This window comes from Bos indicus x Bos taurus, chromosome 7 (assembly GCF_003369695.1).
Source record: "Bos indicus x Bos taurus breed Angus x Brahman F1 hybrid chromosome 7, Bos_hybrid_MaternalHap_v2.0, whole genome shotgun sequence".
NCBI lineage: Eukaryota > Metazoa > Chordata > Mammalia > Artiodactyla > Bovidae > Bos > Bos indicus x Bos taurus.
Genome location: NC_040082.1, coordinates 41,209,283 through 41,353,461, shown reverse-complemented (window position 1 = coordinate 41,353,461; position 144,179 = coordinate 41,209,283). Strand labels below are relative to the sequence as shown.

The 144,179-nt window shown below is 38.4% G+C and overlaps 1 protein-coding gene across 3 annotated transcripts; it reads right to left on the bottom strand.

Annotated features, from left to right (window-relative positions):
* Positions 1–33,993: 33,993 nt before the first annotated feature.
* On the bottom strand, positions 33,994–91,592 carry CLINT1 (clathrin interactor 1). 3 transcript variants are annotated; one of them, XM_027545809.1, is made up of 12 exons: positions 91,315–91,592; positions 61,471–61,575; positions 60,839–60,935; positions 59,258–59,366; positions 58,148–58,312; positions 55,002–55,179; positions 51,230–51,476; positions 49,066–49,135; positions 42,181–42,255; positions 38,346–38,638; positions 36,663–36,867; positions 33,994–35,710 (listed from the first exon to the last, which is right to left on the bottom strand). In XM_027545809.1, the coding sequence occupies exons 1-12, from the start codon at positions 91,353–91,355 to the stop codon at positions 35,364–35,366; spliced, it is 1,932 nt and encodes a 643-aa protein (XP_027401610.1). In that variant the 5' UTR covers positions 91,356–91,592; the 3' UTR covers positions 33,994–35,363. The 3 variants fall into 3 exon arrangements, with proteins under 3 accessions (XP_027401610.1, XP_027401612.1, XP_027401611.1); XM_027545811.1 differs by having other exon boundaries at positions 34,098–35,710; positions 36,663–36,813; positions 91,315–91,566; XM_027545810.1 differs by lacking the exon at positions 91,315–91,592 and adding an exon at positions 71,160–71,211 and having other exon boundaries at positions 34,098–35,710.
* Between the last annotated feature and the right edge of the window lie 52,587 nt (positions 91,593–144,179).

Genomic DNA, 144,179 nt, shown 5'->3' with positions numbered 1-144,179 from the left:
TGGACAGCTTCCAGTCCTCTCTGGACCTGTGAGAGGGCTCATAGCCTCACTGGGAGAGAATCCCAGTCTGTGTGTGAGTTCTTTGAGTGTGAAGTCCCAAGTCCTTGCCCCAAGGTCCGGAGATGAGCCCCACATCTCATATAGAGATCTGGATTCAAATATACCATAAGGTAGAGCATAAAATTTTAGCCATGTGGAAACATGAAGTTACCAGGGACATAGAAGGGTTGGAAAGTGAATAGCTTTTTCTTTCTTGTGTCTTCATTACTTTGTGGATTCTTGCTGTGACCACTCCTGTTACTTCAGTGCCATTTGGGTCTTCCCACTTGGGTAGCTTTCTCATCATTCTTAGAAAGCCATGAATTAGTAGCAAAAGGGCCAGACCATTTTATAAGTGCCAGAAGACTTACTTAGATTTGTTGTTGTTTAGTCACTCAGTCGTGTCTGACTCTTTTTACCCCATGGTCTGCAGCATGCCAGGCTTTCCTGTCCTTCACCATCTCCCAGAGTTTACTCAAACTCTTGTCCGTTGAGTTGGTGATGCCATCCAACCATCTCATCCTTGTTGTCCCCTTCTCCTCCTGCCTTCAATCTTTCCCAGCATCAGGGTCTTTCTAATGAGTCGGCTCTTTGCATAGGTGGCCAAAGTATTGGAGCTTCAGCTTCAGCATCAGTCCTTCCAATGAATATTCATGACTGATTTCCTTTAGGATTGACTGGTTTGATCTCCTTGCAGTCCAAGGGACTCTCAAGAGTCTTCTCCAACACCGCAGTTCAAAAGCATCAATTCTTTTGCAGTCAGCCTTCTTAATGGCCCAACTCTCACATCCATACATGACTACTGGAAAAACTTAGATTAGAAAATCAAAATACAAGAAGTGAGAGTGCAGTATATCAGCTTTCTTCCACTGTATGTGGACCCACTGACTACTTTAACCACAAGAACTACTTTGAACGACTGCATGTGCACACACACACACACAGACTCACAGTAAAGAGAAAGCAGACGCCTCCATGCCAGGAACATCTATAAAGTTCTCATTGCATGATTTTTGCTAGATCAGTAAGATTGTGTGACTGGGGAGTGTTATATGAAATAGTGTGAAAATAGTATTTCCTTAAGACTAATCTATTAGGATTCCGTTTGTACGGCCTTGTTCTAAGACTGATGCTTACTTTGTGCTCATTGTTTCTGAGGGCAGAAAGCAATTAGTTCATTTGAAACTCCATGTGATGCTTCTGAGGCCTATGGTCTCTTCCCTACCCTCGCCTGGTCCAGTTGTCTCAGCAAGGCATTTCACTCCTCCTCCCCATCCCCAGAGTTTATCTGAACATATCTGTTGCTCCATGAAAAGTATTTTGGCAGAAGCTGCTTTGCCCTGGGCTGACTAAGAGTCATCTGTCCTGAATGGCTCACAACTATTTTAACTTAATTTATTTTTATAAAATTATATATAGAGAGATAGTCACATTAATATACCCTTAAATATTAATATATATGTGTCATTTTAATAGAGACCAACATTATGACACCAAACCAAGAGTCAAATGGAGATTCCAACTCCAAAATGGTTGGGAGAAGCTGTTTTAAACCCTCTCATGGCAAAGGAAGCACAGAGAAGGATTCTGAATGTTTCCTTCTAGATCTACCATCCATATTATTCCTTCTAGGATATGACCCTCAGTGATCACACTTCAAATCTAGGCTCTCTTGCACTAAGTGAGTATTCAAAACTGAATACTAACTCTTCGATTTGAAAAAATTTCAGCAAGGACCTGGAGGACCTATCTCAGGTCACAGATCTTACCAGGAAGTAACATGCCTGGGGACTTTCTGCATAGGACTGCCCAGATGGTAAGCTGTGGCATCTTGACTCATATAATTTGAGGCCTTCTCAGTTCTTGGAACCTGTGGGCCAGTCACTTCCAGCCACAAGCATCAGTGGCTCCATCAGGGTGGCTGAATGGAAAAAGGTACAGAGGTGTGGCCCATGGCTATATGAACATCAAATCTGACAGGCCCAGTGACATCTGGATTGTTATGCTCCCAGTCAAGCTGAATGCAGCAGCTCGGAAGTGGCTTCACATCTCAAAAGCCAGTGGTATCCGTTTGCCACTGCCCATCACGAGGACAAAGGCATGGGTTAGCTACTGAAAGAGTTAGTGTTCCAGGAGTCCCAGAGGCCAGCACCAGCTACATTACTTGAAGGGCTCCGTGAACAATGAACAAACATGTGGGGCTCCAGATTCAAAGTTCCTTTCAAGATGGTGACCACAGAGCATTCAGCCAAGCATGAGGTCCTTCTAAGTGCGGGTCCCCGTGCAAGGGCATAGGTTGCACATGACATGGGCCCTGACAGAAGTGTGGCACCGGCCAAGGTGGAGACAGCTGGAAGCTCAGCAGGAGTGAGGAGGGGGCAGGGCGTCCTTGGCGGGACAGCGCTGACTCTGTCTTCACACACGTTGGATTCTTTCTTCTGTTGGGAACTGACATGCCCTTTCAGTGGTATCTAACCTACCTGTGCTTAGTAACTATTCTAACTTTGCATGACTGGTGTACAAATTAAAGCATTATCATTGTTTTAAAATACTTTGAGAAAGTTCCCAAAGATTTTAAATTCATTCACACAATCTCAGGGAATTTCGACAGCACAATTGTCAATGTAAGGAAAAAAACTGTTAGATTCTTTAAATATGACTCAAATGTTGTAAAAAAATTTTGGAAGGGTTTCAAAAAGTTTTTTACTTTCATTTATATCATCTGTGTGAACAAAGTTTATTGTTAGTGATGGCTATCAAAAATGTGAAGAGACCGTGATTAGAAAGTCTTGATTGAATTAAAGTCTTCATCAGGAATTGCTATTTCAAGCATAAAATCTGATATTAAAAACTATATTCATAAAAAGCAAATGCAAATTTTTCATTAAAAATTAAAGAGATTATTTTTTAGAAATTTTATACAAATTCAGTATTTAATATCTTCCCTAAATTTTGAATTTTATTTTCTTATAATTATATAATAAAAAGAGTAATGAAGGCTTTTGCCAAGCCCCATAGAGATGCCCAAGTCCCTCCGCATTTACCCTAGGGTGTGCTTTAAAATACTATCATTTCCGTATGTGTGCTATGAAGCAAAAAATGGGAGAAGGCACAATCTAGCCAGCAGCTCTCCCAAGGAGTCTGAAGCAAGTCATTTGCTTTGCCCACTGGTGGTAATAGAGGCTATGGGGATTGACTTGAAAAGTCAAGGCATAAAACAGGATCCACGCATAGTGACAACTAACAGTAATTCATAGAGCTGTTGAAATGAAGACATGAAACACGCATGTCAAGTGCTCAGAATAGAGCCTGGAATGTAGGAAATAGTGAATGGCATTTACCGTTACCTGGCACCTTAGATAACTAGTAAGTTGACAAATTCTGTTGATTTGTATCTACAATGCCTTAGCTCTGTTCTTTGTTGTTATTGTACAGTTGCTAAGTCACATCTGATTCTGTGACCTCATGGACTGCAGCATACCAGGCTTCCCTGCCTTTTACTATCTCTTAGAGTTTGCTCAAACTCATGTCCATTGAATCGGTGATGCCATCCAACCATCTCATCCTCTGTCTCGACTTTCCCCTCCTACCCTCAATCTTCCCCATGATCAGGGTCTTTTCCAGTGAATCAGCTGTTCACATCAAGTGGCCAAAGTATTGGAGCTTCAGCATCAGTCCTTCCAATGAATATTCAAGGTTGATTTCCTTGAGGATTGACTGGTTTGATCTCCTTGCTATCCAAGGGACTCTCAGAAATCTTCTCTAGCACCACAGTTTGAAAGCATCAGTTCTTCTGTGCTCAGCCTTCCTTATGGTCCAACTGTCACATCCATACATGGCTATTGAAAAAACAAAGCTTTTACTAGATGGACCTTTGTTGGCAAAGTGATATCTCTGCTTTTGAATATACTGTCTAGGTTTGTGATAGTTTTTCTATCAAGGAGCAAGCCTCTTTTAATTGTAGGGGTACAGTCACCATCTGCAGTGATTTTGCAGCCCAAGAAAATAAAATCTGTCACTGTTTCCATTTTTTCCCTTCTATTTGACATAAAGTGATGGGACCAGATGCCATGATCTTCATTTTTTGAATGTTGAGTTTTAAGTTAGCCTTTTCACTTTCTTGTTTCACCTTCATCAAGAGGTTCTTTAGTTCCTCTTCGCTTTCTGTCATTAGGGTGGTATCACCTGCATATCTGAGGTTGTTGATATTTCACATGGCACTCTTGATTCCAGCTTGTGAGTCATCCAGCCTGGCATTTCTCATGATGTATTCTGCATCTAGGTTAAATAAGCAAGGTGACAATATATAGCCTTGATGTACTCCTTTCCCAATTCTGAACCAGTCTGTTCCATGTCCAGTTCTAACTGTTACTTCTTGACCTGCATACACATTTCTCAGGAGGCAGGTAAGGTGGTCTGGTATTCCCATCTCTTGAAGAATTTTCCACAGTTTGTTGTGATCCACACAGTTGAAGGCTTTAATGTAGTCAATGAAGCAGATGTAGATGTTTTTCTGGAATTCTTTTGCTTTTTCTGTGATCCAACAGATGTGGCAATTTGATCTCCGGTTCCTCTGCTTTTTCTAAATCCAGCTTGTAGATCTGGAAGTTCTTGGTTCATGGACTGTTGAAGCCTAGCTTGAAGGATTTTGAGCATTGCCTTGCTAGCATGTGAAATGAGCTAAATAATTGTACGGTAGTTTAAACATTGTTTGGCATTGCCCTTTTTGGAAGTTGGAATGAAAACTGACCTTTTCCAATACTCCAAAACCTTCCAATACTTCAAAACTCCAATTGTTGAGTTTTCCAAATTTGCTGGCATATTGAGTACATCATTTAACAGCATCATTTTTTAGGATTTGAAATAGCTCATCTGGAATTTCGTCACCTCCACTAGCTTTGTAGTAGTGCTTCCTAAGGTCCACTTGACTTCACACTCCAGGATGTCTGGCCTGGGTGACTTTACTTTCCATTTCTCTTGTTCCGCAGTACCATGTTCAGCATTTTATCACTGCTCATCTGACAGTTGTATTTGCCTCTTAATTTGTCTTTTAGCTTCTGTCATCTTCATTTTTGAACCCTCTGGTTCAGTTAAGATGCTTTAAGCAGCAAGTAACAGAATATCCAACTCAAGCGTGTTCTTCCATATATTAAGATGTCCGAAGTTTCCAGAGTCGGTTCAGCAATTCGACAATATTAGGCCTCAGGTTTAGGGAATGTGTTCATGTGTGTGTGTGGCTTTGTTTGTTTTGTCTTTCCCCTCATGGTCTCAGTGTGGCTGCAATGGCTCCAAGTAGCACCGCTACTCATGCTAACATCCAAAAGCATAGAGAAAAGTCGTGTTCTCATTGTGTACCTCCTTATCCACGGTGGAAATTTCTTCCAGAAAGTCTCTTCAAGTTCCTCAGAACACATCTACCTTAAACCAATCATAGGCAAAGGGCAATGGGATTGCAACAGTTGGTTTAGATTTCTCATCATTTATCCCTAGGCCTTGGCCTGCTTTCCTTGAGCATAGTACTAGTCCTGTACTCAAACAGAACTGGGATTCTGATAGCCAGGAAGGAATGACAGCTGTTGAGTAAATAACCAGCATTTTCAGCCAGTCCTTCATACACGCCTCTGGCAGATTCATCAGGGATTTCCTGCTTGAACAAGAGCTCCCAGCAGGCCCTTTGCCTGGAATTAAGTCTTTTGTCCCTAATTTAGCCAGTGAGGTCAGATGTCACCAGCAAAATGCCCTTGGAGTATCCTATATACTTTTCCTTCATAACTCCTTATCACCTACTGTAATTAAACATGAATTTAGGGAAGTTTTTGACTAGTATCTCCACCCAACTAACTCTAGAATATAAATGTCATTAGGACCAGATGTGTTTTGCTTACCCTTACACTCAGCACCTAGCAATTCTTGGACAATTCATTATTGAGTGAATGAATGCCTATAGCTGTCAAAAGGGAGCAAGCAATTTCAACAGCTAGATATTTAGACTAGCAAAAACAGGTTTCTACCTAGCTATCAAAAGAGGTTGAAAGAATTTGGTACCTCAGCATCACCAACATTTTGTTAAAGGACTAATTGCCAAGCCCCTTGTGCACGTGGGACCATTAGTAATTCTGTAGCTATGCAAATTAAAACAGTGATGTATGATTTATAGCTTTAATAACATTCTGAAGGCTCTTAAATTTTAATCACTTGCAACATCCTTTTTAATATTCAATTACTTTATTAACTAATTAGGTCACTTGCTGAAAAAGCACATAAGGCTTGTGCTATTTTAATATCAGCTGAGCCTCACAAAATACCTTTGAAATGGTGCAAATGGTTTATTTATTTTAAACAGATCATTAAGATGCTATAATTAATAAACCAATTATGAAAAAAGGCCCAATAGTGATAGATGCACAAGTACAATAGCACTGTCCAATGGGTTAGTCATTTTTATCCACATACATCAAGGGGCTAAACTTAAGTGAAAACCCACTGTAAAAAGTGCCTTCCTAAATAATTAACGTGTGCAATGACTGATAACCATATCACGGCAAACCTGACTTGAGGCTTGTTCATTACACAAACCTGTAATGTGTACTTTGGTTTCATCTAATGACATTCACAATGAAAAATCCACAGCACACTAAGCTTGGTGTTTCTTGATTACTTACAAGGGCTTAATTTGCAGACGGAGCTGGGCACTTCACGTCTTATCAGTGCTTTGGAGTGAGCCGAGCCTCCCAGAGGAGAATCAGGAGACACATGCAGGTTTGGCGGCATCCCTGGATATTGATTTCTCAGCACCGTGTTAAGGTCTTCAAAGCAAACAGTGTGAACAAAGAAAGCTGAGGCCATGCCGTGGGGGTTCTTCACCCAATATTCTCAAAGGAGACCATGGATCATAGTACTAAGTCTGCTTGTCAAAGGCACAGAGATGTTGGGGCTATGGCTGAGGATAAGTAGGAAGCAGCTTGGAATTGAGTTTTATTTCTAGGATCAGGGTGAGGCAAGAAGAACCAGTTCCTTTGACTGGTCTGGGAAAGAATACTGGCACTTAGAGACTAGGTGATCTTTCTTGCTTCTTGTTGTTTAGTCACTAAGTTGTATCAGACTCCTTGTGACCCCATGGACTGCAGCACACCAGGCTCCTCTGTCCTCCACTATCTCCCAAAGTTTGTCCAGATTCATATCCATTGAGTTGGTGATGCCATCTAGCCATCTCATCCTCTGCCACCTCCTTCTCCTTTTGCCTTCAATCTTTCCCAGCATCAAGGTTTTTTTTTCCGGCTAATAACAATATAATAATAAAACCATAATAACCATCGTGTACTGAGTTCTTTCTGTCTACTTTATAAACACTGTTGATCGCCTGTATCATCTGTTGGATATTTCAGGGTATTTGTTGAGTCAACATTTATTTACTGAGCACGTCCTAGGACCAGGCGCTGTTCTCGGCACTGGAGATCTTGTGATGAATGGGATAGACAAGTCCCTTGCTCTCATGGTGCTCACATTCTATTAGGGAAGAGAAACAAAAATCATACAGCACAAGGGAACAAAGTATAAACAGCCACTTTAGCCAATGCAGAGTGCTAGGGAAAAGGCCAACCAGAAGATGGGAGATAGTAATGGCAGTGACTGAGGCAGGTTCTTGTGACAAATGGCCGAGGGGGTGGGGGGCGGTGTTGGCCAACTCAAACTTTGTTTCCTCCCCTCCCCCACCAACTCCCACTCCCGGTTTCACCAGTTGTTAAGGACAATGGGACATGGCATTATTATGCTGCCGTCATTAGCATCGCCATTCTTTTTGCAGGTTTAGGCTCGTTTTTGCAGTCAGACCCCAATATGAACTTGTGTGCATTTTATTGTTAGTGTGTATGTTGGTAGGTGAAAACTACACAGAGAGATATTTCTCTTCCCTTATGTCTTCCTGCCACTGTCCTGCTCTGCAAATGGTTACAGCTATGTTTATGTATTTCCAGCCTGTTCTAGCACCTACATGATGTGTTGATGAATCTTTAAAATATTCATAAATTTCCAGATTGTCCCATGGATGCTAAATTCTTTGGGAAGAGCAACATGGCCCAAACAGTGACATGAGTGCAGCTCAAATACATGGAGGAAGTATCATCCCGCCTGGGGCCCTAAGGGAAGACCTCAAAAAGAACCCCTATAATCTCTGTCCATTATAAACTAAACAGTGTTCTAGCAAAGTGGGATCTTAGCTTGTGAACCACTGGGCCTTTTTAAAATATATATATATATCCATGAGGACCAGTATGTACCTGACTCCCAGCACCAGCTCAATTTATCTCTTAGAGGTATGTTGAGAACATAACTTTTGAGTAAGATAAGAAAAAGTTTAACATAAGCAGGCCCCTTTATTCGTGAATAATCACTTTTGTGGGTGAAGTTCTTTTGGAGTCAAATGAGACTTTGTTCTTTCCTTCTTTTCCAACCCACAAATGGATGCTAATCATGAATGTAAGTGAAAGGAATACACTATTGATACTCTGTATCAAGGAAGAGAAGCGCTGTGAATTTTGCAGTGAACTTGGACAAGAAAAAGCCAGTTCTGTATCTCTTTCTTGTCCTTGAAGGAGACTAGAAGGTCTTTTCAGAAGTCTTCACAAAAGTTTCTATTTTACATTCTCATTGCTTTCTCTACCTATCACATGGTTCAAAATAATTTTTTAAATTTTTGTTCCATTTAATCACTAGTATTATAACAGCACTATAATCTGTATGTCATTGCAAATGTCTATTTCTGCCACACTGAGTATTAATAGATCTTTTCTAAGAAAGTGGATTACTATAAACTGTTTTATAAAAAGATTAACTCTGAGTTATAGATGAATACTAGGAAGATTTGGGAGCCCAGTCCATTTGTGGCTTAGGTCTTCTTTCTTTTTTGAAATTTGGAGCTGGAGTACGATGGTTGGGTTTTGAGATCTCCAAAGGACTGTATCAGGGCTTCCCTGATAACTCGATAAAGAATCTGCCTGCAATGCAGGATACCCCGGTTCAATTCCTGGGTCAGGAGACAGAATAGGCTACCCACTCCAGTATTCTTGGGTTTCCCTTGTGGCTCAGTTGGTAAAAAAATCCGCCTGCAGTGTGGGAGACCTGGGTTTGATCCCTGGGTTGGGAAAATCCCCTGGAAAAGGGAAAGGCTACCCACTCCAGTATTCTGGCCTGGAGAATTTCATGGACTGTATATAGTCCATGGGGTGGCAAAAAGTCAGACATGTCTGAGTGACTTTCACTTTCACTTTTCAAGGACTGTAAAAAACAACCTATGATCCTTCCCATGTGAGGGCTGCCTCTTGGACACACATCTTTATTTAAGAGTGGTATCTTCAGGGTTTTCTACCCTCTTGCACTCAGGGATAGATAGAAGAGAGAGCAAGTGTGCCTAGAGAAAACAGTTCACAAACATACCAGTAGTGCAAGTCCTAGTCTTAACAACCCCTTTATCACATTTGGTAGTAATCACACTTTTTTGACTGAACATCCTATTCATAAATGGTGTTTAGTGTCCCACCCCAAACAGACATCTGCTCTATTGTCAGTCTACATATTAGTCATTAGTAAAGTCCAAAATCACTGCAGATGGTGATTGCAGCCATGAAATTAAAAGATGCTTACTCCTTGGAAGGTGTGACCAACCTAGATAGCATATTCAAAAGCAGAGACATTACTTTGCCAACAAAGGTCCATCTAATCAAGGCTATGGTTTTTCCAGTAGTCATGTTTGGATATTAGAGTTGGACTGTGAAGAAAGCTGAGCGCTGAAGAATTGATGCTTTTGAACTGTGATGTTGGAGAAGACTCTTGAGAGTCCCTTGGACTGCAAGGAGATCCAACCAGTCCATTCTAAAGATCAGTCCTGGGTGCTCTTTGGAAGGAATGATGCTGAAGCTGAAACTCCAATACTTTGGCCACCTCATGCGAAGAGTTGACTCACTGGAAAAGACCCTGATCCTGGGAGGGATTCGGGGCAGGAGGAGAAGGGGATGACAGAAGATAAGATGTCTGGATGGCATCACCAACTCAATGGACATGAGTTTGAGTGAACTCTGGGAGTTGGTGATGGACAGGGAGGCCTGGCGTGCTGCAGTTCATGGGGTTGCAAAGAGTCGGACACGACTGAACGACTGAACTGAACTGAACTGAAAGTTATTTTTCTATATTTTAGACATGATAAATACAAATAGATACTCCATTCTTGTCATGCCTCATAGATCTTCTGGCCTTAATCTGGGCCTGTGTGAGCCTACCTTTGAAGATCACTGCTCTGAACAATTGAGGTAACTTGAGGTAAATGAATAAGTGTTCTTGAAGAAATGTACCTTATGTTGATGGGGAAGAGATCCACCTCTAGGAACACTTTAAGAGCATTTTTGGGCTTTTCTTGCATAGGAATCTGGATGGAAAATGCATTAAATAGAACACTCTGGCCTTTGACCTTCCCTGGAGTTTCTCTTGGGATCAGTGATCAGAGCTTTGAAAAGAGATCTGCAGTTATTCATATGCCAATGTCTCCTCAAGTTCTGCCCCATTCATATTACCATCACAATTTTTACCTTCTCAAAGTACCATGGTATTTTTATTTTAGGAATAGTTGTATTTAAATTTTCTCATTTTCACTTAAATTAAAAAAGATCTTTTATATCACTATCATAAATGTAAAGTCAACTTTGCTTGCCATAAATAGTGAGAAATTAAAAAAAGAAAAAAAAAGCATGTAATTATTAAACTTTTCAAAACCACAATGAGATACCACCTCACACCTATGAGAATGGTTATTACCAAAAAGACATGAGACAACAAGTATTGTCGAGGATATGGAGAAAGGGGAAACTTCGTGCACCATTGGTGGAAATGTAAATTGGTATAGCCACTATGGACAAGAGTATGGAGGTTCCTCAGAAAATTAAGAATAGAACTACTGTACAGAATTTTACTTCTGGTTTATATCCAAAGGAAATGAAAACAGGATATAAAAGAGATATCTGCACTCCCAAGTACACTGCAATATCATTTACAATAGCCAGGATATGGAGACAACCTAAATGTCTATCAATGAATGAGTGGACAATGCTATGAAATGTATGTACAACAGAATATTATTCAGCGGTAAGAAAGATGGAAATCTTGCCATTTGTGAAAGCATGGATGGAGTGCTAGGGCATTGTGCTAAGTGAAATAAGTCAGACAGAGGAAGACAAACACTGCACGTTATCACTTGTAGTGGGATAAAAAGAAGTCAAACTCATACAAACAAAAAGTAGAAAAGTGGCTGAGAGGTAAGGGAAATAGGGAAAGATTGGTAAAAGAGTACAAACTTTTGCCTATAAGATGAGTAAGTTCTGAGGATCTGATGTAAAACATGGTGACTGCAGTTTATAACATTGTATCGTATAACTGAAGTTCAGCTCAGTTCAGTTCAGTTCAGTGGCTCAGTCATGTCCGACTCTTTGTGACCCCATGAATTGCAGCACGCCAGGCCTCCCTGTCCATCACCAACTCCCAAAGTTCACTCACACTCACGTCCATCGAGTCAGTGATGCCATCCAGCCATCTTATCCTCTTTTGTCCCCTTCTCCTCCTGCCCCCAATCCCTCCCAGCATCAGAGTCTTTTCCAATGAGTCAACTCTTCACATGAGGTGGCCAAAGTACTGGAGTTTCAGCTTCAGCATCATTCCTTCCAAAGAAATCCCAGGGCTGATCTCCTTCAGAATGGACTGGTTGGATCTCCTTGCAGTCCAAGGGACTCTCAAGAGTCTTCTCCAACACCACGGTTCAAAAGCATCAATTCTTCGGCGCTCAGCTTTCTTCACAGTCCAACTCTCACATCCATATGTGACCACTGGAAAAACCATAGCTTTGACTAGACAGACCTTTGTTGGCAAAGTAATGTCTCTGCTTTTGAATATGCTATCTAGGATGGTCCTAATTTTCCTTCCAAGGAGTAAGCATCTTTTAATTTCATGGCTGCAATCACCATCTGCAGTGATTTTGGAGCCCAAAAAAATAAAGTCTGACACTGTTTCCACTGTTTCCCCATCTATTTCCCATGAAGTGACGGGACCAGATGCCATGATCTTAGTTTTCTGAATGTTGAGCTTTAAGCCAACTTTTTCACTCTTCTCTTTCACTTTCATCAAGAGGCTTTTTAGTTCCTCTTCACTTTCTGCCATAAGGGTGGTGTCATCTCCATATCTGAGGTTATTGACATTTCTCCCAGCAATCTTGATTGCAGCTTGTGCTTCTTCCAGCCCAGTGTTTCTCATGATGTACTCTGCTGCTGCTGCTGCTGCTAACTCTGCATATAAGTTAAATAAGCAGGGTGACAATATACAGCTGCTTAGATAGTAAAACTTAAATGATCTCATAAAAAAATGTATATGAGGTGATGGATGTGTTAATGAAGTAAGTGGGAGAATCCTTTCACAATGTAAACGTGTATCAATTAAATTGTTACAATGAACGTGTTAAATATCATACAGTTTTGTCAATTATACCTCAATAAACCTCTGTTACCTTTTATTACCTCAATAAAGCTGGGGGGAAAAGCCTTTTAAAATGTCCCTTCCCCCCAAAGAAGAAAGAATTTTCACATGCTACCGAAAATCACCAAACCAACCCAAACAGAAAATCCAAAGCACCACGTGTTGGAAAGTATTGCCTTAAGCTATTTAAAAATTAACTTTGAGGGCTTCCCTGGTGGTACAGAGTGCCTGAAGAACTGTGGATGGAATTTCATAACATTGTACAGGAGGCAGTGATCAAAACCATCCCTAAAAAAAAGAAATGCAAAAAAGGCAAAATGGGTTAGCTAAGGAGGCCTTACAAATAGCTGAGAAAAGACAAGCAAGAGGCAAAGGAGAAAAGGAAAGATATACCCATCTGAATGCAGAGATCCAAATAATAGCAAGGAGAGATAAGAAAGCCTTAGTGAACAATGCAAAGAAATAGAGGAAAACAATAGAATGGGAAAGATTAGAGATCTCCTCAAGAAAATTAGAGATACCAAGGGAACATTTCATGCAAAGATGGGAACAATAAAGGACAAAAATGGTATGGACCTAACAGAAGCAGAATATATTGAAAAGAGGTGGCAAGAATGTACAGAAGAACTATACAAAAAAGATCTTAAAGACCTAGATAACCACGATGGTGTGATCACTCACCTGGAGCCAGACATCTTGGAGTGTGAAATCAAGTGGGCCTTAGGAAGCATCACTATGAACAAAGCTAATGCAGGTGATGGAATTCCAGTTGAGCTATTTCAAATCCTAAAAGATAATGCTGTTACAGTGCTGCACTTAATATGTCAGCAAATTTTGAAAACTCAGCAGTGGCCACAGGACTGGAAAAGGTCAGTTTTCATTCCAATCCTAAAGAAGGGTAATCCCAAGGAATGCTCAAACTGCCACACAATTGCACTCATTTCACATGCTAGCAAAGTAATGCTCAAAATTCTCCAAGCGAGGATTCAACAGTATGTAAACCGAGAATGTCGAGATGTTCCAGCTGGATTTAGAAAAGGCAGAGGAACCAGAGATCAAATTGCCAACATCTGTTGGATCATAGAAAAAGCAAGAGAATTCCAGAAAAACATCTGCTTCATTGACTATCCTAAAGCCTTTGACTGTGTGGATCACAACAAACTTGAAAATTCTTCAAGAGATGGCAATACCAGCCCATGCCGGGGTCCAGCCCCGGCTGATCCAGGGTATTCAAAGGAGAGACGGCATCGGCAACCTATTTATTTAAATATTCATCAAAGATATAAAGAGTAATAGAAAGAGGATAGCTCAGTGAGGAAGTTCAGTGGAGAAAAGAGGCTGAAATAAGGATAGCTCAGTAGGAAAATTCAGCGAAGAAAAGAGGCTGAATAAAATTCCAAAGCAAGGAATTTACGTCAAGGCCGCAGGCGTCCTCCTGTTCTCCCGAAGGAGAGGAGACACTAAGGCCTCCTCAGTCAGATCTTAGAAGCCCAGGCAAAATTAGTAGGCTTGACGAGCTTCCCCGCCTCAGAGGAAAAATTCAGCCAGAAGGTGAAAGAACGACATGGGGAGACCAAGTTTCGGTGAACAAGGCCCGCACTTTATTTTCCAAAGTAGTTTTTATACCTTAAGTTATGCATAGAGGATAATGGGGGAAGGGGTAGAGTCATGCAAGGACAGCAGTTCCTGATCCTAATCGAAGCCAGGCTTTCAAACTTATCATATGCAAAAGTTTAGTTGATTTACATCATCTTCTGGCCAGGAGGCCTGTTAACATTTTAAGAAATAAAGGTGATTATTCTAAAGTCAGGCACCAGCCTCTAAAAAGCATTGGATAAAGTTGCATTCCTGTAGGGCAAAGGTGAGGTGGGCTCAATCAAAAAAAGAATTAACTCAAGGGTCCAAGGTTACAAACATTGAGGCTACTACTTACATTTCTATACACCCATTATATCAATCAATACACTGCCAAGGACACAGTAGGTAAGGGATATGGAGACTTAGCAGCAAACATTGGCCCAACAAGTGAAAAACCCTTCACCAATACAATTTCTAATCAATCTTTTAACTGCTCAAAGGAATCTGTATTTAGACAGTTTAGAACATTTCATGCCTCTCCCAGTTGGGAGGCTCTGAGCAATCACATGTGGCCAGAAAAACCTATTCAGGCAGGCTAGAGGATTTCCAAAGGAGTTTGTAGGTTGAAACACTGTCACACCCAGGAATTATTAACTGGAGCTGTAAGCTAACTCTTTTTTCAGAGAGAGGTAGTGGGGGACAGCCCCCCGTAAAGTCAGAGGTGTAGGTGAAAGCACAAAGCAGAAAGTAGGCAGACTCTGGTTTTGGGGGTAGATGCTCTAGAATTTCCAGGGGGACTCCTGAGGCTCGATCCCGCCTTTGCGTATGCCAAGCCTCCTTCCTCATGACCTTTGCCATGGGCGGAGCTCGCTCCCAGCAAGACCACCTTACCTGCCTCCTGTGAAACCTATATGCAGGTCAAGAAGCAACAGTTAGAATCGGACATGGAACAATAGACTGGTTCAAAATTGGGAAAGGAGTTCAGAATTACATCAAGGCTGCATATTTTCACCCTGTTTATTTTACTTATATGCAGAGTACATCATGTGAAATTCTGGACTGGATGAAGCACAAGCTGGAATCAAGGTTTCTGGGAGAAATATCAATAACCTCAGATACGCAGATGACATCATCCTTATGACAGAAAGCAAAGAGGAACTAAAGAGTCTCTTGATGAAAGTGAAAGAGGAGAGTTAAAACCTGGTTTAAAATTAACAAGCAACTCCTACAGCTCAACTCCAGAAAAATAAATGACCCAATCAAAAAATGGGCCAAAGAACTAAATAGACATTTCTCCAAAGAAGACGTACAGATGGCTAACAAACACATGAAAAGATGCTCAACATCACTCATTATCAGAGAAATGCAAATCAAAACCACTATGAGGTACCATTTCACACCAGTCAGAATGGCTGCGATCCAAAAGTCTACAAATAATAAATGCTGGAGAGGGTGTGGAGAAAAGGGAACCCTCTTACACTGTTGGTGGGAATGCAAACTAGTACAGCCACTATGGAGAACAGTGTGGAGATTCCTTAAAAAACTGGAAATAGAACTGCCTTATGATCCAGCAATCCCACTGCTGGACATTCACCCTGAGGAAACCAGAAGGGAAAGAGACACATGTACCCCAATGTTCATCGCAGCACTGTTTATAATAGCCAGGACATGGAAGCAACCTAGATGTCCATCAGCAGATGAATGGATAAGAAAGCAGTGGTACATATACACAATGGAGTATTACTCAGCCATTAAAAAGAATACATTTGAATCAGTTCTAATGAGGTGGATGAAACTGGAGCCTATTATACAGAGTGAAGTAAGCCAGAAGGAAGAACACCAATACAGTATACTAACGCATATATACGGAATTTAGAAAGAGGGTAACAATAACCCTGTATACGAGACAGCAAAAGAGACACTGATGTATAGAACAGTCTTATGGACTCTGGGAGAGGGAGAGGGTGGGAAGATTTGGGAGAATGGCATTGAAACATGTAAAATATCATGTATGAAACGAGATGCCAGTCCAGGTTCGATGCTTGGGGCTAGTGCACTGGGACGACCCAGAGGGATGGTATGGGGAGGGAGGAGGGAGGAGGGTTCAGGATGGGGAACACATGTATACCTGTGGTGGATTCATTTTGATATTTGGCAAAACTAATACAATTATGTAAAGTTTAAAAATAAAATAAAATTAAAAAAAATTAACATTGAAAAAACTAAGATCATGGCATCTGGTTCTATCACTTCATGGCAGATGGGGAAAAAATGGAAACAGCGACAGACTCTTTTTTCTTGGGCTCCAGAATCACTGCAGATAATGAGTGCAGCCGTGCAATTAAAAGATGCTTGTTCCTTGGAAAGAAAGCTATGACCAACCTAGACAGTATATTAAAGAGCAGAGACATTACTTTGCTGACAAAGGTCCATTTAGTCAAAGCTATGGTTTTTCCAGTAGTCATGTATGGATATGACAGTTGGACCATAAAGAAGGCTGATTGCCAAGGAATTGATGCTTTTGAACTGTGGCATTGGACAAAATCCTTGAGAGTCCCTTGGACTGGAAGGAGATCAAACCAGTCAATCCTAAAGGAAATCAACCCTGACTATTCATTGGAATGACTGTTGCCGAAGCTCCAATACTTTGGCCACCTGATGTGAAGAGCCAACTCTAGAAAAGACCCTGATGCTGAGAAAGATTGAAGGCAGGAGGAGAAGGGGATGACAGAGGATGAGATGATTGGATGGCATCACTGACTTAATGGACATGAGTTTGAGCAAGCTCCAGGAGATGGAGAAGGACAGGGAATCCTGGCATGCTGCAGTCCATGGGGTTGCAAAGAGTCGGACACAACTCAGCAGCTGAACAACAACAACAGTGGATAAGAATCTGCCTGCCAATGCAGCAGACACAGGTTCCATCCCTGATCTGGGAAGATCCCACATACCACAGGGCATCTAAATCCCGTGAGCCACAACTGCTGAAGCCTGTGTGCCTGGAGCCTGTGCTCCAGAGCAAGAGAAGGCCATGCACCTCAGTGAAGAGCAGCCCCCACTCACTGCAACTAGAGAAAGCCTGCACAGCCATGGAAACCCAGTGCAACTAAGAATAAATAAATAATTTAAAAAAAAACAATATATTTTGTAGACTTTCCTTTAATTGGTTTTGCTGGCTCTCTTGACACGTGTAATCATGCCACAGATTATATCCTGAGCTCCGTGAGATGTTTTCCTCTTCCATTTGGAAGCTGTAGACTGTGCAGGGTGTAGCACTGTGTGTGCTAGGCTTCTCAGGCGCCTTCTAGCTCTGCCACTGATTGCCGTGCTGTGTGCCACAGGACCTCGTTTCCCCAGTCACCCACTGACCTGGATCACTGAGAAGTCTATATTCTCAGCTCTGTCAATGTCAGTGGTTCTCCTCCCACATCATAGGTTTCTGTTTTTTTTGTTTTTTTTTTTTAAAGATCTCATCTGGTGTTAGTGGTGCTAACAATTTGAGAATCAACTTGTATATTCTCTGGAAATATTTAGTCTCAGTTTTTTTCCTAGCTCTATCAAGAAAGTTATAGGACCTCAGTTTCTCCTTCTGGAAAAGGAAGCTAGCCTAGTATAACTGAAATATGATGGGCAGAAGAGTCCTTTGTTTTCTGGAAAAAAAAAAAGTATGCTGCACAGAGAAGGAAGAACCAATCTGTATAACAACCAACACCCAGATGGGCATGAGTCTGGCAGCCTAGCTGTGACATTTCCTCAGGGCTGTGTCCTTAGTGCCCTGGGCAGTGAGTCAGCAGGGCCCGAATGTTGAACACATCTGCTGTTGTGGAGGAAAGACAGTGGATCAAGCACAAGTCAAGGCAGCATGTGGGAAGCAACTTCAAGTGCAGCTCTAAGGGGCCACATGCCACACCTCCAGCAGCCTGGGTAACAGCGCAGGCTTGGGAGTTAGGAGAGCTGCCAGGACCGTGGGCCATTTTCTTCAACTCTACTGAGCCCCTGTTTGCTCCTAATCTGGAAAATGAGGCCTACACTGTGGATTTGTGTGTTATTTCAGTAGCACTTGATAAAGAGTGTAGGCTCTTCTCTGACCCTTTCTTCTTTGAGCATGTTTGGCCTGCAAGAGATGGTGAGAGGCCCAAGTCTGCTGTTTCCTCTGCTGGGTTCAGTTTCCACCTGACTCTTTGAATGTGTCCTAGTGTTTAAAGACTCAGGTCCATATAATTACACTCCACTTTACATATATTTTATTACGTGCTATACGTAACTCTATATGTTTATGCATATATAGTTGTGTAGGCTTGTATACGCAAATCCATGACAACTTAAGGGATTTTCAAGGGCAATTCTGACACTACCCAATATCTGTCATATTCCTGCTTCTACAATCAAACCCAACACAAGCTGTAACTTCATTGTATAATAATTTCAACTGACAGGACATCATGAGAATTCAATGGGAGAATGCCCAAAAACTTTTTAGCATAATGCCTGGCACATAGATGATCATAAAGGTTAATAGAACCTTGATTATAATATTATTATTATTTTTCACCCAGAGAGGAAACTATCAGTTGTAAGTGCCTACTCTGTTGTTATTATTGATATCATTATCCAAGGAAAGAGAGAGTGATCACTTCCCCTATGTTCCTCAGTCTTCACAGAGAAGTATGGGTATTTCAACAGACATGCCATGAGTCCAGGTGAAGGCCTCCAGGATCCCAGTTCAGTGACGGGAGAACAGGCGCTGAGTGTGCCTGCACTGGGGGGCAGTCTCCCTTGGTTGGTGCATGTGAGCAGAGCCAGTGGATAAACTCTGGAGAGGTAGCCTGTAGTTAGATGGCCTTGAATATCTAGACTTGATTCAGTTGGGAATGTTATGAGTGGAGAAAGATGCATAAGATTTCTGAAATGAAGGGAAGATTAGAAACATGGAAACCAGTTAGGAAGCTGTTACAAGGTGTTTGTGAAAGTCTTTCTGAAATCAAATGAGAATGGTGGCAGAGGGAATGGAAAAGATGTTAGTAGGTTCAGAGCTATGTTAATCCTGTGTATTTCCTGAGCAGATCTTGTATGTTTTATTGTTCTTTTTAGCTACAAAGAGTTATACAGTCTCATCTTTTCAAAGTTTTTGATGTTTTTGCCCATCCAATAACAAATTTTGAAAATTCCTTTTAAAGTATAAAAATATGTAATTTTGAAAGCTAAAATAGGAATTTAAATAATGACTTAGAATTACTGAAGAATTTGATCAACCACACTGATGGCTGATTCCTGAGAATGCACCTGGGAAGCCCATAGAAAATCCTCAGCATGGGGCCCATACTTGCCATATAAAAATAAAAATAGTTTTCTCTGCCTTGGCAGATTGCTCCTAACTGAAACCCACTGAACCTATTATCTGCCACCAAACAGTTTTGGAACATGGTGTGGTAAAGGGGGAAAAAAGAATAATAAGAGGTTGCTTCACATATATGTTATGAGGGGTGAATGAATAATACTACTTACATGTTCTGAGTTTAAGCTATTTGTTAGTGTTTAAGATATGCAGTTGTACATACGAGATGCATGATAATTTCTTAGGAAAATTTTTCTTTAAAAACAAAAATTGTTTTTGTAGTTTTTGTATGGAAAATGCTACAAATATAATTACATCTGCTTGATAGTATGGCATTAGAATTCCTTCAAATAAATGTCTCCCTTCCCATTCAGAGTTAGAGATTATTATTGCATATCCAAATATATGATTTCCTACTAGTTTGTGACATAGAATATTATCATAGTTACATGAGCAATACAATCTGTTCTTCCCTTCTAAACCACTTTCCTTTATCACTGAGTCCATCATTTGAAGTTTTTGGTATTTGACTTTGCATCTGTAATGTGAGCATATTAAAGGGGGTGGTAGACGTGGTGTCGATTTTTATATAGTTTTTTTGGGAAATGGATCTTACATTCCTACAAATAATGTAATAATTTCTGTGTAACAAAGGAGTTGCTTGCACAACTGAGAGATTACAGAATTTTTCCTTTGTATTTGATACTATGGGTTCTCTCAAAGACAACCAAAATTCTCGATTTGTGACAGAATACCTCATTTGTAGTAAAACATTTTTCCTGGCATAGGGAATGGGTGGGTCTTAATTCCCATTTTTAAATGTATTCCCATGGTATGCATTTTCACTTATTTTCCAGCCATGAAATGAGAAAAAAATCAAAACAAACAGAATAAAGTCTAAGCGCTTTCTTCTTGAAAAGACCAAGGGGGGAAAATGGAACCCAATCAAGGGCCCCATATCAAGGTAAGATGAACCCAAATCCAAAATAAGCCAAATGACACTTCCTAAAAATTAAACACAGAATTATTGCATGATCCAATAATTTCACGTCTGAGTATATACTAAAAGAATTGAAAGCAGGAGCTTGAACAGATATTTGTGCACCTATGTTCATAGCAGCATTATTCCCAACAACCAGTAAGTAGAAACAGTGTACGTTTAACAGGCAGAATTTCATTCCTCTTAAGGCTGACTAATATTCTATTGTGTATACATACTTTTACAACAACAACAACCGAAAGTACGTACACAAAGTAGAATACTGTTCAGCCTTGAAAGGAATGAAATTCTGACATACTTTAAACTTTGGATGAACTTTAAGACATGCTAAGTGAAATAAGTCAGACACAAAAGGACACATACTATATGAATCCATTTATATCAGGTCTCTGCTGCTGCTGCTGCTAAGTCACCCCAGTTGTGTCCAACTCCATGCAACCCCATAGACGATAGCCCACCAGGCTCCCCCGTCCCTGGGATTCTCCAGGCAAGAACACTGGAGTGGGCTGCCGTTTTCTTCTCCAATGCATGAAAGTGAAAAGTGAAAGGGAAGTCGCTCAGTCGTGTCCGACTCTTTGCAACCCCATGGACTGCAGCCTACCAGGCTCCTCCATCCATGGGATTTTCCAGGCAAGAGTACTGGAGTGGGTCGCCATTGCCTTCTCCGTATCAGGTCTCTAGAGTAGTCAAATTCAGACAAAAAGTAGAGTGGTGGTTTCCAGGGGCTGAGGTGAGGAGCAAGTGGGAAGTTAGAGTTTAAAGAATACACAGTTTCAGTTGGGGAAGATGGAAAAGTTCCAGAGATGGATGGTGATGATGGCTGCATGATAATGTGAATGTACCTAGGCCATAGAACTGTACACTTTAAAATGATGAAAATGGCAAATTTGATGTTATTTTACCACATTTATACACATAAGTTCACCACATTATACACATAAAATATATTATATATTTTTTTACCACAGTTTAAAAAGATAAGCCAAATAAAATAGAGAAGATAGTTGAATTTATGAGAATTTCCAATTTTCCCAATTGCCCTTAATATTCTCCCAAATATATATGTAAGCAAGTACTTCAGTGAAAACAAAGTGATGGGTAGACATTTAGTTGTGAAAATGCAAGTTCTCTTAGGTCTAATATCCCCTCATCTAGGATATAATCTCAAACAAGTTTTTCATGCATATATCCCTCAAGAAATCTCATCAATAAACTAGGGAAGTGTGGTCCTGATCACACAACTATTAGATGGGTGCACCACTTACTTGAGGGCCTCATTTAGATTGGTTATCAATACCTGACTCCTACCTGCATGGGGAGTGAGGGATGCCTTTGAGGGATCCAGCAGTTTCCAAGTTACCTGCAGACACATAGCATTTCCATTCTAAATAGTCTCTAATTCACTTCAAGTCCATTTTGTATCAACTTGAGCCTGATATTTCCTGCCTTTCCCATCTGGAAAAGCAAAGGCTTTCCCCGCCTTTCCTTTTGTCGTTGTTGTTTAATTTTATTTGCTTTTGGCTGCGCTGGGTCTTTGTTGCTGTGTGGGCCTTTGTCTAGTTGTAGTGAGCAGGGGCTACTCTCTAGTTGTTTCTTGTTGCAGAACACGGGCTTGCGGGCTTCAGTAGTTGCTGGCACGTAGGCTCAGTAGTCATGGTTCCCAGGCTTTAGGGAACAGGCTCAGTAGTTGTGGGGCAGGGGCTTAGTTGGGCATGTGAGATCTTCCTGGACCTTCCAGGAAGGAAGGTCCATGTTGATCTTCCAGGGATCAAACCTGTGTCTCCTGTACTGGCAGGTGGATTCTTTACCACTGAGCCACAGGGAAAGCCCAAGACTCCTTTGCTTTAAGAGTCTTGGCAAGTATGTGGTTTAGTAGAACACAATGGAAGACATTTTTGAAGCATAGACATTGTAAGCCTCAAATCAGGCACTCAGGAGAAAGAAGTAGTACATAAGGAGTGTGGCCACCAGTTTGGGGAGAGTGTTAGCGCGAGTACAGAGCTACAAAGACATGAGTAGCTAACAGTGGATTGTTAACCTCCCAAACTCGATTCAATGTGGCAGTGACACTTCACAGCACATTGCATCCAATCTCATTTGAAGCTGACAAAGATTGTTTCTGCTTTACATCTATTGGTTTATTAATGGTCTACAGCCTCTTAAGCAGATGCATATTCATTAGGTAGCCAGCTGTTAGGAGGTTCCCAGATGTCGAATGTAACTGTGTCTTGGAACATTTTTTTTTTTTCCTTATCATGAAACAAAGTAATTGAGGCCTTATTAAAGAACTAGTTAATTACTAAAGCGATACCTTATGGCACCCTTTTTATCATTCAAATTTGAGAGCTCTTGGGATATCTAAAAATTTGGAGAAGAGACAGCATTTAAGAGCCAATCTTTATTATATAATAGTAAATATATATAGGCAGATATTTTACATGTGGAGATAATATATACATACTTTTCCATGTGGGAGAAGTTAAAAGTAAGTGAAACGTTCCTAACAACTGAAAAATTTCAAAGTATCCTTTCCTTTGTTCAATTAGGTCCAAAGGACAACACTGATAAGCCTACTAAATTAATTAAAGTTACTTTAATATTTCTTTTATCTAACTATCACTTTCCTATAAAAGACGACTTGAAAAATGGGTCTTTGTGAAGCATGCCTCACTTACGCTTTCATTAAAGCTCCTATTTTTTCTGTCAAAAATAAGATAGTTCAATTACTAGCAAGCAAACTAGGATTTTCAAATTGCCAAGTATTTCTAAATGCCCTTTATAGCAGTCTGTATACATAGGGAGAGAGACTGTGCCATATATATATGTATATATTTACATATATATATGTATATGTGTATATATATATATGATTGTGTTGTTGATCTCTTAATTTCAAATGCATTGAAAAACCCTCCTTTGTACTCTCCTCCTTTCACATTTACTCTTTTTGATGTCATATTTTACATCAATTGTTTTATATATCCCTTAGCTGCTTATTGTGGATATAGATAATTTTACTGCTTTCGTCTCATAACCTCCCTACTTAGCTTTGTGTATGGATAATTTCCTGTCTTTACTGTATGTTCACCTGTACCAGTGAGCTTTTTCATTTTGTGATTTCCTTATTTCTAGTTGTGGCATTTTCTTTTTTGCCTAGAGAAGTTTCTTTAACATTTGTTGTAAAGCTGGTTTGGTGGTGCTGAACTCTTTTAGCTTTTGCTTATCTGTAAATCTTTTGATTTCTCCATCAATTCTGAAAGAGAACATTGCTGGGTAAAGCATTCTTGGTTCTCAGCTTTTCATCTTTCATCACTTTAAACATTATACCCCTCCGGCTGGACTGAATTTCTGTTGAAAAATCAGCTGATAGCCTTATGGGAGTTCCTTTGTATGCTATTTACTGCTTCTCCCTTGCTACTTTTAATATCTAATTTTTGTCATTTTGATTACAATGTGTCGTGGTGTGTTCCATTTTGGGTTAATTCTATGTGGGACTCTTCACTTCCTGGACTTGGGTGACTATTTCCTTTCCCAAGTTACAGATGTTTTTAGCTATTATGGCTTCAAATATCTTCTTAGACCCTTTATCTCCCTCTTCTACTTTTGGGACTTATGAATGGAGAAGGCAATGGCAACCCACTACAGTACTCTTGCCTGGAAAATCCCATGGACGGAGGAGTCTGGTAGGCTGCAGTCCATGGGGTGGCTAGGAGTCAGACACGACTGAGCGACTTCACTTTCACTTTTCACTTTGATGCATTGGAGAAGGAAATGGCACCCCACTCCAGTACTCTTGCCTGGAGAATCCCAGGGACGGGGGAGCCTGGTGGGCTGCCGTCTATGGGGTCGCACAGAGTCGGACACGACTGAAGTGACTTAGCAGCAGCAGTAGCAGCATGATATGAAGATTAGTGTACTTGATGTTGTCCCAGAGGTTTCTTAAACTGTTCTCATTTCTTTACATTTTTACTTTTTTCTGATCAGTAGGAGTGATTTCTATTACTCTGTCTTCCAGCTTGTTGATTCATTTCTCTGTATCATTTACTCTACTGTTACATCTTTCTAGTGTATTTTTCCTTTCAGTTATTGTATTCTTCATCTCTGGGCTTTTAAAAAATATTTTCTAACTTTTTGTTAAAAACTTCTTTGTGCATCCATTCTTCTTCTGAATTCTTTGATCATCTTTAGATCATTACTCTGAACTCTTTCTCAGGTAGATTGCCTATCTCCACTTCACTTAGGTCTTCTGGGGTTTTTTCTTTTTCTTGCACATGGAACATATTCCTCTGTCACCTCATTTTGTCTGAGTTGCTATTTGTTTTATTTATGTCTGTGGTTAGTTATGTTTCTTGACCTTGGAGAAGTGGTCCTCTGTAGGAAGTGTCTTATGCATCCCAGCAGTGCACTCCCCTCTGGTCACCCAAGCTAAATGCTCTAGCGGTTCTGCCTAACAGGGATGTGTGGGACCTTCTGATGTGGCGACTGACCATGTGGGTGGTCTGGTAGGCTTGGCTGGCCCCTCACTTGGTTGATTGCCGGGCCCTGCTTTGTGTGGTTGCTGCTGGCTAGAAGGGTCTGGTCACTAGGTGGCTGACTTTTAAACCCTAAAAGGCCCTGGGTCTAGTGCTAACTCACTGGTGGGTGAAGACAGGGTTCTGAAGAAGATTCTGGGGCTGTTGCTCACCCACAGGTAAGCTAGTGCCAGACTACTGTTGGCAGGCAGAGCTGGGTCCTTGAGTCTGGCTGCAGGGCTCAGGGATCCTACAGCTAGTATCAGATCACTGAGGGTGGGATAAAGAGGAGGGGGCTGGTTCCTAGCACACATTTGGGTATGAGGCCTGGGGTATCCTGAAGCTTTTTTTTGGCCTGCTAGTGGAAAGGGCCAGGGCCCAGCTGGTCCCAGGGCAGGATCTGGCCTGCTCTGGGTGGACTGGGTCTGCAGGCTGTGGGATTGTGGTTTTCTTGTGCCTGGTGTCTGCCCCCTGGTGAGTGAGGCTGATCCAGAGGCTAGTTTAGGCTTCCTGGAGGGCAGGGCTGGTACCTGGCCACTGCTGGGTGGAACTGAGTCTCAGCCCTCTAGTGGGCAGCAGTGTGTCTAGTGGGTGGGTCTGGAGGTGGCTGTGGGCTTGAAAAGTCTTTAGACAGACTGTCTGCCGATGGGTGGAGCTGTGTCAGATCTTGTCCTGCTCACTCTCTTCCTATTTTTCCCTTCCTTCCTTCATCTTACTAAATTTTGCCTGGATCTATATATTCCTTTCCGGTGGTCAAGGACTCCTGCCACTATTCGGCTGGTGCTCTGCAAGATCTTCTGCATCTGAAGATATATTCCTGATGCATCTGTGTAAAGAGATGTGCTCCACATCCACCTACTCCTTGGCCATCTTGTCTTCCCCCTCCAGGGTCTTTCTACTCTGGCATCTTGACCCCTGAATTTCTCCAAATGCCTTATAAAAATCCCGTTCTATACCTGTGAATTCAGATAGTCCCTTAAGAGCACCTTAAATCTAGAAAATCCATTTCTACTTTTATTTGGTGACTGAGCATCTCAATTCTATTTCTCAAATGCAAGGATCACAGGAGCTAATTAAAAATTGCCAAGAGCACATAATCTTTAGAAAATATTGCAGTGCTCTTTTTGGAAATGGATTCCCTAAACAAGTAATCCAAGGCCATCCAACTGTACTGTGGCTTGTTCTTTATATGTCTTCCCATCCCTTGAGGAGCCTTTGTGTTATGCTACTCCAAATCTATTGGGATTTCCTGCCTTTGAGATTTGGTTAATGTCCTACACAAGTTATATCACTATTTCTACAAAAGAAGTAAAAGGTTTTATTCTTCAGAAGAGATTAGTTTTTATTTGCTCTGTGGCTCATATCCTGCTGGTAACCTTTAGAAAATGTAAATAGATTTCAGTGCTTACTTAAAAAACATAGTAGTTAACAGCCATTTACTAGCTGTCTACTACGTATGGCATCTGGCCCAATGTGGTCAGAGATCAGGGATATGCAAGGAAAACCGACAGTATCTCTGTAGGACATGACAGTCTTCAGATTAAAAGCTCTGAAATATTAATAGAGGAGTAATGTGGGATAGTAGAATAAAATTGGATTTGGATTCCAAAAACCTATCCTAGGAGATGTGGTTTCAGTCACAGCTTTGCTCTCCTGGAGCCTGTTTCCTCATCTTTAACAAGGAGATAATAACTGTTTTACCTTCTTCAGTTCAGTTCAGTCGCTCAGTCGTGTCCGACTCTTCATGACCCCATAAATCACAGCATGCCAGGCCTCCCTGTCCATCACCAACTCCTGGAGTTCACCCAGACTCACATCCATCGAGTCAGTGATGCCATCCAGCCATCTCATCCTCTGTCGCCCCCTTCTCCTCCTGCCCCCAATCCCTTTCCAGCATCAGAGTCTTTTCCAATGAGTCAACTCTTCGCATGAGGTGGCCAAAGTACTGGAGTTTCAGCTTTAGCGTCATTCCTTCCAAAGAAATCCCAGGGCTTATCTCCTTCAGAATGGACTTGTTGGATCTCCTTGCAGTCCAAGGGATTCTCAAGAGTCTTCTCCAACACCACAATTCAAAAGCATCAATTCTTTGGCACTCAGCCTTCTTCACAGTCCAACTCTCACATCCATACATGACCACAGGAAAAACCATAGCCTTACCTTCTTAGCTTAGGACTGTTATGAGTATCAAGGAGGAAATGACTATGAAGCCATTCTGTAAACTAATATGCAAATGCAGGTTATGACTATTTGAAATACTCAGCTGGTCTTTCTTTATAAATGCCCCTGAGGTACCAAAATTCATATCTTTCACATATAAATGCACTATTAATGTATTTCTGATTCAACAATAAGTATCAAACTATTGCCATACAGTTTGCCACTCAAGTTTTTAAAGTGAGCCCTATGATACTCTGTAATGACTTATATGGGAAAAGAATCTAAAAAAGAATAGATATATGTATAACTGATTGACTTTGCTGTACAGCAGAAGCTAACACAACATTGTAAAACAACTATACTCCAATGAAAATTTTAAAAATAAATAAAGTGAGCCCTGTGACAACCATGGCAATGAAAACAGGCTAGGGCTTCAGAATACACTGTCTCTGGTGGTCAAAGTTCCCTCTGAGGAACTTTTGAGGAAAGTAATTACTTACTTCAGCCCTCAAAGCACCAATTATTTTTTAAAACTTTTAAATGCTTTAGCATAAATTATTAAAAGATTATAAAGTGTACATTTTTAAAGGAAGGGATTTGTGACTTTTTAAAATTGAGGTATAGTTGATTTACTGCTGTACAGCAAAGTGATTCAGTTATATGGACATGACTGAGTGATTGAATTGAACTGAACATTTAAAATATATATATATATTCTTTTCCATTATAGTTTATAATAGAATAGCAGGAGACCAGGGATCGATCCCTGAGTCCAGAAGATCCTGTGGAGACGGGAATGGCACTCCAGTTTTCCTGCCTGGAGAATCCCATGGACAGAGGAACCTGGCAGGCTACAGTCCATGGAGTTGCAAAGAGTTGGACATGACTGAGCGACTAATACCAGTCCAGACTATTGAATATAGTTTTCTGTGCTAGGACCTTGTTGTTTATCCCTTGTACACATGAAAGTTTACATCTGATGACTCCAACCTCCCACTCTACCCCACCCCTCCCTCTTGGCAACCACTATTTTGTTCTGTCTGTGATTCTGTTTCTGCTTCATAGAAAGGTTCATTTGTGTCATATTTTAGATTCCACATATCACGTGGTATTTGTCTTTCTCTAACTTCACTTAGTATGATAATCTTTAGTTGCATCCATGTTGCTGCAAATTATTTCATTCTTTTTATGGCTGAGTGGTATTCCATTATATATATGTGTGTATATATATAAATGTATATATACACATATATTTATATATACCACATCTTCTTTATCCATTCATCTGTTGATGGCCATCCATATCTTGGCTGTTGTGAATAGTGCTGTTATGAACATAAGGGTGTGTATATCTTTTTGAATTATATATTTGTCCAGATATATGCCCAGGAGTGGGATTGCTGGATCAACAGGTAATTCTTAGTTTTCTGAGGAACCTCCATACTGTTTTTCACAGTGACTGCACCAACTTACCTTCCCACCAACAGTGTAGGAGGGTTCCCTTTTCTTCATACCCTTGCCAGCATTTGTTATTTGTAGAGTTTTTAATGGCAGCCATTCTGATCAGTGTGAGGTGTTACCTCATCATAGTTTTGGTTTGCCTTTCTCTAATAATTAGCCATGTTGAGCATCTTTTCATGAGTCTCTTGGCCATCTATATTTCTTCTTTGGAGAAATGTCTATTTAGGTCTTCTGCCCATTTTTATATTGGTTGTTTTCCTTGTTGTTGAGTTGTATGAGCTGTTTGTATATTTTGAAAATTAAGTCCTTGTCTGTCACATCATTTGCAAATATTTCCTCCCATTCTGTAGGTTCTCTTTTCATTTTGTTTATGGTTTCCTTTGCTGCTGAAAAGCTTGCAAGTTTGATTAGGTCCCGTTTTTGTTTTTCTGTTGCCTTGCCTTGGGAGATTGACTGAAGAAAATGTTGGTGCCATTAATGTCAGAGAATATTTTGCCTGTGTTCTCTTTTTATGTTTAAGTCTTTAAGCCATTTTGAGTTTGTTTTTGTGTATGGTCAGAGGGTGTGCCCTAACTTCATTGATTTACATGTGGCTGTCCAGCTTTTCCAACACCACTCGCCAAAGAGACTTTTTCCTATTGCCTCGTTTGTTGACGATTAATTGACTGTAGGTATGTAGGTTTATTTGTGGGCTCTCTAGTCTGTTCCATTGATCCATATGTCTATTTTCCTGCCAATATCATGTTTTGATTAATGTAGTTTTGAGTAGTCTGAAGTCTGGGAAGATTATGCCTCCTGGTTTGTTCTTTTTCTTCAGGATTGCTTTGGCAATTCTGGGTCTTTTGTGGTTCCATATGAATTTTAGGATTATTTTTTCTAGTTCTGTGAAAAATGTCATGGGTAACTTGATAGGTAGATTGCCCAAAGCACCTACTGTCACCATGTCCTTGCTATCTCCCCAATCCCTTTCCTTTCATATGGAGCTCTAGATACACCCTTCTAAACTTCTGTTACTTATCCACTTGGAGTTTTCACATGCGTAGTTATTAGGGCTGGCTCCTTCTCATTATTCTTCAGATCTCTGCACGAATAAACACATGGAAGAAAATGTGGGTAGTCGTTCTCTGGTTAAGTGGCTTATTACCATATCTCAGTCTTGTTTCCCAGCCGGGTGGGTTTGGACTTTCTACAATTCTATCATGACTGTTTTGGGACTGTTTTCTTTGACTTAATTTTTAATGATTAAGTGAAATATCATGAAAAAAAATCTAGGAATACTTGAACACAGTCTACTACCTAATACTTTAGCTACATTTTAGAAAATACAGTCCAATAAAACAGGTTTATAAATTACCAGACACTAAAGATCAACTCAGAGACCTTCAGCTTTGACCCATTTACTCTTTCTTCTCAAAGGATGGTTGAACCTTGAAAGGAGGCTCAAAAGTTTCATAATTCACTAAGCACTCAACACCCAGTCTCTCATTCTAAGCTTTCCCAAAAAATATAGAGCAGGTAAGAAACTTCATAATTATAAGAAGCTAGTAAATATACACTATGTATCAGAAGAAATAATCTCAAAATCTGAGCAAAAGCTCTGGTGTCAACGTCCAGAGAGCAATTTCATGACAGGCATTTTACTTGTGACTAAAGTGAAAGGCAAAACTAAATTCTTTGTACCTCAAGTAAATCACCTTATAATCAGAATAAATCAAGTAAATGGATACATAGTTACCAGGAAATACTTATCTATTAATTCTCAACAGATAGCAGCAGTTCCCCAAGTGTGGCCAGAGGACCACTAGAAAGCCCTGAGACCCATTCAGGGACTTATGAGGTTCCACCTTTTCCAACCAGTTATTTCTGAGGCCAGATTTTTTTCATGTATTTCCAGCAAAACAACATGGCGTAACAGATTGAATGCAGAAGCAGGTTAAGAGAATCCAGCTGTGTTTCATTAAGCCAGGTAATAAAGAGAAATGTAAAACAATGCCACTCTTCCCACAAATTTATTTTGAAAAACATATTTTTTAATAAAAGTGTAATTTGGGAGATAATGGGCTTGTTACAGTAAAACCAATTGATATTTTTAAAGACTTCTCAGTTTTTAAAAATGTTAAGTATTTTATTTGTATTTATTTTTGGCTCAGCTGGGTCTTCATGGCTGCATGTGGGCTTTCTCTAGTTTTGGTGCCTGGGGACTACTCTTTGTTGAGGTGCGCAGACTTCTCATTGTTGGCTTCTCTTGTTGCAGACCACGGGCTCTAGGCACGTGGGCACAGTGGTTGCGTCACGTGGGCTCGGTAGTTGCCTCGTGTGGGCTCTAGGGCATGCGGGCTTCCCTAGTTGTGGCTCGTGGGCTCTAGAGCACAGTCTCAGTAGTTGTGACTCAGGGGCTTAGTTGCTCCACATCATGTGGGATCTTCCCAGACCAGGGATGGAACACATGCCCCCTGCATTGGCAGGTGGATTCTTACTGTGCCATCAGCAAAGTCCCTAAAGTTTCTCAGTTTTTATTTCAAATACAGTTAATATCATTAGCTATGACCCACATAAACAAAAGCTCTTTGGGGTACTCGTTAATTAATGGCATTAAAGGGATCCTGAGGTCAAGCTACTCTATACACCAACTATAAGCACTTTTATCTCAAAAACAATGTGTTTGGAGCATATAAAGAATACAGATGCAAGATGGACAGTTAAGAAAAATCAAATGGAAATGTAAGGTTCCATAGTCCAGGACTCCATTATTTAATGTAATGACACTTTATTGTTTTTATCTATTTTTTTGGCTGAGCCGTATGGCTTGTAGGATTGTAGTTCCCTGACCAATAGTTAAACCCAGGTCACCACTACAGTGAAGTGCTGAGTCCTAACCACTGGACTGCCAGGGAATTCCTGACATTTTTTAAAGAGTAACAAATTATATTTGCCCATCAGAACTTTCAAATCCATCCCAAATTCCTGGGAAAGTAAACACTGAATTGGCTGCACGCTGATTTCCCACCTACTGGGGTAAGCCAGGGCAGTGTGACAGGGTGCCAGGAGTACAAGGCTGCCACTATCATAGAAGGAAGACACTTAAGAATTAAGGTTATAATGAGGTAAAAGTACACATAAAATTCTTTTAAAAAAAGTCTTTATATCAGACTGCTTCTCTGGATGTTAGAAGAACAGTAAGATCTTAGTCAACAAAATTGCAAGAAGTCGGTAGAAAAGTTGAGATCTCTACTGCTTCTAAAAGCTGTGAACATTTAACAAGGGTTATTTGTGTGGCAAATCAAGAGCTCACTTTCATTGTTCTCCCCCTTACATCTGCACTAATGCAGTAAATAGGAGTCAATACATTAACAAAACAGCTCATTTACAACTTTGTTAAAAATAATTAAATGCAGGCAAATAGGAAAATCCTCAATTAGAAATCAACTTAGTCTCTCAGGCTTTAATTTTTATTTTTGGTTGTACTGGATCTTCGTTGTTCTATGTGGGCTTTTCATTGAGGTGGCTTCTCGTTGTCGAGCACAGGCTTGAGCGCGTGTTTCCGTAGCTGCAGCACACAGGCTCAGTAGCTGAAGCTTCCGTGCTCGAGTGCAGGCTCAGGAGCTGTGTGGTACCAATCTAGTCGCTCCCTCCCCAGGTCAGGGATTGAACTGTTGTCCCCTGCATTGGCAGGCAGATTCTCATTCACTGTGCCACCAGGGGAAGTCCTTCTCATGCTTTCTTGAAAAGTGAAAAGTGTTAGTTGCTCAGTCATGTCCGACTCTTTGCAACCCCATCGACTGTAACCCACCAGGCTCCTCTGTCCATGGCATTCTCCAGGCAAGAATACTGGAGTGGGATGCCGTTTCTTTAATTACACTCATATTCTAGGAATATGAGGTTTTGGGGTTTGACATATGGGTTAAAATGACATGTGGTGAAATGGTTGGCACAGTGACTGGCGCATAGGAAGTTCCTGACATTGAAGCACATTTACATAAATGATAAAGACGAGACGCAAAGAACAAACATTTACAGCATATATGTCAGTGCTGCTGATCTCACCATTTAATTACTCAACACTTTTAAATTTTAAGTTCATTATAGAAAAAAATATGAGAGCTCAGAAAAGTCAGATAAATTGATCAAGGTGTCACACAGAAAGTGAGAGGTTAAAATAGGATTAGATCTGCTTCCAAGTCCATGCTCATTCTACAATGCAATGCTATCTCCTAGGACAGCACACAAAGCCAGTTTGTTTCAGAAATCTATTCACCATTAAGGTGTGTTCTGTGCTTAGGACAGTTAGCTTTATTTCACTATTTCATAAATACTTGAGAGAAAAAAAGTATTAACTCTTCCTTCCAAATATAAGTACCTACAGGCCTCAATTTATTAGTGACTAGCCCCTAACCAATAGCATTATGGATATCATTCAGGCAATTTATTAAAATTTAAAAAAAAGTAAACATACAAAGTACTATACAAGACCACTGTATACATTTATGGTTCCTGAAGATCATAACAGAGAAGTAAAAAACATCTGAAGAGGGAAAAAAAGTAAATCTGGAATGGCAGTGGAGATTCTCACAAGTGTATGTAAATTGCAAGAACAGTAACTAATTCTCCTTCACTCCCCCAAATATTAAGCAAATATTCAGAGATAAATCATTAAACCAAATGGAACGCCAATGAGGCAAGTTGTGTTTTCTTTTCATGGGCTCTGAAACAAAAACTACTAGTAAAACAGCAAACTGTATGTTGAGACACAGTAATAACTGAGGTAGGGGCTCACTTCTGTCTTCAGAAGTACAACACTGGAAGAAGCCATAGTATAAAAAATGCTTGAGATAAATCTCAGTTTTATTAAAAAAATTTTTTAAACACAAAAGTTTGGAAACAAACTGTTTAAGGACTGTATATATTTGAGAAGGTGATGCTATACTTCTCAATTTAAAGAAAAAATTCAAGATTACAGATTTCAAATATCAATGAAGATACTCTCCATGCTGCTACCAGAGCCTGGTTTGATTGCTCTGAAGTAACAGCACTTGAAAGCTCCTATTCTTTGAAACTAATTTAAACACACTGAATTGTTGAAAGATTAAAAACCACAGTCAGCTAATTACACTCTCTCTCATCTCTTATTCAGCAAATGAATCACTTTTCATTACTGCTTAGCAGAAGTACATGAATTTCTGCCTAATTAGAAATGTTGTAGATGGAACATTAGCAAAAATGGAGCAGGTCAGGATATCTTTGCTGCTTCATTTTTAATTCCTAACAGTAGAGTCTGATAGGAAGGAATAGAGAAGTCATTAAATAATTTTAAATTATTTATAAAAATTACTTTACCCAAATTATAATTATTTTTTCCCCAAACGGTCTCAAATGTCTAACATAATGAAAGAAAAAGCAGTTCAACATTGATTTTAATGAACATTTTAATGTTATGTATAACAGAACTTTATGAATACAATGGAAACAAAGTTTCATCAATTTAATTAAAAAAATTTCAACACAAAGTGGGGAGGTAATAATTTGATACCTATATTATTCATTTTAAAAAATATTCCCAGCTTGAGGGTGAAACAATTTTGCATTCCAAACTCTAGAATCATGATTTTCATGTGAGCTTAATGCAGAATTACAGCAGGAAAACAAAAAACATCTTAATTAATTTCCTTTATTTGCATTAAATCAATAAAATCTTTGACTGCTACAGGTCTCCTTTAATAATATAGATATTTAACTTGCCTCTACTGGAACCATATTGCTAATGCCATATTATATACACTCAAAACCAAAACAAAACAATACTGTATAAAATCTAAAAGCCAACATTGTTGAGTTCTTACATTTATATTTAAGGTCTTAATGAATTTTCACCTTTTCAATTTTTTTAAAAGACACCAAAAAAAATAAATATTTTTCTCTTTTGACTGTTCCTGACTATTACGTGGTGGCTACAGGGATAAACATGGAAGGGAAGTCTTGCCAAGTTAATCACTGCAAAGTGTAAATAATGACTGCTAAAACCAAAAATACTGGAGTTTTTTTTTTTTTTTTAAAGGAAACCATAGAGCAGTCCCGAAAAAAATATTTTTTCTAGTTCTGCACAGGATAATTATAGCAGAAGAAATGGGAAAAGTCCCATAGCTGTCACCAATTGCTTAAAGAGGTTTTGTTACAATAAAAATTTGGATAGTATAATAGCAGTGTTGTTGGAACATTAGCAAAAGTATATACATTCCAGTTACCTTTGATTTAGCCATAATCACATATGTATGCCTTTTTTGGACAAAAATATATATTTTTATAAAAAACTGATCATCCAACTTTAATGATTTCATATATGGACTCAAGAGTGGTAGTAAAAGGAACAGACCCAATTGTGACAAGGTGATTCAGGGACAGAAAAATCAAGTTCTTCAGGAAAAGAAAAGTATAAAATTAGAGATTCAAACATGTTTATTCAGCCCTATTCTAGTCTTCCCACATATTATGATATTAAAATTGGCTCTTCAATTTATAAAGGCTTTCAACAATTTCACTACCCCATTTGTGGTCTCACTGGAAAAATGTTTCAGACTGCCTCATCTGAAGTGCCCTTGCCTGGCCATCTAAAATACTAGACATTTCACTTTTTTTTTATAAAACAGCCTTTTTGGCTCTTAATGTAGGTTTATTTTAATTAATTGATAAAAGAAAGGGGAGTTGATTAGCATTTTCCATCCCAACATCACCTATCTACACCGCTAAAAATCCTTCACTCAATCTGTTCCTTTATATTCTCTTATTTGCTAAAGTTGGCGAAATTTGCAAAGGCATCTTGCTTGGGTTGCATAGTTCCAGAAGTCATGGCTAAGTTGGGCATGCCCATTCCCATTGTGCCTGTCAGGCCCATCCCTGTAGTTGACATCCCTATGTTCATATTCATGCCCATCATGCTCTGGTTCATCATTGGACTATTTCCAAGAGGGGCCATCCCCATGGTGCCAGTCATCACATTGGGCATGCTCATAGGCATGGGTCCCCCCATCAAAGGATTAGTTTGAGGCCGGACAGGAAGCATGTTCGATGGAGAACTGAGGTTTACAGCTCCGAAACTTTGGGTCATCATATTCATAGGCTGTTGCATATCTAACAGAAGAAGAGAGACAAAAGAACTTTACCATTCTGAATAATCTTAGACTTAGAGAGCAGAAAAATAATACAATCTTCCTGACCATCAATACTTGTAAGCCTCAATAAAATTACTTCATAGTGATTTTATAAGAGAAGTCAATTGTCAATTAACTTGTATTGATTACTCTTGAGAAATATTCAGTGGCTGTCAGCTCTGGTTTCCCCAAGATGTAGAAACAGTAAGAGTGGCCTGGGGGAAAACATCAGGCAATTTAAAATCATTCCTATAAAATCTATTATTGAATCCAACGTAACAAGTTGTCAAGAGCTATTGTGTATCAAAACCTTTAAAAAGGTTTTATCCTTTGACTTGCTCTATTTTTAGAACATCATACTAAGGGAAAACAAGCACAAGTACAAAGATTTACACAAAATCATGGAGTTATTTATGGCAAAAAGCTGGAAACAATGGAAATAGAGGAACTGCACAGTAATATGATGGATAACTATAAAGATTCAAAAGTCATACTTTCTTAAGAATATTCAACATAGGAAAAACAACAATTTAATGTTGAATGTGAACTCCAAGAAATATAGACATAACACTCTAAAGCATTAAAAATGCGGTTAGCAAAGATGGAATGTGAAGAAATATCAATTAATAGTGATTATCCCTGGATTATGGAGTTCAGATGAGTTTTGTTTCCTTGACATATCTGCCTATGTTAAAAACAGTATTTTTTATTTTAGTGATCAGGCTCCTAAAACTCACCATCATACAATAAATGTTATCATGCTAAGACCAGAATACAAAGCAATTTAATGCGACAGAAGGGATACCAGATCTTATGTGAAAAAAAATCTTAATGTGAACACAAAGCTGCCTTCAGTACGTTTTAAAGTAGTCCTGGCATAAGGGCAAAGGATTACAAGTACACAAACAAATGGATGTCTTGCAGTAACTTACTCTGTTGTTGAATCATTGTATTGAGTGATGGCTGCTGGGGTTTGGAAGGCTGCATACCAGGTAGTAAGTTGTCTAGGCTGATGTTTACACTGGGGTCAGACCAAGTAGAGGGCAGGGTTTTGCTGACTGACTTCTGGACCATATCTGTATTCTGATTATAGAGAGGATTAGGCTTCTGCAGCACTGTGCTAACATTTTGCAAAGGCTGGAAAATAGAAAAATGCTCTAAAAATTAAGTATCTTATCTATAAAGATTATGAAATGGCAATTTAATCACAGTAACTCCAAATACTGATATATACTAGACTCTGTAATAAACTTCTGAAACTTTTAATGTTCTATATTAAGGTCTTCAATACCCTTCCTGTACCACTAGCCTCCCATAATATTCCTCCTGAAGTCCAAATCATATTTGGAGAAAAAACTAAGATATTTATATTAACAATTATCCTCCCATCACCCCAAGTCTAGCAGCCACCATCCCAAGGTAACTACTAACTTCAGGTTAGTACAACTTTAAGGAAATACAGAAGTGGAAATTTATTCTTACAAAATGGAATTCAGGGTATAAGTTCTCATGCTAAAAAAAAAAAAGCAAAATCATCAAGACAGCAAATTATACTCCAGAAAACCCGACTGATATATTCTTGCTCCATGTACATTTCTATTGCCTAAAGTGAGCAACACTAGTGGAACTTGGTATAATATGGACCAATTCAGGAGAGATTCAGGAAAAAGCAGCAGAGGTACCTGGTAATTACTACCAGAATAACTGCAGCAAGGACAGAAAAAGGGAAAGAGAGAGGAGTAGGAGGAATAATTAAAAATGGACCAATGCAAAGAATCACAACACAGATGCAATTAAGACTGTAAATAAGTAGACTGGCTTTATGATGAGACCATACGAAACAAACACTATAAAGAATAAACTAGCTTGGGCTTGTTCAGTTCAATTTAATGGCACTGGTATGGGTTTTATGTCCTTTGTTTTTAATGTTAGGTCTAATATCTGTCATACAGATGAGTCACCTTTCTGTTTCTTCCGTCTCTTCCCTCATCCTAACACCCCAAAGAAGATAATCTACACATTAAAGTGAATAATTAGCATCATAAGCAAATATTCTGAATAGCCTGAGTCAAAAATAGCAAGTTCCTGGTACAACTCAGACAAATATACACTTGTTTTAATTCTAAGTGAGTATTAGGTGATTTAGATTTAATTTTTTAAAGTGAATTACAAAGTTCCTATTCAGTTGTTTTTCTTTATGAAAGTGAGAGTTGAAAGCCTATATAAACATTATATAATGTATAGGAGGCCCAGAATAGGGAAGAACATTATTTTAGAGAATAATCTTCTGTATTAGCAATATATCTCTATTCCTTCTTCTTAAAAACACTTTTTTAAACTATTAAAATAAATACTATTTGTTCAATAAAATTTTCAGCAAATGCCTCCTCTGTGAAAGGTATCACACTTGGCTTTGCAGGGACAGCCAGATGGGTGAGAAAGCCTTGCCCTGGAGAACCAAATGACTATTCCAGGGGAAAGGGCATAATGCAATGTACAAAAGTAATCTATGTATCACATACTTATTTTTCTGTTTTATGCCAATCTTCCGTTAGATTAGTCACAGCACCTCAAAAATTATGAACTACCATTTCCAAGGGAGGCAGGTAACTTACCTGTGATCTTGACATGGGCAAACCCAGCCCTACAGTATTAGTGCTCATCATGGAGAAATTCATACTCTGGGAAGATGTCATGGTTGCCTGTGATGAGCCCATAAGATCAAATAGGTCTGAAGAATTTGAGGCAGCTGGAGGTGGGCCTAAAGCTGGTTGTGAGCTACTGACAAGCTCTACAGCTGGCTGTGAGGCACTGCCGAAGAGCTCGCCACTGGCAGCAACAGGGACTGATGGGGCTTGGTTGAAGGCACTCCAGTCACCAAAGTCTCCATTCCCACTTGTTGCTGTTACTGAGAAAGAAAGAATGGTAAGGGTAAGAAAGTTTCCGAGATGCTGAGAACAAATGTAACAATCTACCAACTGAAACAAATTAGAGCTGATCTGTGTCCATCCAAATTAGCATCTGTAGGTACCATCTCCATCTGGACATCATTTTTTCTCATGAATATTCCATGAGTGTTATTTAACAAGGTGGCAAAGAAAAAATAAAAACTTCCACATATAAAGTAAAATCCATCTCTGGCCATTGGCAGGTCTAAGGTAACACCAAGAAATGATAGAAACCAGAACTTTACTTCAACCTAAGCATGCATATCAACTATGTTTCTAGCTAAATTAATATGAACTAGCCTGCTGCTGCTGCTGCTGCTAAGCTCCCCTCAAAACAAGAACAAAACTCTAAACTGGTTAAACCTTTTGCTGGGAGGGTTCATTCATTATTTGGAAAGGGTCAAAGAGAAAGCAAGCTATGACTTATACCATCTCATGGAAATAAAACCCCAAATTCATTAAAACATGAAACAAAAATGCAACGAAATTAAGAGTAGGACTAGTAAATTTCTGTAAGAAGTTCTCACCCATTTGGCCATGCTTCCACTTAAAATATAAAGGCTACAGAGAGCTATGATATTATAACCTTAGAAAACTGCTCACTTCAAATGGAACTGTTCAATCTATTTATGTTAAAAAGTGGGGCAAGTCTTAAGAGGGGAACTCATGCTAATATTTTTTTAAAAAGGAACAAAACTATCACTATGCTTCAAAGTATAATAAGTTTAAGAACTTAATGTATTTAATAATATAAAAATTAATAGATTAATTAATAGACTGAAATATTTTAGAGAACGGACTCTGTCCCTAACTGACTGTGTGGCCCTACTTAATCTTCTATATGCCTTACCTTTGGATTGAACCTGTGCCCCCTGCAGTGGAAGTGCAGAGTCTTAACCACTGGATAGCCAGGCAAGCTCCCTGTGCCCTACTTTTTAAAAAATCTAAGTTGAGAGGATTAAATAACTTAATATATAGTAAATGCCATTTAAGGTTTGTTATTGTTACTTTGGATTAATTGTGAAAAGACAGAGGTGAGCTCAAGTGTCACTCTTTCCTTCAGGAATGCCATATAAAAGTATAAGTCAAGCTTCTATAAATTCTGCATACAATATTAAGTATTTAGAACACAATAAAGTCAAGTTATACTTAAAAAAAATTTTTTAAGTTAGTCTATACAAAATAAACAAACCTTACTTCAAGAAAGGGACAAAGAGATACATATGAATTAATGGAAGTTGAAAAAAGCAAAGGTGAAGAAAGAGCTACATGTGAACTGTCCTCTGAAAGTGAATAGTGTGCAGTTCCGAATTAATCACACCATTGCTTTGCTATCTTCACTTACAACTTGGAAATGCATTTTGTCTAAAAGGTAAGCAACCTTTTAGGTAAGCCTAAAAGGTAAGCAACCACCATAATACTGTATCTCATTATGCTAAATATCAAAAGAGAACAATAACATTAAGTCTTTACAATTACATTCTTCTATTACCATATTATATTATAAGCACCCTCAAAAGAGAAAATAATTCATTAGAAACCCCAAGCTGTATCAACAATTTAATGTAAGAACTGGGCTAATATTCATTACCTCAGGGTTTTGCTAAAACATGTCTTTGATCTTCTTTACAAAAACGACTGAATTAAGAGTTTTACAATTAGTTCTATATATTAAACAATTTAAATTAATTTAAGGAAGACTGCTGGATAAAGGTAAACTGTATGCTGATTTTCTATCTGCTTGATCTAGAAAACAGAGTAAGAATGGAAACTGGGGCAAAATGTGTTGCCCCTTCTGAAAACTTTATCTGAAATGATTAATCATAAGAGGAAGAGATTTCTAGTGAGGCATATATTGTTCAGAAATGATTAATCATTGTTCCAACAGTTTCAGCCCCTTGCGTAATGGTGATCAGGTTATATTAATCACATGCATACAGATGAAGAGATGCATCACTTACCAACATTAACATATTTGAATTATTTGCATAGTAGGCAACTTTATATACATAAAAACTTTTGAGAATTACACAAGCAGCCTGTAAAACTGGGGCAATGTTTATTTTCCACTTTGATTTGCCTAAAGTAAGGTATTAATGTTTAGGAGTCATAGTCACACTTTTAAAATGAAGCACTTCATTACTCCACAATGCTAATTTCTGGGAAATACTTGGAATTTATACAAGTTGTCCAAATAACGCAATTCACATTAAAAACTATGTAACTTTCTTCCTAAATCCTCACAAACCTAAACTAGCTGTTACTAAATATAAATTTTAATCTAATTAATAATGGGGACATACAACTCTACTTAAAATAAGACTGAGTTTTTTCTCTTTGCCTCACCTCATACTTATGATTTTTATATGTAAGTTTTTTATATTATCTCTCAAATTTGAGACTGACCAGATTTTATAGAAAAAACAAACATTAGAACCAACACTTTACAACCTAAGAGACACTTAATAATGAACTTAAGACTCCATTCTACACATTTCTATAGACATTATAAAGAACCATGACAAGAAGCATTATTCCCAATCTTAGAAAAGGTAGAGGCTCATATATATGGCAGAGGCAGTAAGATAAAACATATTAATAAAAAAGGGAAAAAATACAAGCCCTTCACTCAATACACGATGTTTAAGTCTGTATTTTGCTTAGATGTTAAAACTTTTTTGCCATTAAAAAAAAATTGAGGTCTAATTGATATGTAACATTCTGTTAGTTTCAGGTAGACAACATAATGATTTGATCTTTACAAATACTGTGAATCGATCACAGCAATCTAGGGTATTTTAAAATTTCTTATTTAACTAACACAGAATGAGGAAGTTTTATTTTCCTCACATTCAAGGATATGTCAAAATGAAGTTCAGTTAGTTTTCATAAAAATTCTCTTAAGATACCTAAATTTCAAAGAAATGAATTTTGGCAAAATAGTCTGCCCAATTCCAATGTCCCTGAATTTCATTCAAGAAAATCATTAATATTTTCTTTTGCTAAGATGAGATTTACACTTATTCACACTCCTACCCACCTACCCCCACCCACTTCCTCCCTCCAAAGAAAACGAAACAAGAGTCACTTATGAGTGAGGAGAATTTTATTTAGGTGTACCTGAGTAGTTTGCAATGAAATTAATTCATTGGGCACATTTAGGATACTGCTGCTGCCGCTGCTGCTAAGTTGCTTCAGTCGTGTCCGACTCTGCGAGACCCCAGAGACGGCAGGCCACCAGGCTCCCCCGTCCCTGGGATTCTCCAGGCAAGAACACTGGAGTGGGTTGCCATTTCCTTCTCCAATGTATGAAAGTGAAAAGAGAAAGTGAACTAGCCTAATAAAATACCTTTGTGAATAAATTCTTTGATAAGTGGGAATTACAAATACTACAAGTAGAAAAATGGCCGAAAGAAGCAGAAAGGGAACAGGGTGGGGGAAGAGCTGTTTTGGTAACCTTTTCACTGCCTCTAGATATCTGGCCAGTCAAATCATATCATACCTTGGGAAGGGAAGTTGCCTGATGCAGCAGCTGAGCCAAAGTCAGCAAATCCTCCAAATAAATCAGCTGAGCCGCCTAGAAATTAAATATGAGGGGAAAATTGTTAGGACCACAGCACAATTGATAGCAGTTTTATTAGGAAGCTATTTTAGCACAGTACTCAAAAATTACTCAATATATTAGACCCCAAGACCTATCATAAAAGCTAGTTAGCTGATCTAGCTTTTTATGCCACCATGTTCCCTTTAAGCTATCACCAACTCTCTAACACCCTCAGTTCTGTATCTACTGATTGATACAACTGTTATTAAAGTTATCCCTTACTTAAACACTTCACAAACCTAATGGAGGCATACCGTTTATCTGGCCAATCACGCCCTATATAAGAATCTTAAATGGATGCTAAAACCTGGGAAACATGTTTCAGGGTAATAGGGTAATCACATATTCTCAAATCATCACCCTACAGATTATTTAAAAATAAAAAGGGATGAAGCTATTTTTACAATGCAGAAATTAGATGGATACCATCTTAAACAATGTCAGGTGCTCAAACTTAATGTCACTAATAATTGGAGAAAATAGTACTCATAGGCCTTCTAATGTAAAGGACTAAAAAAGAGATCATCACCCATGTAGAAATTTTCCCAGAATCCAATCATGAGGAATAAATCAGACAAATACAAATCGAGGAACATTCTGCAAAACAACTCTCCAGACTTTTCAGAACATGTCATCATAAAAGACAAAAAAGACTGGGACCACTCCAGATTAAAGAAGCCTAAAGGAACATGACAAGTAAATGAAATGCATGAAATGAGGTAATTGAGATACCAGGGAAATGTGAATATGGTCTATTATACAGTAATACTGTTTTAATGTTAAATTCCCAAAGTATGATCATTATATTATGATGATGATGATGGAAAATGTCCTTGCTGTAAGGAGACATATACTCAAGTATTTTAGGGTAAAATGTCACAATGCTTGTAATTCTCTCTCAAACAGTATACAATAAGAAAAAAAAAAAGAACTAGAAAGAGAAAGAAACTGTGACACATTTTCTGCAGCTTGGTATTTAAAAAAATAGAAACAGGAAAAAAAAAAACTTTGAAGTTGATCTGCACAGAAGTCAGTTTTAATAACTACAGGAAAAACAATGAATGCAATGATTTAGGTGGACTTTTTTTCTCCTACTATTTACTTGCAAATACTTGCATTTTTAGTATTTGAAAAAATAGTAGCTTTTTGCTACTTCCAGACTCGTGTTTCTAAAGAGGTGAGATTCAAATCATAAGGCTGCAGGTCAATCTCTGCTTGCATAACATCACATTCTCATACAAATTTTCACTTGTAAACACTACATAAGTAAGAATATTTCCTTTTATCTACAATTTGAAAAGTAAATTTTATATTCTACTTCCCAATTCAGTTACCAAGGAAATAGCAATAGTCAACCGATCTAAAACCTTAAATAGCTGTCCTTGTTTTTTGTTTGTCCTTAAAGATTTCACCTCTTAAAAGAGTCACAACCTTAGAAATTTAGAGCAGCAGTTCAATTATAGTGCTTTTAGTGTTATGTGAACATTATATAGGTTACATCACAGCTGCTTAGCCTGCAGTGCTTAGAAACTAGCCAGGTGGGACTAGAACATCTGGGCTGCACTCAAACACCACCAGGGACAGCTTCCAACATCTGGTGCCATTTCTGAATTGTCTTATCGCTGCAAGACATTCTGCCCCATCTGCTACACTCAACTGGGTTAATTAAACTAGAACCATCTCCCCTTCTTAATAAATGGCCAGCAGTAATAAAAGGAACAAATCAGTTTCCGATACATGTATACTAGGTATTTCTTTTTAATGCACATTTACTATAGTCACCTATCAGCAGGTCTAATGAATTCCTCATTTCTTCACCTCATAACAGATGCACAAATTCACATATATACCCATTCACCGTGAACTAATAACTTCCATGAAGGCCGAGGTTCTCTACTCTGAGCAACAATTACAGCTCACATGTCTACTTCTGCTTTATCTAAAGATAAATATCACAATGATTTCTCTCTAAAGGTACATATGTCATAATATATACAAAAGATGATGTGTACAAAAGATCAGTGAGCTATATTTTTTAACTATATAAACAAGCACATATGATCCAAGTATACAGTTAGGTAACAGAAAGAGAATCTTTTATTATAGCATTAAGGGATTATTAATAGAAGGAAAACTGGGGATTATTTTCATTTTCTTCATTTAAGCAGTGAATAGATATCAATATGTAATTTATTATGCCAAATAAGTTAGGGCTTTTCAAATCTTATCCAGTCCGGGCTACAAAGAAAATTCATGCTGTGAAGAAAAGCACTGAATACCGTGAAATCGTAACTTCATACTGGTGACATGTTTTATTTTTGTCACATCCTGAATTTAATATTTCAAGTGATAATCTATTTTAGTTACTCTACTGCTCTACCTTCTAACACCTAAACTAAAATTATACAATGTTCATAATGTATCTACAGCAAATATTATTATTTTCTCCAACCATACTATAGGGAATTTAATTTCAAATATGACTAATTTAAGAACACTGGAGGGGAAAGAATAGAAACACAAATATAAATATTTTACAAATAGAAGCCACCTTTCCTTGAAAGGGATTTAACTCTTCTACATCTTTTCAAGTACTGCAGATTATGCTTCTACTTATGTTTTACATAATGTGATCCTCAACTTTGGAAACTATCTCAGAAATTAAAAATCTTTTATTTCATTTAGAAAAGTTTCTCACTCTGAGAAGGGACTATCCATACCTATATGCATGTTGTTATGCATACCAATGCTTAAATTTAACAAAATTTCTATATTTAAGCATTTTTCTAGATAACATCTATCTAAGGGAATTTAAATAAGAATAATGTACCAAAAATTGCTGCATGGGGAAGACTGCTAAATTTCACAATAAGAGCTATCCTTCAAGATTCCCACATGAGAGGTGTCATTATAAATGAACCATTTCCATCTGCCTTTTCAGGGCAGCAAGGAGGTTATTTACAGTCACCAGCTGGGAACATGCATTTCCAAAGCAATACTGTGAACAGGAAAAACACAGCTGAACTAGACAGTGCTTCAACTACAAATGGACATTTTCTTTAACAAAGAATTTAATCTAGATTATATTTTGAAAACTTTTGCAAGAGGCATTTTAATAATACAAAATGAAAATGCAAAAAATTATAAATATATGATGAATAACTAATATAAATAAGTTTTTTACAAAAATAAGGATAAACAACCCCATTTTTTTAAAAAAAGGACGAAGGAAATGAATAGACAAGTTACAACTGGCATATAAAACATGAAGAGTTTCAAATTCAGTCATCAAACATGTACAAAATAAAATGAAATATTATTTTTCTCCTTACCAAAATGCAGTATTTTCAAAGATACTATTTCACTACTTTTATAACAGAGAAAAGTTTGGAAACAAAACCTAATGTCCAAAAAATAAGACGCTGACCAATCAAGTAGATTACAGCATATTTAGATAATGTTAAGATTATAAAGCAATTAAAGGTATGCAAATATCAACTATCGTTAAGGAATGGTCATGAGATTTTAAGTGAAAAAGAAATTACAAAAAATGTAATAATGAAAAAAATCTTTATCTAGAAACCTGAAAAAGATTTGAAAGATAATGCTTAAATATACTGACTGATAATACAGAAAATATAAAATAAGAATATTCACCCCAATTATTAACAGTTAACTTTATCTCAGTTACAGTGAATTATTTTCCATAAAATTTCTAAAATGAGCATACATTAATTTTAATTAGTGAAAAGAGAATATGGTAAAACATTTTATTTTTAGTAAACTTGGTTTAAACTAGAGACAACTCCCATGAAAATTCTAATATATATAAATTGGTTTGTAACAACCAGTAACTTGGCTACCTTCTCCAGGGGATCTTCGTGACCCAGGGATCAAACCTGGGTCTCCGGCATTCCAGGCAGACGCTTTAACCGCTGAGCTACCAGGGAAGCCCATATCCATGTAAATATCCTCAACTAACTAACTGGATAGAGGGTAACAGGTTAAAATGTATATAAAGTGAAGATTTTGGATTTGATGTATGTTATTCTTATGTATTTTTTAACTTAAAATTGAAACATATTGCAAGCCTTGTAAAGTCTATTTTCTCTTCAACCTCATTAATTATACTAGAAATAACTTATAGAATAGTATGTTAATCAAGACCTAAATTCATTAATTACAAAAGGGACAAAGGAGACAACGTAAACTTTTAGGACAAGATATACTAAAAAATGAAACAGAATGACTCTTGGCATTATATTTGTAACTGGCTTATTTTTTAAATACAGCAAATATACTATACATAAAAGTCATCAAAATATTATTTGAGTACAGATCTTAAAAGAACATCACCAGAGTGGGATATTTATCAAGACAGTCGCAAATAAATCTTGATAAATGGGTTTCATATGTCTATTTTTAAACTTGGTTGATATTCCACAATGATTTTACCACATATACTTCTAAAGATGCTAACAAGAAGGATGTAACAACACGTAAAAAAAGAAAATCCATTTTCTCCAAGGAGACATTTTTCTGGTGAGTGGTACAGAAGTCATATCTGCTTAGGTTTACAGTTCATGCCCATATTACTTGCATGATGGCACCATTATAAACACAGGCACATCTGGTAAATGACACCCAAATGGCATACCAAACAGCAATGCTAGTATGGTAGATTCTTTAAGACTTTCTCACATACAGGTGCTATAGATTTAAAATACAATTTTTTCTCCACTGCTGAATTCAATTTAAAATGTATTATTACTAAAAATATTTAAATAGAAATTCATGGTAATGAAATTCATCTTACTGATTGGAGGGGCTTCTGCACAAACTGGTTAAACAAACTGTTTCAAATAGGAGAGAACTTTAAAAAATAATTAGGTTGTCAACCCACTATCAGATGGTTTTTAGAAAATATTAAAATAAAAAATTAAGACAAGAAATATTTCGGATTTCATTCAGACTTTGTCTCAATTACTGTATTAATATTAACTACTACTTCTATTTAATTAGTCAATCTACTATTAGCACTGGAAAAGAAAAATCACTCAAAGGTTTCTTGCCAAGTAAAGGAAGCATGTTGGATTTAGTAATTCTCTCTGTTCAAAGCAATCCTGATAACTAACACCAAGGAAAAGCTGGATTCACTCATCTGACCTTCCTAGTTAATTCTTCTCTGATTGCTCCATTAAAACTTTACACAGATGCATGAAAGGGGCTCTTAAATATTTCATACCAGGAAGTCCAAAATAGTTGATATTCTGTAACACTAAGTCTCTACTATATGATTACATGCTAACTACCAGTTAATACTACAGTTAAAATCTTCAGCATACAAAAAGACAGCACATAAATTGTTAAACAACTAATGTGGTTGTTTGTAACTTTGGGCATGACAGTTCAATAGAGTTTAAAGAATAATTTTAGGAACAGTTATAGTTACAGAAAAAGAGAGACTGGAAATTGAAGAATCTCAGACATTGGTTTGAACCAGACACCCTAGTAAGTTAACACCCAATCTAAGAATTAATTTTATGGTAATAGGTAAGGAGCGGGAGAAAATAATCCCACTGTAAATTATTAAATTAATCACATGTACTAAACTATCAGTGAGAAATAATTTTCATCATAAACATCCACTTAAACTCTAATGTAAATTTTAAAATAATTAAGTTTTGAAAAATCATTACACACAACTACAAACAATAGATTTACTTTGACATTTCTATGCCTATCTTGCCAGTTATATTTTAATGTGAAATGGACTTTAAACAAAGATTTATTAAGCTACTTTGACTTGTAGTAGTTTATTATGACCCCACAGTCCTCAAATGCAACCCTAAAAATACCAATTTTCTTGAAAACAACTTATAGGGGATTAATTAAAAAAAAATCTACCACATATTAGAAATCAAATTGAAGAAATCATTGAACTTCTCTGTGAGAAAATCATGGTGAATGGACTATTATTCTTTTGATATAGCCCTCTTAAAATATGTAAGGTAGATAGTCACACACTTTCACAGAATGCCCTTTTCCTCTGTATATGTGTAACTATTTGTGACCCTTTACTAAGCATTATATCAATACCTCAAGCACCCAGGCCAGTGTCTGGTTCAATAAATGTTTACTGAATAAATGAATGAAAAGTGTAAATGAACTCTGCTGCTGCTGCTGCTGCTAAGTCACTTCAGTCGTGTCCGACTCTGTATGACCCCATAGACGGCAGCCCACCAGGCTCCCCTGTCCCTGGGATTCTCCAGGCAAGAACACTGGAGTGGGTTGCCATTTCCTTCTCCAATGCATAAAAGTGAAAAGTGAAAGTGAAGTCATTCAGTCATGTCCAACTCTTGGCGACCCCATGGACTGCAGCCTACGAGGCTCCTCTGTCCATGGGATTTTCCAGGCAAGAGTACTGGAGTGGGGTGCCATTGCCTTCTCCGAAATGAACTCTAGGCATGGCTAATTTCAGAATATGAAAAGACAGTGAAATGAGAAGAGCAGTATATTTCACTTATAGAGAAAGTAAAGGGACCCCAAATACTCAGTTCTAAGGAAATTGAGAGATTACTGAATTATCAAATACTTAAGTACTCGTTTTCCTTATTTTAGGCAATTAAATATTTCCTCCTAAATAATGCTTAAGGCTCATTAATTTCACTTTAAAAATAAATCTACTGTAAGAAAAATTTTTTAGAAATTTTCATTCCATCTCTTATTTGCCATTAAAAAAAATTACTCTGAAACCAACCAAAAGCCAATGTCGAAGCTTACCTGTTGATTGGCTGGTACCGTCAAACAGATCGACAAGGTCACCAGATGACTTGCTGCTAGGCACTGAAGTCTGGAAACACACACAGAACTAATAAACTTAGGAAACAAATTTCTACCACTTAAAAAAAAAAAAATCTGCTCTACTCATCTCTAATTCTCAACTTAGACACAAAAACCTGTAATTATCTGAATAAAGGCAGATTTCCTTTTCTGAAAAAAGAAAAGTGAACTTGAATCCCTTTAAAGAGATATTTTTAAGTAATTATATTCCTAACTTATCCACACTCCTCTTTCCCCTAACTCCTTTCTTTTCGGAAATCAGATGAGTTTGGCATGTCCACTACTCCTGGATTACTTTCTCAATTCTTTTCTTACTGTATTTCACTATGAGAAAACATACCTTCCAGATCCCACTCAAATATTAACGCAGAATCATTTGAGAAGCACACACACACACACTTTATACGCATATATACATATACACATATATATACAATATGCTGAATCGTAATTGCCCAGGGTGGGATATTGGTCTGTAAAGTCTTACAAAGCTCCCTTTGTAATTTCAATGTGTAAGAAGGTCTGAGATCTACTGGATTGGAGGCCAAGATCCCATCCAGCTCTACAATTTTATGATTCTGTGAAGTTTAGCAACACTTTGTATATCATATTTGTCAGTATAATTCTATATTGGTTTGATATACTTTGACATATGTTTTATATTTAGTTTCCAAACTGTGGGGCTAGAGTTGTAACTTCTTTCTTCTCCATAGTCCTAAACACTCTAATACATAGGTCCAATATTTTCAATATAAACACACTAAATTAGAACAAAAGTGCTAGCAATAGGGAAATACTGTAAATAGTAGGCATATTAATTTGAGGTTCGAAGATTAAAACACTGTATACTGTGGTTCAAAAAGGCCTTGAGATTGAAAGATATCTGAAGTGGTTGAGTAACTTTTCAAGAACTTCGAGTTCAAAACATCTGTTCAGCAGTAAAAGAAAGTCAAAAAGCGTATATACTACAAATATAAAATATTTTTGGTGTGACATACATTCAGGCTGTACTACAAATTAATATTTAAAATCTTTTTAGATGAAAAAAGTTTCAGTTTATTGTTTTAAAAAAATATACAGATTGAATGATTTTCCTCATGCAACCTTAAATGAATTCTCCATATGACAACCATCGTGTATTTGGGTTTTAATTATGACTACCAAATCTTACAGAGTCATCAGTAAACTAACTGTATCTACAGCAGGGGAAAGCTAACACACAAAGAAATAACAGCGCCATTTCCCCATTTTAACTGCAACTAAAGTTGAGTTATAATTTTGAATTTTGAGGTTTTCATCAAATCTATAAAGAGGACAATATGAGTGAAACACCAGAAAATATTTGGGAAAAGTTGACACAGTTCTTGCCACTAAGTAGGACTAGCTTTCTTTTTAGAGTCACCTGCAATTCACAGAATACACTAGCAAAATATTTTCTGTAGGCTACATTTGATGAGCAGGTACAAACTGTGAGAACATTAGTAGGGGTACAGTAACAAAACAACTCTTTAGCCTTTTGGGGTAAACCTCCCTCTGGCAGATTTCTGCCCAAAAGACTAGCTTGCAGTCAGGTATCTGGCAAGTGGATTTCATTTCTTTGGTGGAAAACAAAATGATGATGGTACATGAAGTAATGCTGCCACTAATCAATACTGACCACAAGGCAAATTAACCTCCCATCACAGGCACCATCCCTGTATTAAACAAGACCATTTCCCCTATATATTAACTTGTCATATATATACATTATCATTGCTTACAACTTCCAAACACTACCATATTTTCCTTAATGAATCTGGCACTTCATACAGTGGTAGTGTCTAGTACGAAATAAAGGCACTACATTCTGATTCACAACTTTTCCCAAATGAACCAAGAGTGTCATTACTATTTCCACAGAAAGTGCACAGATAATCATTCAGCAACTGGACAGGTTTCTTCCTCCAAAGAGATTTCTTATTATTAATGACTGAGTAATATATGCCAGATGATCTATAATTAATAAGATTACCTAGAAATGCCTGAGACTACTAATGCAATAAATCTAAAAGTAATTTTTTAAGACTAAAATTCTGTATAATGTGTAAACTTGTGCCATTCGCACCTTAAGTGAAGACTGAGGTGTATGAGTTGAAGCATTCTGATCTGGACTTGCTTTGTCCCCCGTGTAATGTGCTGCTGCGCCAAGATCAATGGTTTTGGAAGGATTTGCTGTGCGCTTGTGTCTTGTGGTGGTGGTCTCTGTGGCCTGTGTGATATGGATATGCTTTGTCGTCACAGTCTCCTCTTCATCTTTGAATTCACCTTTGGGAGATCTGCCTCTTCTTGCTTTCTTTTCCTCATCACTGTCACTAAAAGATATTAAAAATGAAGGAAAATAATAAGACAAGAGATTATTTTTAAATGGAGCCTTCAGTGATTTGAGGTAAAGAATTTCAAATGCAGTCACTCCAAAATTCTGTACTTTGACTTACTTGACAGTGATCAAGACAATGTTATCTAAGCTATCTGAATATGATATCTGTGCCCTGGGGAGGGGAAGTGGGAATCCATCAAATTCCCCAGGTAAGACTAAAACACTGCTATAAAAAAGCATTTACATAAATGTGTACAAATAAAAAGGCCTGAAATAATTCAGGTGCTTATTTATAATAGATTTAAAGTTTAATTAAAAAATAAATTAGCTGTATATTATCATATCAGAATCAACTAATGAGACCCTGGGAGCTCAAACAACTGCAAGTTACATTTTTTTGAAATGGATTTTGTGCAACAACTACAGTTTCATTTATATAACATAATTCTGTCAGTGACTCCCATATACTAAGCAAATATATAATTATAATTTCAATGGATATCTTCTAAATATCATCCTATCTGAATTGAAATGATTAAACTCTCATCTGTAAATGCAGAAACAGGAGATAATGCACTTTACAACAACTGTGCTCTAATTTACTATATATAGAATCAGGAGATCAAACTTTTACAAAACTATGGAAACTGTTCTACAGAAAATTTAAATGTATTTTAAATGTTTTGAAATAATTCTTTTTTGGGCATATTAAAAAAAAAATTATTTTCCTTAACAGTGTGAAAGTAAAAAAATAAAATAAAAATGCAGAATGAGTAAAAAATGCATATTTCATATGCCACGAATTAAAAATGTCAGCAATAATGTATTCTCCAGTAATGATGTATTGAGGGGTTTTTTTCTGGTGCAAGTCAGACAGAGAAATTACCTGAAATATGTTCCATTACCTTTATTTCTTAATTTTAGAGTAGGTGGTTTAAATTATAAATATTCTGAAATAAAATACTTAAAATTCTCCTTAAAATTATGAGTATTATTACTGATGCAAATTAACTAAGACTAAAGCAATTTCTACTTAAATATAAATCAATTTGGAGCCTGTATAAATCAAGAATCAAGAAGAATGACTTCCCACACTGAGTAAAGGGGTTAAATGTATTTTTATCTACAAGCATTTTAAGGAATCTACTAGTTCTGATTAAGTATTCAAAAGCCCTTGTCACTACCTTCTTAGCAACAAATAACCTGAAGATTCCCATCATCAGTCCTGTATCTAAAACTGAAATTTCTTACCTTTCTCATGTTCAATTTGATTCCAGAGCAAGATAACTTCTTTACAAGTTGAGAACAGAAACCTGACTAGCACACAATGAAATGGAAGCTTCATATATGATCAGTGTTAAAGAATTTCTAAATATAATGATGAATGAAAAGTCTGAAATTCTGATAACATGCCAAAGAGGTCCCATGCAACTTTGTCTAAAAATCCATTCTTCTCTCACATATACTCCAAGATATAAAGTCCCTAGCGTGCTCTTTAGTAACTAAAACAAACAACACACACTGAATTTTCACTCTTTTAAATCTGAATACTCTATTTAAAAGATTTAGGAACTCTCAACAGATCCTGTCTTAGAGGCAAATGTAGGGGAAAAAAAAATCAAGGGAGAAACAGAAAGAAAAAAAAAGAACAGGAAGACAAAAACAAAGAAAAATTGAGTATAGAGGGCAAAGAGAAAGTAATAGAACAAGAAGGTACATAGTTAGATCTCTAACCAGCCTACCTACCTGACTGCCATACTTCTTCAGGATATAACAAGAGAAAATGTGGCCATTATGTTTTCTAAATCAAACCAAAAATGTAAATGCTAGGGCCACAAGAACACTAATGAGGGAAAAATACCACAGAGTATTTGAAGTAGGCATCATTTTCCAAAGTTCAACTATTTATTATTACTATATGCATATACTTTCAGTATAAAAGAGCTAGAAATCTAGTTGTAAAATATATTCAAACTATTAAAAATAAATTCTGGTTCTTCAAAGACCATATTCCATAAATAGACAGGAATTCCATAGATGAACCTTAATAGTTTCAAAATTGTATTTTTATTTCTTTTCCATGACCCCTAATCTGAACTGTCAAAGAGTTTTTTTAATAAGAGAAAAAGAGATGGTACTTAAGTTAGATGAACTCACTTGAAGTTGTGGTTGCATCTCTGTGTAACTATAGGCAAGTTCCACACAGATGATTGGGCCTTAGGTTTTACTTCCAAAAATTAAGGGTAAAATCCTTGCTCTAGACTACCTACTAGCAATATGGTGAGACACAAATGACAAAGATCTTATAAAACTTGCTTTGCAGATTAAATGCTATATATTTTACCCTCTTAACTGGCAGAAAGACTAATTAATAGCTATACTGATAGGTAAGAACAAAAAGTGAATGCTAAAAAGTTCCAAGTACTATTCTATGTGAAACTAAATACAAATACCCCATCATCAGAAAATAAAATCTACAAAAATACAGGTGATGTGAAAATATTTTAGCTCAAAAATCAATCTGGATTTTTTTTTTTCTGGTATACAGTGACACAGAATCTAAATGAAATGTCGCAGAAAGAATTAAATTTCAACCCCCTTAACTTCTGTTTTAAACCTAATATACTAAACTTCATTATCCCTCAGCACTACCTTAGGTCCCTGGATCATCAGATGCTCAAGTACAAAATAAACCATCAAAGTTCTTAATGGAAAAAAAAAAATCCAATTAAACAGCCTGAATAAAAACATATAGGAAATGTGATCAAATTTAGAAATAAATGGACACAGACAAGGAAAATGTGCCAATACTAAGTGCAAACAATGTCTGATCTACCATCTTATAAACAGCTATACTGTATATATTATGTATGTATGTGTGTATATATATATATATACACACACACACACTATATGCATAAATCAGCATATACAGAAACTGGAACAATAGAGAAAATCTGCACTCCCTGGGAATTGCCTGGTCATCCAGTGGTTAGGACTCGGCACTTTCACTGCCATGGCCTGGGTTCAATCCTTGGTTGGGGAACCAGATTAGTATGTCCCTATGCAAGGACAACAGTTCACAGACTATTCTATATTTTCACACAAGCACTTTTAGGGGAGTGAAACCACTCTGTGTGGTTCTGTAATGGTGGACACTACGCATCTGTCAACTGTACAACACAGTGAACCCTAATGCAAACTGAAGAGTTTAGTTAACAATACTGGTTATCAATTGTTAATAAATGTACTCATGAATGCAAGATGTCAGTAACAGGAGAAAGTGTGTGTGTGAGCACACGCTTGTACTCAGAGAGGTGGGGTTATGTGGCAGCTCCCTGTACTTTAGGCACAATTTTTCTATAAAACTAAAAATGCTCTAAAAAATAAAATCCATTAAATAAACAAACAATAAAAGCTGAATTTCAGATAATGCCAACACTCAAACAAAAAAACCCAAGACCCAACTGCATAAATTTAGTACCCTTTCCGAGAGACCCAGGAGACAAAGTGTTAATACCTGCATCTTTCTGGAGAGTCTTCTCTATCTTTCCTCCGGAACTTGCTGATGGTGTCATCAATTGTGCTTCCAATTTTATCACTCAGTTCACCTAATTTATCACTGAATGGAAAAGCACTCTTGTTTTTATCCCACTCCTCATCCCATTTTGATTTGGGCTCAGGATCATATCTTTCACCTATATAAAGCATTAAAAAGAGAAGCGATTCTAAGGACATTAAATTCAAAAAGGGTCTATAGTCCTTATTTCTGAAGCTTTTCCTCATAATAAAATAGTTTTCAAAGGAAAACAGAAAGCTCCCACAGTGCTGAATCAACACAATTACAGCAAGGCACAGCATGGATCGCCAGTCATTAAGTGGCAGGAATGCAGATTCAAAAGCTTTTGTTTATGAAAACTTATACAACCTTAATGCAAAGCACAGCATATCCAGAAGTTCTTAAGGGCTGTTGAAAGGAGTCAAAGAAAACACAAAAACCAAAACAGGATGTATAAGCAAAAGAGAAATGGAAATCTTTTTGGTTTTATGTGGTTTTGTGGGGTTTTTTGTTTGTTTTGGCCATGAGGCACGTGGGATCTTAGTTCCCTGACCAGGGATGGAACCTGCACTCCTGCAATGGAAGTGCAGAGTCTTAACCACTGGACTGCCTGGGAAGTCCTGAAATCTTTTTATTTTTACAGAAGTCGCTTACTGCATTATATTTCATTCTCATCTCTTAATGGTTTTTCAATTATTAGAAAAGTATCAGGACAGCAACAATCTCTTAAAAGACACAAACTATATAGGAAACACTATTCTGAATGCTACATATCTCAATAGTGTAAAGACTCATAACTGTCATTCTTTACTATCAAACTAGAAAAATAAATGTCTTTCATCACCTGGGAAAGCACCTTTCAATTATTTTAAAGAGAAAATAATATTCCAACTACCAAAAACTATACAGACTAGAATGATGAAATATGCTCAAGTGGTTCAGAATAGTGATGATCTATTCAAACACCAAGTCCAAACATATGCTGGGACTGGCAAAACCTAGGGAGCCTCTGTGTGAATTTGTGAATTGAGTCAGTAGATCATTGGCAGTGGAAAAAAGCCCCCAAATCTGTTTTAGTCCTTGTCCTTGAAGACCTAGAGGAGAGATAGGAATTGCAGGTACTAACTGGAACCTTTTCCATTTCCATGTCCAAACTTAAGAGCCAAGAGTAAAATGTCAGAGAAATCACGTGAGGTTAAAAAGAAGAAAAGACTGAAAACTAAGCAGGGTGCAGAGAAAAAGGAAAGACCGATAAGAAACAGCAGAATAATCAAAAGGTGGATAATTGAGCTTTTATCTTAAAAGTTGGTTAAGAAGTTCGGATGGCATACATGCCCACTGGAGATTGAACAAAACCATTTTGTTGAATTACTAAGTAAAACTACAGAGCAAAATTTTCTGTAAGAGTCTGAGGATTTAAAAATATGTCTACTAAATCTGAAAGTGATCACCAACTTAAAGAGAACATGACAAAATGTTTTCTAAACAAAATTAAAGCCAGGATGGTATTGTAAAAGTGAGTAGCTTTGCAACAATGTATATGTACACTTCAGTAACAATGTGATGAACTAGGTGTTGAAAAAAACAAGTTTATAGGAAAAATTGAAAAAAGCACATGAAAACTAAAGTGATTAGCATGGTAAACATCATACTGAGAAAGTGTCAAAGAGACTGCATATTGGCAAGACGTTTTCTAATGTCAAAATGAAAACCATGTAAAATAGTTAAAGTTGACTACTTAAGTCTCTGAATAACACATACAGCATTAAAAACAATGTATAAAAGAAACCAATGCAGGTACACAGGACACTGAATTCTATCTCTAATGCAAATGCTGTAATTAGTTCACTCTGAAGTCTAAAAACTTATTCAACTGTCTAAATGCATCTAATTATATATTGCGCTGATTTAAAAAAGGACTACTAGCAAGTAGAATGAGGAAATAAGTGGCAAATAGCTATTTCTGCTAAAAACCACATTGATCTGCTAAAGCTACCTTGAAAAATCTAAAGAATAGAGTATCTATTGAATACGTGGGTAAAAAATAAAAGACTTCTTACTTCCCTAAACAAGAACTCCAAAACATATTTATGTAATTTAAGAGTAACATTTTTGCCAATTCAAGGACTGACTAGTATGTGATATGAGACATAAAAGGAATTTTTCTGCCATTAGAAACATTAGCCTATTAAGTGCAGTACTTTCTTTAATGGCAAGAAAAGCAGAGGAGCAAAAGAGTGAAGATATTTTATAGATACAAAGTAAGAAATAGAAGATTTTTACATGTTTACAATGAAGAATCATGAGATCTCAGTGAAATTCAAATATAAAAAACAGCTATGGTTGTGGGTGGTTAGAGAGTTCCAATATGCAGCTGCTAAGTATACAAAGCATTGGCCAGTCCCTTACACAAAATGGCAAGGGACTGTCAGCATTCACAGAATACAGAACGAGTCCAAAGGAACATACTGTGAAACAGAGTTCTTACTTTCTGTATCTGTTTCAAGCACCTACCTAGTGACCTATTTTAGGAAAACTATATTATACATTAAAAATAAACATGAGAGATGAATGTTCTAGCTGTCCTTAAATATATTAAGAACATATATCTGACAGGCCTAGATGAAAAACTGTTGGTACCGTTACCTTTTTCTACATCAAATTAACACAGTGCTTAATTAAGGGAGGGAATTAAGGATGGACTAACTTGCAGCTCTATTTTTAGCCAAAAATATAACTAAACTGGTTTCGAATTAGCAGGATGAATCTCCTGATCAAACTTTTTTTAATTGCTCTAAATGATTAAGTTAGAGGAATCCTTTTCTTCTTAGAATGGGAACTCCAAGAGGAAAGGACATATATCTATTTTATTCTTTGTATGTCAACTCAAAGTTTGGTCATTCAATAATGCTTAATGATTAAAATCATATTCTTGAACCACAAAAGTAAAAAAAACAGATTCACAGGATCCAAAGGAAACAAAATGAGTATTACATATGTCTTAGTATCATATATATTCAAAAGAGCATTTCTGTCTTCTGTGATTCTTAAAATATACCCAAGAAGCTAAACTGACGTTCAGGTGCTAATGTGTCTTTGATACTCACTGTATCTGAATCCTCCAACACTGTCTGAGGAAACCCCAACATATTTGTCTTTGTTCTTCTTGGCTTTCTTTCGCTCTTCACGAAGCCTGTCATCATCCTGGGCAAATTCAACCAATTCTTTCACCTTCTGGCGAATATTTATACCTTGATCCTTGCCATGCTCATCTGTGAGGATGGTAAGGGAGAAACAAAACCTTAAGAATTCAGTTAATATGTATTAAACCTTTTAACACACACACAAAGACATGAAAATTTCAAAGTAAGAAACCACCTTCAGTATTTTTAAATTAATAAAAAGAGGCAAACTGTGTTACTGAATTTTGTCATTTCCTCATCAAATCCTAAGTCTTGAGATGCAATTCTGGCTTATAAGAGCTTGCAGAAATGAACTAAAAAGGACCACAGATAACGGTGCCATGCAAAATCAATTAAAGATCCACTAAAAAGGATTACTAACAATAATCATACAAAAATGGACTAATATCCAAAAATGTTATTTTCTCTTTCTATAGTATTTTAACAAAACAAAATCTACATTTTAATGACTGAAAAGCACCTAAATGCCTTCCTCTCCCCAATACAAGTTTGAAAACACGAATTACCAGGATTTAGTATAGCTGAAAAACTGAAATTTTAAAGTGCTTTCAACTGGGGTACACTACAAAATGAAATGTGGTTCATTCTGTATCCTCTTTCACATTCAAAACACACTCTGGCCTTGCTGCCTTTGCACAGTAAATATTATTTGGTGGGAGGAAAAAAACCCCGGCTTCAAACAGATGTGTGTGTTTTGGAGCTCTAACCTTTTCTTCCCATATGATTAAAGCTATTCCTTTATGGACACCACAGGGGACCAGTCTCCAGTGCATATTTTAATATAAACCCGAACACTCATGTTGTGTTGGTTCTGTTGTTATTAGCCAGTCTTTTCTGCAAGTTCTTGTCTTCACTAATTAATACTCTAGGGCCCCACGTCTTGGATTCTGCACTCGTCACACAACCAGCAACAGTCACATTCTAATTAGAGCAGAGAAGCTTCTAAGCTGGTTCAGGTGACTGACAACTCCAACTACTGTTTTAATTTGCTTATAAGGCTTTTCTATTGCTCACCTACAAAGTGGTAATTTTCCAGGGATCGCAAATCATAAATGTGTTCTCTGGCACTTGTAACAACACGCTCTGATCCATTCCTTATGAGGTAAGCTAGGAGCAGCAATGACTGTAAAAATACAAAGCACCAAATGATTTAACGAAATAAATTCTGGTAGAGCTCTGGTAAATAGCTTAAAAAAAATAAAATCTAACAGCAAATAAATAATCTGTATGTGTGTGGGGTGGGGGGAGCGGAGGGGGGGAGGGCATTCTTTACCATACATTAGACTTTAAGTACATTTAAAACCTCGTATTTTCAATTTAGAGTTCCTCTTACACCAAGCATAATAAATAATTATAAACTGTCCACTGGATACATGTGTCAAAAGATTTAAAAAAATTAATCTTTTAGGAAAAAGATGTTAGGAAAAATCTGAATGTATGATATAAATGAACACTAAGCTTTTAGAAAGCTGATTCAGTTTTACTGTTAAAAACATTAAAGAAAATAATTATTTGGTAATTATATGATCTCAGAGCACTTTTCCCAGATAAAATTTAACTTGGGAGGTTTGTGATGTGGCTTTTGTTTAAAAAACTTACTGTCAACAAATATGAGAAAAAAACATTAAGAATTTCTTTTTGAGGTGATGAAAAATGTTCTGATTTAGACAGTAGTAACAATGCACAACTTTGTGAATGCACTAAAAAATCACTGAATTATGAATTCTGAACTTTGTTTGGAGCAAACCTCACATAAAGATGATTAGACCTATGAAAATCTAGTTAGGCTGGAGAACTGAGGGACAAAAAACCCTCATCTGAGCAGGAATTTAATCTTTAAAAAAGTAGTTTACTCTAGAATTATTAAAACAAAACCCTCTAATTATAAAAAATTAATTTATAGGAATTTAAACTATTTCATCACTACAACTGTACAAGCTAAAGAAATGACAGTAAACGTTTTCAGAAACAAACATCATCAAAAACATGGAACTAAATAAAGCCACTAATTTTTAACGCTGAAAGCCAGAAATGTTATTTTTAAAGCTTCATATATGAATATTATAACAACATTTTGGAAAGCATAAAAAAACCTTCCAAGTAGCAAGAAAATATAGTGGAGGTGGAGGAACCGATTACTATCTTGTTTAGAATTCTACACTATATGATGAGATCAGAATTAAATGAAAGAAATCTAACAGAAGGGTACATATCTGCAAGTTTTAAAATGTTAGAATTTTAATGATTTAGAATTTATTATATTTAAAAATAACACATTTCTGGTGCACAATACTGTAATACTACTGGAAAATTTTTATGTAGAGATGACAAATGATATTAGAGGGTGGTTTTATCTTAAATGCTCAAACACTAAACACAGATACACTATAGATTCATTACTTTTGATATGCACAAATATATGAATAGCTATTTATGGTGATTAAAAACTACAACTCAAATAGCAAATCAATTTTTTATCTGTTTTAGAATATTCTAGTCTAGGATTCAATGTCCATCATAATCACTTATGTATGTACACTTTAAAATTTCATGTCTTCTACATGTCAAGTAATAAATACAGACTAATACCCATACCTTATAAACTCTTCTCCAATTTTTTTTGTTGTCTTTTAACATTCGTGACCAAAGCATGTTCATAAGTTCTGGAAATTGTTCATACATAAAGGTAGCCCTGAAAAAAGAATAGTTTTCCTCAAGAGTTTGTAGTATGTTGATTTGACAGTAGATGGCAGGCTTGTTCTAAGTTACTGTATTTTCCTAAAGAGCTTTAAAAAATAAGTTTAATTTTTAAAAAATTTAGATATGGTACCTTTAAAATGTCTATTTTATATAGTATCTAGCACATAAATCCCACTAATATCATATTTCATGAGCCCTTCATTCAGTGGCATAGTCAGCCAGATGTTTGTCAGGAAAAAATTTTCCTAGTTTTAAGTCATTTTATATGCATTTGTCAAAATTTTACATAGTTAAGCTACAGAAAGTCTCTAAACTTCATTGAAAAAGAAAAATTTTGTTTACTTTATTGAGCTAATATTTAAGAGGAATGGATCCTCATAAAATTTGCTGCACTGATATCTGAACGATTATATGCAAAATTTATTATTATCTGGCAGTTGAACAGTTTAAAATTGAAAGCAAATTTCACATTTCTGGGTAAAGATAGTTGCATTCTTTCTGCACTGCTGAGTCAAATTATCACTTACTTGGCAATCTCTCCCATGAGTTGCCCAGAAGGTCCCCAAGGATCGTCATTCGTTGCTTCTCGAACCTTAGACTCGATCTCTGAATAATTCATAACCACATTGGTGCTGAAGACAAAAAAAATGCACGCACATACACACAAAGATTAGCATCAAAACTGAGAAACACATGAAAACTTAATAATGACACTACTGGGTGTCCTAATGAGATACCTCTACAGGGTGGGAAAGAAAACATCTTTTGTGCACAAGCTACCCTTAGGACACTATATAACACATTTAAGTTATCTTTAGGAAGATTTTACTATTCCATTAGCCTTCAAGAATATAAATGAGAGATTACATTAGAGCTGGCATAAGTCCAGTAAAAAATGGCTTTAGGTCAAATTAAAAAGGAAATTGAACATGCTAAAGTCTATTATAAAACTAACTTGTCAGTTTGCTGACCAGACCTGGTTTACATTCAGTCTTAGGTCCCCTGTTTACAGAAATTCTTTAAGTTAATGAGCAAAATTATATAGAAGCTGAATGTTATTTATACTGTATTTAAATTAAAACACAATAAAAAATCAAACACTAAAGATGTCTAGAATCACTATGGATTTTAACTGTAATCCTTGCCTTTTTTAATTTACTGTACCACATTCATTTTCTATGTCACTGTAACCCTTACTTTTAATGGCTACATAGTATTCCATCAGAGGATTATATGACAATGTATTTAATTTTCACTTAAGACTTCATCAGTGGTCCAAAACATGGGTTCTAGGAGTCAGAGAGATCTGACTACAATTACTTTGTGATCTTTAGCAAAATTATTTTACTTCTCTTACTGTTTCCTTAAACGTAAAAATGGGAATAAGGAGGAATATTATTTACTACCTCAAAGAGTAACATATCAAATGGTATACCACGGTACAGTGTCTAGCTAATATCCCCTATTAGAATTTTAAAATATTAAGTAATATTTTTATAATAAAGAACTACCATTGAAAAAAGCACCTTACAATTAAGATATGAGATGGCAAAACATCTGGTTGTTAAAAAAGAATTTCTCATGCTTATATGGATTTAAGAATTCAAAGACATTCTGAGGAATAAATACTTTAAGAATGTGACATACTGTAGTAGTGCTCATTTGACATAGAGAGCTCCAATTATTACAGAAAAAATTACTGTATCAGATGCCTGTGAATTTGGTAATTCGTCCACTTAGTTTTAGCAATAGTCAAAAAGTGAGAAATTGCTAACTGTTATGGGCTTCCCTGATGGCTCAGATGGTAAAGAAGCTGCCGTGATGTAGGAGACCCTAGTTCGAAGACTAGGTTAGGAAGATTCCCCGGAGAAGGGAATGGCTACCAGCTCCAGTATTCCTGCCTTGGAGAAACGATTCCCATCACAGAGGGGCCTGGTGGGCTATAGTCCATGGGGTCACAAAGAATCAGACACAACTGAACAACTAAACATGATGTGACAATGACATTAGTTATATCTACCCCACTTTTGTTATATGGTTTTTCAGTTATCAAAAAAGTTCTGTTTTTTAAGTAATGAAGGTTTGTTAATAACTGGCACTCAAATCTCTCACATATAAACTTCAAATTTATTACAAATACTTCAATTAATAAACAGTATTAGTTCAAATCTTAAAGGAACCATTATGCATAAACGACTTGCCAAATCACAAAACTAATCTGGCTTCTAGGTTTACATTCAGTTCTATTAAAGTAGAAAAATGAAATTTATTACTTTCTTTCAAATCTTAGAGAAAGCCACACTGGTTTGATAACATAAATACAAATTATTTCCCTAGCACTAAAATAAATCCATGGTCTCTACTGCCTCTTTAAAATTTAAGACTATTAGTGAATGGACTTTTATAAAAACCCAGTGATCATTCTATTGGCAATTTTATGTATAAATATAGAGAGATAACTTTTTTCCTCATTTTTGCTAACAGTGGAACCAAAATAAAATCAAGGCAGCCAATGGCATATCTGCAATTTAAGATGCCACGAAATAACATATTTCAAAATGCTTTTGTTTATCTTACTGGTTGAAGAATGCATGCGTTAGGCAGTTAATAGTGTCAAAATGCAGCATGGGAATGAACAATAGCAATCAGGATTATAATTCATCCAAGCATTTCATGACCAAGAAAGCACTTGAAATTGTTTGCACTGTTTAATTTGTTGAAGAACGAGATGAAAAGAGTTAATCTCTAGTCCATGTACATGAAATATTTTTACAAGAGCCTTCATAAATGCTGCAGCTTTCAGAACACTACTTTCCTTGTTCAAGTTACAAAAGCCCATGGGTCAAATGAGAAAGGTCCTGTTTCCCTAACCCTTCACAAGATCCTTAACTGAAGGCCTGTGTGTTTGAGCCCTGTGTGTTTAAGAGGAAGAGGTGGCAGAGAGCCAATATCTTAAGAATCTCCTATTTCCTTGGTTGAAAAACAATGGGAACTATGTAAAAGGACAACTTGCCATTAGAACATACTCACAGTATAAAATGGCAACAATATGGAAAAATACAGCAACAACAGTAACAAAAAGTAACCAAGTTAGAAAACTCCATGAAAAGTATCAGGCTCTGTTTTGAAACCATTTTCCAATGAAAGCATTGCTTTCCAGAAACTGAAACCACTCAGGATAAGAATCTAATGAAGAATTCCAAAATGAAGTATTTTAAAGCTTAATTCAGGAACAAATGTAAACTAAAACAAAACAACACTGTATAGTTTGGCCTTAGTCCAGGTTACTTAAAAATAATTATTTCTTAAAAGGTAAAAATAGCATTTTGATCCTTCCCGTCCCATGTTTTCTATTGCCCCCAATCCACACCCTGCCCATAATTCTAGCGACCTTTTTAAGAAAGGAAAAAAAGTCCCCGCTTTCCCTCATAAACGAAAAACTAAAAAAAAAAAAAAAAAAAAATCATGTCCAGATGTGAAAGGAAAACACAGCTAGCTTAATTCCTAAAACCTATGACTGACATAAATGTTTTAAGAATGGGTAATTCAGACACTAGAGGGGGATCTCTCATCAGTTTTTTAAAACACAGAGAAATCAGACAAAGGTTGAGGATCCGCTCTGCAAACAAAATTACAGGAAATTACCGGGGAATGACCAGAGTGAAGAACATTAAGAAGCTGCTCATGTGCTGAAGATTTTTACCTTAAAGCAATACAGAACTACTGCTTTTTATAAGGATAAAACCCACAATTGAAATCAAACCACTTACACACTTTCACATTTGCTCCTTATAACATCCCAGCAATAGGATACAAGACTGACTACCAGTCCCCAAGAGGAATACTTAACTCTGAACAACCCAGCACTACACCCAATCACTGGATTTTCAATGCGAACTTCTAAAAGTTACACCCTCAAGTCCTCTACATACACTTCTATGGCTATATGAACACAGTCAATATTCATTCAATTAACTCAATTTGTAAATAATTAGTGTTCATTTTGGCCCTCCTCTTTATTCCCCATTTTCTGCTTATTTCACTGGTCACTACTGATAAAATACCACATTATTTTACTTGGTAATAGTTTTGGTCCAGGGTTTAGAGGCAAAATTGGTTCAAAGTAAAAGCTAAAATGGAGTTTTGACCTACAGATGGTCAATGATTCTTCTAATGTCCTTAAAGAAGAAACAGTAAAATAACAGACAAGAAAAAACTTAGTGTTATGGTATTTTTTTCCTGCCAAAAATTCAAGAATATTCTTTGCTAAAACAAAACTACAAACCAAGAGAAAAGGTAAAGTATAGGTATAATCCAGTCCTAACTGCTAACAAAGGATAATGAAAATTGAAATTGATTTAGTAAAAAGTCTTTTTCCTAGCCTGCTTAATTTTACATTAAAAAAAAATAAAATCAAATGGGTCCATATTTTTAATAGATTCTACTGTTTGTTTCAAAGTTATTATAAAGACTATTCATTCTGAATTCAGGAGAAAATATTTAGCAGTATTTTCTATTAGACGGTTTTCAATTTGTGTTTTTTCATACGAACATCCACACTTACATATACAAGAGAGTCATAAAAACAGAGGCAGAGACGAGACAAACACAGCATTCAAAGTAATGGTTTTAAATAACGTTTTTTTTTTCCTTCAAACTATTTTCTTTTTCCTGTATTTTCCAAAATTTCCCCCATGAATATTATATTGTAACAAAGAGGAAAGTATTAAAATGCCATTAAGAATACAAATGAGTACTATATCATCATTAGCAACATTTTAACTATTAATAGGCAAATAAGCATCATGGTATATCAAATGAGTATTATTTGTACTTCCAATGTCCGACTGAGCGACTGAACTGAACTGAACTCAACTGAATGTCTTATTATTATCAGACTAATAATTGCAGCAAACTAGTAACTACACATATGTATGTACACATACTAAAATATGTATACCAAATGCTACCTGTGTAAAACCACAGGGATCAACTTAGGTACCTAATATTGAAATTAACTTGCTTAAAAAAACACTGTATTAGAGAAGAATGATTCTAGACATTAAAATCTATATTTAAAAGTGACCTCTCTATCTTAATGCCACAGATTTCAGAATATACTTTTATGATATAGGTAAAATTATAATGCTCCCTCTAAAATCCTAATCTTTTAAAAACTTATTAAAAACAATAACATACTCTTAAAATAAACACTGAAAAAAGACAGTTTTCTCAGGTAACAAGTTACTTAAGCCAGGAAAATCTGTTCCTTTTTAAAAATGTTTCTAACCAAAATAGCAGGGAAATAATTTTAAGAATACCTGCTCTAAAAGCTAGATAATGGACCATGTGACATTCATTTTTCATCAGGGGATGATGGTCTTCACCACATTATCCTTGCTTGCAAGCTGAACAATTATAGGTTCAATACTCGTATTTTAAAACCAAGTTAGATGTTACTACAGTTCTGTGAATGGTATCAAATGTATGGTCAATAACGAAGAAGTCTAGTACTCCTAAATTTTACAAATACATAACTCTCATTTTTATCAAAAAATCTTAATGTATAGAAATAGGGAGGGGAGGTGGGAAAATTGGTTCATCTACTTGGCTGGGTATTTGCTACCCATTTAAAAAAAAAAAAAAGCCCTTTCTGGATCTGAAAATGAAACACAAAGCAATGAATAATGTCCTAACACAAGTAATGATTCAGTACAGGAATTTATGCTGCTAAAGCCGATATTATCATGTTTGATTACATAGCATCTTAGTTATAAAATAGCTACAATGCTAAAACAAAGAAAAAAACTACAGTACTCCCTCCATAAGAAAACTGGTAAGTTAACTACTGAAAACTACAGAAGTAACAAAATAACAAACCCAATGCTTGCCACTTTCTCTTCAGCCTGCCATTACTAGCAGAAGTCCCTCTACCAAAAAATAATTCAAAAATTTGAGAGAGGAGGAAGGGAAAAATATTTAATAGCATCTCCTTAGTAGAGAAGTTTAAATAAACTTACACTCAGGATGAAAAGACTAGTAAACAGCAATAGATGTTAGGGTTTTGAATTTTAATTAAATGTAGCCCATTTCCTATTATGCCATAATGCTGCAGAATCAGAGAATTAATAATATCACCTAAGCTAAAAGTCTACTAGTTGATATAGTTAATATGTAGGATGACATCACAAGTTATGCTACAAAAAGAACTAAATGCTGAATTAATATTTTAAAAAATATATTCTTGGTCATGGAAATTACATTTCCTTTGGTTTTACTAAAATTAAATACAAACTAACCAGTTAAAAAGGAGGAAACCAATGTACCCCTCTCTTAAACATACATATTCTTAAAAGCAATGTAAAGAAAACATCAGTTTAAATAGGAAATAACTGAGACTGAAAACATCTAAAATCTGAGGCTCTCTTAACCATGCTCCTGCAGTAACAAGATTTCAGAAAAGACTAACCAAGCTACTTAAAAAAAATGACCTTATATCAATCCACTTCCACTTATAAATATGTACTGACAGTATGCTCATGTGCATATTATTTATGATAACTTATTTACACAGAGGACTATGCTGATTATGTACCTTCTGTTTTCCTTTTCACTTTTCAAGAGAAGAACATTAAAATGCTAAAATATTTAACCTGCTACTTTTAAAAATAATCAACAAGAATAATAGGCACTGAAATATATCTTATTCTTTAGCTCTCACAGTCAAGAAACATTAAAACCAAATAAATATTAAATAGCAATTTATCAGGTTTTATTGAGGGAGGAAGGGAGTCCCATAATCATTTTTAAAGCTTCTAACTTTTAAAATAATTCTGGATACTTAAAGATCAAGTTATGAAGATCATACTATAGCCAGATACTGAATACATTTGAAAAATACGGCACAGGCAGAAAAACTAAGTCCAAAACTCAAGCAGCCTGCCTATATGACATTAAAACCACAGAAAATGTATTAATGTTCAAAAACACCATATTAATTATTCTCTCTCCACATAGTAGTAGGTAATAGAAAAGTTGTTGTTCAGCCGCTCAGTCGTGTTGTGAGCCCATGGACTGCAGCATGCCAGGCTTCCTTGTCCTTCACTATCTCCCACAGCTTGCTCAAACTCATGTCCATCAAGTCGGTGATGCCATCCAACCATCTCATCCCGTCTTCTCCTTCTCCTCCCACCTTCAGTCTTTCTCGGAATCAGTGTCTTTTCCAATGAGTCAGTTCTTCACATCAGGTGGCCAAAGGATTGGAGTTTCAGCTTCAACATCAGTCCCTCCAATGAACATTCAGGATTGATTTCCTGTAGGACTTACTGGTTTGATCTTGCAGTCCAAGGGACTCTCAAGACCACAGTTCAAAAGCATCAATTCTTTGATGCTCAGCCTTCTTTATGGCCCAACTCTTACATCCATACATGATTACTGGAAAAACCATAGCTTTGACTAGACGGACCTTTGTTGGCAAAGCAGTATCTCTGGCTTTTTAAAATGCTGTCTAGGTTTTTCATAGCTGTTTTTCCAAGGAGCAAGCAAGCATCTTTTAATTTCATGGCTGCAGTCACCATCTGCAGTGATTTTGGAGCCCGAGAAAATAAAGTTTCCATCATTTCCCCATCTAATTGCCATGAAGTGATGGGGCCGGATGCCATCATCTTCGTTTTTTGAATACTGAGTTTTAACAGAAAAGTACCCCTGATATACTTTTAAAAATTCTAATTGTTTTAAGTTGTAAGAAAATTAAGGACTATATACTCTTTTTTAATCAAAAGCTATTATCACATCAATCCTACTACCAAATTCTTTGATGCATACTGAGTGATGCTGGCCTTCAATTTCAATAACAGTTCAGACCATTACTATTATGGGGTTGGAAAACTGAAGTATAGAATTTTAATCACCTGTGGTGTTTTCCTATTACTGAACACCATTGATAGATACAGCTCAATATTCTTACAATCTTAACTCAAAATTTTACACTGCATTTGTACTACGTACAGATAAAGTGGAAGGATAAATTCTACAAAACTATTTTCTATAGAAGTATTTTTCATTGCAGTGGCATGGTGGGGGGAGGGGGGAGGGCAGGGAGTAGAATGAACAGAGAACAAATGAAGCATTACTTTGAAGGTAGAAGAAGCTATAAGAATAAACCCCTAACACTGTTGAAAGATAAACTGAAGACCTTTGTGTATAAAAATGCAGACTCTTGACAATCTCCCAAATTCAATCAAGAATTAAAGTATCCTCTGCATATTATATTTCCTCAATACAAGATAACCAATATTTAAATTAACCAAATTATATTTCTTAGGTAAGCAACTTTTGCATGGCAGAACATGTTCCATAAATTTCTTCTACTGATTCCATATAGATTTGATTGTGTCATCAATCCAAGGTAGCACCAAACCCAATGCGTTCCTCTTTAAATATGTATAAAACTTCTATTTTCTGTCTGTGAATTTTATAAGGCTCTGCCACATTCAATACCAATACTAAACACAGGCTTTCTGTGAATTGTTTTTCACAAAAAAGCTAAGGTGTTATCACAGCCTGAGAGTTGGAACACAACAAAGCTGAGCTCCAAGATGGATACCAGTGACTGACTTAGCTAAGTGACTAGTTTCCACACATGCAAGTCAGATTTGGATCATAATAAAATTAAACATTATTTCCTGTTAACAAATCCTCTTTAAGAAGAGTTTAAAACTCAAAACTCTGAACAGAAAAATCTATCAAGACTCTACTGTATTTTAGAAAGAACGGTTACAACAGTAGGAAACGTAATGCAAAAAAATTAATCTAAGAACTTTTATCAGTAACTGACACTAACCAATTTATAACGTACTTTCTCTTTTAATCTCTAAAAACACCCATTACAGATTTTCAGTATTCCAAATGATATCTTTATCTAAAGATTACAAGCTCAAAACCAGCACTCCAAAGCCACACAATTTCACAATGAGTGTTAAAAAAATAACTTAGTTCCTTGCTTTAGTAAATTTACCGAACATTCCATGAAAATTTCCAGTGTTCATTATCAGTTTGCATAAGCCAAAACGAACCAGACCCACATCTAATATCTCTGAGATTTCTGATTTTTTCATCATTTAAGTGTAAAGTGGTCCTAACATGTAACCAGTATAAATAATAAATCTTACGAATTTCCTCCCCCCCCGCAAAAGAAAAACACAGAAAAATCATTATTCTATGGTTTATGCAGAATTCAAGGTCAGGAAAGGGCAAAGTTGTTAAAGAAACCAACATTCCAAATTTAGTTTCAAATAGCAAACTTTGTACCAGACTAGAATGTATAAATAAATTGATCATGGAAAAGATAAAAACTTAACAGAAGCAGTAACTAAAATACCTCATTTTATATGAAAGATCATTAAATATTTATGGTCTTTTGGGAAACACATTAGAAACCACATATAATTTTATTTCAATGCCTCAAAAAAATATAGGAATTGATCCAAAAAAAAAAAAAAAACCTTAAATTGGGATGGTAGTTGGATTTCTGCCCCTCAGAGTCTGTCATTTAATTCTTTTTTTCCAAAATGTACCACCCCTTGATCACTACTAGTGTGACAAACTGGCAACTTTTCAAGGAAGTAGTTTAGTAATTTATGTAACAGATGTGCAAAGGAAAACTATATGGATCAGATAAGTCAAGAAAAACATCCTGATGTCCACAACTAAATTATGACCTGTAGGAGGAAGAAACTATAAAACTATTTCCCTTCCTGTACAACATCAGAGGTTAGCAATACCAAATTAAATAATCCATTTGATGGCAGCCCATATTCAGACATTAAAACAGGCTTGGGCTTTGACTCTGACTCTAGGAACTGGTCCAAAACACAAGGCCACACTAGAGGAAAACACTGTACAACCACTAATTTTCACAATCTGCTTCATCTCTCATGGCTATTTTGTAGAAAATATGTATAGTAATTGACCAGTAATTTAATAGAAATGAATATGGCCCATATCTTATCTCTGATCCCTGGATAAATCAACCACTTATGTGTCTCAGCTACCTAATCTGAAAGGTAGTTCCTATGTATTACTGAGATTAAATTGAATGGCATGTAAAGCATTTACCACACATGGTTATGTTTCTGCCAGAATTTATCATTTTTAATTTGAAGATATTCTTTATATGGCCCCTTAGAATATACTGGCATTAATACTTATTACTTACCTATGCTATTCATTGTTGTGGAACTTTAGAGTCAAGGTAACCGGCAGCCTATCTGACCCACAGTATGCATGCTGAAATGAAGAGTTCAAAGATATAACTACACTTCAAGGCAGGATGACTATTATTTAAAAATGGCCAAAGATCTGGAAATGAGTTTCTCTAAGGGACAGGACAAGTATCAATACAAGCCATTTTACAAACAGAGTTTGTATTCTGAAGTTCACTCTCTTTAATCTCAGTACCACCAACCATGTTCTAGGGTTTTAGTTTACATTAAGCAGCAATTTCTCCTATATTGGTAATCTGATATCATCTGATAATGTCTTTAACATTTTTTTGGATTTACTAAACTAACTCATCTGTATCAGCTACTAGAGTCAGACATTCCAAAAGCAAATTATGGGAAAAACAAAAGATGTTTAAGCTATTATAAAAAGAAACTTTCTCAGCATGAAGTTTATATCTACAATTTAGATACTGTAAGTTGTAGAATTTTAAGCTTTCAAAATGCCAAAAACAAGGTCCATGTAACTGATTCCATGAAGTGTCTACCTGAACAAAGGATGTTAGAAAAGCCACAACAACCAGTTTCTCCATTCAGTTTCCTGTGTAACAGCACAAATTATTATCCTAGGAAGTGTCTGGATATTCACAGGTCTTATATGGAAGCCCTTCTCTCTAGCACAAGTGCTGCTAACATGAACTGGACAGCAGATGACAGGATTAGAGAAAAGCTTTCCCAATGTAGGCTAGTCCCATGATGCTACAAGTTATTATTTCCAGAGAGGCACTCTGGCAGCAATAAGATTTGAGGAGGGTGGCAAAATGGAAGACTTTTATTGTGTGTGGTTCAAGAAAGCAGAATGAGAAGCTGCTCCCAAAATGCTACAGCAGTGTGCTTGGAAAAACAGCAACAGAACAGGCAGAGGCAGCCACCAGTAGGAAATTCTTCCCTTCATAGCCGTAAGAAAGCAGCTCTCACAATACAAAATTGTATGAACACTAACTACCAACTATATAAAAACACGTGTGCATGTGGACAAAGCCTAAAGTTAAAAAGCCCATAAAAAGTGTTGGGGTGGAGGCACACATTTAAAATTTCATTTATACAATGACAAAAAAAAAAACCTAATTTGGGGGGGAAGAAAAATAGTACTTGTATATACAACTTCTTTACCCTTGCTAGGGAAGTGCCCGCTGGCTGGGCTGATTTAATTCTGCCGAGGATCGGCTTCCACTCCCCTGGCTCAGCAGCCTGTATGCTGTGCACAGATAAAAGCTTTCTGAAAAGACAGCTACGGATAGAAGGCCAGAAGATAGAAGTATCAAGTTACTCTCGGGCCCTTGGCTCCGAAGGACACTGCTGCCTCGAAAGGAGCCTGTTCCCAAGGAATGAATGCAAGCCCCAACCCAAAACCATTTTCTATTTCCAGATGACTGTTTTTTTCTTTTAACACATATCTCTGTAACTGTCAAGATTTTCCGTTTTTATTTTCTTCTGAAACAGTACTCTAGTGTTTTGCGAAAAATACTCTGGGAGACATTAATAGGTGTTATGTGAGAAATGTGTTCCATGGTGAGGTTTAGGAAATGTTACATAAAACAAAGGCAACTTTATTACTGCAACACTTCTTGGAGACTTTACTATTCTCATGTGCATTATGAGTCTCCAAGAGGGGACTATATTAAATATTTCTGAAACTTTGGGGACAACATACCTTTTCCCTGGAGCATTTCCTAAGTGTCCCAAGAAACCCATTTCAATGTATTTTTAAAAAATGGCCCTTTTCCCCCAAACTTCTAAAAATATTGTCAGCTGATACCTTTTATTTTACCATTGTTTTTACTTTCTATTATTTCTTATCTTTAATCTCATGAATAGTTTTTCCTTTAACCTTTTATGTTTTTAGACTGTTGGTTGGCTTTCAGCCTTTAACCTTGCTTTACTTCTTACCTAGTTTTATCATACTTAAAAAACAAACAAAAAACCTTGATCTTTATTGTTAATGTTAGTTTTCTTTTTCTTTTTTTAATATGGCCACGTCACGCAGCTTGAGGGATCTTAGTTCTCCAATTAGGGATCAAACTGTGGCCCCGGCAATGAAAACCCCAAGTGCTAACACTAGATCGCCAGGGAATTCCCCAGATATTATTTTAAGTCTCATCTGTTTTACTCTTTTTTAACCCTTTCTGCATTGGGTTTTTTAAATGTTTAAAACTTTATTCCAACCTCTCCAAAGTTTTCACTTTATTTTAGCTTCAATTTTTAATTTCTTAATCTTCATTTAATAACCATGTTAAATATCTTATTTAAATATCTTTATTAGTTAAATAAAGTTAAATATCTTTATTTCCTGCATATTTTACTGATTTTATGATATTTTATGAAGCACAGCTAAACAAAAAGAAACACAGCAAAGAGCTCAGGAAGAGATAGATGACCTCTCCCCACGGGCCTTACTCTCACACTAGTAGCTGCTTTTCTAGGCTCCCTCATGCAGACCTAACATTTTTCACAAGGATCAATACCCATATGAGATACCCCAATAGTCCCAAAGTGGAAAAAATGACTATTCTTACAAATTAGAGCTGCTTTTTAACAAGAAAACGTCTCTATGTATTTTAAGAGGTAGCAACACGGAGGCAGCTTCACCATTTTTCACCCTGATACATTATTTCAAAGCACATGATAAAAGCTGGGCAGGCTGGGTGCAGTTGTTGGGATGTTCGGAGTTATCTTTGGGAGTCTCTTCCCACAGTGCCTACTTCCTATTAATTTCCAAAACCTGTTCATTCTGCATTAAAAATATAGGTACTCACCTCCAGCCCAGGCTCCCACAAAAGCATTTAACAATCTCTCCAATTCAGGTGTATTATCCTTTCATTCATCCTCCAAAGCAAAACAGATTCATCTTCCTAGTGTTTAGTGTTGGTCATGTTAGCTTACCACAAACTCAATAAATCCATCTTCCCCGAAACATCTTCCTCCTCCTGTGCAGTGGACAGTACCATCCAGGGTTATAGTTTGAACATCTCTATTGATTACTTCTCTCCCCTCTTCTAGCCAGCATCCAATCCATTCCCAGGCCTTTTCAACTCCGTTTTCTAAGTATCTCTCAAATATGTCCATCTGCTTCTCCCACATGCACCCCCACTACCTTAGTCCACTACCACCATTTCTCACAGGGATTATTGCCAACAACCATGTAACTAGTCTGCTTCCCATCTATCTCCCAACAGGCCAGAGCCAAAGTGAACTCCTGCTGAAATAAAAATCTTATCTATCTGACCTCCCATTTTAAATCCAGCAAAGATTTCCTTACTACCTTCAAGATGAAGTCCTCAATCCTTCATATGAGATACCAATTTATTTTTTCAGTCCCACCACTGCCATTCTCTCCAGGTCTTTGCACATACTTTCTTTTGGTTTTTAAATCCTCTGCCCATCTATCCCATCCCCCCACCTAATTCCAACCTTATCAGATTTTAGCTTAAATGTTACTTCTTCCAAGAAATCTTCTTTCACCTTTGGGGAACTGCCTATATGCTCTACATGGCAAAGAACAGTATGTGCTTTCTATTACCTTGAACTAAAACTAAAACTGGGCCACTATATAATGGGCATGTTTGTTTCCTTGCTTGTCTCACCTTCTAGACTGAAAACATCCAGAGAACACAGATTTTGTCTTTCTCACTTAAGAACCTCAGTACCTGGAACAGGTTTGGTGACAGCAGATGTTCAGTAAATATTTATTGAATAACTGAACAGAAGGATTATAATTCTTAAATATTTTCTTTCCTCTGACTAAAAAAGTCCTAATTGACTTTTGATAGTAGTCCTCAACCAATCTCTCCAGCCTTTTCTCCCACTACTTCTGTTTCATTTACTTTATGAGATAATCATATTGTATTACTAGTTGAAATTTAAGCATGCTTCCCTGGTGGCTCAATGGTAAAGAAGCCACCTGCAATGCAGGAGACATGGGTTCGATCCCTGGGTCAGGGAGATCCCCTGGAGAAGGGAATGGTAACTCACTCCAGTATTCTTGCCTAGATAATTCCAAGGACAAGAGGAGCCTGTGGTACAGTCCATGGGGTTGCAAAGAGTCAGACACAACTCAGCAACTAACACTTCACTTTACTTTCTTACCTGACTAACTGTTCACTCCCGGAATCCCCACCTCTTCTTTGAGTTAAAATCAACCCTAGTTTTAAACAAAGATGCAAAAATGAAGTCTTCCTGACTCTTTCCAACCCATAATCTTCCTTTCCTATGAAGAAATAAACATTACATTTATAACTCTTATGAATTATATTCTGCCTTGTACAACGGCTATAACTGAATTTAATTTCCTTAATATGTTTAAAAAGCAAGTAGAGTTGACTATTTGAGGACTCAGTTTATTTCCTTGCCAAAATATATTTTTAACACCAAAATCAATATTCATAGCACTTTCATGGTCATTTGTCAACAGTGTGCAGCAAAACTCTCAGTTACCTGTCTTACAGTCCCAGATGAGGTCAAAAAGGTGACGCTCTCGTTTCAGTTCTCATACTGTAAACAAATGTCCTTTCTCTGGTTTACTCAGTGCCATATTTTTCACATCTTTATGATTTCTCTTGATTTTGTTGTTTAACATGGCCCCCAAGCTGAGTGCTAAAGTGCTGTCTAGTGTTTCCAAGAGGTTATGATGTGCCTTATAGAAAAAATATCTTCATATAAGACACGTAATATAGTTGGCCCTGGGTTCAATGTTAATGAGTCAACAATATATGTAATAAGGAAAGCATCTTTAAACAGAAATACACATAAAACAAGGTTACATACTAACTGGTTGATGAAAATATTGTGATCAGAGGCCCACAGGAACCTAATCCTGTATTTCCTCTAAGAACAAAGATTCAGTGTTTGCAGTAACTTTTAAAAACATAACTACCTCAATTAATCAGTACTGACTGTACTATATATTATGCATTTTTGTTTCCCTCTCAGTACCTAACAATGGATGCCTCACATAAAATGGAATATTTAATAACTGACCGGTGAATACATAAATGAAATCTATGATCTCTTGGTAACAGAGAGTATCAGACGGGGGGTGCGGGGTTGGGGGGGGGGGATGGAAGATAAGGACTTTGAGATTAAGGTATGAATAGAGAGGACTAAAATAAACACCCGCTGACCAACATATACATATACACAAACAGAATGACATGAGAAGTAATAACCTCACAAAATTTCTTTTTAAAGAGCTGTCACAGATGTTTCAATCCCAGGCTTTTTGGAGTCAGTCTGAAAGATTTGTTAAATTATTATAAGCCCTAAAATTAGCTTACTGACCCCCAGCAAAGACTTTAAAAGGTAAGATACCTCGGCCCAAGACTTCTGTGTCCCATATAAATATATGAAAAGCTAAATATGAAATTTAAGGCTAAAAAAATTTTGTTAAATCTCGTACTCATGCTCAGTATCAACTATGAATTTGAAAGCATCGTGGATTTCACTTCTCCAGATGCTGGAATTCTAATACACAAGCCTCCTTTTGCACAGCATCTTGTTAACTGAAACTCCTACATATTGGACCAGGCTCTCACTTTGCACAATCTATTACCACAGAAGAACAAAGCAAAGCAAATACTGTATAACAGTAATTCTCATGTATTCCTTCCAAAGTAACACAAATAAGAGGCAAACAAACACATTTTATTGCCCACTTTACATTCCATTCCATAACTGTCATGCTATACTCATGATTTTAACCAGTGCCCCTTGCTACTCATGTTCCCACCTCAACCTCCAATCCATTATTCAACTCAGCACCAACAGTAAGGTAACATAGATGGGATCACTTCACTCCTTTGCTTATCAAAATTCCACTGTTTAATATACTTAAAATAAATCCAAACTCCATGCAATGACCTACAAATCCCTGAGCCTACCACTCTTCTTCCACATGCTCCTGCCACACTGTTCTCTAATATTCTCACCAGCTCCTTATTTGCTCACTCCATGAGTGAAACGCTCCAAGGATAAAACACTCTTCCTTTACTCTGTGTGCTCTAAATTCTTTACAGATACCATATCCTCAAAAAGGCCTACTGCTGCTGCTGCTAAGTCGCTTCAGTCGTGTCCGACTCTGTGTGACCCGACTCTGTGCGGCAGCCCACCAGGCTCCTCCGTCCCTGGGATTCTTCCAGGCAAGAACACTGGAATGGGTTGCCATTTCCTTCTCCAACGCATGCATGCGTGTTAAGTCGCTTCAGTCGTGTCCAACTCTATGCGGCCCTATGGACAGCAGCCCACCAGGCTCCTCTGTCCACAGGATTCTCTAGGCAAGAATACTGGAGTGGGTTGCCATGTCCTTCTCCAAAAAGGCCTACTATCACCACCCTAAATGAAATAGTCCCATTCACCACTCTCTACTTCAGTCCCTTTTCTTCGTAACACTCAAAAAATGTAATTATTTTGCTTACTTTTTCTTTTTAGTTATTTCTCCCCACCAAAACTTGCTTACAACTGTACTTTAAGTATCTGAAAGAGTTCCAAATGCTCAGTGAACAGTCATTTAAGTGAATGCATGCATGCACACATGCTAAGTTGCTTCAGTCTTGTCTGACTCGGTGCGACCCTACTGACTGTAGCCAGCCAGGCTCCTCTGTCCATGGGATTCTCCAGGCAAGAATACTGGAGCGGGTTGCCATGCCCTTCTCCAAGGGATCTTCCCCACTTAGGGATTGAACTTGCGTCTCTTAAGTCTCCTGCATTGGCAGGCGGGTTCACCACTAGCGCTACCTGGGAGGCCCTTGTAGATGAGTAAGCCAGGTTATCGTGTGGCTTCCCTGCAACCTTTAGTGTACTTCATTCTCCTTGTCATACGGGTAATCTGACATGAGAAGCAGACCTATAATTTGAGTTTCCTTTATTAAGAGATTATCTAAGTATTAAGAATATATAACTCATTCATGAAAAGATTATCACCATTTATTCTAAAAAACTCATATCTTAAAAATGTTATCATTCTAGGATTGTTTCTCTTATGTTGCCAGAATGCCTCTGTATCTCTGCCCCCTCGTCCTCTCTGGCTATCTCTTTCTGAAAGTGATGGATCTTCAGCCAAAAAAAAAAAAAAACCTTATCGGTCTAAAAGGAATGTTAATTATATATTGGATTGTTTTCAGCTTATTCCTTATATATCTCAACATAGCCAAAAGGAGATTACCTATGTTAAATTCCAACACCAAGGCTGTATCTCCAGCAAATTTCTCAAGTTCTTTTAACTCTTAATGTTCATATTACTTGTATTTGTTTTAATTATTTAATATTATATAATCTTTCTGCTTTTTACATTTATACATACATAATTTGTTAATTGTTCAGAAAATAAGATTCTCAACATATGGACCAGTTCCTTCCAATTTAGGTCAAAAGGATTTCATATTCCAACTGAGTTATCTATTTGGTTTGGGGGTAAAGTAGGCATTATGTCTACACTTAAGATAGATATCCTAAGATTATCTACAGAAAATTATTATTCAATACTTATTTCCACAAATGTCACAATCAAGTATTTTATATTTGCTTGCTAAATAAAGTGCCAACATTCAGCACTCTAATTAGAATAGTACTGCCATAATTAAGTGAGACTTAAATTACTCAGTAATCAGCTGCTAGTATAAACAATTCAAAAGCCAAACAGGAATTTAGTATGTGAATTACAGGTTGTAACATGAAATACCATTAGGAAAAGTACATTCTAGAGGGCACTTTATTGACATAATCACATTATCTACAATATATATACTTGTACAGAAAATGCTTTGCTATTTGTCTTTTCATACTTAAGTGATTTACAGAAAGCAAACTGCATTGTTGGGGAGAGAATGGCAATGTAGCACCCTTCACAAATCTTTAATTATCTTAAGGTTTAAAAATATGAAACAAAAATGTAAAACCTTAATTATTCAAAAGAAAAATACCACCACCGCACTTCCAAAGAGGTCTTTATCCCATGTGCCAACTCTTTTACTGTAGGTGGTCCTACACATAGGGAATTCCAGCAACATCTTAACTGTGACAGAAAAATCTCTCTAGTCCACCATACATTTCCTTTAAAAATGTGTCCCATTGCTAAAAACAACCAAAACCAGGGATCCTTGCAGAAATCGCCAACTCCAGGGCTGAAGTAGTGAAAATACAGGATAAGCTTGAAGCAGCTTGTGCCAGAATGTAAGAAAGTGCTCAGAAAATAAAACAGCATGACAAATATAATCATTCCTCCATTAAAGCAGTAAAGAGTTTTAATACAGTGAACATTGTATGTTATGCTTTTAGATACAGAATGCATCAATTTTAATGTAAAGGAAGTTTATAGTTAAAACATGATATTTAGGCTCACCTGATGTCTTATAATTAACGTCATTTTATAATTAAGTTACAGTAAAAAGGAACAATTAGTAATATAATGTATGCAAATCTTATTCTTTTGGTACATCAACCACCACACCCCTTGCCTCAAACCAGGTTAGCATGTCAAGCAATCTTATTCATATGAGTAAAAAATCCTAAAGGTTAAACATTTCAAGCAACTAACAGGCCAATCACAACCTCAATGACTCTATAGGATTATTCTAGTTACAAAGTGTTCATGAAAAATTAGTAATATTACTATTTTTAATGACAAGTTAATAAAAGCTAGTAAAATGTTACATTTAGATACAACAGTAATATTCTATTTATGACTCTGAATAACTAGAGCACAGATTCCCACTTGCCAGAATAACTTTTAGAGAAATATTCAGCATAAAACATTTATTTGAAAATTGTTCTGGAAATACCAGTCATTACAAACTCAACTATATATGTTATGACACACATTATCAATGCAAGCACAAGTTTCTCAAATGCCACTTCTAATAAATTTTGAAAGCATATGCTACTGAGGTCCATATTTTTTTTAAGTACAGGAATATTATTCCTATTCAAAAACCAGAAACAGTCCTATTCTGTACTTAAAGCAGCTTTAGACTTGCATTGTTTTGTGTATAAGTTTACTTGTGAAACTATCTTTCCTATTGCTGACAACTGCTTAAGGTCACTTAAATAGGTTATTTAGTAAATCAATTTCTTCTCAAAAAACAAAGGACAGTGTGATATTTATCTTTATCAAGAGATGTGTATGTTAAACTGATCTCAGAAGCAAATCAAACATCCCAGGGTATTAAAAAATGGATACAGCATAAGAATTATTAGCATTATACATCCCAATTCTAGTTTTTACAGGTACAACAAAATAGTAGCTACTAAAATAACTTTAATAGTAAAGATTTTGTTAAAGGGGTTTAAAGTTTATTAAAAAGTTTGGCCAACTTTTAAATTCCTACTCTTTGGAACTAATCCAAGGAATGAGTTTTTGTTCACCTTTATCTTTTAATTTTAGGTTACAGCTTTTTAAAGTTACCTCATGATTAAACAAGACCAAAGAACCAGAATTTATTGATAACACAATGGTAAACCTTTTTATAATATATTATCTCATTTAATTCTAACAGTCCTAGAAGGTAATAGATCTTATCCCCAGACTTATGCCTTCCCTCAAATTACTCCTTCCACCCCTCATTTAAAAACAAAATTGAAACTCAAAGAAGTTAGCTCAGCTTGGGCATACTCATAAAAAATTATCTTTTAAAATATGTGGCAACCTATTTAAAATATCCTATTAAGATAATTTTATTAACTGCATTGGGCTTCCCTGGTGATTCAGTGGTAAAGAATCCATCTGCCAGCGCAGAGGATGCAGGTTCAATCCCTTCTTTAGATCCCCTGGAGAAGAAAATGGCAAACCACTCCAGTATTCTTGCCTGGGAAATCCCATGGACAAAGGAGCCTCGTGGGTTACATACAGTCCATGGGGTCGCAAAAGAGTCAGACACGACTTAGTGACTAAACAACAATTATTAACTGTATTATGAGACTTCTTCAGGAAAGTAATGTAAAAGAAAGCACCAAAATTAGTTAAGCTTAAAGAAAAGCATAAAACCCTTCTAAGAGGAGAAAATGATGAAACATCCTACACTGGGAAATATGTGAAAATTACACCTTTGTAGACACAAATGCTTGACATTGTACAGTTTGACCACATCACTTATAGGTATTTCCACCTCTATGTGATTAAGTTCAGATGTACTGCCAAATATCAAACACGAAGTGAAAGAATATAAGAAATCCTATCAATAGAATAATGAGAAATCCTGCACCTCAGCAGTGAAAGTTTGAGTTTATAGAACTACCTGTAAGTGAACTCTAATACTTGATATTTTTAAATTTTAAGTGTCATTTAAAATTTTTAAATTAAGTCAGCAAAATTTTCTCCCACTTTCATCCATGATTAAACTTAGATTTACCTAAGATCGATTAAACTTAGATTTACTCAAATGACTTTCAAATCCCAAAAACTAGACTCAACATTTCTGACACTAAAGAAATTGTTCCCAGAACATAACTACTAAAATTTTGAAACCTATATAATTTATTTCCCCTCAAACTCTCAAACAAACACACACCATCAAACACCTGTGCTTTATTTAATCTGGACTATCTGGGGATAGAAGGGGAACTTCCTTTTGAAACAGAACAGCTTCTAAGACAGTATCACTGATGTCATCCTCTGCTTGGAACCATTCAGCAGTAGGTTCTTATTAGCAACCACATCATTTGACCTGTGTTTCAGATGTTTCATTCTATGTTTAATACCTTTTTCGGCCTTAACGTCCTTTCAGTAGATACACATTTCTGAAATACTGAAATACCAGGATTTATCTACTTCATTAAGCTTTTGCTCAGTCTTAATTGTTCTTTCCATTCCCTGAATTTCTACATATTTACCTATACCACAAATCTGGCTATCATACCATCTTATATTATTCTGTCTTTTTCATGTGCTTGTCATGTGCATCCACTTAACAGAACCATAAGCTGCACTGGAACCATAAGGTCTGTCACTCAGTTTACAGTGCTCTACAATGCTCATGGTAGATATTTAATAAGCACTCACTGAAGGATCCTTGTAAGATTAGTAAGAATATCAGTAATGTACTTTCAGTTATTGTATACTATTTAGATATTTACAACCTACGCCATCCTCCTTGGATAGGCACATACTGAACTAAGGAAAATTATTTTCAAATTACCCAATTTAAGCTGAGTGTAAGAAAAGTTGGAAAACTTTGGACATATATCAGGGATTAATACAACACAGCACTACAGGCACAGCTAACTGACATAAAGATCAAAGACTTGAGGGAAGTTTATTAAAGCTGTGGGAGCTGATTACAGGGTAATTTTGAACCTATGATACAGCTTATGACTGTCATGAACTTTTTTTTAGGATTAATTACAATGAGTAAGTTCATTATAATAGCTAAGATTTCCTTTTCCACTAACAAAACAACTGTTTGCATCTCGATCATTGAAGGGCATCCTACTTATAGACAATATTCAGAGGCTAGAAAAATTTTCTTTTATGACCAGTATATATAGGGAAAAAAAGAATAAACGCTTATTGAATTTGATTCAGAAGCTTATAAACTTCTTCCAAGTACTTTTTAACTGGTTTAAGTAAAACCAGTAATTCACCTTTATTACAGTAATGTCTTGTACAAGTTAGCAACAACTGTGAAATATATGTTCTAAAAGCTGACACTGGACTTAAATCTAGACTCCATTTTCTATATGTGTTATTTCAGGCAAGTTTCTGGACTTCTCTGTGGCCAATTTTCTCAATCACAAACTAATATTAATAATAATGCTGTCACTCTTGTTCCTGGCACATGGCAAATACTCAATAATGATTTATTAGAAGTATCTGGACTTGCCCTCAAGAGGCTTACATCCCAGAGGCAGCAGATGGACAGATGTAAATAAAAGTAGCAGAAGTGGCTTGTGCTAAAATAATAGCAGAGCAGCTTGTGTGAATGCAGGCATCTTATTAGACTGACACGGAACAGTGAATGAGGGAGAGTGGTGGGAGACGAGGTCAGAGGGAGCTGCAGAGCTAGACCAAGTAGAGGCTGGTGAGCAGCAAAATAAAAAGTGGCTGGAGAGTTCTGAACCGATGTGACTTAAACAGTTTTAAAGGATCACCCTTGTTGCTATGTGCAGATTACAGGATTAAAATTTTTATTTGGCTTCATGAGAAATGAAATACACTTCAGAAACCCATTCAGTACCAAACTTATAACTATAAACCAAACATATCATACCACTATGGTTTAACTGTTAATACGAAGTTTTAATCACACAATCTTAAGTCACTTAAAAATTACAAGTGATGAATGTTCTTTAATGATTGCTAATATTGCATGAAAATAAATAGCAAGAAAAACAAATTGAATTTTCAATGTATATCTTCCTTCTCTTACAAAAATAAAGGCTATCTAAAGGAATTCCCTGGTGGGCTAGTGGTTAGGACTCCACGTTTTCACTGAGAAGGTCTGATTCAAGGTCTGGTGGGAAAACTAAGATCCCACAAGCCACGATGGTACAGCCAAAGAGAAAAACAAAAGCGGGGCCAGGGTGGGATGAGTCGCCAGTATCTAGATAAGAATTTTTTTTTTTGAGTGAAAAATTTTACCTGATGAGTTTGTGTGGAAGTTATAAAAAGTTGGGCTTCCCTTGTAGCTCAGCTGGTTAAGAATATGCCTGCAATGCAGGAGACCTGGGTTCGATCCCTGGGTTGGGAAGATCCCCTGGAGAAGGGAAAGGCTACCCACTCCAGTATTCTGGCTTGCAGAATTTCATGGACTCTACAGCCCATAGGGTCACAAAGAGGTGGACATGACTGAGTGACTTTCACTATAAAAAGTTATTCATAATTAGAATTATGTATAACTTACTCTCCAGGTGTGTGCGTGTGTGATCAGTTGTATCTAACTCTTTGAGACTCCATGAACTATAGCCAGCCAGGCTCCTCTGTCCATGGAATTTTCCAGGCAAAGAATACTGGAGTGGGTTGCCATTTCCTTCTCCAGGGGATCTTCCCAACCCAGGGATCGAAACTTACTCTCCTGAGAATTTATAAACTAAGCAAAATTCCTATGTCAAAAGAAGACACTCCAAGACAGGGCTAACTGGACTTAAGTACAAAACACGCCTGGCTATTGTTGCACATTAACAAAATTATTCATATTTAATAATTCATTAGCTAGATCTATCCACAGTCATGAGGAGCTATCAACTGGTTCCAACGTGGGAATGCATTATGTTACTCTGCTGCTGCTGCTGCTAAGTCGCTTCAGTTGTGTCTGACTCTGTGCGACCCCACAGACGGCAGCCCACCAGGCTCCCCTGTCCCTGGGATTCTCCAGGCAAGAACACTGGAGTGGGTTGCCATTTCCTTCTCCAATGCATGAAAGTGAAATTGCTCAGTCATGTCCGACTCTTAGCGACCCCATGGACTGTAGCCCACCAGGCTCCTCCATCCGTGGGATTTTCCAGGCAAGAGTACCGGAGTGGGGTGCCATTGCCTTCTCCGATTATGTTACTCTACCTATATTTAATTTTCTGGCTAATGAACTCTGGTAAGCCAAAATGATTTCTTACCAACTTGGGACAGTGTATCGAAAAACTGAAAAGCACACTGTAACATGCTTTCCTTGTAAATGTGTGCTCACTCAGTTGTGTCTGACTCTTCACAACCCCATGGGGACTGCAGCCTACCAGGCTCCTCTGTCCATGGGATTTCCCAGGAAAGAATACTGGAGTGGGTTGACATTTCCTTCTCCAGGGGATCTTCCTGATCCAGGGATTGATCCCATGCCTTCTGCATCTCCTGCATTGGCAGGTGGGTTCCTTATCCGCTGAGCCACTTGGGAAGCCCCCTTTCTTGTATATACTGCTTGTCTACTATCAGAGATTATGAATTGGGAATCACATTTTAGAGTTACTTTTCTTGATTCTGTTCAGTTTCTTTAAGGATAGATTGTCCACTTCAATTTGCCTTCATAAATCTTTATGTATTTTAGAAGAAATATTTTATATTAGCAGCATCTTTAAAACCTTGAGAAATACAAGCTGAAAAAAAATGAGCAGATGGAAATTGCAATGTCTTTCCAAAGACTTTATTCCTCAATGTGTCTTTCAAAAGCGTTTCTGTAATATGCTTTACAATATTAAAGGCATTTGTGATTTGCTAAACACAACACAAGGCATACATAACAGAGATATTTTTATGAGTTCTATGGGTTGCTTAATGTGTCTATTTAGGTGAATACACATTGAAAATAATGATTTATGGATTAAGACACAGTTCTTACACACTTGTAAATAATTTAGTTTGACATTTTCTTTATTCCTTCAAACACTATATCTTTTGATTTTTTCTATGTTATAAATTGTTATAAATTATTTTGTGCTTTGCACAATAAAAGTAGCATTTCAAGAGTTTATTTTATGTCAAGCACTATGCTAAGTGTTTCAAATTTAATCCTCACAAGAACTCTGTAAAACAAAATACCATCCTATTTTATAGATGGGAAAGTTTGGAGATATTGTCCTAATCCTCAGGATCACTATTTCTTAGTGATGGACTTAGGATTTCAATCCAGTTCTGATCTCTGAACCACAAACTTCTTCCCAGATTCACTCAACACCAGATCGAAGTGCCTAAGTATAAGACAGTGCATATAGCTAGAAAAGTAATATAAAAATATATACAGGGACTAGCATACATAATTAGACTTAACAATGAAAGGTCATAAGAAGTGACACCTTAAAAAAAAAAAAGATAAACAGTTAAGTATACTGTCCTAGAATGTTAGGTAATGTCAGCTAAGACTAAAAAGAGCTAATCTTTATACATAAGATTCATTAAAAGTACTGCAAATGTACTTTGACTCTATGAAGTAGTCCTGTTGTCCCCAAAATTGGAATTTGAATTTATCAAGTGAGTAGATACAATTACCAAATTGCAAGACATATAGACGTTAGAGAAACAAACAACTGTATGGGAACCAATTAACAAAATCCAAACTGAAGAAAGTACAAAAAACTTAATTTCTTCAACAAATAAATAGTATGAGTGCAAAAAAAGACCGGGATTGAACCTAGACAAAAAGAGAATCAAGAGATACACCCACCAACTCAGAAACATCAAAGAGGAATCATGAGGTAAATGAGAAAGGAATGATGACTGGACATTCGATATAAAGTAATCATCTTTTTTAAAAGGTATGATAATCTGGTTATAATAATAAAAAAAAGATGACTCTTTACCTTTTGGAGACTGATACAAATGAAATGATACATTGTCTTGAATTTGCTTCAAAATAATATGGAGTGGGGATAAAGCAAGACTAGCCAAACTTTGAAGCTAGGTCTGTGTAAGCAGGGATTCACTACCTCCATTTTTGGATATATTTAAAATTTTCCAAAATAAAAGCCCCAAATTAAATTCCAATTAGATCTAAATATGAAACATAAAATAAAATTTCTTCACGATTAAAAAAAGTTAAGCTGCCTATACTCTTTCTTTCCTAAAGGAAATATTAAATAAACATTGGAAATAGGAAGAAAATAACACAAGAGCACAGAAAAAGGTTCAACTATGAAGCCTTACTGTAAAACCTAGGAGTGTTAGTTAGAGGTACTTAAAATTTAAAAAGCCAAATACTTTTAGTGGATTTATCAGTAAACAGACGAAAAACTGCTTGAAAACACTAGGGCACAGGAAAACGTAAGATGCAGCTAAGAGCTTTTAAGAAGCACCTTGGCAACAGTACTAACTAGACTAATTTAAACTACAGAAAAATCACTCCTAAGATATGCTCGCAAAAGGTAAAACTCATCTTTCTTGGGAATTAAATTCTTAGTATTTACTTGTGTCCAGTTACTAGAAGAGAGGACGACAGGATAATGATTTTACTGTTTCAGCAATAACAACTGGTTTAAAGAAAAGTTGATATGGAGAGACTAGAAAGCTGAAAATCACCTTTATTTTTAAATTCTAAGAAGCAAACTGAACAGAGATTTACTAGTAAGATAGGGAAATTAGGGGGAATACATCTGAGGACTGAAAGGGAAAACCAATGATAAGTTCAAGTTGTAGTGGCAATTTTTTTAAAGACAGGTATTGTATTTTTCAAGTTCAGAAAATACAGTACTATTCCAATAAATAATAAATGTATTAACTGTTGAAATAACTGAATGAAATATTTTCTATTAAAAGCAAGGGGTTCTCCTTCTGGGGTCAGCTAGACTAAAATAGAAATTTGCACGATTCTATTATGTTATGCAAACATTTAGAAACTAAAAATATGCAAATACACCAACAAAAATCATCTTAAAGGGGAAAAAAATGCAAGCTAATGCTTAAGAGAATAACTTAAAATGGACAATCTATAGCAATTGCTAGCAGTTTGAATCACTATCTTAAAGAGAGTAAGGGCCACTGATGAAATAGATTTACCATTAATGTTACTCCCTGCATGAAAGAGAAGTGTTGGCTGGCCTTGAACAGGAAGCAGTAGTAAGTGGTTTGATTCTCCACTACCAGGTTACCTTCACTGCATTTCCAAAATTTGAAGAACACAACAGAACTACAGCAACTTTCAGTTCATACCAAAAATGGGGTAACAGAATATTAAAGTGCTCAATTTTATTTCATCATCACATGAAGAGAGGCAGGTCAAAGGATGATAGTGGTCAAGCTAGTCCCAGTTGGTGGGAGTGGTGCCACTTATCCTTTCCTGCCACAGCTCCCTTTAATGCAACTTGAGTACATGTGGGAGGAAACTGGCACTCCAAGCTCTGGTGAGCTTTTGGTTTTATCTGCTTTTCCTCAGTTCCACAATGTCCTGCAAAACAGAGGCATTTAATACCACGAGCAGGTTCAAAACTTGTGGAAAGTATCTCCCTAACCCTCCGTGAAAGTTTTCAAATTCTCAAAAGTCAATATTTAAAATATATCATTATACTTAAGAACTGCCATCATACTGGATCTAACAGTAGCTTCAGAGGACACAAGAGCATTTTTCCTTCTGAAGTATAAACCTCATTGGGTAGGGATATATACTAAATAAAAAGTCCTAATTTTCCAGTCATGGATTGCACTTTATTTATTGCATAAAGCAATTAAATATAACATTTATTGACTGTCACATAGAAAAATTGTCTTTTCAGCTGAAACTGTCTCTGGTGGATAATGACTTTCTAAAATTTATCTGCTGTTATGAAATACTTGCTCCATTTTTCCCCTGACAGAAATTCGTATTTCCAAAATGCCAACAAGGTTGGAAAAAGTCATTCTAATACAATCCCATCATTTTAAAGATAAGGAATCCAAGCTCTGGAGAGTCTTATGATTCTGCCTCAAATTATACATATGGCTAATTTAAAAAGCAGTATCAGAAGGTGAACCCAGGTCTCCCCAAACCTCTAGCCAGGGCTATATCATATAAAGCCTCATTTCTATTCAACACAGCTCTTAGAGCAGTCCTTAATCACTTTATTGTTTCCCCTTTTGCAAGTTTCCTCATCACCTTATCCCCTTGATAATCTGAATAGCTGTTCTATGGATCTGTTTCACTTCCATTATGGCAATTTAAGATGAACGGTCTAAATGGGCATAATGCCACAGGTACTGGTTTTGTAAAATGTTTGTATTTGGGGTGGATGACTATTTCTTTTCTTCCAATGAAAGATGAAAATTAAGTACTCATCAGTAAAATAACCTCATGTTCTAATCCTAATATGTGTCAGACACCACTCAAAGTTTTTTAAAAAGTCCTTGGTGGCAACATTCTTACATGTTCTTGAGTAACTTGGTTTAAGTTTCCACTCTTTTTAAAATCTTTTAAGCTACTTATTTAATTGGCTGCACCTAGTCTTAGTTGCTGCATGTGGGATCTAGTTCTCTGACCAGGGACGGAACCCGGCCAGGCCCCCTGCACTGAAGCCCCAAGTCTTTGTCACTGGACCACCAGGGAAGTCCCCAGGTTTCCATTCTTATTTGGGTAGTAAAAAGGAAGACTGAAGTTATTTTCCAACAGCAGCTCTTCCATTAGATTGACTTGATAGCTATTTATGTGACAAATTTAATCTGAGGTACTTGAAACTTAGTAACAAAGGTGAGAAAAACAACATGAAAAGAACAAGAACAAGAATATTGCCTTGATTTGTCTCCTGAAAAAGTGTACCTTGTCTTCAAATTTTTGAGTACCACAAATTTAGTCCCCTAAGGTAAGAAGGTGTTTTAGTGATTTTTTCTTCCACCGACCTCTGGTTAAGAAACAGTTCTGTAGAGATTTTTGGATCTTCAAAGACTGTTTAAGCTGGTATCCTTTACACCATATATAAAAGAACAACCAATAAACCTGGATTAAAAAAAACCCGGATTAAAAAAAACCCAAAAAACAAAAACATGATTTTATTTTTACCTTTGGAAAGCAAAGGATATATAAATAGCAAAACAAAACCAAAATAAAGGACCGAGGACTTAATGGTCAAATAAATGGTTGACAAAGCAAAACCACCAAATCGCTTTTCAAACATGGAGCTTTTCTCTTAATGAATTTTAATATTACTCTTGATGTAGAACACGTGCTATAATTATCAAAAGCATACTGATCTAAACTTACTGCATTATGGCCTTTATATGCTATTTAAGTTCTTCACCCTTAATTCTCACAACATTCTAAGGTAAATATCCATCACTATTTTCATATTTCACCTAAGAAAACTGGGACACTTCAAGGGTAAGTCATTTGCCAAGGTTACAGAGCTTGAATCCAGCTCTGCAGGTTCAGAAATCTGTGCTCCTTAGGCACTCTACTGCATTCTCAGTAGCACAGAAAACTTGAAAATACAGTCAAACTCCAAATTCTATCTGATGCATTATCCAAGCCACTGAATTTTTTCTTACTTAAGTATAGTTGATTTATTAGTTTCAGGTGTACTAACAGTAATTCAATAATTTAACAGATTATACAGTTTAAAGTTATTATAAAATGGTGGCTGTATTTCCTGTGCTGTACATTATATGCTTGGATCTAATTTATACATAGCAGTTTACAATAAGTTATTTTTTGGGGGGTCAATAAAGCCAAGAATTTGCCATCCTCACTCCCTGATTTTAGACTGGATGAGTGGCACAACTGAACTGGTTTTGCCATTACACTTATTATATCATCGCTAAAACCTGAAAAGAGGGGACTAGTTAAATTCTTAAACTTTACTTCCTGCTGTTCTGGAAGACCTTACTTAACCACTGTTATAATGTGTATGATACACTCAGTGTAAGTGTTAAGGTTTCCCTAGGGTAGTAAGATACTAAAGTGATCACTTAAATCTTAAAGACTATCAGCTATGCATTAGTCATTTTACCTGTCTGTACTTACAAGTAGATCAACAGGATATAAACCTTGGTTGTTTCCTTTTTTAGGAGACATTTCTTGTTAATTCAGTGATTAATTAATTAAACTAAATGGAACAAATGGCCCTCCAAAAATGAAATGTAGTGGAAAAGGAAACAGAGGAAAGGAATCACAGTAAATTACACGGTGATCTACTCTCACTAGTGTTAGAAAAGCAAAGGAGAGAGTCTGAGTAACTTCAGTCTGACCACAATGGCCACTTGTTACACCTACCACCCACTACAATACCTCAGGCTCATTAGGAATTAAAAGAAGCTCAGCAAGGTAAAGGACACATCCCAACCAGGCCTAAGGTCTCTACAACCGCTGAGGAGCACAGGGAGCCACTGAAATAAGTTTCCCCAGCCTCAAGTTTTCACTGCTGCCCAGGAGGCAAAGACCAAAAGCCAGGGGCCAAGACAGTTCTCCGGCCAGGGCAGTGACCCAGCTCGAGACAACCCTGCCCCCGCCCCTGATCAAAGTGTCCGCGCCTAGAGGGGTGGGGTAGCTGCAGGGTGAGGAAGGCCTGGATAGGAGATAAGGGGACTAAGATGTTTCGACAGAGAAAAGGTCCCTTCGGTTGGCGGATCGGGACGCGGCCCCGAGCCGAGAAGAGAGTCGCCCGCCGCCATGATAGGGCCGACCCATCTGGGGGGCGTGACGCGGACGGCCCGGAGCGCAGAACCGGCTCCCTTTTCCCCCCGCCCCTCCCCCGCGTGGGCCTCGGCCACAACTGCCCCCCGATACTCACGCTTTGTCCACCAGCTCCCGCACCTTCCACATGTTCAACATCTTGCCCAAGCGGGCCGGGCCTCCACCTCCCTCTCCTGTACCCCACGGACCCCGGAACACTTCCGCGCCGGGGCAGATCCAGGCCGGGGTCGCTGCCGCTGTCCACGCCGCCTCCGCCGCCGCCCGCCGCCTCAAACTCCCCCAGTCAGCTCCTTCTCTTGCCACAGCCGCGGCGCCGCCAGTGACACGTCGAGACGCGGGGGCAGAGGCGCTGCGTGGAGCGGAAGTGCCTGACTTTCCGCCCGCTGCGCACGGGGCACGCTGGGACTTGTAGTTCTCTGTGCGCCAAATTAGGCTGAAAGAGTTTCAGAGGAAAGCTAAAGTTAGAATTCTTCGGTAAAAATGCTCTCTGGATTCTCCGCACCCCTACACAGTAGTCATATATAGATGTGAAAGTTGGGCCATAAAGAAAGCTGAGAGCCGAAGAATTGATCCTTTTGAACTGTGGTGTTGAAAAAGACCCTTTAGAGTCCCTTGGACTGCAAGGAGATCCAACCAGTCCTAAAGGAAATCAGTCCTGAATGTTCATTGGAAGGACTGATGCTGAAGCTGAAACTCCAATACTTTGGCCACCTGATGCGAAGAAATGACTCATTAAAAAAGACCCTGATGCTGGGAAAGATTGAAGGCAGGAGGAGAAGGGGACGACAGAGGATGAGACGGTTGAGTGGCTTCACCAACTCGATAGACATGAGTTTGAGCAAGCTCCAGGATATGGTGAAGGACAGGGAAGCCTGGTGTGCTGTAGTCGATGGGGTCGCAAAGAGTCGGACATGACTGAGTGGCTGAGCAACAACAACAACAATGGCCAGAGGAACCTGCCAGGCTGCAGTCCGTAGGATCTCAGTCGGAAACGACTGAAGTGACAGCGTGCACGCGATGACTGTAAGAAGTATAATTGGCATATGAACTCCTCATTGACAGAAGTAATTCTGTATTTGGTTCCAAATGCCCAGATATATTTCCTTCCCTGGGCTTTAGTTTCCATCCTTGTACATTGAAAAGGTTGTATCTTAAAACCTGTTCCATTCTAATTCTACCATACAGTGCTCTTATATTTAGACAGATACTTAATATCCTTGTTAGATACTTACTATAAAGTTCAGAACCTCAGTTCACACTCCATGGGAAGTTGTAGAAAAACAACACTACGACATTATGATGGGCCCAAGAACCTGACAGGTGTATATTCTCAAAGTGTAGATACACACCTACACGGCATTCATTATTTTATTGCAATGATTATTGTCACTTTATTTTTCACTTACTCATTTTTTGACAATGTTCATGTTAGAGCCACAAACACTCTTAAAGTTCATTTGGTCAAACTGCTTAAATTTTACAGTTCTTTACATTCTACAAATTTTTATTGAACATTTTCTATGTGAGAGGAGTGGGGAGAAGGAGAGGGGGATGACAGAGGATGAGATGGTTGGATGGTATCATGAGAGAGAGTAAGGCGAGAGTTGGTGATGGACAGGGAGGCCTGGTGTGCTGCAGTCCATGGGGTCGCAAAGAGTTGGACACAACTGAGTGACTGAACTGAACTGAACTGAAGGAGTGGAGAACACAGCTGGGAAGAAGACAGGCAAGGCCTCAGCTCTCTTGGATCTTAAAGGTCTTTGGAGGAAAACATAGTAATCAAGGAAACATTTTAGATAATTGCTGATAGAAAGTGAAGAAAACAGAAGAGAATGTTATAGAGAATGATGTTAGAGGGAAATAGTATTAGGGAATATTTAGGGTGTCTTTGAGGACATTTTTTTTAGGGGGGTAGGTAGGATGTTAGTTCCCCCACCTGGGATTGAACCCACCCCGCTGCAGTGGATGCATGGGAAGTCCCCTGAGGACATTTTATTTAAGCTGAAACTTTAATGATAAAAAGGAAATGGCAAAAAAAAATTTTTTTTAACCTGCAAGAAAAGAATTTCTATTGAGGACTGATTCACAATGGAGACATGAAATCGATTGCTGCTAGTTATGAAGCTAGGTAAAAATGATCCCAAATCAAGAATATAGAACACCTGACCCGTAGTTAGTTCTTCAGGTCAAATCAGTTCCTCATACTGCATCCATTAAATAACTGGAAGGAGCTCTGGAAGATTTCCTGAGAAGTCTGTATGCAGGTTCAGAAGCAACAGTTAGAACTGGACATGAAACAACAGACTGGTTCCAAATCAGGAAAGGAGTATGTCAAGACTGTATATTGTCACCCTGCTTATTTAACTTATATGCAGAATACATCATGTGAAATGCTGGGCTGGATGAAGCACAAGCTGGAATCAAGATTGCCGGGAGAAATATCAGTAACCTCAGATATGCAGATGACACCACCCTTATGGAAGAAAGTGAAGAAGAACTAAAGAGCCTTTTGATGAAAGTGAAAGAGGAGAGTGAAAAAGTTGGGTAAAAAGTCAGCATTTGGAAAACTAAGATCATGGCATCCAGTCCCAACACTTCATGGCAAATAGATGGGGAAAATGTGTAAACAGTGACTGACTTTATTTCTCTGAGCTCCAAAATCACTGCAGATGGTGATTGCAGCCATGAAATTAAAAGACGCTTACTCCTTGGAAGGAAAGTTATGACCAACCTAGACAGCATACTAAAAAGCAGAGATATTACTTTGTCAACAAAGGTCTGTCTAGTCAAGGCTATGGTTTTTCCAGTGGTCATGTATGGAGATGAGAGTTAGACTATAAAGAAAGCTGAGCGCTGAAGAATTGATTCTTTTGAACTGTGGTGTTGGAGAAGACTCTTGAGAGTCCCTTGGACTGCAAGGAGATCCAACCAGTCCATCCTAAAGGATATCAGGCCTGGGTGTTCATTGGAAGGACTGATGTTGAAGAGGAAACTCCCTTTGGCCACCTGATGCAGAGAGCTGACTCATTTGAAAAGTTCCTGATGCTGGCAAAGATTGAGCGCAGGAGGAGAAAGGGATGACAGAGAATGAGATGGTTGGATGGCATCACCGACTCAATGGACATGGGTTTGGGTGGACTCAAGGAGTTGGTGATGGACAGGGAGGCCTGGCATGCTGTGGTTCATGGCGTCGCAAAGAGTCGGACACGACTGAGCTACTGAACTGAACTGAACTGAAGATCATAGTATCTGGTCCCATCACTTCATGACAAATAGATGGGGAACAATAGAAACAGGGACAGACTGTATATTTTGGGGTTCCAAAATCACTGCAGATGGTAACTACAGCCATGAAATTAAAAGATGCTTGCTCCTTGGAAGAAAAGCTATGACCAACCTAGATAGCATATTAAAAAGCAGAGACATTACTTTGCCAACAAAGGTCCGTCTAGTCAAAGCTATGGTTTTTCCAGTAGTCATGTATGGATGTGAGAGTTGGACCATAAAGAAAGCTGAGCACTGAAAAATTGATGCTTTTGAACTGTGGTGTTGGAGAAGACTCTTGAGAGTCCCTTGGACTGCAAGGAGATCCAACCAGTCAATCCTAAAAGAAGTCAGTCCTGAATGTTCATTGGAAGGACTGATGTTGAAGCTCAAACTCCAATATTTTGGCCACCTGATGCAAAGAGCTGATTCATTGGAGAAGACCCTGATGCTGGGAAAGATTGAAGGTGGGAGGAGAAGGGGACGACAGAGGATGAGATGGTTGGATGGCATCACTGACTTGATGGACATGAGTTTGAGCAAGCTCCAGGAGTTGGTGATGGACAGGGAAGCCTGGCATGCTGCAGTCCATGGGGTTGCAAAGAGTAGTACAGGACTGAGTGACTGAGCTGACTGACTGAGCTCTAGAACGGCTTTCAGTAAGACTTCAGGATTTCACCAAGACAAGTTGGAAGAATTGCCAGGCAGAAAAGTATAAAAAGCACAAATCAGATCAAAACTGTCTGAGAGCTTTGTCAAGATAGGAGTGCTCAGGCAGACAGAAGTAAAGTGAGTTGAAGAGGTGGGTGGGGAGGTGCACGTAAAGAGATAGGCAGAGCTCGCTTGGCTCCGCAAGACCGGAGCCCGAGGTTCGGGAGCGCCCAGTGGCCGCTCGTGCAAGGAGGCCACGCAAAAATTTTAAAAAAAAATAAAAGAGAGATAGGCAGAGAAATAGGGCTTTCAAATGAGAATTTTGTGTTTCATGTTGGATAGATTGTCCAGCTCAAGACTTGAAGGGTGGAATGTGGCCAGGGAAGATAAGAAAGAGAATCTGCTTTCCATAAATAAGAGCTCAGCAAGTTAACTTTCAAACAAGCAGGTACAGGGTACACCAGCAGAAAGAGCCTGGCATGAAAATAACGGCCTTCCCTGCCCTAGGCCTGTTTACACGTTCATAGTAATTCATGATCAACCAGAGTAACCCAATGAGTACGATGTTGTCACCTGCTTTGCCTGCTCCAATAGCAAGTTTGAAAGTGTCTAGACTTATTCCAATGTTGTCACCTGTGGTCTGTTCACAGTTGACCAGTGCCATCTAGAATATAACACCAAAAAACCTGCCTGTCTACCTTTGACTCAGAAGAGCCTTTAATAGAAGAACCAAACAAGGAGAGTTTGTTGAAAAGTGGTCTGGTCTCCAAAGACTAATCATTTGCATTTTAACAAAGTGTTCCATTTTTACCCTTTATCTTGCAACTTTGAGAGCAGTTTCCATAGTAACATCGTTGTGGCAATTTAAATGTGTCCACAGTAGAAAAATAAACAAGAAAATGTCCCACCTACCCCTCTTCAGGAAAACATATTTTTTACTAAATGGGCTTTTAATGAGGCCAAACCAGCACAAGGTTTGAAAGCAAATGTACTCAGCAATGTTACTTATGTGTGAGGAGCAATTGTAAGTATGCTTATCTCCTATGGCTGGCTCCTTGGTGTGTCTTTCAGAGGAGTTTAATTCCTAGTACAGGGCTGTGGCAGCCATGGGAAGGCACCTCCCAGATCTTTCTTCAGGAGAACCCATTGAGGGGAGTGTGGATAGCTAACAGCTCCAGCAGCCACTTCTACTTCTTGGGAATGAGGTGCAGCATTTATGCCAAGGCTGTGCTGTCAATGGGCTACTCCCAGGCAATGACTGAGCAAGGTGTTCTGGAGCCAGCCAATGCAAGACTCCTTTGCTGAGCCAGCAATTTCCTTTGTCTCCCCTCTGCCCCAACCTGGCCCTCATTTCCTCAGTTTTGCTGCAACTGGACAGATTATCTTCCAACCCAATCTTCCTTCCTTCTCCTTTCTCCCTTGACAGAACTTCTTGTAGCTTGAGACTCTTCCCATATACTCTTGTTCCTTCTTCCATTTATCCTTTAATAAATCTCTGATCTACACTTCTAATTCCAGCTTGGCTTCTGCTTCTTGCAGTATCTAAACTGAAACAAGAGGCAGAGTTATACCTTGGTTTCAGTATTTGACCCAGTGACTGTTGTTTTTGATCACACATAACTGCTTTTCTCTAGAAGTCAAGACATTTGATTTCTGATATTAATATGAGGGTTGCCACAAGAGCTAGGCAGATTTTGTATTGTACAACCCCAGAGCCCCAATTATATGTAATACCGTGAACTGTCAGTCAGTTAACCACAGAGAGAAAGTATAAAGTAGTGGTTCAAGAGTGCAGGATCTGTACTCAAACAAACCTAGGTCCAAATTCTGTATCTGCTATTCAGTAGCTTGGTCATTCTGGATAAGTTAAGTAAACTCATAAAGCATAGAGGTTGTGAATTGGATCTCTGGAGCCAGATTGCCTGGGTTTGAATCTTAGTTTTGCTACTTACTAGCTGTAAATATGTGACTTTGGAATTATTTGACATCTCATATAGCTCAGTCGGTAAAGAATCTGCCTACAATGCTGGATACCTGGGTTCAGTTCCTAGGTTAGGAAGATCCCCCCTGGAGAAGGAAATGGCAACCCATTCCAGTATTCTGGCCTGCAAAATCCCAAGGACAGAGGAGTCTGGCAGGCTACAGTCCACTGGGTTGCAAGAGTCAGACACGACTTAAGTGTTATCTTTTCTTTTCTGTGACTTAGTTTTCTTATCATAATGAGGAATAACAGAAACTCATCTTAAAAACTTTCTCAGACAATTAAATAAGCTAATGTTTAAAAATAACTTAGAATAAAATCTAACACAAAATAAACACTCAGTAAATGTTAGTGATCCTCCTGCTACTTGGGCTTCCCAGGTGTTGCTTATGGTAAAGAACCTGCCTGCCAATGCAGGAGATGTAAGAGACCCAGGTTCAATCTCTGGGTCAGGGAGACCCCTGGAGAAGGGCATGGCAACCCACTCCAGTATTGCCTGGAGAATCCCATGGACAGAAGAGCCTGGTGGGCTCTGGTCCATAGGGTTGCAAAGAGTCGAACACAACTGAAGTGACCTATCACAGCACACTGCTGCTACTACTACTATTACTGCTGCTAGTAATTATATTAATTCGCAAAATTTATTCAATATTACAAGTATTTAGTAAGCTGCTACTATGTTCTACACACTGTGTTGAGTGGTGAGGTGGTGGGCATATAGTCAGAGATAAAACAGACATATTAAACAAGCAAATAGATTTGGTAAACATAGTAAACTCAAAGTGATATGCTTAGGATTGAATGAAGTAATACAAATAACTCATTTCACATTGTGTCCTGCATGCAGTAAGTCCTCACTAAATTCTACTTTATCATTATTATCAGTCTGTTATGTGGATCTCTGGCTTCCCTGGTAGCTCAGATGGTAAAGAACCTGCTTGTAATGCAGAAGACCCAGGTTTGATCCCTTGATTGTGAAGATCCCCTGGGGAAGGGAATGGTAACCCACTCCAGTATTCTTGCCTAAAGAATTCCATGGATAGAGGAGCCTGGCGGGGTACAGTCCATGGCGTCGCAAAGACTCAGATAGGACTAAGCAATTACCGCTTTCACTGTTTTTACTTTGTGGATCTCAACTTTTTCCTTATAATGAGGGGTTGGTCTATCAGAGTATCCTAAGCCTAACCAGACAGAGTAAGAGAATTTATTGACCCAGGAGACAGAGGAGTTCAGAGATTGAATTTGCCTCAGGATCTTAGCAAACGACGGTCAGAACTCTCTCTGATTTTCATGTTCCTTTATTGCAGTTAACTTTCTTCTAGTTGGCAGGAAATAGGGTATTAGCTTGTGGAGAATAGATTCCATTTTTTGGTTAGGCAACCAATGGGAAAGAAACACTTTAGTCTTTCATCCACTGAGTCTAATAGCACAGGGAATGACTGACTGGCCCAGTTTGGCTCACGTACCTATCTTGCTGCCATGCATTGTGCGATCATTAGCCCTAGGAGAACTGTGTAGAGTGAAAACCAAAAGCTCTCTGAGGAAACTGAAGAAAGCCATAGTTGTTTACATAGACAAAAGCAATAGTTGTTAACTACTGTAAGTCTAAGGTAGGGTCTGCGTGAGTGTGTGCGTGCTCAGTGGTGTCCAATTCTTTGCGATTTTTTTTTTTTTTAATTTGGTCTACATTACAGAAAAGTTGGGTTGTGGAGAGCAAAAGAGAAAAAGAATGCCATGGAGGATAACTGAAAAGAAAAGATGGCAGTGAAGAGGAAGGAGTTAAGTGGAGCCACAGTGTCATGTCGCAGGTAAGCTGGTAGCAGGGCATGCCCTCGTCAACTCTCTGTTCTGGTCTTCTTGGCTGAAATGCAGTTTCCTTTCAGGGCTGTCAGCAGGGCTCAGGCGGATCTATTCAGAGATGCTGGTAGGTGCTCTAAAGGGCCAACACATTCCATTCTTGCAGTCCTTCTGCAAGAATGTGCAGGTGCTGGCAGTAGTGAGATGGGGGCAGAGGTGCTCTTGGAATCATTTTCCTGTCTTCTGGGGTGCTCTCTCTCCTGTCCCCTGACCACAGGCGAGCCCAGAGTAGGTGCACTGTTTCTAGTGGCTGGATCTCTGAAAACTCTATTCACAGGAAGCCAAGGTGCCATCAATGAAGCAACTATGTGGCTTGTGACTGTGGGAATTTATCTGGCTGTCAAGTCAGATTCAGGAGTGACTGGGGTGGATATCAGAAAGGATGGGCTGGCTGGTTTCTGAGGCAGAGTCTTTCTGGAAAAAGTCAAATGTCCTGGGAAAGCCCCCAGATGTCCGGACTTCACAGGAGACTTTGCTGATCCTTGAACTCTTATCAGTTTAGTAAAAGAATTGTGCTCTAGGAAGAGCACACTGCAGCGGACACCAAGAGTCAAACTGACAAATTGCTGCTCTTTAATAAACAGAATGAATGTGGCTAAAGACTGGGAGTAGGGCAAGAGGTCAGTCAGCACAAGTCATTCCTTTCTGGTAGGAAAGAGTTGACATTTGGTGTCTATTGGGCATCATGTGCAGTGGGGTTAAACAGATAACCAAAACCTGTTGTTATCCAAGAGGATTATAGTCAAATATGGAAGACAGAAAGTGAAAGTGAAGTCGTGTCCGACTCTTTGCGACCCGTGGACTGTAGCCCACCAAGCTCCTCTGTCCATGGGATTCTCCAGGCAAGAATACTGGAGTGGGTTGCCATTTCATAAACAAATAAGCAAAAACACTGAAAGGTATTTATGAGGCAGTATAATGGGGGAGGGGTACGGAGGAAGGTCAGGGCACTGTCTAAGGTATCGGTAGAATTTGGTTTTCAACGTAAAGCTGTGTGATATTGACTAAATCCTGGTGCCCTTGTTGGAAAATAGGGCTGAAAAGAGTCCCTGACTCAAAGGGTTGTTGTAGGCGGTGAATGAGATCGTTCAGTTCAGCTCAGTCGCTCAGTCGTCTGACTCTTTGCGACCCCATGGACTACAGCATGCCAGGCCTCCCTGTCCAACACCAACTCCTGGAGCTTGCTCAAATTCATGTCCATCGAGTTGGTGATGCCATCCAACCATCTCATCCTCTGTCATCCCCTTCTCCTGCCTTCAGTCTTTCCCAGCATCAGGGTCTTTTCAAATGAGTCAGTTCTTCGTATTAGGTGGCCAGAGTATTGGAATTTCAGTCTCAGCATCAGTCCCTCTAATGAACATTCAGGACCGATTTCCTTTAAGATGGAATGGTTGGATCTCCTTGCAGTCCAAGGGACTCTCAGGAGTCTTTTCCAATGCCACAGTTCAAAAGCATCAGTTCTTCAGCTCTCAGCTTTCTTTATAGTCCAGCTCTCACATCCATACATGACTACTGGGGAAACCATAGCCTTGACTAGACGGACCTTTGTTGGCAAAGTAATGAATCTGCTTTTTAATGTGCTATCTAGGTTGGTTATAACTTTTCTTCCAAGGAATAAGTGTCTTTTAATTTCACGGCTGTAGTTACCATCTGCAGTGATTTTGGAGCCCCCAAAAATAAAGTCTGTCATTGTTTCCACTGTTTGCCCATTTATTTGCCATGAAGTGATGGGACCGGATGCCATGATCTTAGTTTTCTGAATGTTAGGCTTTAAGCCAACTTTTTCATTCTCCTCTTTCACTTTCATCAAGAGCCTCTTTAGTTCTTCTTCACTCTCTGCCATAAGGGTGGTGTCATCTGCATATCTGAGGTTATTGATATTTCTTCCAGCAATCTTGATTCCAGCTTGTGCTTCATCCAACCCAGCATTTCTCATGATGTACTCTGCATATAAGTTAGATAAGCAGGGTGACAATATACAGCCTTGACATAGCTCTTTCCCTACTTGGAACCAGTCTGTTGTTCCATGTCCAGTTCTAACTGTTGCTTCCTGAGCTGCATACAGATTTCTCAAGAGGCAGGTCAGGTGGTCTGGTATTTCCATCTCTTTAAGAATATTCCAGTTTGTTGTGATCCACACAGTCAAAGGCTTTGGCATAGTCAATAAAGCAGATCATTCTGTTATTTTTGAGATTGCATCCAAGTACTGCATTTCAGACTCTTTTGTTGACTATGATGGCTATTCCATTTCTTCTAAGGGATTCTTGCCCACGGTAGTAGATATAATGGTCATCTGAGTTAAATTCACCCATTCCAGTCCATTTTAGTTCACTGATTCCTAAAATGTCAATGTTTACTCTTGCCATCTTTTGTTTGACCACTTCCAATTTGCCTTGATTCATGGACCTAACATTCCAGGTTCCTATACAATATTGCTCTTTACAGCATCAGACTTTGCTTCTATCACCAGTCACTTCCAAAACTGGGTGTTGTTTTTTCTTTGGCTTCATCTCTTCATTCTTTCTGGAGTTATTTCTCCCCTGATTTCCAGTAGCATATTGAGCACCTCCCAACCTGGAGAGTTCATCTTTCAGTGTCCTATCTTTTTGCCTTTTCATATTGTTCATAGAGTTCTCTAGGCAAGAATACTGAAATGGTTTGCCATTCCCTTCTCCAGTGGACCACGTTTTGTCAGAATTCTCCACCATGACTTGTCCATCTTGGGTGGCCCTACAAGGCTCATAGTTTCACTGAGTTAGACAAGGCTCTGGTCCATGTAATCAGATTGGTTAGTTTTCTGTGATTGTGACTGAAAGCAGACAGGCTTTCAGTCTGTCTGCCCTCTGATGGAGAAGGATAAGAGACTTATGGAAGCTTCCTGATGGGAGAGACTGACTGAGGGGGAAACTGGGTCTTGAGCTGATGGGTGGGGCTGTGGTCAGTAAATCTTTAATCCAATTTTCTGTTGATGGGTGGAGATGTGTTCCCTCCCTGCTATTTACCTGGGTGAATGAGATGGTATACATTAAATTCCTAGCACACTGATTGACATGTAACAGATTAAATAAGATCTGTTATCATTGCTACACTGTTAGTATCCAGAGATCATGGGTGATGTGGAGAGGGTACTAGAATAGGTTCATTAAGTCTTAAAATAAATATACATTGATATTTGGGCATTTATCCCATTGCTAAAGCTGAAACTCCAGTACTTTGGCCACCTCATGCGAAGAGTTGACTCATTGGAAAAGACTCTGATGCTGGGAGGGATTGGGGGCAGGAGGAGAAGAGGACGACAGAGGATGAGATGGCTGGATGGCATCACCAACTCAATGGACGTGAGTCTCAGTGAACTCCAGGAGTTGGTGATGGACAGGGAGGCCTGGTGTGCTGCGATTTACGGGGTCGCAAGGAGTCGGACACGACTGAGTGACTGATCTGATCTGATCCCATTGCCAAGAACTGTACTGTGAAAACAGACACAAATTTCTGTTCTCACGAAATTTAGTCTGAGGGAGTAGACGGATGTTAAAGAAATCATTCCTTGGTAAATCTGTCATTGTATGTGATAAAGAGTGCGGTAGGAGAAAAGAACAGGGTGGTCACAGCTAAAAGATCCCCTGTTCTACAACTAAGACCTGATGCAATCAAATAAATAAATATTTTTTAAAAAGAAAAGGAAAAAAAACCAAGGTGCTATGAGAGAATGTAATGGTGGTGTTTCCTTCAGATGGGATAGAGAAAAGGGCCAGGAAAGACCTCTATGGGAATGAGACATTTAAAGTGAAGGTGAAAATACAATTTTGAGTTAATGAGGTGGAGAGGGGAAGAGTACTCCAGACAGAAAGAACAGCCTGTGCCCAGGCCCAAGGCCGCAGGCAGCTTGGCTTGTTTCTGGATGTGAAAGAAGGCCCAGTGGTGGGAGCGGGGACAGGAAGAGTGATCAGAGATGAGCCGAGGAGGTGAGCACGGCTTGCTGGTGATTTCCTGGCTCAACCCACTTCCATGGATTTCTCTGCTTTGCTCTGTGCCCTCCTGATCTCTGTGCAGTTCATCACCTGCATTCTTGTATGTCAGGTTAAGAACATGGCCTTTTAGATTTCTATCTGCAGTGCAACAAGAAAGTACAAACATGCTATAGTCACTTCCTTGTCACTTTATCTTCTTCCTGCTACAGCCCCGTTTCTCTGCTCTCTTTAAAGAGGGTTGTCTTCTTCACAAAGAGGCTCCTCGTCATTGCTTCTCAAGTCACAGTGGATCACTTCTTCCTTCTCAAAAACTCCTTCTCTCTTAGCTTTCATGACCCCATAGTCTTTTAGGCCTACATGTCAGCTACTTCAGAAATCCTCTGTTCCTCTCCCTGGCTTGTAGATGTTGAAGGGTTCTCTAGGGCTTCTCTCGCACTGCCATTGCGGACCTTAATTATCTCTCACCTGAACTACTGCAAATGCCTCCTAATTTATTCCTCCAAGATCTTTTCAATTCTTATATCAGACCATGTTACTACTTGCACAAAATAATTCATTGGCTTACCATGACACTTAGAATCCAAACTTGAACTGTAAGAGACCCATCTCTGGTCCAAACAGCCATATCCTAGAGGAAATACTGATGCTCTGACCTTCCTATGAGTTAAAACTCAAGGCCACTTCTAAGAAAAGGGTGATAGTGGACCATGGGTTTAGCAGGTACCCCTAAAATCTGTCATTGATGGTGTGAAAATGAAAGTGAAGTCGCTCAGTCGTGTCTGACTCTTTGCGACAACCCCATGGACACCAGGCTCCTCCGTCCATGGGGTTTTCTAGGCAAGTGTAGCAGTGCCCTTTTATTAACACTTAAAAAAAAGTGTTTATTCTAGCCAGTCCTTCCTAGAATAGGTCTTCATTGTTATTGACTGGATTTTTGTAGCATTCTGGACTTTCAGTTTAAGTTTGGAAAGTTACCAAGGTTTAGTTCACAATTTGTTTATAAACTCTCCCTTGCAGTAGGGTTACTTCTGCTACTCTTTTTCTTGATGTATTGATTTGACTCGGTTCTTCTTTTTCATGCTAAGTATCTATTCTGGTGGCATCTTGTTATTGTAGAAAAGGAGTGTTATGAGTTTTGTTTTGTTTGATTTGCAAGAAGTTTCCGATTATGGAAGCTGCTTTTCCTGTGTGTTAGCAGTTCTCTTAAATTATCATTTGAATCTGAAGGCTTCTTGTGGGTGTTATCTAAATCGAGTTCCTGTTGGGCAAGTATAGCATTAGAATTTCCTCATCTTTGATGATTCATCCTGAAAAGTAGTGGGTCACTGGTCTGGCCTGGGAAGCCTAAGAACTGACAGACAAACGCAAACACCTACTGGGAAGGGAGGGAGTAGACAAAAAGATAGCAATGGTTATTATCTTTTTGAAGTACAGATTCATTTTCTTTCTTCAAAGTTTTCATTGGAAATGTTTTTATTGTTTTTTTTAATTTTCAATAGTAAAATATGTTCTTGCATCCTTATATATCTATCATTTGTGTCAGTAATTCAAATACTAGGTATGTATCCAAGAGAAATGGAAATCTACATCAAAATTATTGTGCGACAGAGAACTATATTCAATATCCTTTGATAAGCCATAATAGAAAAGAATATAAAAAAGGATGTATGTATGCTGCTGCTGCTAAGTTGCTTCAGTCGTGTCCGACTGTGTGCCACCCCATAGACGGCAGCCCACCAGGCTCCCCCGTCCCTGGGATTCTCCAGGCAAGAACACTGGAGTGGGTTGCCATTTCCTTCTCCAATGCATGAAAGTGAAAAGTGAAAGTGAAGTTGCTCAGTAGTGTCCAACTCTTTGCGACCCCATGGACTGCAGCCTACCGGGCTCCTCCGTCCATGGGATTTTCCAGGCAAGAGTACTGGAGTGGGGTGCCATCACTTTCTCCGATGTATGCGTATATATAACTAGATCACTTCTCTGTATAGCAGATAGTAACATAACATTGCAAATCAACTATACTTCAATAAAAAAATTATTGTGCAAGAATGTTCACAGCAGCTTTATTTACAATAGTCAAAATCTAGAAACAACCCAAATGTCCATTAGCAGGATATGGACAAATTGTAATATACCACTTGAATGGAATGCAACTTAGCAACAAAAGGAAATGAACTATAAATATATTCAACAATCTGGATGAATCTCATAGACACAGCAGTGAACCAAAAGAAGCCAGACACAAAAATGTATGAACCCATTTATGTAAAATTCTAGAACAGTTTAAATTGATCTAAAGTGAAACAAATTAGGTCTGCTTGCCTAAGGTGAAAAGAGGGGTGGAGACAGGAGAATTAAATATGAAAGTGACATATACTCAACAAGTGAAACAGTCCAAAAATACATAAAGGAAATTTAATTCTTTTCCATTTGCTTTCACCCCACTAAGGTAATCTTGTTAAAGCATGATAGGTGTTTTTCTATACTGTCTCCGTGTTCATACAAATATAAACAAATTTATGTGCACATATGTAAGTTTTGCTTTAGGATCATGCTATACTTGGTGCTTGCTTTTTAAAATATCTGCTTAATAGTATATTATAAATATCCCTTTAGTTCAATAAATACAGATCTAACTCATTTTTTTAAATACAAGTGTGATTCCTTGTGAATCACACTTAATGTGAATGTCCCATAATTTATTGAACTATTTTCTTATTGGTGGATAATCAGGTTGTTCCTACTTTTTATTTTTGCCACTGTAAACAGTATTGCAATAAAATAGATCTTTGTACATCCATCTTTACATATGGTGGTTAGAATAGATTCTCAAAAGTGGGGCCAGGGGAAGATATGTTGCATTTTTTTTTTTTTTTTAATTTAAGGATGTTGGCAAATTTTGTACCAAAGAGAGGACAGCAGTTCTTACTCTCACCAAGCAACATATTGAAAAGCCCACTTTGTCACATCCTCATCAGCACTAGATGCTATTGCTCTTTACAGTTTTTGTCAATTGTATTGATGAAAATATGTTGCCTTAATTTCAAATTACTTCTAACTGTGGGAAAAAATATGCTTTCATACCTTATATAAAAATCCCTTTTAATGTCCCTCCCATTTTTTAGTCCTGGTTCTTCTTGGGCAGTATGGCGCACACCCATCAAAGTTGTACTTTCAAGACTTCCCTGGTGGTACAGTGGATAAGAATCCATCTGCCGTTGCAGGGGACATGGGTTCAATCCCTGGTGTGGGAAGATTCCACATGCCACAGGAGACGAAAGCCCATGTACCACAACTACTGAGCCCGAGCGCCTAAAACCTGTGCTCTGCAACAAGAGAAGCCCCGCAATGAGGGGTCTGTGCACCGCAACAAAGAGTAGCCCTCGCTCACCACAACTAGAGAAAGCCAGAGAGCAGCGACTAAGACCCAGCGTAACCAAAATAAATGAATACATTTTAAAAATCATACTTTCAGGTATATTGGGAGATGAGAGGAAGCACACATGGCAGGGAAGGAGCTGTTCCCATTCTTTCTGTTTTTCTTCTACTTCAAATATCCAGCCTACTGGGGCAAATGAAATGAGTGCTCTACCCAGAGATATGAAAGCAATTCCAAGCTGTAGCTCTGTGGCCCGGGGCAGAGACACCACTCTTTCTGGTGAAACAGAACTCAAAAGGGTTTATTTCAAGAGAATGAAGTCAATGAACCGTTCATGGAGTCAAGGTCAGGGCAAGGGTATTAATAAGGATGTTGAGTACTGGGGACTAGCAGCAGTGAGGACCCATTACTATCAGTTTCAGTTGTCTGCTGCTGTGTAACAGACTGCCCACAACTTGGTAACTTAAAAAAATACCCACCATTTATTTGCTCACAGTTATTCAATTTGAGTAGGGGTTGGTAGAAATGGCTTATCTCCACTCTCTACTTGATAGAGTTGGCTGGGGAAATTCACCTGGAGCTGAGTGAGGATCCGAAATGGGTGCATTCATACATCTGTTGCCTCTGTGCTGGAGTGGCTGGACTGGTGAGTGTTGGACTAGGCCTATATCTCTTTCTCTCCTTATTTAATAATTTAGCCTGAGCGCTTATTAGGTGTCTGGGTCCCAGGAAAGTCAAAGTGGAAGCTGCTGGGCCTCTTAAGGACTTACCCCAGAACTAACAGAGCATAACATTTGCCACATTTTCCTGGTCAAAGCAAGTCAAAAGGCAAGTCCAGTTTCAAGGGGAGGCAAACTGGCTACTACCTATTAAGAGGCGGATCAGTATGAACATAAAGGGTTGAAATGAATCATCGGTAGCTATTGTCTCAGATAATCTTCATTTCTTCCTTGGTGGCTCAGATGGTAAAAAAATCTGCCTGCAATGCGGGAGACCAGGTTCAATCTCTGGGTCAGGAGTATCCCCTGGAGGAGGAAATGGCAGCCTACTCCAGTATTCTTGCCTGGGAAATCCTATGGACAGAGGGACCTGACAGGCTTCAGTCCCTGGGGTTGCAGAGTTGGACACAACTGAGCAACTAACTCTTTCAGATAATTTACCACATGTGCTTTGGTATAAAAAGTCAGAGGAAGAAAGTAGAATTTCCAATGAGATCTGGCACTGCGGAGAAAGTCTATTTTACAGGAGATGTAGTAGTTGAAATCTGCCAGAACTGTAGGGCTGAGGCAGGGAGAAGAAATACCCTGATCTCTCTTCTTGCTGCCTGTTTCCTGCTTATAAAAGGGAGTCTGGTTTATACCATCCACAGATATGCACCCCACCTCTCCAGAAGCAGATCAGAAAAGGCTATTGAATAGATTGGGAATGGGAAGGCCCTTGAAGACAAAAAGCATGCTTTTTATTATCCTTTTTTCATATTAGAATATGAGTTTAATCAATGGAGAAGAACATCCACCTTGATCATGATGGATTCCCTGGGTCTAAGAAGTATCTGGCACCTCAATAAAACATATTGAATGAATTGAGTTCATTTATCTGAGAAGGAGTCATAAATTTGACCTTGCTTCTTTCTGATACTGCAGAGGAAACATCTGAAAGATGGCAAGATGGAGGTTAATGAGAAATGAGATCAGCTTTGTCCTAAGACTGTAGCTTCACTTTGGGGCTGGTCATGGTATAAGCATGATGCAGATTTCCTAGAGACTGATGTGGAGTGCTCCTAGAATACTTTTAGTCTTAACAGCCAAACTGACCTCCCTGGTGGTTTTCTGAACATTATTCTTTTCTTACTGGGTTCCCTGATGATGGTTTTCATGTATGCTAAGTCATTTCAGTCGTGTTCAACTCTGCAAATCTATGAACTGTAGCCTGCCAGGCTTCTCTGTTCATGGGATTCTCCAGGCATGAATACTGGAGTGCGTTGCCATGCCCTCCACCAGGGGATCTTCCCAACTCAGGAATCAAACCTTCCTCTCTTAAGTCTCCTGCATTAGCTGGCAAGTTCTTTACCACTAGCACCACCTGGGAAGCCCCAGGTGATGGGTTTGCTGCTGCTGCTAAGTCACTTCAGTCGTGTCCGACTCTGTGTGACCCCATAGACGGCAGCCCACCAGGCTCCCCCGTCCCTGGGATTCTCCAGGCAAGAATACTGGAGTGGGTTGCCATTTCCTTCTCCAATGCATGAAAGTGAAAAGTGAAAGTGAAGTCACTCAGTCCTGTCTGACTCCTAGAGACCCCATGGACTACAGCCCACCAGGCTCCTCTGTCCATGGGATTTTCCAGGCCAGAGTACTGGAGTGGGGTGCCATTGCCTTCTCCAGTGGTGATGGGTTTAGATTCCATGAATTAAGTGATTTATTTGTCTTCCTTAGTATAGCGCCTATAAGAAGCTGGAAGTTATTTTTTTAATTGAGATGTAATTCACGTAGCATAATATTTGGTCTTCTAACATTAATTCAGTGATTTTTAGCATATTCACATTTGTTGCTGTTGTTCAGTCTCTCAGTTGTGTCTGACTCTTTGCGACCCCATGGACTGCAGCATGCCAGGCTTCTCTGTCTTTCACTATCTCCTGGAGTTTGCTCTAACTTATGTACTTTGAATCGATGGTGCCATCCAACCATTTCATCCTCTGACGCCTGCTTCTCCTCCTGCCTTCAATCCCTTTCAGCATCAGGGTCTTTTCCAATGAGTTGGTTCTTTGCATCAGGTGGCCAGAGTATTGGAGCTTCAGCTTCAGCATCAGTCCTTCCAATGAATATTCAGGTTTGATTTCCTTTAGGATTGACTGCTTTGATCTTGCTGTCCAAGAGAATCTCAAGAGTCTTCTCTTGAGAGTCTTCTCTTGCTCACAGTTCGAAAGCATCAATTCTTCGGGGCTCAGCCTTCTTTATGGTCCAATTCCCATATCCATACATGATTACTGGAAAACCATAGCTTTGACTATCCAAACCTTTGTTAACAAAGTGACGTCTCTGCTTTTTAATACACCATCTAGGTGTAGCTTGTCACAGCTTTTCTTCCAAGGAGCAAGCGTCTTCTAATTTTATGGCTGTAGTCACTGTCAGTAGTGATTTTGGAGCTCAAGAAAATAAAGTCTGTCACTGTTTCCATTGTTTCCCCATGTATTTGCCATGAAGTGATGGGACCAGATACCACGACCTTAGTTTTTTGAATGTTTAGTTTTAAGCCAGCTTTTTCCCTCTCCTCTTTCACCTTCATCAAGAGGCTCTTTAGTTCCTCTTTGCTTTCAGCTATTAGGGTGGTGTCATCTGCATATCTTAGGTTATTGATATTTCTCCTGGCAATCTTGATTCCAGCTTGTGCTTCATCCAGCCCAGCATTTCACATGATGTACTCTGCTGCTGCTGCTAAGTCGCTTCAGTCGTGTCTGACTCTGTGCGACCCCATAGATGGCTGCCCACCAGGCTCCCCCGTCCCTGGGATTCTCCAGGCAAGAACACTGGAGTGGGTTGCCATTTCCTTCTCCAAAGCATGAAAGTGAAAAGTGAAAGTGAAGTCGTTCAGTCGTGTCCAACTCTTCTCGACCCCATGGACTGCAGCCTACCAGGCTCCTCCGTCCATGGGATTTTCCAGGCAAGAGTACTGGAGTTGGGTGCCCTCGCCTTCTCCGGATGTACTCTGCATATAAGTAAAATAAGTAGGGTGACAATATACAGCCTTAATGTCCTTCTTTCCCTATTTAGAACCAGTCTGTTGTTCCATGTCCAGTTCTAACTGTTGCTTCCTGACCTGTTTACAGATTTCTCAAGAGGCAGGTCAGGTGGTCTGGTATTCCCATCTCTTTAAAAATTTTCCATATTTTGTTGTGATCCACACAGTCAAAGACTTTAAAAGCATAGTCAATAAAGCAGAAATAGATGTTTTTCTGGAATTCCCTTGCTTTTTCTATGATCCCACGGATGTTGGCAATTTGATCTCTGGTTCCTCTGCCTTTTCTAAATCCAGCTTGAACATCTGGAAGTTCCTGGTTCACGTATTGTTAAAACTTAGCTTAAAGGATGTGAACATTACCTTGCTAGCATGTGAAATGAGTGCAATTGTGCAGTAATTTGAACATTCTTTGGCATTGTCCTTCTTTGGGATTGGAATGAAAACTGACCTTTTCCAGTCCTGTGGCCACTGCTGAGTTTTCCAAATTTGCTGGTATATTGAGTGCAGCACTTTAACAGCATCATCTTTTAAGATTTGAAATAGCTCAGCTGGAATTCCATTACCTCCACTAGCTTTGTTCGTAGTGATGCTTCTAAGGCCCACTTGACTTCACATTTTAGGATGTCTGGCTCTAGTCCAGTGATCACACCATCATGGTTATCCAGGTCATTAAGACCTTTTTTGTACAGTTCTTCTGTGTGTTCTTGCCACCTTTTCTTAATATCTTTTGCTTCTCTTAGTTCCATACCATTTCTGTCCTTTATTGTTCCCATCTTTGCATGAAATGTTCCCTTGGTATCTCTAATTTTCTTGAACAGATCTCTAGTCTTTCCCATTCTATTGTTTTCCTCTATTTCTTTGCATATTCACATCCCACTGTGTAATTCCCGAACATTGTCATTAAACACATATTTATTAGCAGCTATTTACCATCTCCCTCTCCTCCCAGCCCCTGGCAACCACTAATATACTTTCTGTCTCCATGCCTTTGCCTATTGTGGACATCTTATATAAATGGAATCATGTGATATGTGACCTTTTGTGTCTGGCTTCTTAAACTAAGCATGGTATTTTCAAGGTTCATTCATTTATGGCATATATCAGTTCTTCATTTCTCTTTCATGGCTGAATATTATTCTGTTGTATGAATATGCCGTATTTTGTATATCTATACATCAATTGATGTGCATTCTTTCTGCTTTTTGGCTACTTTGAATAATTGTAATGTGAACATTTGTGTACAACCTTTTGTGTGTACATATGTTAATTTCTTGAGTATAAACCCAGGAGCAGAATTGCTGAGTCACATGATACTTTTTTGTTTATCTTTTTGAGAAACTGACAGAGTGTTTTCCAAAGTGGCTGCACTATTTTACATTCCTACCAGCAATGTATGGAGGGTTTGTTCACATTCTCTGTGAGACTTGATTATAGCCATCCTAGTAGGTATAAAGTGGTACCTCGTTGTGCTTTTGATTTGTGTTTCCGTGGTGGCTAATGATGTTGAACATCTTTTTATGTGCTTATATGCGATTGTTTATCTTTTCTGAAGAATTATGTATTCAAGTCCTTTGCCCATATATTCATTGAATTTTTTGTCTTTTTATGGTTAAGTTGTAAGATTTCTTTGTATATTCTAGATATAAGTCCTTTCTTAGCTAGATGATTTGCAAATGATTTGCAAATACTTTCTCCCATTCTATGCATTGTCTTTTCACTTTCTTGATATTCTCTTCAGAGACAATGTCCTCTGAAGCACGACATTCAAAAATTTTGATGAAGACCAACTTATCAATGTTTTCTTTGGTTACTTGTCCATTTGGTGTGGATTCTAAGAAATTATTGATTATTTCAGGGTTCCAAAGCTCTACCTCTGTGTTTTCTTCTAAGAGTTTTATAGATTTAATTCTTAGATTCAGGCCCTTGATTCATTTTGAACTAATTTAATATAATGATACAGGGACCAATTTAATTCTTCATGTGTGAATATCCAGTGTGAATGTCCCAACACCATTTGTTGAAAATATTATTCTTTCCCCAATGACATATTTTAGTTGATTGATGATAACTCTCAGACGTTATTCCTAATGTCAATAATGATATCTAGAATTATTTTTTTGCTGGCTCCTAGTTTCCATAAGGAATTTTTGTCTTCTCCAGTTTGAGTACTTTTCTTTCAGAGGTCATTCCAGGATCTCAGACTTGTATTCTTTTTTCCCCATGTCTACCTTTTAATTTTTATTTTATTGTTTTATTGGGGTATAGTTGCTTTACAATTTTGTGTTAGTTTTTGCTGTACAGTGAAGTCCATCAGTTATACACATAAGTATATCCACTCTATTTTAGATTTCTTTCCCATTTAAATCACCTCAGATCATTGATTAGAGTTTCCCGTGCTCTATAGCATGTTCTCATTAGTTATCTATATTATACATCACAGTGTGTATACATACTATACATCAGACTTGTATTCTTGATTAACACACTGCTGAACCCACTAAGGGAAGTGGCTGAGGAAAGACAATGATGTAAAGTGACTGAGGAAAGACAGTGATGTAAGTTCCAGGCCTAGTCTGAAAGCCCAAGAGCCAGGAGTTCTGATGTCGCTGGCAGGAGAAGAAGGATATTCCAGCTCACAGGCAGAGATAGCAAATTCACCCTTCCTCCACTTTTTTGTTTTATTTGGGTCCTCAACAGATTGGATAGTGTCCACCCACATTGAGGAGGGCCATCTGCTTTACTCAGTTCACCAATTCAAATGTTCACCTCTTCTGGAAACACTCTCAGAGACATTCACAGAAGCAGTGTTTTACCAGCTATCTGGGCATTCTTTAGCCTAGTCAAGTTGATGCATAAGATTAACCATCACAAGGATTAAATGAGTTTTAATAGATTCCTATAGAACTATACATTAGGGGAATAACTGAAATGCTTTACAGATATAAAGAAGGCAAACATCAATGCTTTGGCTAGGCTGTCTGAAAGCAAGCTTTGCACTTTAATTAGCTGAGTGACCTTACCCAATCACTTAAATATTCAATTTCCTGTTCCATTGAACGGAAGTAATAATGCCAAGTCTAACGACCTTTCTGCATTATCATGAGACTGAAACAATGTAGTTGGTGTAAAAGTGCTTTGGAGAACTTATTATTCTGAGCATTGCTTTCATTCTAAAAACTGACCTTGAATTGTTTATAGTACCAATTTATCCCTGTGTTTAGAGCCAGCCCCAAATAATGTTTACCATAATAAAATATTAACACGAGATTTCTTACCACTTAGCTGGGTAAGGGCCAAGCCCTGGTACTTACCTTAGAGAAAGTGGTTATACAGTATTTATTAACAACCAAGCCCTCAGGGATCTCTCAAATACTTTTGGTGCTGGGGTAAAATGTAACTGAGTGATATCAACCACAATCTTTTACTGATGTCTTAGAATACAGAGGAAGTATGTTTTTAAAAAAAGTCTCAGATGACCTTATTTATATTGTGGTGGGGCTGGAAGACCTAAGCCTTCATACCCTCACCGACATACTTCCTATCCGCCCCAGACAGTTATGGAGAGGAAGATGGTTTGCCTAAGGAAACCATACTGAGGGGAGGGGCCAGTGAACCCCACCAAGGAACCACGGTAATTCAGAGCCCTAACTCCAGTGTTGGGACAGATACATTTGCAAATTATGAAGCATTTTGGTACAGTTCTTTGTAACCCTATGGAGTGGTTTAGATTTAACTGCCTCTGATGATTAATGTTAAGCTTAGGGTAGATTCAACAGTTATTGACAGGCCAAGATAGACGATTTTTAACTGTCACCTATCATGTCAGAGAGACACCAAAGAGGGCTGGACACCTGGAGTACCAATATCCCGCTCCCCTACTCTCCTCCTCCTTGACTTCTGAGTGTTATGCCAGACTGTGTAACTCAGAATTTGAGATATTTTCTCTAGTGGCAACCCTCTCCAATTTTCTTGCCTGGAAATTTCCATGGACAGAGGAGCCTGGCAGGCTACAGTCTGTGGGGTCGCAGAGAGTCAGACATGACTGAGCATGAACACACTCCCTAGTGGAAAGGTCGGGAAAGAGGTATGACCTTGCAAGAACAGTCCCTGTAAGGAAAGGTGGGTTTTCTAGAGATTGGTAGAGAAAAGAGCTGTTTTCTCATATGAGAATATGAGGGTCCAGAAACAACGATAGGATCTAGGGGGTTTCCAGGAAGGAAATTCCCTTTATGAAGGGTTTAACCTTAGCAGCTTTTCCTTTTAATCACAGACAGCTATAGTTAGTATTTAGTTTTATACTATTTCCCTCACACTCTGTAATTCCCTTTGGCTTCTGCCAACTCTTCAGTAAAGTTTGATACACAGCTTCTTATCATCTGTGCCTCAATTTCCTTATCTGAAAATGAAGATAATATCTACCTCTTAGGTGAGGATTAAATTAATTAATACATGTTAATTAACATGTTAATTAACAAGTCAAATTAGGATACCAAGCAGCATTTGGCTCATAGAAATGCTTCGTATATGTACACTGCTGTGACTGTTACTACCATACCTTCTCCTCTTCCTCTTCTCAGAGGCCTTTCAGATATCCAAAGAGGCCAGAGCAACTTCCATTTTTTGAGGCTGCCGTTGTATTAAAAAACAAGGAAATTACAAAATATGATTGCAAAATACTGGTATGCTTTAAACATTTACATATCACAAATTAGTGCTTTGCAACACACGCATGCAAAATACAAGCAATGAAAGTGTGCTTTTAACAGGGTAATTACCTGGTATACAAATTGCATACTATGGGTGCTGTAGCTCAGGGATTGGATACAAGCCTAAAGCTGAAAGGCAAGGCAAACATCAGTATCTCCCACTCCTGTCAGCCTTTTTCTATCTTTATATGTAACCCCACTTAGAAAAGTCTGTAAAAGAAAACGTTAGTCCTTTCATAAATGAGATGTCAGACCAAAAGGCCTCTATGTATCCCTGTACTTCCAATCCTTTGTGTTCGATTCGAGGCAGATTCATAAAGGGAAAGTAAAGGCTCTCTTTCCCCAGATCCCTCCCAACACCTTTGCAGATAGAGACGTGGCCAGAGAACAAGCAGCTTGAAGGAGCAATCAAGCACATGATTCTGGAAGGGACAAATCATTAGTGTCCACCTCCACCTCAACTCTTTCCCTAACCTTCATGAGGGAGATAAAAATCTGGGGTGAGAGAGAAACTGACATTCTAGTAGCTTGAGTAATGCCTGGTTGTGTAGAGTCACCGGTGAGCCAGGCTTTAGCTTCAAGGGCTGATCCTTTCATTGTTACCTGTCTTGATGGAGATCTTTTAAAAATGGAGTCTACTTCCCTGTGTTATTAAAAAGAGTGTAGTGAAAATAAAAAACGGAACCAAAGCATACTCTACAAATGAAAAAAGATGGATGGCATTTTATTTGAGATAACATGTGCATATGAATCATGTCTGAAGAGTTTTATTTTGGCAGAAAGGAATACCTAGAAACTAATAGCATAAGATAAAGAATGCACATATATTTTCCACACTATCTCTGTTTTCTTTATACTTTTCAAATTGGTGTTATAGCTCTACGTATATTACTATGGAGGTGAAAAAAAGGCTCGGTATTCATTACTGTAAAAATGAGCCTGCAGGAAGTTCCCTGTTGGTCCAGTGGCTAACAATCCTTGCTCCCAGTGCAGAGGGCTTGGGTTTGACCCCTGATCAGGGAACTAGATCCCGCATACCACAATTAAAAGTTTGCATGCTGCAGCTAAAGATCCTGCATGCTGCAACTAAGAGCTGGCACAGCCTAATAATTAAATATATGAATTTTAAAAATGAACCTGCAGAAGAAACATGACTATAAACATTTCTTTTGTATGAGAACCATTTAGTGTGCTTTTTTTTTAAAAAAAATAAAAAATCAAGAGTACAAGTAGAGGACAAAGCAAAAGAAGCTCTTAAAACACATTTCCATAAGAACAAAGAAAGAAAACAAAGTTTTATTTCCAGATAATAAAAGACCACTCCCTCTTGACTCAAGTTTTGGCCATGATCCCATTCTCTTTTGAACCCCCAGAGGTGGAGTGGTGTAAGGGAAAGGGGATATATATAGTAGATCTAAGTCCTGGGTTTGTCTCAGGTCCTTACCAGCTTGTGGTTTCAGGCATCTCTAAATCTTCTATTCCCTATTTGTAAAATGACCCAATATGTCCCCTGCTCCAGGAATATTATAAAGATGAAAGGCAGTAGAAATTTGTGACTATGCATGTAAATGGATGATGTTGCCTAGTCCTTGTCCTGAAAGCTTTCTATTACTCAACAAAGGGCAGTCGCTGTCATGTGTTAGTTGCATTTTATTTCCAATTGCCTCCCTTAGTATGTTGATCTTCCCTGTTTCCATCTCAGTTGTTTGGCTATTGGCCAGTGGGATACATGGCCACCCAGTCATTCATTCATTTACAGTTTACTTTATACGCCTTTAATTATGGAACACTTAAAACATACCCAGAAGTAGAGAGCTGGTATTCATCACCCAGTTATCAGCATTAACTCATTGCTGCTCTGTGTGCTTCCTTCCCCACTGAATTATTTTAAAATGGATCCCTGACATCATATCCCAGGTGGTGAAGTAGTAAAGAATCTGCCTGCCAATGCAGGAAACATAAAAGAAGTGTGTGCTATCCCTCGGTTGGGAAGGTCCCCTTGGAGTAGGAAATGGCAACCCACTCTGGTATTCATGCCTGGAAAATCCCATAGACAAAGGAGCCTGGTGAGCTACAGTCCATGGAGTCTCAAAGAGTAGGACAGGCCTGAGCACACACTCAGTTGACACCATATTAAGTAAGTAAGTAAGTTTAGTCCCTCAGTCGTGTCTGACTCTTTGTGACCCCATGGACTGCAGCACGCCAGGCTTCCCTGTCCATCACCAACTCTCAGAGCTTGCTCAAACTCATGTCCATTGAGTCAGTGATGGCATCCAACCATCTCATCCTCTGTTGTCCCCTTCTCCTCCTGCCTTCAATCTTTCCCAGCATCAGGGTCTTTTCCAATGAGTTCTTCACATTAGGTGGCCAAAGTATTGGAGCTTCAGCTTCAGCATCAGTCCTTCTAATGACTATTCAGGACTGATTTCTTTAGGATTGGCTGAATCTGCTGACATGACATGAATCTAATGAATCTAACGTCATGACACATGAATTGTTTTAAAAACATAACCACAGTAATTATCACACCTAAAAACAATTCCTTAATAACGTAAAAAAATCTCAGAATTGGTTAATATTCAAATTGACCAATTGTTTCACAGAGAGGTCCTTTAAAAAATTGCTTGGTTTAATTGAGATCCATAGGAGGCACATAGATAGCATTTGATTCATGTATTTCTTAGGTCTCTGATACTCTATGGGTACCTTTCTTCCTCTTTTCTTTTGTCTTTGCAATTTATTTGTTGCAGAAGTAAGTCAGTTGCAGTTTTTCAAATTCTGAATGTTGCGGAGTGTGTGTGTGTGTGTTAGTCACTCAGTTGTGTCCAACTCTTTGCGACCCCATAGACTGTAGCCCTCCAGGCTCCTCTGTCCATGGGATTTTTCCAGGCAAGAATACTGGAGTTGGTTGCCATTTCCTTCTCCAGGGGATCTTCCCGACCCAGGGATCAAACCCAGGTCTCCTACATTGAAGGCAAATGCTTTACCATCAGAGCAACTAGGGAAGCCCCTTCCCATTATATTGTTTAACATGTTTCTCTTCTCCCTGTATTCCCTGTAAAGTGGTATATTTCCTGTAAAGTAGAGGTTTGATCTAATTCAGATTCTAGTTATTGGCAAGAATATATTGTGGATATTGTTATGGGCTGAACTGTGTCTCCCCCAAATTTGTATGTTGACATCATAATCCCCAGTACCTCAGAATGTGAACTGTTCTTGGAGATAGGATCCTTAAAGAGGTGATTTAGTTAAAGTGAGGTCATTAAGCTGGGCTCTAATCCAGCATGGCTGGTGTCCTTAGAAGAAGAGGAAATTTGGAAAAAGACAATTTCAGAGGGAAAACCATAAGAAAACCTAAGATGGACCATCTACAAGTCCAAGTGAGAGGCCTTAGAAGACATTAACCCTGCTGAGACCTCGATTTCACCCTTCTAGCCTCTAGAACTGTGTGAAAATGAATCTCTTTTGCTTCAGCCACTCAGGTTACATTTCTTGTTTTGACAGCCCTTGAAAACTAACACACGTGGTATTGGGAATTTCCATCATGAGGCATATAGTGAGAGGTTGTCTTTCTCTGTGGTAATATAAGCTGACATTGATGATTATTAACTAGCATTATTTCATTCAGAATTTGCAAAAATGGCCACATTCTGATTCAATCATTACTTCATGCAACTGGAATTTTTTCTAAAGAGAAATGTTTCCTTCATCAGTTATTTGGAAACCCTAAGAACAAAAATCTATGCTTGATTTTCTTTGTGTTTACCAGTGTTTAGAATACTGAGCTGGTTCCCTGGCATCTTTCAAAAATGCTTTAAAAAAAAAATGAACTCATGAAGTTTAATACTTTTGACTTGTTTGAATTAATTACAGATGTTATTCTTTTTAATGTTCAAATTATTTCAACTTTGTCCAAGGGGAGCTTTTTTCACTATGGCTCCTGAGTCCTTTTGACGCAACACCAAACTTCTTTAATTGCTTCCTTGCTTTTTATTATGACAAGATATCCAAGCTTGTCTTTTACATTTTCTGCTCCAACCTCAAGTCAAGCATTTCTCCAAGGAAATGGTATTTAGAGACCCATGATCTGAAGATTAGCACTGTTCATTGTTATTGGAGTTATTATTGTTTTTATGACATTTCAGTGGAGAGATCTTGGCCATGCTTTTTTTTTTTTAAGAAGAAAAGACACCATGAGTTCATAATAATACAAAATTTATTATTACAGAGTATTACATAACTTCTTTGATTTTCATAGTATTTGTATTTATTTTTTTCTAATCTGAAAATGTCGGTGCCTAACAATATTAACGATAATTTATTTGCTTTATTCTACCATGAGTATAATAGTTTCAGAATAATAATAGCAATATGATTACTAAACATAGTTTAAGGTAGTTTTGCAGTTCTTTTTCTCCACTGGGGATATACAGCCAAACTACTATGTTTTAAAATTATGTGAAATAATTCCTTTCATATACTGTTAATTTTTGTCTTATTTTGTTTTTATTTCTCAGGGAGTGCTTTTATTTTTGTTAGTTAATCATCTAAACATTTAAATGGTTAGAAGTCTAATCTATAAAACAAATTATATTGAGTCTAGTTTCTCATCTTATTCCCTCTGTCCTTTTCCCTCTCTCTCCCATAGGTAACATTCTGTTTTAAATATATGTAATCTCTTATATGGGCTTCCCAGGTGGCTCAGTGGTAAAGAATCCTCCTGCTAATGCAGGAGACATGGGTTCGACCCCCAAATCGGCAAGATCCCTCGGAGAAGGAAATGACAACCTATTCCAGTAATCTTGCTTGGAAAAACCCCATGGACAGAGGAGCCTATCTGGCTACAGTCCATAGGGTCGCAAAGAGTCAGACACGACTTAGTGACTGAACAACAACAAGCTCATATGTGTGTGTGTGTGTGTATACCATAAGTATCATGTATATATAAACATATATGTATTTAAACAGGAGTTTACTGAAATAACTTCTCTGCCTTGTTTTCTCACTCATTGTTATACCTTAGAAATCACTTCATAGCATTTTTACGGCTTAGAGAACTCCATTGTGAGCATGTACTGTTATTTATGCAGCCAGCTTCCTACTGATGAACATTTTAAGTTGCATCTAGTCTTTTTTACTCCAAGTAATGCAATTTGCATTTGACATGGTATACACAGAACTTCTCATATTTTTAAAGTGTAGTTTTGGTATTGATACTTGGAATTTCTGGGTCAAAGAGAAAATGAGAATTTTGTAGATATTGCCAGTTAAGCTCCATAGAGGTTGTACCATTTTGCCTTCCCACCATACAGGAATAAAAGGATGTGTTTCCCCAAAGTAATATTACAGGATATGTTGTCAGTCTTTTGGATCTTTTGCCATCTGATAGGTGAGAAGTGATACCTCAGCATGGTTTTAGTTTTCTCTCTCAGAAAGAGATGGAATATCTTTTCATATGTTTGAGTCGTTTGCATTTTCTTTTTTTAATGAAAGAATTCTTTCTGACTCCTCCCTTTCCATGAGCTCCCTGTACTTTCCAGGTCCCTGTTGTTCCCCTGTTCAGTCCTCAGGCCCTTAGGTATAACTCAGCCATGGACTTCCTACAACCATGCCTGCATCAGTGCTGGGAGGACAGCGAGATAGAAGAAAACAATAGATGTTCTCCCTATCTCCCTAGGACCAAATTTCCTCTGATAAGAGAGAAAGCTTCCCTTCCTCAGAATGTAGGCATCTATAGGCCCTGGCTGTTGTTACTATTGTTATCAATATTAACAATTATTGTGGAATTAATTGTCTGAGGATTGGTTCATGAGAAAACGAACCCAAAGAAATTTTCCTTTCTCCCTTAGTATTACCCTAGAGCTAGAAGGCTTCTTCTCAACCTCTATTTCTGTGCCTACTGCCCAACTCTGGATATCAGGATGTCTAGAAACCAGATTGAGGATACAAGAGGAAAAATTCACAGCTGGTTTGCTGGTACTTCAAATTCTGGTCTTCTCCAATTTGCCTTCTATGGTTTAAGAAAACTTGAGGCTTTCTAGTCACATCTGTGGGAGAGAACGTGCTTACATCATCTTATCTGAAGCTGGAATTCCGGCTTCGGGGATTTTGCACTTATTTTCTTCCCTGCTTGAAATGCTTTTCACCTAGATCTTTGATTGACCAACTCCTACTCATATTTCAAGTTTTAACTCAAATGTCATCTGGGTCAGTTAAGCCTTTTCTGACTACTCTCTAGAAGGTAGCCTCTTCTAATCCTAGACACCCTTTGCCACATTATTATATTGTCTTCATAGATGTATTACCATCTGAACTTCTTCACTTACTCCTTGTCTGTATCCCCACAAATCTATGAAGACAAGGACCACAACTTGCTAAATACTTTCTCACTTTCATTTAGAACATTGACATCTAGAAAGTACTCAGTAAATAGGTGTTGAATAAAATACAAAGGAATTAAGCAGTATTGGGGTAAAATGAAATTTGTTAGCTGATGGTCTGAGGAAGTGTAATATCATAGCATTGAGGTCACAAGCGTGGGGCAGTGGCCATGTGGTATGGGAGTGGAAATCAAAGCTGTGACCCTCATCCTGGCTCTGCCCCTAATTTGTTCTGTGATTCTGGAAGTCACTTCACCTCTTTAGGCTTTCATTTTCTCATGAGAAATGCTAGATTGAGAGTTGTTGAACACGGACGTCCTTCCAACTTCAGCGACTTGGGATTCTCAAACATTTGCGTCAACAGCATGGCTTTAAAATTTACTTATGGGATCTGAAAGGATCAGTTATACGAGAAGAACCTGTCTCTCCGCTGTATGAAATTTTTCTTTGGCAAGAAAGTGCAGGAGATAATGACAGGAAAAGAGGTTTTGGTAGGTTCTGACGCTGAAATGACCTGCTCACTCTTGGGAGTATATATCTATTTCAATCTTTTTTTTTTTTCTTCTTCAGTTACAGATACCACAACTACTCTAAATATAAGGCTCCACTTCCATATTACAGTGTCATTTTAACTTTAAGAACTGTTGGGTGTTTCCTTTTCCAGATTCCACACACACACACAACACACAGAGGAAGAGGGAGTTTCCTGAAACACTTGGCACTACCAACCTGCCTCCTCCCCACACGTCTTCCCCAGCCTTGATTCTCTACTTAAATCTGGATTAGTAGAGTCATACCTTCCCTTCCCACTGTAACAGGTGTGGACACAGAGGTCCTATCATTATTATTATTAGCTTGCAGCAAACATCCTGGGCCCCTCCAGTTTGACTTAAATAAATTTGTTTCCCTCAAGTTCCTTGGGAGTTTGGATTTGGGAGATTACAGGCCAAACCAAACAAATACACCAAGGCCCTAGAAGGCTGCACCACATGTGGTGGTGTGTAAATGAATCACTTTACTATTTATATTAGTCTCTAGTGTTGGTGGATGAATCATATTCAAATTATTTGCCTCCATGGGATGAATAGCCTTTTTCAGAGAAGTCTGGAAAAGGGGCCTGTTTTCTCCTTTTCTCTAGTCTCTCTCATATTTTCATTGATTAATTGGTGTTAGATGGATGTGTGCCTGTGTGCTCAGTTGATAAGTTGTGTCCTACTCTTTGTGACCCCATGAACTGTAGCCCACCAGGCTCCTCTGTCCATGGGATTCTCCAGGCAAGAATACTGGAGCGGGTTGCCATGCCCTCCTCCAGGGGATCTTCTTGATCCAGGGATCAAACTGGCTTCTCCTGCATTGGCAGGCTCATTCACAAACCGTTTGCTGTGTTCTAGACTCTGTCTAGCCTTTGGGATAAATTTAGATGCAAAGAGAGCTTTTATTTTTCCTTCATAAATATTTTGACCTTTTATTGCTATTTAGTTCTTCTTTTACTGCCTCTCTGAATCTCCGATGATAGTGCCTGTGGTTTCCTTAATATAAAGCTAATAAAATTGTCACTTAGAGTATTTTTAAATGACTTGTATAATTATTAGATAGTCTTGTTGCTGGACTGGAGGGCATAATTAGATTTTGCTGTCATAAAGTATTAAAGCAAGAAAGTTTATTGACTGTATGTACAGTTTGGAGAGAGTTATTTTTCTTTATTTACGTGGGACCATGTTAAAGAATGATTCAGAGGTTTAAAACTGAAGTGTGTTACCGTCATGCCTTAAGTTCAGAGATGTTCATTACTAAGTTATCTTACAAAATGTTGGATATAATCTGATTGTTCAACATGAAAACTGATTAAATTAGAAGAGAATTCAGTATAGCCATTACAATTATTTTAGAGTTGAAGTAATATTGGAGTGTGTATATGATATATTATTAAATAAAATAATTAGGCTATAGCAGCATATTACTCAATTTTATTTTTTAAATTGTAAAAAATGTATTTGTAAAAAATATAAAGATAAGTTAAAAATGTAAAAACTATTAAAATTATTTACATGTAAATAAATAAATTATAAGTAAATATATTTGCCAATATATTATATACACATGTAAATGCACAGATGTGAGTGCATATATATATATTTTACCAACCTGAAGGAAAATTCTAAGTCCTTCATAAATATTAATAATCAGTGATTATCTCTAAATTATGGGTGATTTATAGTATAATAGGGTTAATCTCATAGATTTTGGAGCTAGACTGCATGGATACAAATCTTGGCTCTACCAGCCATGTAACCTTTATTTGCAAGTTACATAACCTCTACATGCCTCAATTTTCCCTCTAAAAAGTGGAAGTGATAAAAACTATACCTACTTATGGGATTGTTTTGAGTAATAAGTCATTTAAGATAGAAAAAGTGTTTAGAATAGTGCCTGGTATGTGGCAGCACTATGTAGGTGTGATTACAATTCTCAGTATTATACGTATTATTAGCAATGATCATGTACTCTTCTATACTTAGAAAATAATTCAGTAAATATTATTTTTAACCAAAAGCATATTGCATTATTGATGCAATCTTTCCAACAATGTACCCGCCTTGTATCATAAATATATCAATTTAGAAGGAAATAACAATAAAAATAATATTCATTACATGTATTGAATAAATTATTTAAAAGATATCACTACATTCACCCTGTCCCTCTTGTTTCAAATGTAAGCAAATGATGAAGAGTTTCTCCTTCAACAATGATGTCTAACTTTGGCACACATCAGAATTTCTTGGAGGTCTTGTTAAAATCTAGATTACAGGCACTCATCTCCAGAGATTCTGATTCAGCAAATCTGAGCATTTCTAACAAGTTTAACTTTTCTTTTTTAAAAAAATTTATTTTGTATTAGAGAATAGCTGATTAACAATGTCGTGATAGTTTCAGGTGGATAGCAAAGGGACTCAGCCATACATATACATGTATCCGTTGTCTCCCAAACTCCCCTCCCATCCAGGCTGCCACATAACATTGAGCAGAGTTCCCTGTGCTATACAGTAGGTCCTTGTTGGTTATCCATTTTAAGTATAGCTGTGTGTGCATGTTGATACTAACCTTCCTAACTATCCCTTCCTCCCATTCTTCCCCCTGGCAGCCATAGTTCTTTTTCTAAGTCTGTGAGTCTAACAAGTTTCCACTTGATGCTGATGCTGCTGGTTCTCAGGCCGTATGTTGAGAACTACTGACCTTGACTACCCAATACCATGATCAGATGGAAGGATCTCTTTTCAGTCACTCTCAGCTGTATGATGTTCCTCCTTTCTTTCCTCCCTTTCTTCCACAAACTCATAGAACATCTACCATGGGCCAGATACTGTGTTAGGTGCTGGGAATAAAAAAATGTCTTGCTTCCAGTGACTATATAGTTTAGGGGTAAACTTAAATAAGTTATTTAACCTGTTCTCTGATATCTCAACCAGAGAATGAAAAGTTTAATAATTAATTCATTTAAATAATATTATTGGATATTTACTATGTCCCAGGCTCTGTGAAAAGCAAAACAAAACCATTTAATTGTCTAATGTTTTCAGGATTCATAAATATCCTCTTAATTGTTCCTCACACAAACCATTCATGGTATTAATAAATAAGATATGATTCACCCTGTTCCATAGATGAACCAATAGAAGCTTAGGGAGTGCCTGAGCTGGAAAGTAGCTACAAGGGATTTGAACTCAGTTCCTTACTTCCCATTCCAGACAGAGTCTTTCATCTATATGCCATCCTGAATTTTCTCCAAGATCTCCTTATGCTCTTTTAAGTGACTATAATAAATACTGGTTAGATTAAATGGTGATCATTTTTAACTTATTGTTTCAAAGCTGTAGGTAATACTTTTAGATGAGCATCAGAAACTCACTTAATGTTGTTGGAAGTGGAAGTCAGCAAATATTTATTGTGTATCTAATATACAATAGAGAATTTATGAGATATTGGAAATTAAAAATATATATAAAATACAAATGTATCATGAAATATAAATTTAATGTATATAACAGGACATATGTATATATGTATATATTTATATGTCTATATATGCACATACGGAGAAGGCAATGGCACCCCACTCCAGTACTCTTGCCTGGAAAATCCCATGGACGGAGGAGCCTGGTAGGCTGCAGTCCATGTGGTCGCTAGAGTTGGACACGACTGAGCGACTTCACTTTCACTTTTCACTTTCATGCATTGGAGAAGGAAATGGCAACCCAGTCCAGTGTTCTTGCCTAGAGAATCCCAGGGCCGGGGAAGCCTGGTGGGCTGCCGTCTATGGGGTTGCACAGAGTCGGACACGACTGAAGCGACTTAGCAGTAGCAGCAGCAGCATATGCACATAAATACTATTTGACTGATTGATATACAGATATGCTTTAGTATTTTGATATAACTCCCTTTGTCATTCATCTGTGCCTTGATTAACAGTGGACTCAAGGGTCTTGTACATATTATATATATATAATATAACGTATATTATATAAAATGTATATTTCTATACATTATATAAAATCTACAATATATTACATACTCTTGTCTCTGAAGGAGCTCAAAGTCTAGTAGGACAGATGAATAAATAGGAAATGTAATCCTATGCTTCAGTGTACGTACAAAGACAGAAGAATGCCTAGCGTGCTAGGGGTAACAGAGTGAGGAGACAAACCCAGCCTGCTGAAAAGATTGGGGAAAGTTCTTGGGAGCTTATGTCTCAGCTGATTTGTGTGAAATGAATGAGCAAAAGTAGTGGGGAGCAGGTGATCCTAGCAGAGACACCCATAGCAAGGAACTAAGGCTCCAAGGCGTAAAACAACAGGTTGTGTTCAGGGAGTTGCATATTCTTTGATGGACCTGAAATTATACTTGTGGCTGTGTAAAGTCAGAGGGGTTGGTAGGGACTTGGTGAGCCACACTCGGGCTTATCCTGTATGTGGTAGAAGACGATGTATCATAGAGGTTGACCTTGACCCTACTAGTGTAGTAGCTAGTGATCATGGGCAATTTAGTCTTTCCATGCTTAGATTTTCACAACTGGAAAATGGGGATAATAACATTGACTTCTGTGGGTTGCTCTGAGAACAAAATTAGATAATGCAAGTATAGTTTTTAACATAGGCTTATCACAAAATAACCTCTCAATAAAGGGTAATATAAGATAATGATGATTACTAGAAGGGATCATTATACATGAGTACCTAGTTTTGCATCATATTGTAATTATATTGAAACATAAATAATTGGTGATGACACCCTGAGAATTGACAGTCTTAGAAACCATAGTAGCTTGGACAAAGAAAGCATGGACAAGTTGTCAAGCAACTTTACACATCAAGAAAGTATCAAGAAAAGTTTACTGTTATTTACCAACAGTGGAAATACAGAGAAATGACCACGGTTCAGCATCAGACAGGCTGCCATTTATAACTATTTATGCTTTGTTTATGCTTTGTTTTATTTATTGTGGTAGACTCAGAGCCGATGAATGAGGAGGTAGATTTTCCATTTCCATCTGAGGAAGGACAGGCAGCCTTGAGTTTCAGGTTCCTGCTCCACAGGTGCATTGACAGCCTTGTTTATTTTCCAGATGCGAGGGCTGTACTGAAGTTCCGTCCTGGAGACGAGGGCAGGATGGGGATTGTAGACTTCTGTGCAGGGTGTCTGAAATTTGGACTGCCTCTTGCACAAAGCCCTTCAAAAATCTCAGGCTGAAGTTCTGCCCTGGAGACAAGGGCAGAATGGGGATTGTAGACTTCTGTGCAGGGTGTCTGAAATTTGGGCTGCCTCTTGTACAAAGCCCTGCAAAAATCTCAGGCCCTTGGCCACTAAGTGGTTGTGTGAATGCTATGCTCTTGGGAAGGGTGTCGCAGCCTTTGTGGTCTTGGGACATAGGGAGAGGGAGCAGCTTTTTATCATGGCACACAAAAGGCATAGTAGTGAGAGTGACCAGAAGGGACTGCCCAGAGCTTTTACATTCCCCCCTGGAACGCACCCCACCCATGCTCTGATGCAAACCAAGGCAGAGGAGAGAAGCCACAAAAATGACTGATGATGGGTGTCATCTTCTCACTGACCTCGTTGTCTGGGACATGAAGGTGGATTTTGTGTGGTTTATAAACATAAAAATATGTGACATTGCTCATATCTGGAGTATCAAGTCACAATTTCTACTCATTAAAATAACTTTCATACAGACTTCAATTCATAGCAAGTATTGGCAAGTGTCAACTCATATGCCAAAGAAAACTGGCATAGGAGTCATCTTCCCCACCCTACCGCCCCAGCTAAAGCACCTGGTTATGGGGATTATTGACTTTCTTACTTCCTTCTCTACTCTCTGTCCCGAGCGCCCACGGCACCCTGTATAGGAGGGACAGTCTCCGAGAGTGGAAGTGCGTACATTGAAGTCTTGAATGGGTGCTTTTGAAAGACTGCAGACCCTGGCTGATTGTATTTCCTGCTGGCAGTGAGGACGTTTATGACGATCCAGATTTTGGACTGTTATCAGCTCTGCTGCTGCTGCTATCACAACTGTCTTGGCAAGAGAATGTCACACAACCTCTGCCACCACCCACCTCCCATACCCCTTTCTCCTTGTAAATCTCAAAGGACTCCCAAGGAAGGAGTAAGTTACCAGCGGTTGCACTGCCCCCCACCAGTTTGACTGGTTTTTCCTGCTGCAGCAGACCAGTCTCTGAGGCCTTGGTGACCCATGGAGACCTATGTGGTTAGCAGCCATAGGACAAAAATACTCAGGTTTGGCAGGCAAACACTAAAATTGGTCTTTTCAAGTGATTCTGAAAACCTGAAGAGCGACTTTGTTGTAAAACCTGTGATTTTCCTTTTTCCTTTCCAATGAGTTGGATTTTTGAACTATACTTAGTATTCAGAACTCAAAGTCCTCTCTGTGCCCATGGCTTGAGAACATATTACAAAGTGAACCCTTTCTCTCAGTAAGGGGCAGAGGGTTTTTGAAGAACCCTGCTGTTGTCCTTCAGATGGTAATCGTATCTGACATACTTCAACTGGCCGTCCTCACACCAGGTTCTTAGTACATTTCTGAACAAGGAAAAGGGGAAAACCATTCTCCTACTCTTAAAGAGAAATGTGAAAAAATTACTGATTTAATTCAAACCTTACCTTGATAGAAACTGATTACCACAGAAAATGAGGCAAGAAACTCACATCTACTGTAACACCTACTGTGTGCTAGGGACTCAGGACATAGTCTCTTGTTTAGTTTTCCACAGGGACTCAGTACATGTTCTCTTGTTTAATCCTGCAATTGGCTAACTTGGCAGGCTCTCTGGCAGGCTCCCATGAATTAACGTGGCAGCAGATCCAAGAGAGCCACACCAGAAGCTGCAAGGTCAGTTGAGACGCCAGGGCCACTTATGCCATATTCTGTTGGTTCAAGTGAGTGATGAGGCCAAATCAGATTCAAGAGCTGGGGAAACAGCTTCTATTTCCTGGTGGGAATTCCTGAAAAAGGATATGTGATATAAAGGGTGGGCAGAGAAGGCAATGGCACCCCACTCCAGTACTCTTGCCTGGAAAATCCCATGGATGGAGGAGCCTGGAAGGCTGCAGTCCACGGGGTCGCTGAGGGTTGGACACAACTGAGCGACTTCACTTTCACTTATCACTTTCATGCATTGGAGAAGGAAATGGCAACCCACTCCAGTGTTCCTGCCTGGAGAATCCCAGAGACGGGGGGAGCCTGGTGGGCTGCCATCTATGGGGTCGCACAGAGTCGGACACGACTGAAGTGACTTAGCAGCAGCAGCAGACCATCTTTGCAGATCAGCTGTCACATTGGACTTGAAAACAAAGAAATAATGACAGCTGACTCATACCTGTCAAGGTGTACTATTAAATGAAGGAACTCCTTGCTAGAAAAGTGCAGTGTATGGTCAATTGTGGGCTTCTCAGGTGGTGCTAGTGGTAAAGAACCTGCCTGCCAATGCAGGAGACATAAGAGACACAGGTTGGATCCCTGGGTCAGGAGAATCCCCTGGAGGAGGGAATGGCTACCCGCTCCAGTATTCTTACTTGGAGAAATCCATGGACAGATGAGCCTGGCAGGCTATAGTCCATAGGGTCACAAAGAGTTGGACACGACTATAGAGATTTAGCACTCATGCATGGTCAATTGTCTACAGTAAATAAACAGAAGCTAGTTTCTGTTTGTCACCTTGATCTACAAAACCAATTAGGTGGACTTTATCAGATTTGGAGGGTATGCTTACAAAGATCAGACAAAATATGGGCAACATTGATTTGGCACGTGTGGGATTGACTTGGGAAGAGTTCTGGAGAAGTTATTCTTTAGAACAGTTGATATTCAACTGAGACCTGCAGACTGCTGGCTGAGAGAGACTGGCCAAAGGACTGAGATGCTGTGGGCAGAGAAAAACAGAATAGTTTCATATATGAGTGAGTCCTAAATTGAAAGTCCAAAGGGTAAATGCTCCTAATGAGAGGTGTTGATTTACAACTGAGCTGCTTCTCACATAAGCGACTTTGAGAAGCATGCTCCTGGGAAAGCAATAGTCGTGATTTCTTTATCTAACAATGGTTAATGATTTTCCAGGCCACACCAGGTGGATACGCATGTTATTGGGGTCTATTGTTATTTCTCTATCACTAAAGGCTTTCTACCGCTGACAGTTAGATGTGATAAGCAGGGCTTCATATCTCAAAGAGGTTTGCTTCTTACAATGGCCTTGGTGCCTGTTTCCTGGTAATGGGTTTAGAAAACAATCAATGAAACACTAACTGGTAGGGGAGGGATGGAAAAATCCATGAACTTAAAATACTATACTTAGGGGAAAAAAGATAGTGACATGAGATTGCAGTGTAGAAGGCCTGGCTTTAAGCTCTTCCACTCACCAGCTATAAAACATTAGATGTTTCCCTCTTTTTCACCCCTATGATAGGTAGCATCTGTAGTTATCTCTTAATTCCAAACACCGTATTCCATTTCTCCTGCTATAATCCAGGCCTTCAACTATCTTTTGGGTTAAAGTAACACCTTTCTAGTGTTCAAATCTGAACATGCCACTCCTGCATGTTTCTCCATTGCCTCTCTGAACACTTGAGTTTGGAAAATTAGGTTTTTTATTTCTTGGCCCTGTCTATCTTTACAGTTTACTTCTTGCCACTGGTCTCTGTCTGTGGCAGTTTGACTTTTTAAAAAACAGACTAAATCCTTCCCCCTGATATGCACATGCTTTACAGAAAGATTGTGTAGCTTCTCCCATCAAGAGGCAGAGTCTGTTTTCTCACCTCTTCCCTCTGAGTTGTCCTTGTCACTCTGGCTTACTGAATGCACTGAAAGTGGCACTGTAATTTCTGAGCCTTGGCATCAGAGGCTTGGAGTGCTTTTGCTCTCGCTTTTGGAACCCTGCCACTGCCATGTGGACAAGGCCAGGCTAGGCTGCAGGGGCATGAGAGACTATTTGGAGGACAGCCTAGCTGTCACAGCCAGGGCTTTCCTGAGTCAGTCTATAGCTAGCTAATGCCCAGACCTGCGAGAGAAAGGCTACCTGCCCAGCTCTCTGCTGACACGTGAATGAGCCATCCAAGATGAGAAGAACAGCTCAGCTGCCCTACAGACTCATGAGCAATAATAATTATGCTATTATTTTAAGCCACCAGGTTTTGGGGTGGTTTGTTATACAGCAGTAGCTGACTGATACACCCTTTATTTCACCTCTGTGTATTGTGGAGTGCAGTCAGGCTAAATAGAATTCTTACCGTTTTCTATGGATTGCCATCCTGATTTTTACCTTTTGAGTTTTACATAGGCTGGTTCCTCTGCCTGAAATGTTCTTATCCTTCAGCTTCACCCCTTGCTTGACTAAAGTTTGTCCATTTTTATGATTAGTGGAGATGCGTATTCCTCTAGAAAATTTTGCCTAGCCCTCATCTAGAACAGGTTGGATGTAGCAGGTTGGATGTCACTGCCAAGTTCTCCCATGGCATCCCACCCTTACCTCTTTCTTAGTACTTGTCACAATGCACTGTAACTACGCTCCTCTCATCTGACTTCCACTTTCCCGTAAGTTTCTGGAGGCAGGCCTGTAACTTGTTTGAAGGAGTATTGTCTAAGCTTAGCATTTCTAGTGTATAGTAGGGACAAAAGAGAATTTTTTCAGTGAATGAAGTTATTTTACTTCCCTAAGTTTTCAGTTCCTTCATATATAAAATGTGAGATGAGGGAAAAAAATCAAGTGATTCTTGATGAAAATAGATATTGTATTACAAGCTGCTTCTGATCCATTGGTCCTGAGTGTCTATATACTGTATTATATATCTGTATCTATATACTATTTCGTACTGAGAAGGATTATGTGGCTGTGACTGGAGTTATAGGGAAAAATGTCATGATTAATTAGCTCTTTCTGTTATGGTCAGGAAATGCACAGTGACAGCAAACTTGGCAAGGATGTGGCCATCTAGGGGAAGATGCTTCCTACGAACACTTTGAATTTGAATCTTGTTCAACACAGCCATGATCTGCATTATATATTGTGCTAATAGAGGGAAAACCAAATGGGAAACTGACTAGATGCTAAAATGAATGTTACTTGCTGTGGTAGAGATGAGGTGCTTGCCAAACCATTTTCTCTTCTGCCTGAGGACATACATTTCTCTAGCTTCTTGTATTAAGTCTGGGCCATATGACTAGTTCCCATATCAGTCACCTCTGGGCTGAGCTGTTTAAGCACAGGAAAGCCTTCTTTGGGCACTTTCCCTCTGCCTTCTTGATCAGCTCCAAAGAGAAGTCACTGGAAGGATCCAAGTACCTGAGGGACTGCATTCCACACTGGACTGTGGTGGGAATGAAAAATAAACTTTTCCTCTCAAATCACTGAGATTTGGGGTTGAAGTGGGAGAGTTTTAACCTTACTATATGTGCCTACATTATTTTCCTCTTTATTGTTAAGTGTGCAGGCATCAGGGAGTTAGATGCTAAATGTTAATGGCATCTATGGAAGTCAAAGAAATCACATTTCATACTTCAGCTGCTTTAAGTCACACAAAGTAATAACTTTATAAATTGAGATACTTTAGAAGTCTGTGTATTCTGATCTGCATTTATCATTGCTTTTTCTGCCCTTGAATTCTTCCCCCATATAAAGCAAACCACCACAGGGACATGGGAAAAGCCCCTCATGGAGTGCCCTCCCCTGCCCCTTTCTTCTGCTATAAGTTACCCAACAGATCCTGCAGGTGGAAAAGGTTATTGTTCTTTAAGCCCCAAAAGACAATGATTTCTACCCTCAAACTTCCTGCCTTCCATAATTTGATTGCAGAAAATTTTCAAGCTCCTGACAGAAACAGAAAATATAGATTTAAAATATTCACACCTTTCTGTCTGCAGCAGCATAGGTTCATGAATATGCATAGCCAGCCAGCCAGCTGTTGCCTTCTGGTTCAGGGAGGCAAGACTCAGGCTGTAAGTCGGAAAATGGGAAAAACTGAACTTTCCTACATCTCTTCCCTACAACCTTGGACCTCTTACCTTTTGAGTTTCTGCATATCAAGCCCACACACTTCCTCCAATAATTATGGTCCTAAGAGCTGCTTGTTCTTCATACAGCAAAATGTTTTCTCCCTGTTATCCCAGTAAAACTTCCCCATCTGTGACCCAGCTCTCTCAGTCTTCTCTCTTTTTGATGCACTAATCTGATCAGTTTTTGTAAACTAGTGACTCATTGAATACCTAGTAAGAGAAGTGTCTTTCCTTTATCTCTCATGTATTAAATGAACATTTCTATAGTAGTTCCTGGGTTAGTTGATGTTGTCTAACTGTTTCACACTGGACCTTTTAGGTCAGTAAGGACAAATGGGAGGCTCTGAACTGACCAGGGGGGAGGTCCTTGATCAAGTATAGCCTCCTGACACTCCTTAAGTCACCCTTTGAAGGTGGTGGTATGACCTGTCAGTGCCCAAGCCAGCCCAGTGTGTATGCTGGGATGCTGGAGGAGACTAGAGAGATGGAGACGGCAGGAGTTTTGCTGTAGTGGGCAGCAGGATTTTAATGTGTGCCAGGGTGCTTGTGACAGGGCTGACTGAGTGAAGGTCAAAGAGTGGTGTAGATTTCTAGTAAAAACAGGGCAGGAGTAGGGCATCGGGACTGGAAAGAGATAGAGACAGGTTTTTAGAATGCAGCAGGCAAACAAGAAAATGAAGCAACTTGGAGTTTGGACTTTTTATTTATGATTGATTTTTGTGGGTATCATAGAGTGGGCCTGAAGGCTTAAATTTGGCATGACTTTGATTGACAGGGGAAGCGCAGACCGCCACCACCACTATTCAGGGTTCTTATTTATTGAGTCTTTGCCATATGCCAATGGTTCATTTATTGCTCCCTACCACTCTTTGTGGTCTCAGTATCAATATACCCCATTTGTAGAGGAGGAAATTGCAGTTAAAAAGTAACTTGTGTGAGGTTACAAAGCTACTAAAATGGCAAAGACTTGAGCCCTGTTCTTAACCACCACACCTCATTATTACAAGCATCCCCTAGAGGTGAGGAGGACAGAAACCTTTGTAGGGCCTGAACCTCCTGTTATCAGCCTCACCTTTTTCTTGAAAGGTAGGGAAAAGTCAAAAGGGTGAATAAGCCAGTACTGAGCTGTTCAGAGTCAGTCCTGCCAGCAAAGATCCCATCAACATCTTTGGCTGGCCACATTCTCTCTGGGCAAGTCTTTGTGACCAGTATCCTTTGACCGATTTGAGAAAGCAGCTGCCAGCTCGCATAAGATGAAGCCTCATTGGTGCCAGAGGAAGGGAAACACCAAGGTGAAAGCCCCAGAGAGTCTGAGATTGTCATAAACCTCGTCGATCAGGCAGAGTCCCAGATGGAAGGTTCCAGCCATTAAATAGCACTGGAGGAAGCTGACATGCTGCCCTTCAGAGAGCCAAGGTGATGACAAAAGACATGTAGACCTAACTGTACATTTGTGAGTAGAAAATCCATTGTGACAACAGGCTGCATTTGAGTTACCAAATGAACTCGGCCACCTGGCTGGATCTCAACTGCCATGGCACGCCCGGAGAACTCAGCGGTGGCTCCAGTCCCAGGCCACCAGTGCTCGGGAAGCAGTTCAGCAATCAGGTCTTTCAAAATCAATTTAGCTCATGCTCCAAAGTCCTGACTGTAATTGACAGCAACTTCCTCCCTGGTTTCCTAAACTATTAGATAAGAGTGCTGCACTGTTTTAAACCTTTTTGAGTCCAGGACTCTTTCAAGTGGAGTGTTAAAGAGGCACATGAAAAGAGATTTGACTTAATTCTAGACCTTTCCTTCCCTCTAGTATGAATAATTAGCAGAGGAGTCCCCACCTTTGGTACCTGGAGTTTGTGTCTAGTGATCCAAAGAGGGAAATATTAAAGAAGCCCGCGCCCAGAGGTGGTGGAGTAAAAAGATTTCTACCCACCTTCTGTGTTTTATGAAATGGGGATAACAATAATGAACTGTGCTGGGTGAGTGCAGACCAATTAGTCCAAGTTTGTAAAGCTCGGAGCCTTATTACAGCTTCCCTGCTCGAGGAGAGTAGGCAGGACCTTCCCGTGACTTTGTGTGTGAAACTAATTGCCCTGGAAATGTCGGGAATTTGATCTTCCATCAAATCCTCCAGCCCTTCAGATCCCTTGACAATCTCAGGCTATTTGCATCTCAAGGTTAAAGGAGGCTGTTGCTTTCTGGATACTAATCAGTTGTGAAAACTTTTGATCTCTTGGAAACGAAAACCCATTGCAATCACCTGATTCTGAGCATGGTGAGAGCTGAACACAAGAGGAGCAGACAGACTGGCTTTATTGGAATGAATAATATGTTTAGCAGTTGTGAGCTTTAGTTCTATTTTCCTTAACTCTCTGTGAGGTCCTGGAGAATCACTTGCTATTTCTGAATATTCTCCCCCAAAATTTGATCTGAATTTCATCATATTTGCCCTGGGAGAAATTGGAGAAATTACTGTGATAAAACTCTAGATCATTACAGCTTGTAGATTTAAATGAGAGAAGCTTTGCAGACATATTTTCTGGGGAAAATAGGTATGCTTACATATACATACACACACTGTTTTCCTACAGTACTATTTTAGCTGTACTACATACTTTTTTGGAGAAGGAAATGGCAACCCACTCCAGTGTTCTTGCCTGGAGAATCCCATGGACGGAGAAGCCTGGTAGGCTGTAGTCCATGGGGTCGCACAGAGTCAGACACGACTGAAGCGACTTAGCAGCAGCAGCAGCAGATACTTTTTAGGGATGAAAATGATCCTTCTACATCATGGCTTCTCAACAGAGGCAGTATGGACATTTTGGACCAGGTCATTCTCTGCTATGTGGGGGGACAGTCCTGGTCCTTGGAGAATGTTTAGCAGCATCCCAGGCCTCTACCTACTAGCACCCTGTGAAGTTAATTAAACAAAGAGGCCATTAAACTGAAGTGGTTATAATACCTTAGCAGTCTATGAAAGCAACCGCAACTAAGCCTGTAAATGCCCCAAGGTTATGGACTTAAAACCTAAGTTTAACCAAGCACAAACGGCTAAACTAGGCTTTCCCAAATAAGGCAACTGCTTAAGTCATAGCCAATGAAATACTTTCCTTGTATTGCTTCTGTGTCTTATCTCTAAAAGTCTTGCCCCTGATCCTGTTGGAGGAGGTTCCTGATCACTTCCCTTTGGCACTGCCTGATAGGAATTGATTTTTGCTCAAATAAACTTAAAAATGTTAGCATGCTTCAGTTTATCTTTTAATAATCCCCAAGTTATGACAATCAAAAATGCCTCCAGACATTGCCACGTGTCCCCTGGATAGGATTACTGGATTTAACAGTTAAAAATACAGGGTGCATAGTTAAATTTGATGGAGAAGGCAATGGCACCCCACTCCAGTACTCTTGCCTGGAAAATCTCATGGACGGAAGGGCCTGGTGGGCTGCAGTCCATGCGGTCACGAAGAGTCGGACACGACTGAGCGACTTCACTTTCACTTTTCCCTTTCATGCATTGGAGAAGGAAATGGCAACCCACTGCAGTGTTCTTGCCTGGAGAATCCCAGGGACCGGGGAGCCTTGTGGGCTGCCGTCTATGGGGTCGCACAGAGTCGGACACGACTGAAGTGACTTAGCAGCAGCAGCAGCAGCAGCAGTTAAATTTGAATTTCAGAGAGACAATGAATAAATTTTAGAATGGAATATTAGTAAATTTAACTGGAAGTACTTGAGCTTCCCAGGTGGTGCTAGTGGTAAAGAATTCACCTGTCGATGCAGGCGATGTAAGAGACTTGGTTCAGTCCCTGGGTGGGGAAGATCTCCTAGAGGAGGGCATGGCAACCCACTCCAGTACTCTTGCCTGGAGAATCCCATGGACAGAGGAGCCTGGCAGGCTATGGTCCATAGGGTTGTAAAGAGTTGGACATGACTAAAGCAACTTAGCATGCACTGTATTTAATGTGGTAATCTACCTGGGGGGACAGAATCTCCCCCTAGTTAAGAACCACTCTTCTAGATAAAGATTTGCATTTATCAGTGAACTCACATGACCAACCACCACATTTTCCTCTTATTCCTGTCCCACTTTTCCTTCTTTCTCATCTCTCCCTAATTCCAGCCTTTATGAAACACGATAAAATAAATTACATCGTGGGTGTCACAATTGTTGCTAGCCCTAGGCATGAGAGCAGATATAAACCAATTGCTATTCTTTATATGGTACTGTGATAAAATGGGAGTCAGTCAAAATACAAAAACAGTTTAGGCCGTTCACAAATCATGCTTCTCTAAGCAGAATCCTACCACGAATGGCACAGGAGCCAATCAGATAGGCCTTTAAGGAAACGGAACTCCACGTGCTTCTAAGATCTCCGCAGACCCTTTGAAAGTCAAGCCCAAGGTCACTGTGAGTTTCCTTTTCGCCGTTTCATCAACAGGTATTTTTTGAACACTGACTGTGTCAACCAGGTGCCTCATGGCATGCAAATAAGGAAAAGGCTCAGTTTGTGCCTGGTAGAGAAGAAGCAACTTGTCTCTTAATAGAGAGGTTCTGATAACAGGTGGCACATTCCCAGGGTCTAATCAGCTTACAGATGATAAACAAGAGGAAAAATAGGTAGCACTGGGCAGGGTGGGAATCAGGAAAGCTGTTGTCGAGTAGTTAAGATGCAAGGATGGTAGTAGAGTTTGGGGCAGGGGTAAACAGAGCTTTCTGGAGACAGGGAACTGCCTCCTAAGAATCAATGATTTGGTGTTCAGAGCAGAGCAATAGTATAGTGATCCTTTAAATTGACAGTCCTTAGATACTTGTTTAGGATCAGTTTAGAGGCAACGTGGGATGTATGTAAGGGAAGAACTGAGAGAAGGCTAACTTTTGTTAGCCTTTACTCTCTCCTTGATTGTCCCCAACAATTTATTATTGCTCCACTTTTCAAAACAAAAGTTAATCAGACCACCAGCGTAGAAGTTAATCAGACCACCAGCTCACCACTATCTCTCGGTAGTGAGCCTGCTCCTTTGCAGGACCCTTGCTCTCCACTCCTTCTGTAAGCAACTTATTCATTGTTTCATCCAATTCCATGTGGAGCTTTCGCTGAGACAAGATACCCACTTTCTTATATTTGTCATTGTATTTCAGAGCCTCTTATAGATGATTCATTGCCAACTTAGTTCCCTGTTAACCCAGCTCTAAAGCTATCAGTATACTATTAATACATATGCTGTGATTAAACCATTTATGTAGTAGTCACTCTTTGAAAGGGTCTTCACCAAATCCTCTGTGAAGGGCTTTCTCTAGTGGTGTCAAAAGAGACAAGATACAGTGGTCCCATAGAAGGCATGTTAGATTGGGAGGCAGAAAGCTAGTTTTGAATTCTGGCTTTGCAGCTTACTTGCTGCAAGTTCCTGTGTTGTCACATACCTGCCTTAGACTTTCATTTCTTCCTCTGAAAATGGAAGGTTGGATTACAGACAGGGTGGCAAAACAGATTTTATCTGACTGATTGGTAGCAGCTCCCTTGAATGCTTCATAGAGAAAGCTTCTTAGATCACATGTGGGCTCTGAAAGAAAGAATAATCAATTAGCACTGTCTACGCTAGTGGCTCAGGAGGTAAAGAATCTGCCAATAAAGGGGATGACCCAGGTTCGCTCCCTGGGTCAGGTCGATCCCCTGGAGAAGGGAATGGCTACTCACTCTAGCATTCTTGCCTGGAGAATTCCACTGAGAAGCCTGGTTGACTACGATCCATGGGGTCACAGAGTTGGACGTGACTGAGTGACTAACACATAGACCATGAGTGAAAAAAGGGGGTTGTGGTGGTGATGTTAGCATGGGTGCCTCATTTTTAGTATTCTTTGGTTGAATAGGCTTTAAGAAATTCCAGTCAGAGTTCTGAAACTTCATGTGATTATTGGTTAAATATTCAAAGAGATTTTCTGTATTCAGAATTAGGATTCTGTGGACTTTCTCAAAATTATAGTTGGGTTGTTTAGCACAGAGGAATAGTTACAATTCTTTGCTTCACTTAGCACAGCTTTGCTTCCAATCTGCCATCAATAGGATCTATACATCTGTGGTTTCTCTTGAAGTATGGAATTTTTACATTGACAGAGTTACAGTATCACTAAGCCCTCTAGCCCAGATTGAAATTTTTATTATTAAATGATAGGATTGTAATGAAAACAAGTTAAAAGTCAAACAGTATAAATCATATTAAAATGTAAACTACAGGCTTAGTGGAAATATCTGCATATATTTACCTAAAATACACTTAAAAGATAAAGAACTCCTAAAATCAACAAGAAAGAGACAATTGTGTATAAAAAGAGAAAAGAATATAAACGTAAGTCAAAGAAGAAATATAAACACCTTGACATACAAAATATATAAAAGACTCAATCATTTTAATAATCAAAGAAATGAAGCATTGGCAAATAATAGTGTGGACAAGGAAACAAGGCAGAAAAGAGCATAAACTGACATAACCATTTTGGAGGACAATTTGGACTCATCTATAAACACTTGAAATGCATATATTCTTGGCCCAGCAATGTTAATTCTAAGAATGTATGTTAAAAATACTGGTTAAAAAAAAAAAAATATATATATATATATATATATGCTGCTAAGTCGCCTCAGTCGTGTCCGACTCTGTGCGACCCCATAGACGGCAGCCCACGAGGCTCCCCTGTCCCTGGGATTCTCCAGGCAAGAACACTGCAGTGGGTTGCCATTTCCTTCTCCAATGCATGAAAGTAAAAAGTGAAAGTGAAGTCGCTGAGTCTTGTCCTACTCTTAGCGACCCCATGGACTTCGGCCCACCAGCCTCCTCCGTCCATGGGACTTTCCAGGCAAGAGTACTGGAGTGGGGTGCCATTGCCTTCTCCGAGATTATATATATATATATATATATATACAATTATATTATTATATATATATGAACATATTCAAGGATATTTGTAGCAGCAGTTTTAAACAGCTTATAGGATCAACTTAAGCATATATAATCAATAAGGGAACAAAGAAAGCATGAGACAGCTATATACTATACATGCTAAATTATGCTGGGCCAACTTGGTTTAACTGGAAATCATTTCCCAGAGTTCCCTTCCTATACGGTTCTGTGTTAAGAGTTGGCCAAAAGCGGAGCTTTTGTGAAATTGGGAAGATGGAAATGAAGAAGTGGCCATTACTCTCAGGGGATTGTTGTGGTCAGCTGTAGTGACAGATGCTGGGAGGGTTCCAGTTTGTCGTTAGCGCTCTCGTGTGTACGTGCTCAGTCGCTTTAGTTGTGTCCAACTCTTTGTGACCTCATGGACTGTAGCCCACTACGCTCCTCAGTCCTTGGGATTCTCCAGGCAAGCATACCAGAGTGGGTTTCCATGCTGTCCTCGGGGGTATCTTCCTGACCCAGGGATGAAACCCACATCTCCTACCTTGCAGGCAGATTCTTCACTGACTGATCCACCAGGGAAGCCCTTGGTGCTCTCAGGTTCTCGTAACTGTGGGCCCCAGACTCAGCACCAGACGCTTGGCTGTGGACCCACAGAGGCAGTAGTAGCACAGAAACAACAGCTTTCAACAGACCTTTCCACAAGCTCCTTATTTGCAGTTATACTTCAGAGGCTGATGGTTCTCGGCCTCTCAGGTTGACGGGTTAGCGGCTCTTCAGATCATCTGGTTTTTCCTACTTCACCTTTATTTCCCAATTTCTTTCACAATTGTGTAAGATCCAATTTCTATATTAAAGTATTTGTTTTATATACTCAGGGTGAGTGCACTTCCCTGACTGAACCCTCTCTGATAGAGCTGTTGGTACTGGAATGGTTCCAGGAAACTGAACCTTAAGGATTAGAATCTGGAATCAGCTCTGATCTGATTTGATTTTTATGACATAAATGAGCCTGTTGCCAGTGGTAAATGGGATACTGATATATATGGTATATAGTGGCTAATCAGTTACTTAACTGATGACCTGTAGTCACCTGGAGCCAAGTGCCTACTATGAAAGATAACAAGTAGCTGCTACCAGAGAACACTGTAGTGGAAATAAAAATATAAGGACAGTGGAGTTGATTAACTACTTGAAGGGCACCAGAGAATTTGGATAAAGAAAATAATAGGCTCAGGGATTTTAATTCTTAGCTCAAGGGCCAAATAAGGAGACACAAAGCTTCTACAACTTCTCTGGGGGAAAAAAAAAAAAAATCTTACCTTTTGTAGCCATGGGGTTAGGCTTTTGAAAATCAAACCAGAAGTCTAATCCAGTGAGTGGCTGAATTATAACACAAATGGTGTTCACAAATCTTACAAGGTCTCCTATGTTAAATTTATGCTTTGTGTGGGCAGGAGTGGGATCCTGAAAATTAAGGTAGTGATATTTGGGCAGATTCTAGTAATGTTCAGTACTGTGCACCTCCATTTTAAAAAAATATATTGGTATAATGAGTTCAGTTGCTCAGTTGTGTCCGACTCTTTGTGACCCCATGGACTACAGCAAGTCAGGTTTCCCTATCCATCACCAACCCCCAGAGTTTGCTCAAACTCATGTCCATCGAGTCAGTGATGCCATCCAACCATCTCATCCTCTGCTGTGCATATCTCCTCCTGCCTTCAATCTTTCAGAGCATCAGGGTCTTTTCTAATGAGTCAGTTCTTTGCATCAGGTGGTCAAAATATTGGAGTTTGAGCTTCAACATCAGTCCTTCCAATGAATATTCAGGATTGATTTCCTTTAGGATTGACTGGTTTGATCTTCTTGCAGGCCAAGGGACTCTCAAGAGTCTTCCCTCCAACACCACAGTTCAAAAGCATCAATTCTTCGGCTCTCAGCTTTCTTTATAGTCCAACTCTCACATCCATACATGACCACTAGAAAAACCATAGCTTTGACTAGATGGACCTTTGTTGGCAAAGTAATGTCTCTGCTTTTTAATATGTTGTCTGGGTTGGTCATAGCTTTTCTTCCAAGGAGCAAGCATCTTTTAATTTCATGGCCGCAGTTACCATCCATATTGATTTTCGGGCCCAAGAAAATAAAATCTACCATTGTTTCCACTATTTCCCCATCTATTTGCTGCGAAGTGATGGGACCAGATGCCATGATCTTGGTTTTTTGATGCTGAGTTTTAAGCCAGCTTTTTCACTCTCCTCTTTCACCTTCATCAAGAGACTTTTAGCTCCTCTTCACTTTCTGCTATTAGAGTGGCATCATATGCATATCTGAGGTTATTGATATTTCTCGCGGCAATCTTAATTTCAGTTTGTGATTCATTCAGTCCGGCATTTTGCATAATGTACTCTACATAGAAATTAAATAAGCAGTGTGAGAATATACAGTCTCGACATACTCTTTTCTCAATTTTGAACCAATCCATTGTTCCACGTCTGGTTCTAACTATTCCTTCTTGACCTGCATACAGATTTCTCAAGAGACAAGTAAGGTGCTCTGGTATTCCCATCTCATTAAGAATTTTCCACAGTTTGTTGTGATTCACACAGTGAAAGGCTTTAGCGTAGTCAGTGAAGCTGTTTTTGTGTGTGTGTGTGTGTGTGTGTGTGTGTTTTAATTTCCTTGCTTTTTCTACAATCCAACAGATGTTGGCAGTTACATCTCTGGTTCATCTGTCTTTTCTAAATCCAGCTTGTACATCTGGAAGTTCTCAGTTCATGTATTGTTGAAACTTAGCTTGAAGGATTTTGAGCATTACCTTGCTGCCACGTGAAATGAGTGCAATTGTGCAATAGTTTGAACATTCTTTGGCATTGCCTTTCTTTGGGATTGGAATGAAAACTGACCTTTTCCAGTCCTGTGGCCACTGCTGAGTTTTCCAAATTTGCTAGCATATTGAGTGCAGCACCTTAATAGCATCATCTTTTAGGATATGAAAACTGGAATTCCATCACCTCCACTAGCTTTGTTCATAGTGATGCTTCCTAAGGCCCACTTGACTCCACACTCCAGGATGTCTGGCTCTAGGTAAGTGCCACACCATCGTGGTTATCCAGGTCATAAGGCCTTTTTTTATAGTTCTTGTGTGTACTGTTGCCACGTCTTCTTAATCTCTTCTGCTTCCGTAGGTCCTTGCTGTTTCTGTCCTTTATTGTGCCCATCTTTGCATGAAATGTTTTCTTGGTATCTCTAATTTTCTTGAAGAGGTGTCTAGTCTTTCCCATTCTATTGTTTTCCTCTATTTCTTTGCATTGATCACTTAAGAAGGCTTTCTTATCTCTCCTTGCTATACTCTGGAACTCTCCATTCAGTTGGGTGTAACTTTCCCTTTCTCTTTTGCTTTTCGTTTGTCCCTTTTTCTCATCTATTTGTAAAGCCTCCTCAGACAACCACCTTGCCTTCTCGCATTTCTTTTTCTTGGGAATGATTTTGGTCACCACCTCCTGAACAATGTTACAAACCGTCGTCCATAGTTTTTAAGGCTATCTCTCTACCAGATGTAATCCCTTGAATCTCTTTGTCACCTCCACTGTATAATCATAAGGGATTTGATTTAGGTCATACCTGAGTGGCCTAGTGGTTTTCCCTACTTTCTTCAATTTAAGCCTGAATTTTGCAAAAAGAACTGATGATCTGAGCCACAGTCAGCTCCCAGTCTTGTTTTTTCTGACTATACAGAGCATCTCCATCTTTGGCTGCAAAGAATATAATCAGTCTGATTTTGGTACTGACTATCTGGCAAGAATACACAGAAGAACTATATAAAAAAGATCTTCATGACCCAGATAACCACAATGGTGTGATCACTAGACTAGAGCCAGACATCCTGGAATATGAAGTGGGCCTTAGGAAGCATCACTACGAACAAAGCTAGTGGAGGTGATGGAATTCCAGTTGAGCTATTTCAAATCCTAAAAGATGATGCTGTTAAGGTGCTGCACTCAATATGCCAGCAAATTTGGAAAACTCAGCAGTGGCCACAGGACTGGAAAAGGTCAGTTTTCATTCCAATCCCAAAGAAAGGCAATGCCAAAGAATGTTCAAACTACTGCACAATTGTACTCATCTCACACGCTAGCAAAGTACTGCTCAAAATTCTCCAAGTCAGATTTCAACAGTACATGTACTGTGAACTTCCAGATGTTCTAGCTGGATTTAGAAAAGGCAGAGGAACCAGAGATCCAATTGCCCAAATGCGTTGGATTATACAAAAAGCAAGAGAGTTCCAGACAAACATCTACTTCTGCTTTATTGACTATGCCAAAGCCTTTGTGTGGATCAAAACTGTGGAAAAATCTTAATGAGATGGGAATACCAGACCACCTGACCTGCCTCTTGAGAAATCTGTATGCAGTTTAAGAAGCAACAGTTACAACTGGACATGGAACAACAGACTGATTCCAAATCGGAAAAGGAGTAGGTTAAGGCTGTATATTATCACCCTGTTTATTTTACTTATATGCAGAGTACATCTTGTGAAATGCCAGGCTGCAGGAAGCACAAGCTGGAATCAAGAGTGCCCGGGAGAAATATCAATAA

Excerpts from the sequence above, each read along its gene's own strand:
- CLINT1 (XM_027545809.1), bottom strand. The coding sequence starts at position 91,355 with ATGTTGAACATGTGGAAGGTGCGGGAGCTGGTGGACAAAGC. Across the intron at positions 58,313-59,257 it reads GGAAAATTACCACTTTGTAG|ATGAGCATGGCAAGGATCAA; the intron begins GTGAGCAATAGA and ends CCATCCTCACAG. Across the intron at positions 35,711-36,662 it reads TACAATGATTCAACAACAGA|ATATGCAACAGCCTATGAAT; the intron begins GTAAGTTACTGC and ends TTCTTCTGTTAG.